Consider the following 144179-nt stretch of genomic DNA (forward strand, 5'->3'; position numbering starts at 1 on the left):
ATATATATTTCATCCAAAACTTTAACATCTTCTTTATATGTCTAAATGGTATTGTACACATTTCAACGTTTATATCCATTGTAAATTTAATACACGAAGCACGTTATTTTTTTGAAGATTTAGACAGATTTGTACGTTACCACAATTTGTTAATATGTTGTATAAAATGGTCATTAGTTCTGTTTATCAAGACTTGTCAGCAAATAGTGGAAATGACTATTGGATAATTATTCAATAAAGTTGTATGATAAAAAAGTTGCATTGTCTATTATATTCTTGATTTACACAAGTTATAGAATAAGTCACAGACTGTATTGAATCCTGTAGATGATTTGATTAACAATATTAATGGCATTGACAGTACATGTAATTCCATGTAAAGGGAAAAGATCGATCTATCATGTATTATTTTACATCCCTGACCTCGGTTCATATTTAACGTTAAAAACGAAAGTCATTTATGACGTCAGAGAACAAATTTATGATAACTCATCAGTTAAAAAAAAATCTGAAAAAAAAACACATAGTCCCGACATTTCTAAAAAGATACTTCTAGTAATTGTTTGAAGTAAACATTAATTGATTAATTGACTGGTCTTCAACGTCCCTGTCAACACTATTGTGCTATTTCGTGATGGTCAGTTTTTATTGTTTGAGAAATTCAGAGTCGTCAGAGAGAACCAACGACCTGCGATAGGAAAAACTTACAATTCTGGTCATTCAGTTGAGCGCAGTTGTGCTAAGTCGAGCGCACCTGTCACAAGTGAGATTCTAAATTACAATCTCAGTATTAACAGGCTAATGTTACAGTAGAAATTTTAACTTCTTCCATTCTACCACAGAAACAAAGATAAATATGACATTCATATGTATGATGATTATTGGCAGAAACACATTATTATATTGCAAGTCCTCTTTGGTGCCTCTTTATCAGATATATATAGCAAAGTTTTATTTTTTAATAAGTCCCTCAACCATAATTTCGGATACATGTACTTTTATCAGTCGGGTCTCGTTTAGAATTTTTTTCTGTACAGAAACTTGCAATGCCACCGGACGAAAAGCAGAGAAAAAAACACATAAGTTGCATTTCTCTTTACTTTAGATAAAAATTGAGTCATATACCGGGAAAATGTAGAATTTTAAACGTCAAAATTTAAAATCAAATATCTCTAAAAAAAATAATATTGCTGCAATGGTATACATATCTAAAGTAGTCGTAAAGTTTTTTAGAACAATAATTATTGGTAAATTATCAGAGAGGACCACCACTCGTTTTGATTACTTTATTAGATTAGTACGGGGTGCTTTGCTATAGGGACTAATTTTATCAACACGTTACTGCCAAGGAACAGTGATAAACACATGTAGTAGCATTCTTTCTTTATTTCTCTTGTAAATTCAAACACTATCTCGAGTTTCTGACTCTTTATTCAAACTTATTCATGTAAATAATACTATGTCCAACAGCCTCTTGTCGTCATCATGCCGGCATTAAAATGAAATCAACGGTCTCTTCGCTATTGTTGACACATGTTAATTATTCTCCGGAATAATTGGCAGCAGTACTAAAATAGTTAATTGATTTTATTCTAATTAGATACTTTATTCTATTCTATTTCATTTGAAATTAATAGTCAGTTTTCTTCTACATGGTTCCGACGGAAACAAGTATTTGTGTTTCTGCAACATACGTGTACATGCTGTCGTCAGAGTGTACTCATATTTCAGAAAAATATAAGGCAGCAACCATTTGATTTTCTGGGGGGGGCTATGGTTTTTTTTGGAAAAAAAAGTTTGTTTCCAGGTTTTGGTGAAAAAAATAATTTGTTTTGGCCCCTGAGTAAAAAAAATTGTTTGTTTCACCCTCAGCTGCCACTATATGTAATGCTAAAATTGAAAGAAAAAAATTGTCTTCGGTTTGTCGCTAAAAAAATAGATTGTTCTTCGCCGAAGGCGAAAAAAAAAGTTTGCACAGAAAAAAAAACCATAGCCCCCCCCCAGAAAATCAAATGGTTGCTGCCTAATATGTGTCTGAAAAAGTATAGTCACGTTACACAAACAAGATCTCAATTAAAATGTGTTTATGTATAATACCTTCATATATCCGACAAATGGGTATTCGCGCGTTATTCAACACATATCTGACAAAGTGTGTTCATGCTTTTTATCTTATTTGTGTCGTAAATACAATCCCATTCCTTTTTAACGAATTAGACTATTTACCGGGTTTGATATTTATAACACGAGCGACTCGACGATTGCCACATGCAGAGTAGGATCTGCGTACCCTTCCTGAGCACTTGAGATCACTCCTAGTTTATGGTAGGGTTCAAGTTGCTTGGTCATTAGTTTTCTATGTTGTGTCTTGTGTACTAATGTTTTTCTTTTTTTCTTTTTAAGCCATGGCGTTTTAAGGTTATTTTCGATATAGGAGTTTAAATGGCCCTCTAGAATATTTCGCCCTTATTTTATTCCAACACATATCCGACAAAATGTTTCCATTTGATACCAACACATATCCAACAAAGCCTGATCATCTCGTTTTGCCAACAAATATCCGACCAAGTGTGCATGATCACGTTATTAAAATTTCCAACACATATCCGACGAGGTGTGTTAAAATTATTCCAAAAATCATTCCAACACATTGCCAACACAAAATGTGTTCACGCTATTCTAAAACATATCAGATAAAATTTGTTTGACATAGGTTCACAAACCAAATGTTTAAACTGAGCATTTCAAGGGGCAACCATTTGATTGTCATGCGGGAGAGTGGGGATGCCTAGGATGAAATTATAAAACAAAAAGCAGGTTGAGCAACCTGGCAAAACGGCAGGACCAAATGGAGTGAAAAATAAAAAGGCAGGACTAAGATTTCAACTAAAAAACTAGCCCCCTCCCCCTCCAATACAATTCAAATGGTATCTCCCTTAATTGAATTAAATGAGTCAGCAGACTATGAGTAAATACCTTTTAACCTACATTGAAGTTTGTTCTTGATAATTGAGATTGACCAAACACGAATAAAGATATCAAGATGTTAATGTTATGTTTTATTATAAAACCTCGTCGGAAGTCTCGTAGTAGAGTACTCGCCTCAAACGGGAGATATGGTAGGCTCGGCTAATATATAATATAAATAGACTTGACTGTTCTCAAAGTAAGATTGAGTGACACATCTTCTTGTAAACAGCTACTTTGTAAACAAGCACTTTAAAATACGGTTCAATGTATCAATTAAGTGCAACAATGGTTCAATATGATATCAGTTAACATGTGATCTTTCTTGTTCTTATATGATGTAATATTCGCCACTGGACATGAAACACAAACCGATACATCGACCATAAGACAATTACTTGATTATGTGCAGTTTTACTGTATATATTACTTTATATTTGTGCCTCTGTATTTTTTTATGCTCACGTTTTTTTTTTTTTTATATATTTTTTTCACGGCCAGACGAGTTCAATCGATGGACATTTATATTTAAGAATTGAATGCTGCTTTTTGTAAATTTATTGGGGTGTAAAAGCGTTGACCGAAGTACATTTTGTATGAAGCGCGGAAGCATACTGAAAATGTGCGCACGGTCAACGCTTTTACAACCCTATAAAGTTACAAAAAGAAGCATTCAATACTTATAATTACATTTTTTAATTAGAATTATGAAAACACGATTTTTATCAAGTTTTCATTTAATTTACCTGACGTGTGTACTTTATTGTGGGACCTCGTGTCATCATGAATGATAAATGTTATTGTCTAATACAATTGTTTCAGGAATAGCACGAGATGTGCAGTTGGCCAATCAGAATAACGTATTATAATATTGAAACATACATCTAATGTAATTATATACATATATATGGGAATACATATATATATATTTATAAAGATGTAAACGATTTTAAGAGATTCTGATGTAGATAAAAAAAATATTTTTTTTTAGTATTAGATGATTAAATGCGGTGTGTCTGCATTTTCTTGCGTTTCAGCAATAAATGTTCACCGATTGAACTCGTCTGGCCGTGAAAAAAATATAAAAAACAAAAACGTGAGAACCAGAATAAATAAAGAGGCACAAATATAAAACAAGAAGAGAATGTCCTTTTGCGTTCTAATTTGTTTGCTTATCTAAAAGACTATGTACCATTAATTATTTCAACATCGTGATGCATTTAATAAAATAAAACACATTCTTAACCCCATCCGATAAGTTGTTTGTCATATTGGAGTCTTTATTAAGCAGTTTTTAGAACTGAGGGGGTCAGACCTATGTCAGAAAAGCTCATGATTGTGTTTTTTACACATATCTACATTTATAAATAAAATATGTTCTTGTATTACATTGTATTGAAATGTATGTTTGTATTGCTTGACCCTTATAGGTAATTTTTTGCAATAAAGATTATTAGAACACACCCGCGAAATTGCGGGCATAAACAGCTAGTGAACTGTTGTAGGATGAATTTTTTTGTAAAATATATTATGTATGGAGAATTTTCATAAAAGGTATCAAAAGCCCTCTCCCTTTTTCCAAAGTCTGATATTTGTTTCCTTTCTGTTAAATTTAATTGTTTTCGTGTTTCTGGCCTCAGACCACAATTATTTTTCTCCTTTGCTACACTGGTTCTTTTGGTTAAAGGCAAATCAAATTAAAAATTTGGACAGTTTCAAACATGAAATAAATGTAACTGCTTATATATAGACCATTATTAGTCTAATAAAATATGCTTCTAGGACAATCCATCAGCGCCTTTTCTTTTGAGAGCCTTATTAACATACCAATGGTAGGATATGAATAATGTATAAATGACTAAGACCAACTCAGGCTAATTTGAGGGGTGGTCGGAGGGGTCCTGATCCCGAAATCCTGGACTTAAAATCATGAAATCCCGAGATGCAGAATTTAAAGAAATTCTTATCCCGAAATCCCGAAATCGAAAAATGTATTCCCGGATTCCGTAAAGATCAGTCCCCAAATCCCGAGCTTAAAAACACCCGATCCCGACTCCCCGGAAAATGTCCTCCCTTCCTTTAATCTCTTTCTTACTTTCATTTTTGCCAAATCACTATTTTCCCTTTCAACCATAAATGTTTATGCCCCATTTATGGGCATTATGTTTTCTAGTATGTGCATCCGTGTGTTCGTTCGTTCGGTCGGTCGTCCTTCCGTCTGTCCGTCCGTCTGTCTCGCTTCAGGTTGAAGTTTTTCGTCGAGATAATTTTAGATGAAGTTGAGCGTGTTTTACTTATTAATGTATTATATGCAAGTGGTACATTGTTTGACCCCTTAAATAGTAAACATTTCAAAGAAAACAGTAGACAGAATCAGGGACTTTCTATACTAACATAGAAAGTTCCTGACAGAATACAGAGAGTCTCTATATATTAAAAGAGGGACGAAAGATACCAAAGGGACAGTCAAACTCATAAATCTAAAACAAACTGACAACGCCATGGCTAAAAATGAAAAAGACAAACAGAAAAACAATAGTACACATGACACAACATAGAAAACTAAAGAATAAACAACACGAACCCCACCAAAAACTAGGGGTGATCTCAGGTGCTCCGGAAGGGTAAGCAGATCCTGCTCCACATGCGGCACCCGTCGTGTTGCTTATGTGATTACAAATCCGGTAAATAGTCTAATTCGGTAGGTCAAATTCATGAAAGGGAAGGGGATTGTAGTTACGACGTGAGGAACATATCCGATATCATTTGTGAAATGGTTATTCCATAACGGTCAACCAACTCGTGATGGCGTCCGTAAAATTTACGAAGGGATGATTTCAACTTCACCATTTGGAACTCTTGATTTAATAGCTTCCTTGTGAGCAGTAACCCTCTATCAAGAAAATCATGATAGGAAATGCAAGCACGGGAATATCGTATCATTTGAGAGATATATACCCCGTATGCAGGTGCTGCTGGAATGTTGCTACTTAGAAATGGAAAGTTCACAATTGGAAAGCTGAAATCATCTCTTTTGTCGTAAAGTTTTGTCTTCAACCGACCCTCATTGTCAATTTCTAGATATTGCATTAAAGTAGTATAATCGTAGTTTACTTAAGGAATGACTGTAATATTTTTTTCTGTCTATGAAGAAATAACATAAAAAAATGTGGTGCACACTCAGTCTGAATAACGCGCGTAGCGGATTATTTAACAGTGTGCACCACATTTTTTATGTTATTTCGAATAGACAGAAAAAATATTACAGTCATTTCTTATAATTTAATTCTAAATTCCGTTTTAAACCGTGGAAAACCATGAATAAACGTTGATGACGTCACGGTCACATGGGCTCATATCAAAATAACGTCAGCCAATCAGAAGACGCGTTACATCCAAAATTAAATTATATGTAGATAAACGCCGAAAATAATTCTCCTCTCTAAGGAAGTATAATAGTTGTGATTCTTGCAATCTAAACACCATGATATGGAGAACGCTTTGAATGGCTTATTTATTTTTCATTTATGTTATCTATCATATGATTGGGTGTACTTGTGTCACATGTTTTACTTATTTTAATATATATATGCAAGGTATGACCCCTTAGATAGTAAACGTTAACATTTCAAAGAAACAGTAGACATAATACAGAGAGTCTCTATATATTGAAGTAGTATACTCGTAGTTTACATGTAGATAATCGCGAAAAATAATTGTCCTCTATAAGGAGGTATAATAGTTGTGGTTCTTGCGATCTAAACACCATGATATTGAGAACGCTCTGATTGGCTTATTTATTTTTCATTTTTGTTATCTATCATACGATTGGTTGTATTTGTGCATGTTTCAACCCGGAAGTCTTTTCTATGACTAAAATTGAGTCTGATGACGGAATCATATCCGGACATATATAGGTGTCAGACCATCAATTACTCCCTCCAATTTAGAACGTATGTAAAAGTAGTCCTACTTTGACACAAAATAGTGCTTTTGATGTCATTGTTTACTTAAACTAACCAACAAATTTGCAGAAATGAAACTTTTGGTGAAAGTGAAATATATTTAGACCATTTTGAGCCAAAATTCACTTGTCTATGAGTTTGCATTAAAAAATCAGGATTAATGCGCTACATAGTACACTAATTTAAGATTTCCAGAAAACCGGGAGTTATTTTGGTAGTACCTGTCTTTTCAAAATCAGAAATTTGTTACAAGACTTTAAACATTGGTTGAAAATTGGCATGTAGGAAGGTGATACATGTACAATTCAGGATATACCTGGTTTCCTTGAAGTTAAACTTAAGGTAAAATATTTAGAAAGCTGTGAAAATTGCAAAATTTGGTTGAACAGATAGGGATTTTTAATTGGTGGTCTGACACCTATAGCTATAGGACACAGAGGCATGATGATTGATTTATTGTGGAAGGAAGAGAAACGACACACAAAATGTGGTCTTATTGTTTAATAGTATAGATAATTAAACCAGTATATAAACTAGTTAACAATATAATATTCCTTATCTATGTAAATGACTTAATTAAGGATGTACATTGCACTTCGGTGAATAAGAGTCCAAAGTTCGGACTCCTTGGTGTTTTTCCATACGATTCCAGGTAAAATATTTTGCCCCATAACACCTATTTATTTTTTAACATAAGACTTAGTAGCTCATATAAGGTCATTTCACAAAATTTAGGCAGATTTTTTAATTTTTCTTTTGATTTAAGACCCAATTATTACCAATGCAAATATATTAAGGGAAACCTTTTCCCGCCATATTTTATAAATCAGATATCTCGAAAAGGACCTATCAATTTTTTTTAGCTTATTTTGATCCTTAACTACATGTAATACTTTGCCAGGTAAAATTCTTGATTTATCTAGTTTTACCTTCGGTCACCTATAAGTACATCCTTAATTGGAAGTTTGTCGATGACACATCCTTAATTGGAAGTTTGTCAATGACACATCCTTTTGTCTTTACAGTATTTATTATAATAGAAGATGTCTTCAACAGGGATTGTGAACAACATCTCACCATGGATCAAAATTTAATTCTAATGAGTCGAAGGCTGTGATATTGTCTTGTTATTCTTCCCCTGATGTTACTGAAATTTGAAATCATGCGGTAAAATTTGTCTCCTAGCTATCGTCAATAATTATAAGTTAGGGCTGATACTTGTATCAATCATGGTGAATAACAAAGTTAACATATATAAAAGATTTTGTATATAACACGTCTTTTAATTGCCTACAAGTTGTTTTTTATCTATGAGTTCATAAACATAATTTTGTAACCGTGCTGTCGTCAATCTTTTTTTCATGATTTACGCCTTGAAATTGGAATTTAGAATTAAATTATGAAGAATGACTGTAACTTGTTTCTCTTTGTTAAACTTGATTACCTTAAAAATGTGGTGCACACTTTCAAATAACCCACTTCTCATTTTATTCAGTGTGCACCACATTTTTTATGTTATTTCTTCAGCGTTAAATGATATTACAGTAATTTAAATGATATTCCTTAAAATACGTTCAAACTAAAGATGAAAACTAAATTAGAACAGCCACTCTCTTACTTTAGGTGTCGTGAAAGAATACTAAATATCATGCATTCACGTTTTAATAATATGTGCAGTTCTTTAAGAAAACAGATATATGTGCTGTGTTATGATGAAAGCTTATCCCGCATGTAGCTGTGGTCACCCTTTTGAGTGCCCTTTTCACCATGAAACAATAAACATTGTGTTCATATGTAGAAATATTAGCTTTATCACATACAAATTGAAAATGGAAATGGGGAATGTGTCGTCAGAGACAACAACCCTGCCAAAGTACAGTCAACAGAAGAAGGTCACCAATAGGTCTTCAATGCAGCGAGAAATTCTCGCACCCGGAAGAGTCCTTCAGCTGGCCCCTTAAATAAATATACTAGTTTAGTGTTAATGAACGCCATACTGACGCCAAATGACTGCATCACTGCATCACTGTCACAAGTGTGTTACTTTATTCAGTTCACCTCTCGAGACAGTTAAGTTTAAAATGTAAAGCGCGAGGCTTGGTGACATTTTTAATAATCAAGATTTTTAAAACTGTTGAGAGTTGAGACATATCGTAATGCATGTACACGATTCCGTGACTGAATTAAGTTATCTAAAGCTAGGTTCACACTCCCGATCAGATCAACTCGATCAAGCCCGATCAACACAAATTACGTGATCGGGAGACTGGTCTGACTCAATCGACAAGGATGTTCGGGATAGTCTACCTTACTCGTTATCGATCTGACTTTCTACCCGAGAGTTGTTGACGTCAAAAACAATCGAGTAAGGACCGTGAAGCAAGCAACTCGAGAAGAGATCGAGAATTCGTCGGTCGAATTGATCGGGAAAGGATCGTGTAGAGATCGAGTTTGGTCGGAATTCGAAACTTTTCCCGATCAGTACTCGATCATTTCGACCTTTGCTCGACTAACGTCCGATCATTTTCAGATTAACTCGACCAATTTCCGATCGCTTGCAGATCACTACGCCTTCTATATTTATCTTATCCCAGACTAACTCGACCAATACCCGATCCCTTCGTGACCACATTCGACCACTCTTCGATCTTTACTCGCCCATACACGAGAACACCCGACTGCTACACGATTCTCTAAAAGTGTGAGCAGATCTGATTAACTCTCATAACTCTGCCTCCGCAAAAATATATTGTCAACATTATTTTTAACTGTACAAAAACTCCTCTATGTACAGTACGTGTCTTGACTTTTGCAAGGAGAGGTAACATTTTAATAGAGAGGCAAAAGACCCCAAAGGAACAATCAAACTCAAAGGACGAAAACAAAGCGACACAACCATAGCAACAAAACAGCAGGCCACATAACATAGAAAACTAAAAACTTAGCAACACATAACCAAACACAAACCTAGGATGAACTCACCTTTTATAGCTGACTATGCGGTATGGACTTTGCTCATTGCTAAAGGCCGTACGGTGACCTATAGTTGTTAATGTCTGTGTCATTTTGATCTTTTGTGGATAGTTGTCTCATTGGCAATCATACCACATCTTCTTTTTTATATCATGTGTTCCGGAAGGGAAGAATATCTTGCAATTTTGGCATCGGAGGATTTTCCAAATATGAAAGTAATTGAGCAATAATAAATTATTCATTATTAGACTGCTGACGACTAAGTTATCTTTCGAAGTTGGTTTATACGAGCATCGATCAAGATTATATTTACCTGTTTTATGGGATATTTTTCTGTTTTGTTTGTCCGTATTTTTGGTTTGTCTAGAAATGTTTGTACAAGTACAAAAAAAGAAGATGTAGTACAATTGCCAACGAAACAGCTCTTCACAGAACACCAAATGACATAGAAATGATTAATCAGAACTATAGTTCACATAACTGTCATTTTTTTTTTTTTATTCGAACTTTTTTAACGTAATTTCACACAAAAAGGAGACGAAAGACAAATATTTTTTATTTGAAGCGAATTTCGTACTTACACTAGCGATACACAGTTCAGCGTGCACACGTTTTGGTCATTTGTTTCTGACATATTTTCGCAAAGTTTGCATAAACATATTTCCCCGCGTAATAAGTTCAAATAAAAACAAGCTGTGCATGCGTTTTGACAGTTTAAACAGGGTCAGCAAACTCAAATTAAACGATGCATTTGTTTCTACTAATGAAACGTTAAGGCGAAGTGTACGTAATTGCACGCCTCTAGCGGAATACGGGATTAAAAACGTTCGTCGTTAGTTACGCAAGTTATCTCCCTTACTCCAAGAAAGGACACACGAAAGAGAAACTACTTTCTGCGGTCTATAATGAATCCAACAAGCACGCCTGTGCTGTCTTAAACCTCATAGAAATTATCTAAATAACTCCAATTACAAATCACAGCATTCTGTACGTTGTTCTGTGTGCAGCCTGACTTAAAAACACTGTGTTTAGTTTTTGTTTTAGACGCGTAGAAGGCATTTCGTGTTTATGATATCAACAGAAAGAAAAAACAACTTACAACAAAAATATAAAAAATAAACAAATAAACATGTAACAATTTTTCTTCTATTGATATCAAATTAATTAAAATGAAACCTGAATTGACCCAACAATATCGTTTTAAAAAGCCGTAGTCTTGAACGAAAAACACAGTACTCAACGTAAAGTTTTATAATAGGTTACAAACAATGATCAATAATTTATGAAAGACGTGTGAATTTAATTGTTTAATTAAAAAGACGTTGAAATGTTCATATTTTGTGCAATTGAAAATTTAAGGACATGATTTATATTCATATAAGAAATCAGACGATACCAAGAGAATAATTTGCAAAACTTACCAGTCGGAAGAACAAAGACGGAAAACAAACAAAAACTAAACAAATTATGCCCCAAAAATTACTCAGTAACTTAAAAATTGACTCACTCTAACATTTATCTTAAAGTAAGTAAAAATTATGTCATTCAACTCCCAGTTTTCAACTTTTTCTACATCTGCAGAAAATAAACAGGTGTCTTCTATTCCGTCCGCAATTTATGGGAAAATTAAATCTAAATTTAGAACCATATTGAAATCGAAAGTACACATGTAAGATAAAATATAACATGTCATTTTTTCTTTCACAAATTCCAATTTCGAAGAGATATATAGCAATTCAAGATTATGAATGAATAGAATATAGAATTACGGGGGGAAGGGGGAGGGTTAGGACCTTTATCGAAACTCCGGGATCGGGTGTTTTTAAGCTTGGGATTTCGGTATTGACCCTTTCGGGATACGGGAATTCTATTTTCGAATTTCGGGTAGTCGGGATTTAATTTTTTTTAAATTCGGGACCTCAGGATTTCTTGTTTTTAAGCCCTGGATTTCGGGATCTGGATCCCTCCTTCCCTCCTCCCTCTATTATGGTTAAAGAAAAGAGGTCAGGGAAGTTTTGTGATACTTGTAACTGCAAATTAATATTTAGTGGAATGAGAGGTGAAATGTGCTCAGACTATTACATTTCAATTTTTTTTTTTAATTTAACCAAAGTTTACTGCAAGGGATGTTTAACGACCTCGATGATTATCCATGAGGATCTCGCACTCGGTCAGCTCCAGGTTTTCACCTAGTTCATGATCATACAAATATTGAGAAGCCTGTGGTTTACTAGTCTTATAATATGAGACTTTGGAGTTCATATAATTTACATTCAACGTTTTTTATCGAATATTTCAAGGCTTTTTGACTATCAATGTTGACCTCCCCCTTCCAATTGATTGGATAAAATGAATGGATTGCCGCCCCTATTTCAAACTGAAGTCCTATAAACATGACTGGTATTCGAATTTGTTAAAAGAAATAATTGGTATCTCTATTGATTCAATACCGTAATGCCGAAATACAATCATTTGTTTCCGCGAATTCTGAACAGCTAGAAATATATTCCTGAGTTTCAATTTGAGTAACTCAAATAATTCAAGCCCTTCCCATGTCCGATTTTCTCCCACAAGAGCAATGTAGCAGTCGTACATCAGCTGAATAATACGACTGAATTATTCGGGTTACAATTTGTGTAAATCCTGAATGCACATAAAAGTAAAGGTCCAGCCCGACTTTCGGAAAAGGACTGTTCCAGAAATAAAAATCATACAAAAATGTTTCACGCAAATATTCGTCTTCAGACGTGTAAAGTTATACAACGGTTACTAGCCGGTCTGGATTGTGATACAAAGAAGCGCATGCAATGCATAAAATATATAATGTCGTGGCTCAGGGATGTGTTGAATTATAGAGATGCTTATGCGGCACAAAGATAAGATTAATTTACCCAAATGTACTAAGAATTACCACACAACTTAAATTTACTTAAATATTGATTTGTTATCCTGTGCTAGACAGATGGCTGATATTCTGAGAAGAGACCTTGATGAAATGAAGTTTTATAGGAACAAAGATTTTGAAAACACGTCGCAGTGTTTAGATTTTAACAAAAAATAAGGCACCAAGGTCGAAAATAGTTCTAGTTCATAAAGAAGAAAATGTCAACCGTTTTCTAGTTGGCGATCTCCGCACGCACCCGAATATAATAGACAAATACAATACAATAGTACACAAAACGTAACATAAAGAACTAAAGACCGAGCAACAAGAGCTCCAACAAAACGGTATATATTTCATACAAGTATAGGACTATATGATGCGTCGTAACTGTTGCGGCGACGTCAATAACGTTGTCGTTGTTTTTTGTTTTTTTACACTCAAGATTCAACTTTAACAGGGTATAGCTTGAAAAGTAGCACGGTTGCTAAGGACTTTCTTTGCACCAATCGATTCCTCAGACATTTTAGAATCGTCTCATAAATTAAAAAAAAAATCGATTGTCTAATATAATAGAAAATCTTGGAAATGTAACAATTCCTGCCGAATTTCACGATTTTCCCTATATATCCTTTGTAATTTTGGTGTATGATGCTGTTAACTTCAACAGCTCGTATCTCAAAAACGAAAACGGTTACCCCCTTTTTTTATTTTATTTTCCGATTTATTTTTACAAGCAGAATCTACATGTAAAATTTTAAAAAAATCCATTGTGTAGTTTAATTACGTACACTTCGCCTTAAACAAAGTACTATAAGAAATGACACTCAACGTTTACTAAACTTTGGGTAGAAACAAATGCACTTTTGATCTCTTGATAGATATATGTAAAGTTGTTAACAGTTTCAAAAAAGGTATCACTCCAGGGGATTGAAATTCTACTTTGTGTCAAATTTTGGGGTTATATGTGACATCTTTGCCCTCTTTTTGCAATATGTTTAAGCAAATACATGCAGGTTGTTGCCGTACAGCAAAAAGAAGATAAGTTTATTTAACCATTCAACTACTGGATATCAAATCTATGAAAAATACTGATTACATACGTATGCACATATTACACAAACAGTATGCTTTGTTTGTAAGAAAGCAAGGAAAAGGAATGGTAAAGTTTATGTATATTGCTATCTAACATAAGTACTAATCCAGTGACAAATCTCATTTTGTGGTGTCATTTCCAAAAAAGAGCAATACAACTACCATTGCATATCAGTGTCCACTATGTGAAGTTTGTATAAGTAGTGTGTTCCTCTTTGTTAAGTTAGTAAAAGTCTCTCATACTACCCACATGTGGTCGGCGTGTCAGTCACTGCCTCAATGAGATTTCACGGCGCCCGTTGCTGTCTACACCTTCTTATTCGTCTTTTTTTTTTCACTCTCCAAGCTCCGTTACAGCTATTAATCTGTCTCTCTGAGCTCTAACCACCTTACCCACAAACCCAATTGCTTTATTTCTATGTAGATATTTTAAATGTATGACTTTACTCGGACCTGCTACTGAATTTAACCAAATATACGGAAAATGTGTCCATGGAACACTGATAATACCCCAGCTAGCATACATTGTATATAACATTATAAAGGGTAATTACTCAAAAACGGCCAACCAAATTCGCTTTTGAACTGAGTTTTATGGTAATAAGCATTGTGTATACGGCGTTTCATCAAATTTGGTTAAGGCAAACTAAAATTAGAAAACGGAAACTAATATTGTTGGGACGTACGCACATACGTACGGACGGACAAGGGTACACGTAATGCTCACTCCGAATTCGAAGCGGCGGGGAATACAATTAAGTTTCGGACATTTTTATACTAAAATTGTGCATACCCGACCAATTCCCAATTATCCCTACGACCCATATACGATCAGGTCGATATGGTCTGGTCGAGATCAGACTGAGATCGTGAAAAAATTGATTTGGTCTAGCTAGTCTAGTAAAGATCGTGAATTGATCGGAATTATCGAATAAGTATTCATTTTGTTGTCGGGATGGAGTCCTGATGGGGCTGTGAATTGTCGAGTTAAGGTCGTGTACAGTCTGATGGCGGTCGGCTAGAAGTCGTAAACAGGCCCGAACAAGAATTTGGTTGAGCTTGGTCGTGGAAATTTGAACAATCGGGTTCATCGAGTTGATCTGATCGGCAGTGTAAACCTAGCTTAAAGCCCCAGTCCTACTAGACCACGATCGCATCATGCTCACCACGATCTAAAATAAATTCAGATCGTGGTGAGGTCGCGGTTTGAGCGGAATGGAAATGTAAATTTTCGTTGTTTTCACGATGATACTACTTACTCATTACGCTTCTACAACGATCCCGCTACGATAATATCACGTTCTCACCACACTTTTTCTACGATTATCATGATCTTACTACGCCCATTACGTTCTCACTACGACTGTACCACGAGTAATCCGATTGCAACATGATCTTACCACGCTTCCACTGCGATTATAGCACGTTCTTACCACGATTATACTACGTTCATACCATGATCTATGTTCTCAGCAATAACGTCAACATCGTGTTCCATATCAATACTGTCCCATTCCTTCTATTTCTGATCAATACATAGACGTCTCGGAAACAGCACAGTCATGCCACCAAAATATACTAGTACACGTGGGCGTGGTGGTAAGGGTAGATGTAGAGGCAGATGGACCTCTGATAGTAATGAATCATGTTCCTGCAGAGATGTCGGACCGTCCAATCCAACCTAAATTACAACCTATTGCTGGTCCATTAAGTTCAAATGACGATATTTTAGTGAACGATAGCAGAGATGACACAGATGTGTAAAGCATGGTTGAGCCGTTGGAGAAATGGACAAGAAGTATAATTACAAACACACAAACAAAACCTGGAGAGATTTAATATATTTTTTGTGTAAATGACAATCAGAATGTTGGTCGTAGTATGAACGTAGTCAGATCGTAAGAAGAGCGTGATGAGGTTAGCATGAGCGTGCTAGAATCGTACTATGGTCTTGAACAGCGTTTTGTAAACGTGGTATAGCGTACATTTTTAGTTGGGTCGCGGTGAGAACGTGTTGGTCGTAGTGAGGTCGTAATAACGTCGCTGTGATCGAGATTGTAGCACCGTCTCTCCGAATAGAATCACACAATCGATACGCTCTCGCTACGATGGTACAACGACCTTTGCGATCTTACCACGACCTTCGTGTGCTCTCACTATGCTTCTAATACGACCTGATTTCGCCACGACCGCACCACGATTATTTTTAACATGATCAAAATTTACCACGCTCATCACGATCTTGAAGAGCTCACCACGACCGTGATACGACCTTACTGCGATCTACACGATCGCACTACAATGGTCAATATTTGCATTTTTTCTCAGATCCTAGTGCGATCGTGGCCTAGTGGGACTGCGGTATAATGTGTACGCCTTATTCTAGCCTTGATTTTTAGTATTGGTATATTGTCATCTGATAAAGTCATGCTGATTATAAGATGCACAGTTTTCTCTGCATTCAAAATATTTCTGTTTGAACCCGTCGACCTGTAACTTATCAATTATTGGTAATATCAATTGTTTGGAAAACAAAAGGGCCTTGAATGGAATATCAACAGCATTAAATAAAAGTTCAATTCTTTGATTAGCCGTTTTAAATTTTACGTCATGTCGACTGACAAATTTGAAACTGTACCTACGCCTTATTTCAAGTCTATATTTTTATTGTCATTTTGTAAAGTCATACTGATTTAAAAGTAGTGTCAACCCTGTGATTATGACCCGTGTATATAGCAAATCCAAAATACACCGTTTGTGACTTATATAATCAATAGTAACAAACAACTATATGAATGCACAAAGACTTTAATTATAAACGTCGATGGATATTCCACAATATGTTTGATAGCTTTCTGGTGTTTAACACCACTGTCAGTGCCATTAGCAATATCTGATGATTGCAATTTTTATTGGTGACGAAAACCTGCCTTTCGGAAGAAGAAAAAAAACGAACGACCTGCGCCGCTGTAGACATTTAACAATAAGGTTTTCACGGCCGACACTCGGCTAACCGAGAGATTGGTCGGTTAATCTATATTGAGTATGCGGCTATATGGGCGATTGGTCTGTTAATCGGGTTGGTTATGCGTCTGTTAAGAGTAAAACGCTTTATTTAATGTTAAACTCTATTAAATATACAGATTTTTGGCATGTTATAAGAACCAAATCAAAAAAAGAAAAGTGTCTGACAAAATGATATCTATCATAGAACATTTTGCACTTGTAAAAACATTTCTTAGTCTGCGCAGTTTTCAGTAAAACTAAAAGGCGGCGCAGGTATGTAGTATTTATGCTTATACGCAGAGCAATTTTTTTAATAAAAGGCGAAACAAACAAATTTAAATATCATTTAAAGGACAAAAAATAGTACTGTGGTTCTAAAAAATAAATTGACATTAGTAAATATTTCATTATTGTAAAATAACGTGAATAATACCACGTTTTAGTGAAAATTATGGGAATAATGTCTGTTAATGGGTTGGACAATTGAAATTGTGTCGGTTAAGAGTTATTTAGCCACCGCAATAATTTTGCTACCTTTATATTTTCCCCTTGAAAAATTTAACAATGAGATGTTCCTGAGTAAACAAAAATGACAATACGGTGCCAAAGTATCCTAGAAAGAGCATTTTTATTTTGACTTTCTTTGCATTTTATTGAAGGATGTGTCACTTCAATATAGCGTGATATGGATTGGCCTCTGGAATATGCATGAATTTTTTATTGACGTTTTCAATCAGCCTTAATTTTTGTGTCTGTTCGAAGTAGCACGTTCTCACTTCCGAAAGTGTCTTTCTAATACAACACAGGGTACATATAACGTGTTCTCGTTCACATATGAACATGATATTTGTCACTGGACGTTAAACCCTAATTCGTCATCATCATCCAATTGGTTCTTTTCTTCTATTACTTAATCATATGTTGTTTACAAATCACTCTGAAGAAGTAAACGAAAAGGAGCGAATGCAGCTACATTCAGTTATTTTAAGTTTTAATTAATTTTATTCCGTTTAGTTCCTTTCTACATAAGTGCAGAGGAGAACTACAGTTGTCTATGGTGGCCGGTGAAGTCCATTTCGCGATTTTGCCTTTCATATTCCATAGGGCGAAAACGCGAAATCGCGAAAAGGCGCAATCGCGACGTCAAAAACGCGAAAACACGAAGTCGAAAACGAGAAATCGGTTTCGCGTTTTCGCCCTATAGAATATGTAAGGCGAAAACGCTACAGCGCTAAAACGCTAAAGCGATATTTAAAACGCAAAATGGCATTAATCTGCCACCATAGTTGTCCGCATGTAAACTTCTAGAATTTGTCACCAATATAAGTACATCGCAATCCGTTACTGTTTCAACAGCCACCGGTGTTTCATGTGTGTATTCTTAAACAAGTATTTTTCTCTCTCGTTTTTAGCAATGTATCACTCTCTACTGTCCTTATATATTATTCTATATTCTGCATTTCCATCCAGATTCTCGTGTATACCATGAGGGTCCGGATTCGGGGTATTGTTTATTTCTGTATTCTTTAAATTGTTATGTCATTTTTTTCTACATTTTATTTATCTTACTCATCATTCTTTCTTTATTTTTCATATTTTGTCATCCCAATATATTTTACTTACTGATGTTTAGTTACATTATACGACGTTTATCTCTGATTTATATACTGGTTACCAATGTAGATGACAAATTTGTCATTCATGACAATTAAACAGAATCAACATGATATATGCGATCATTCTTGGATGAAATTAATATTACTTTAATATTACACTTTTTGAAACCATTTTTATCAATTTTCAATTTCATGTGTTGTTTCCGTATATATGTTATGTTTCATTGCTCATGTGTTGTTTTCATATATTTAAGCTGCTCGTCTTGAGCCTACTCATTTGATCCGATAACACCCCATACAGCAATAAAATTATACTTTTATTGCCATTCATAACTCTTAACAGACCATTTAACAGACCGGGTTTTATACATCCGACCCATTAACAGACCAGGTTTTAAATAAAGATTGATTTATGTCACCAAAATACAGATTTTCGTGTGGATTTTTCACACAATAATATCAATATGGTTAACAAACATGATGCCTTTCTTTTTTCGATGTTCAAAATATTGAATGCAAGTAAATTTAACAAATGTGTCATTTTGTGTACATTTTATGTGTGTAAAATGTGTATAAATTTATTGATGAGTAACCCGCCTTTTCATTTTATAGATCGTACATCGAAGCTAGAAAAATAATAACTACACCACTGAATTCAGTACATTGAATTGTTTTGTTAGACATGAATACTTTTTATGATGAAAATATATTTAAAAAGTTATACAATGAAAAATGCTGAACTTTCAATGATTTTCTCGATAACACCTGATTAACAGACTTTAGCCAACCCGATTAACAGACCAACCGCCGATATAGCCACATACTCAATATAGATTAACCGACCAATCTCTCGGTTAGCCGAGTGTCGGCCGTGGTTTTCAACAATCCGCGTTTGACTGTTAAGATAAATAGTAAGACTAATAATTCAAATTTATGAGTGCATCTATATATGCATGATTTATAAAAAAGAAGATATGGTATGGTTGCCAATGAGACAACTGTTCATAAAAGACAAAAATGACACAGACATTAACAACTATAGGTCACCGTACGGCCTTCAACAATGAGCAAAGCCCATACCGCATAGTCAGCTATAACACGGCCGACAATCGGCTAGCCGAGAGATTAGTCGGTTAATCTATATTGAGTATGTGGCTATATGGGCGGTTGGTCTGTTAATCGGGTTGGTTATACGTTTGTTAAGAGTAAAACGCACAATTTAATGTTAAACTCTGTTAAATATACAGATTTTTGGCATATTATAAGAACCAAATAAAAAAAAAAGAACATTTTCCACCTGTAGAAACATTTCATAGTCTGTGCAGTTTTCAGTAAAACTGAAAGGCGTCGCGCAAGTATGTAGTATTTATGCTTATACACATATCAATTTGTTTAATAAAAGGCGAAACAAACAATTTTATATATCGTTTAAAGGACACGAAATAGTACTTAGGTTTTAAAAGATAAATTGACATTAGTAAATATTTCATAATTGTAATTTAACGGGAATAATACCACGTTTTAGTGAAAATTATGGAAATAAAGTCTGTTAATGGGTTGGAACATTAAAATTGTGTCTGTTAAGAGTTATTTAGCCACGACAATAGTTTTCTACCTTTATATTTTCCCATTGAAAAAGTTAAAAATTAGATGTTCTTAAGTAAAAAAAAAATGAAAATACGGTGCAACAGTATCCTTCTAGTAAGAGCATTTTCATTTTGACTTTCTTTGTATTTTATTAAAGGGTGTGTCACTTCAATATAGTGTGATATGGATTGGCCGCTGGAATATGCATGAATATATTATTAACGTTTTCAATCAGCCTTTATTTATGTGTATGTTCAAAATAGCGCGTTCTAAAATCCGACTTAAAGTGTCTTTCTAATACAACACAGGGTACTTATAACGTCTTGTCGATCTCATATGCACATGATATTTGTCACTGGACGTTAAACCATAATTCGTCAGCATCATCCAATTGGTTCTTTTCGTCTATTACTTAATCGTATGTTGTTTACAAATCATTCAAAAGAAGTAAATGTAATAGAGCGAATGCAGCTACATTTGGTTATCTAAAGTTTTAATATATTTTATTCCGTTTGGTTCCTTTCAACATAAGTGCAGAGGAGAACTGCAGTTGTCCGCATGTAAACTTGTCACCAATTTGAGTACATCGCAATCAGTTACTGTTTCAACACCCAGGGGTGTTTCATGTCTATTTTTAAACAAGTATTATTTTTCTCTCTTTTTTTATCAATGAATCGCTCCCTACTGTCCTTATCTATTATTCTTTATTATGCGTCTCCATCCAGATTCTCGTGTATACCATGAGGGTGTAGATTAGGGGTGTTGTTTTTTTCGGTATACTTGAAATTGTTATATCACTTTTCTCTACATTTATTTATCTTACTCCTTATTCTTTCTCTATTCTTTTTATTTTAGCATCCCAATACATTTTACTTACTGATGTTTAGTTACATTACGACGTTTGTCTCTGATTTATATACTGGTTATTAATATAGATGACAAATTGGCGTCATTCATGACAATTAAACAGAATCCACATGATATATGCGACCATTCTTGGATGGTATTAATGTTACTTTAATATTACACTTTTTTAACCCATTTTTATCAATTTCAATTTCCATTGTCAAAATTGTTCATTGTTCGTGTGTTGTTTCCGTATATTTCATGTTTCATTGTTCATTTGTTGTTTCCGTATAGTTTAGCCGCTCGTCTTGAGCCTACCAATTTGATCGGATAACACCCCCGATAGCAATAAAATTATACTTGTATTGCCATTCATTACTCTTAACAGGCCAATTAACAGACTGGGTTTTATACATCCGACCCATTAACAGACCAGGTTTTAGATAACAATTGATTAATGTCACCAAAATACAAATTTTCGTGTAGATTTTTCACACAATGATATTATTATGGATAACAAACATAATGCCTGTCTTTTTTCGATGTTCAAAATATTGCATGCAATAAAATTCATCCAGCGTTTAATTTTGTGTACATTTTGTGTGTGTAAAATGTGTATAAATTCATTCATGAGTAACCCGCCTTTTCATTTTATAGATCGTTTATCGAAGCTAGAAAAAAAATAATTACACCACTGGATTCAGTGCATTGAATTGTTTTGTCAGGCATGAATAATTTTTATGATAAAAATATATTTAAAAAGTTATACAATGAAACATACTGGACTTGCAAGGATTTTCTCGATAACACCTGATTAACAGATTTTAGCCAACCCAACTAACAGACCAACCGCCGATATAGCCGCATACTCAACATAGATTAACCCACCAATCTCTCGGTTAGCCGAGTGTCGACCGTGTATAAAAGCCCCCGATAAGACAATGTAAAACAATTCAAACGAGCAAACTAACTGCCTTATTTATATATATAAAAAAAAAAAAAAAGGAACGAAAAACAAATATGTAACACATTATAAACAAACGACAACCATTGAACTACACGCTCCTGACTTGGGACAGGCACATACTTATATAATGTGGCGGGGTTAAACATGTTAGCGGGATCCCAACCCTCCCCTAACCTGGGACAGTGGTATAACAGTACAACATAAGAACGAACTATAAAAATCAGTTGAAAAAGGTTTAACTCATCAGATGGTCATTACTTAATATATATTTAAGATATAATTTATCTTGATAGTCTGGATTGGCGTCTATAGAATATAGAATAATGAGCGAAAAACACAAAGAACCAAAACAAATTGACTGAAAATGACAAAATATGGAATAATGGGTTGTTTAAGTTTAAAGTATAAGTACAATGTTATGATAGGGTGTTAAAATATAAAGAACGGGTAATAATCGACAAAACATAAATAAATTAAGGATCCACATCCATACTGTCATTAATGTTGTCATGAATTATATCACTATAAATTAAGGATCCCCATCCATACTGTCATTAATACTGTCATGAGTTATATCACTATAAATTAAGGATCCCCATCCATACTGTCATTAATATTGTCATGAATTATATCACTATAAATTAAGGATCCCCATCCATACTGTCAATCATACTGTCATGAATTATATCACTATAAATTAAGGATCCCCATCCATACTGTCATGAATTATATCACTTCTTCTATGACAACTGACTAGACTAAGTATGATTTTGTTCTATATTTCTTCGTCTAGTGGACTTATAACATTCTTTTAAAGAATCCAGTCCTAACCAAGGAAGAAGAAGAAGAACAGCTCTGACCCTAATATTTTATGTATATAGACTATTAGTTTGTTTTTAATTGCAAAATCAGTTATATCTGGAAGCTGGGAAGTAGAAACAATGCATTAATAATTCATATTTTAGATTAGATCATAGTAGCAAATGAAAAACTCTTGACAACTAATCGATTCGGATATAGTTTGATCTCTTATAATCGTTCATCGTTATATGCTTTTCTTGACAATAAAATAATAAATAATGTTTTTTTGCAGGTGGTAAACTACTAAAACATTGGCAGACAGAAGTTTGTATTTCCTGACGATGAATTTCACCACCAATGGCAACGATGGAAACAATAACATTAGTTTTCCAACCATCATCTTTTTACTAATATCAACCATCTCATTGGTCCTAAATCTCTTAGCAATTCGCGTTCTCGTTAAAAGCACAAAGTTACGTACACATAAGTTTACGTGTCTTTCACTGTATCTCAGCGTCAGTAATTTGACGACAAGTTTTATGTGCATAATTACAGGAGTTCATACTATGATTTTGACTTTACATAATATAGATATCCCGTATGTTTGTTTCGTTTCGACGTTAGTGATTTCAATATGTACGTCATGTTCTTTAGTTCAGGTGTTTTTCATATGCCTAGAACGATATCTGGCAATGCAGTCTGTCTCCAAACGTAAAAGAGGGACGCATAGTCTTACTTGTGTGTATGTAATCCCAATTATAGGTATCATTCTCTACAACAGCATCATTTTTACTTCGACTGGACGAACTAATTCTACTTCCTGTAACCTTGTAAAGATTTTTGCGGAAAATTTCTGGATTTATCAGCTGTCATCAATCTCCTGTCGACTTTCTACTTATTTGTTGATTGTTATTGTTTACGTGATTGTTCTGATACGACTCCGAAGAGGAATACATATGCTAAAACACGAAATAGGTATATCAGAACAACCAACAGTCAGTGCAAATAGTCTCTCTGTTAGAAACCATTGTCATTCATGTAAAAGGTATCACCAACCGGATGTAAAACGACAATTTTCAAGCGTTCGACTGAATCGCATTAAGCGATCAATGGTTACTCTCGGTCTTATTTTACTGGTAGAAACAGTAAGTGTGTTACCAACACTGATAACAAATATAGTGTTTGTTAGTACCATGGATATGAAGTTACTACGGGTAACAGAATATACCAACATTCTAGTATTGGTCAATGCCTTAGCAGATCCCATTATTTACACACTTTGCATAAAAGAGTACCGAACTGAACTGAAATGTTAAAAGTTATCGCTGTTGGAATTAACTCGAATAATTCAGGCCCGCCCCGTAATCGATCTCTCCTTCAAATGAAGTAATCGCAGATCCGCGGAATGTAACGACTGAATTATTCGGATTAGGTTGGAATAGAAAACAAGGAATACTCTCTGTAGCTGGTTTCCTGTAGTTATTCTGTTGACAAGAAGACTGGTTCGGATACCAGTGTGTTGCAAGTTAGAAAACCTGACCAATTAATCTTATGTCTTGTACACATAAATATAAAATATTAGCTCATCATGCTCAATCAGACATTGTATGGTCTCCGTTACATGTATCTGCATATTAAAATATTAAGCTCGGAGAAAAATTTAAAACGGAAAGTCCAAATTCAAATGGCAAAATCAAAAGCTCGAACACATCAAACGAATAGATAACAACTGTCATATTCCTGACTTGGTATAAGCAATTAATTATGTAGAAAATGGCAGATAAAACCGGATTACATAGCTAGCTAATTAAAACGTGTCACTTGTATGACAATTGCATAATATTCCATTATATTCCAAGATGTGTAAACAATACAAACACACATAATAGGTAAAAAGGTCAAACATAGGGGTACAGCAGTCAGTCCATATAATGATTTAATACCAAAATATCAAACGGGAATTATTTTGCATCAAAAACTACTTTTGTATTCTGTTCCATATTCAACACTCTCCCTAAGACTATACTACAATGTATGTCAGTCCCCCATCAGTCTTAAACTTTTTCATTTCGATTCATCAAGAAACTATTGGTCCAGCTCTAACTATTTAGATGTAGTTTAATTCATAAATTGTATTTTCATACAAGTAAGAGGTTAAATTAAGATGTAAAAGGTTTACTTGAAAACCAGGTAAATCCACCACTTTCTACATAAGGAAATTTCCGTGTATATCAGTAATATGACAGTTGTTTTCAGGTCGTTTATTGTGTTTGAGCTTTTGAATTTGCCATTTGTAAAGGTACATTCCGTTTTAGATTTTACTTGGAGTTCAGTATTTTTGTTGTTTTACCTTTTTTATTCAGATTAAGGCATCAATTTAGCCAAACGTATGATACTGATTTGGTAAAACTTTAATTCCATTCTTAAGGTGGTACCTAACACTTTCACTAAAATTAATTTGGCTCGTTTAATATTCTTAAAATTTGGACAAAGTGTTTAATTTGACCCTTTGACAAAAATATAAAAATTTCAAAAAATTTGAACGAACCGTTTTATCAGAAAAATTACACTGGTTATATAATGCAGTTTGACAAACACGAATTTTTATCATTGAGAAGCTTAATATTCTTTTTACAACACAACGTAATTAAAACGTTTAGCTGACTTTACAGAGTTATCTCCCTGTAGTGTTAGGTACCACCTTAAGTGTAATTACGGAGTTTTGGTATGAGTTCCTTTGTGACAACTAACATAAGGTTCAAAAAGCAATGATGTAAGCATGCATTTGTATTTCAGATCCTCGCACGGTCTTTAACTATGACATACACGTATGTATCTAACCTCCTATACATTTCTAGAAATATGATTGGTTAAAGGCGACCTTGTATATTCCATATTAAGTTAATAGGGAGGCGGGGCTTATTTCAAAACACGGTTTAAGGATGTACACCTATGAGGAGTCAAAAATTTCTAGAATTAAACTTGTTTTCTTAAACTGATTTTTCGGTTTATAAGACTGTAACAAAAATAATTGGTCAAGAAAAAATAATATGGTGGTGCACTTCTTTTTTTGCTACGGCCCTTTGAAAATGCCCAATTTTGATGATTTTCCCATTTTTCATTGATTTTTACCTTTTTTGGGCTGTTATCGTGAAAAAAATCACAGTTCCACAATTAAACTTTTTTTCATACTTTCTATAAAGATGAAGTGGACCAATCTGAATAAATAAAACTATAGATAGGTGTTAATATAAGAAAGTTTTATCATATTTTGACGCTTTTTTGTGTAAAATTTACCATGCTGTCAATTTTGTATTTTTGTGATTTTTCTCAGTTTTAAGAACAAAATGCATAATATTTCAACTTTTTTGTTATAAATGATTGAAAAAATACATATCTAAAAAATTTGAAAAGATCAAAGTGATATGGGATGTAAATGATTCTTGTAAAATCATTTTTTTTTTTTTGTATTCCTAACCCATTTTCTCAAAATTTTGGCTAAAATAACTGACTTGATTGATTTTAAAATTTGAAAACTGCATTACTAAAAAACATTCATTGTTAATTTCACAGAGTTATGTTTGATTATAATATTTTAAAAATTCATTGATATTTTCCACTTGTATCACATGTTTTAGAAACAATTCAAGAACGAGATTTCAACGAGACTGAACGAGACTGAAAAGTCAGAAGAATACATCCTTAATAGTAGTGGAGTTACGATTTTGGTGCCATTTGATTTTTTTGATGTATTGAAAGTTCTGTTTAATATTGTTATATCAAGGTTATTATTGTTGACATTATTTTTTTGTGCAGATCAATGGAAGTAGGTTTTTAAAATTGAACACTTTTAGGCCAACTAAAACTAATTAGTAGATTTTCATCCAAAGTTTTGAAAAAAATGGGGCGGGTGGGAGGATTTTATTTTTTAAATTTTATTCAATTTGAAACCTTCTTGTGGCGTGAACTTCATATATATGCAAGTGTTACAATTACAAAATTTAGCTTATACCATGTAAATGTTTAAACATGTATAAAGAATCGTACATAATTCTTGAATAAACATCTCTGATTTGCAACGCGGGCTGTTCTACATGCAATTGCTACTTTAGAAACATATTTTCAGCAAACAGTAAAACCATGGAGAAATTCTCTATTCATTTGACTATCAACTCAAAATTTATTTTGCTCTCTAAGCGATGGTTTATAGTCCCCATAAACTTATGCAAATGCAATGGTATGCAGCACAAGTATTATGAATGAAATGAACACTCAAACAAGTGTTGCCAGGAATAGTAAGGGAGCTACCATTTGATTTTTATGGGGGGGCTAGGATGAAAAATTTTGTCCTGCATTTTTTTTAGTTGCAATCTCTGTCCTGCCTTTTTATTTTTTCACTCTATTCGGTCCTGCCTTTTTTTTTTATTAGTTTATCCTGACTTTTTTTACCTAAATTGTCATCCTGCCTTTTTTTTTTTGCAAAGTGTCTCATCCTGCCTTTTTTTTTTACTCAAAACTCCTGTCCTGCCTATTTTTGTCAAATTTCATCCTAGCCATTTTATAAACAGGAAGTTCGAATGAAACGAAATTATTGACGGTTACCGGTAACGGAAATGAACAAAATCCGGAAATCGTAAATTTTGCAAAATAAAAAAAATCGGGGCGGGACGATTTCAGAGGGGCGGGCGGGGATGAAAATCTATCAATTAATTTTAATTGGCCTTATAAGAAAATAAGAAGTTGCGGTATGATTGCAGATAAGATAACTCTAGTCGTAATTCAACAAACAAAAGATAGTCGGTAAGATAAATTCGTTACATGGTGTACTAGTGGCATAATACGATATATACAGGATCAGTAAATTCCATATGGGGTGAGTGCGAAACGATATATATATATACGGGGTCAGTTAATTCCATATGGGATGAGAGTTCGATCTCACCCAATATGGAAGTTACTGACCTCGTATATATCGTATAGGGTCACTAACACACTATGTCACTAATAACATGCATGTATATTCACGTAATGAAATAAGGTATGACAACACTCGGAGCTAGTGATAAAATGTAAAACAATCTAAAAGCGAAAACATGCGGCCTCACGTATACTACGATGTTTGTTTCAGATGTATCTTAACTGATTTCAATCGCAAGCCATTTACAATATTTGCTCTATTTTCAAAAGTTACAACATTGATAACTGCGCGGTGTCGTGTTTTCAATGCCAACATCACAACAATGCATAGGAAAACAAACCAAAGACTTGATATAATTTTATGTTAAGGTGGAGTATTTACGAAAAAACAAGTCAAGAAACTATGAAATTTCAAAAACCGCATGGCAAGGGAAATTTAGTCGTAGCACGTGTTCCCCTAAATACGGCCCCTTCATAACACGATATATCTGTTTAATTACACCGAATGGATTTGAATTGAAACTCAAAGTACAGGTGAAGAGAAATCTTTTTTTATCTAATAAGCTGAAATCCATAAACATGTTAATGCATAATTTTGAGGAAGGTACCACGGGAATTATACATATTATACTTATATACCACCATGAGTCATTGTATTGAGGAAGACATGTATCACACGGTATCGACCGAGATTTAATGTGAGCATTTACCTTCCCAGTAGATATAGGAATTGAATGCTACTGGTATGCAAATTACATGGGTTGTAAAATCATTGATCGTGCCCTCACTTTAACTTTCAATAAAAAAAAAGTTTTCAAGAGATAATCATTTTTTATACTAGTTGTATAAAAAACGTTTATATTCATATTTGTTAGTGGTATGGATAATTTTTTTGTACATTATGGGATAATTACTCAAAGTGATACATAAATTTGTCTAACTTAAAAATTAAAAAAGAGCCCAAAATTTCAGGATTTTTCTTCATAAAATTAAACTGAACTAAATGAAAATGATAAAAGATAGGTAAAAGTAACGGATACACTTTTGTGGAAGATAAGTATAATTTAAAAAAAAAATCATATCGACCGTGTTTTACAAGTACATGTATTTAACGTCCTGAAATAAAGGAGGTTGGGTGTTTAATGTCAATGGTTGCAACAACAACACCAGACTGATGCTACTTGACTGTGTATGTATCTTTCTTCAATATGGTAAACAATTCTCACAGTCGACATACATTGTACAACTACATACAAATTAAAGGTGACGTTTGTCTCTAAAAACGAACTCAAATTAAACGAAACATACAAAAAACACAGATAAAACAATCTTTGAAAGAAAGCATTGGTAGTGGGAAAACATCTTATTTTGTTAATATTCGATACCGTCCTAAGACGTCAACAAGATCAGATATGTGTGAAAGCATGGTTGGACTACGTAATATAACCTGTGACATTAAAAACGTAAACTATATTTCTTTGGAAAACTTTGTAAAACGAAAAACTCTTTTCTTGCAAAACAAATCTTTCTACAAAGACTTTTTTCGTGCCTGTTAGATGGACGAAACCATATTGGATTTATTCCGGACATATTAAACATTCTATGTAAATACAATCTGTATGAATTGCTTATAATCTATATTAGTGATGGCAACTTTCCTGATAAGCTGCAATGGAAACGTATTGTTGTAAATGCAGTTGAATCAAAACATGATAATGACTGGCTGATTCGAATTAATTCGGACAATGACTTTAAGAGGTTCAAATATATTCATAAATTCGTATCTGCAGCTCATGTGTGGAAATTCCCCTCGAACAGCTCTGAAATTCGCACTGCATTGTTTATCGGAAAACTTATATCTACCGCGCCAAACCATGTTTTCAAATTTTGTGAAATTTGCGACCGTCCGTTCACTGACGTTTTCGTGCATGCATGCTTTGGCTGTACGTGTACATCAAATATGCACAGCACTTGGATGGACTTAATAGAAAACTTTTGTCTCGACCTCTATGTTGAACTAAGTGAGTGTGATGATGAATCTTTATTTACAATCTGTCTAGGAAAAAACCCTTCAACTATAGTCAGTGATTCCGACTTAGAGTCATTTAAGCGACTTTGCTACATCCATGTTACAAAATCTGCATCCGAATACAATCGTTACTTGAAAAATATAGTATAATGCTAGCACATGTAATATCGGCAGCACGCGATATAAACTCTTTTGCTCTTGAACTGATCATTTTCATTTATATGTAAATATTGCGTATTGCTCACAACTTTATCATTTATATGTTCTGTTATTAATGTTTTAATGTATTGTTCATGATTATATAATTCATGTAATCTCTGTAAAGAGGAAATAAAAATATGAATGAATGGTAGTGGGAAAACATCTTATTTTGTTAATATTCGATATCGTCCTAAGTTGATTTCTGCTCTTTTGTCGGATACGACCCACGTGATCCGGTCACATATTTAAGGATCGGCCCTTATAGAAAAAATAAAAAAAGGAAGATATGATAGTAATGCATAATTGTCTATTTGGCTATTTCCCGTTTCCATACTCAGTTCCATAATTACAGGCGGAAACACGCTTGAAACAGAACAAAAGAATCGAAGCTCTTTGTTAGAGAAGGCGACAAATGCTTACTGTAATGTTTACTATAGTTACAAAAAAAATAAAAGTTAATTGAAACAAATAAATGACAATTTTCTTCTCAATTACGAAGTGTTCTATTTTAAAAACACTATTTGCATAAGATTTCAATTTATCTATTTCATAGTTAAGCAGAACAATTAGATATCAAGTCAACGACATGGGTATCTATCAAGTTGGATGTAGAAAATGCATAACCTCCGATTTTTTTGAAAAAATTACCACGGACAGAGAACATATTAATCTATTAGTTCAGTCATTTTCGTGACTCAAGAAAAAAATCTAAAAAATGGGTAACAATTGTATCGAAAAGAGAAAATCGAGTGCATTTTTTTATGTTAGGGTGTGTTTGAGTTGAATATTTTGTTTTGAAAACGTACAAAGCAAGAATATTTGATACATCATCTCGCTTCAGATTATAATATTTCTATATATTAAAGCTACAGGTTGACTTTATATATTAAAAGATGAAATATATGTGTCAAGTGAAATACCTATCAAATGAATAAAAACAGAGTAGATGTGTTCAAATAGCTATTTTTTTTACTAAAAGTACTTGACGACAGTCTTTCAAGTTGGATGATGAAAATGCATATCTTCGAAAAAATCCATTTTTTTTGTGTGTGTGGTAACTAAGGTTTATAGTCTTCAACCACTAAAAAAATCTAGTCTGCCCTTCCACGAAACATTTAATGAGAATTTTTTTATATGTTTATGAATTTTTAAAAACTTCACCTGACAACCGATTAGACAATAGTTTTAAGTTGAATCAATGCAGACAAGATCAATAACTGGTGGTCATTAGTAAGTACATATATTTGTCTTTTATAATACAACTGACATATAAGGATCGTAATGGTGCTATGCGGATAAATTTATCGGTTTCCAAGAGCAAAATTGGCAGCGCGTCATCCCTACAATGGCTTCCATTTCTACGAATGTGAAAATTAACTGGCGTAATGGGGAGATAATTTTGACGAAGTAGATTCCTGACTGATAAATTGCTCACAAAGTAATATTTCTACACAACTGTAGAACACATACCAATTAGATCAAACTTTTAGAGAAAGAGAATAGTGCGTTATTTGATGCATATTAGTCACAGTGTAAGTGTAGTACACACATCATCAAAATGAGACTAAGTTAAAATTATGAAAATAATTCAATTAACAACATCAAAGTGATCGGCAAGTGTATAGCATTTAGTTCTCTTAAGTATTATTACTGTATGGTGCATTTTCTCCTCACAGCCTGTACTAAGTAGTTTCATGCATATCTCGTTAGCATGTCATCTCGTTTGAATTTTTATTTGATTGTTTCCTAGCAAGAAAATGGTTGTCTGTGTTACTTGTTATACAATCGTTTATTTCTCGACTTTTATCAATTTTGTCTTTTTTTTTAAAGCAACCTATCGAGACAAAACATTCCGTTTATCAAACATCTCGACGTAAGCGTGCAACTATAGATAGTTAAGAGACATGTTTCATTAGAATCCGTAGTTGTAATTGGCCGACTACAATTGTGAGGCACTCCAATGTTTATTTTATTTCCGTATAAAACAAAACAGACAGGACTGCGCGTGCTATCATGACAATGTTAACATAATGCAGTGAAAAACAAATGCAAAACTTGACATAAATCTTAATTTCAAAGTTGTAACATAAACAGGAATGTTTATATATAATTTTAAAGGGTTTTAAAAGCGTTGATCATGCAAACATATTTAATAAAGCGCTTCAAATAAAATGTTTTTGGGTCAACGCTTTTACACCCTCATGAAATTATTGAAAAATAGATTCAATCATTAGGTCAAACTCTGAATCGTGCCGAACCAAACAAATCAGATTTTTAATTGGTGGTCTGACACCTATATAACACTGAATCACAGGCTCCTGACTTGGGATAGGCACATACGTACAGGTACAACATGAGAACTAACTATTAAAATCAGTTAAAAAGGATTTTCTCATCAGATGGATAGGAATAGAAATACATCAAACAAAAACACGGAGTGGACGTGGCCTTGTACTTGTACATCATAAGAACAAAAAGACACTACGTACAGATCTGCGAGTACTTACAGTAAAAGACACTACGTACAGATCTGAGAGTACCTGCAGTAAAAGAAACTACGTACAGATCTAAGAGTACTTGCAGTAAAAGACACTACGTACATATCTGATAGTACTTGCAGTAAAAGATACTACGTACATATCCGCGAGTACTTGCAGTAAAAGACACTACGTACAGATCTGAGAGTACTTGCAGTAAAAGACACTACGTACATATCTGAGAGTACTTGCAGTAAAAGATACTACGTACATTTCTGAGAGTACTTGCAGTAAAAGACACTACGTACATATCTGAGAGTACTTGCAGTAAAAGACACTACGTACATATCTGAGAGTACTTGCAGTAAAAGATACTACGTACAGATCTGAGAGTACTTGCAGAAAAGACACTACGTACAGATCTGAGAGTACTTGCAGTAAAAGACACTACGTACAGATCTGAGAGTACCTGCAGTAAAAGACACTACGTACAGATCTGAGATTACTTGCAGGAAAAGACATTACGTACAGATCTGAGATTACTTTCAGCAAAAGACACATTGTACATATCTGAGAATACTTGCAGTAAAAGACAGTACGTACAGATCTGAGAGTACATATCTGAGAGTACTTGTAGTAAAAGACACTACGTACAGATCTGAGAGTACCTGCAGTAAAAGACACTACGTACATATCTGAGAGTACTTGCAGTAAAAGATACTACGTACATATCTGAGAGTACTTGCAGTAAAAGACACTACGTACATATCTGAGAGTACTTGCAGTAAAAGACACTACTTACATATCTGAGAGTACTTGCAGTAAAAGACACTACGTACATATCTGAGAGTACTTGCAGTAAAAGATACTATGTACATATCTGAGAATACTTGCAGTAAAAGACAGTACGTACAGATCTGAGAGTACTTGCAGTAAAAGATACTACGTACATATCTGAGAGTACTTGCAGTAAAAGACACTACGTACAGATCTGAGAGTACTTGCAGTAAAATACTATACGTACAGATCTGAGAGTACTTGCAGTTATTGACAGCTATTTAAAAACTAATATAATTCGACATGCGTCTAAGACTAAAGTCTTTTAAAAATTAAAAAAAACTTTAATACCGATTACATAGTGACATGCAACGCATTAATCTTTCGAATAGTAATGATTACTCATAATTGCTAATGTCCTTATCGTCTAGACTCTGGTGGATAGTTGTGTCGTTGACAATCCTACCACATCGCCTTATTCTTATAATTGTTATTTCCCAAGTAAGCCATAATTGTTCGTCCAGTATTTGCTTAGAAAGCTAATTATTTTTCAATTATAAACATATTCACAAAGAGAATAAAATTCATACATTTGTATATTTGTCATTTTCATAAATGATATTGTGCAGGAACAGATCCGTAGGGTAATATATGTATGTGCATATTGCAGACATTTCAGTTTGTTTGTAAACAAAATTACTGATATTATCAGTTTTATTCTGTTGATATCTCTCATCAGTAAAATCCTTTATAGTTTGTGAATGGCTCATTAATCTAATCAATTTTAACACAGACGGAGTATGTAAAAAAAAACCCTCAGTATATATTTTGCTGCAGATGCGGGAAACAAAACCGTTTGTAAATTACTAAGTAACTAAATGTTTTGCACCGAATAATGTAGCGAAGAGCATATAACATAACTGCATCTCTTATAAACCTAGTAAACATGGATACGGTTATTCTAAATGTTGGAGGAACATTTTTTGAGATTTCATGGAAGCTTTTGAAAAGACATCCAGGCACTAGGCTAGCAGAGCTTTCTGAAAAGTGTTCAGAATTTCGAAAAGAAAAAAATGAGTATTATTTTGATAGGAATCCAGAAATATTTAACGTGATTTTAGACTTTTATCGCTATGGTGAACTTCATTTTTCATCAAACCTCTGTACAAGACTGCTTCAAAAGGAATTACATTTCTGGAATATTGAGTGCAGTATGGAGTCATGCTGCATACATCCTTACTTAAAACTTGAAAACCAAGTTCAAATGTTGGATAAAATAAAGGAACCACGGAACACTTGCCACGAGTGTTTTGATACTCTCCCTCGTGGTGTGCGAATTCGGAGAAGGATATGGACTATAATGGAAGAACCATTGTCATCCAAAGCAGCGAAGGTAAATTTGTTTAAGAAAACTATACATATATCATAAAAATAAGAAGATTTAGTATGTTGTCAATGAAAATGACTTACAACGAAAGACTTGATGACGGCCAAATTAACAACTGTAAGTCACCGTTTGAACTTCGATAATGAGCAAATCCCATACCGTACTAAAAACTATAAAAGGTCCCGAAATGACAAAATGCAACACAATTCAAATGAGGAAAAATGGTCATATTATTGCTGTTATAAATAATCGTGCTTAGAAAATGAACACAAATAGTCATGAGTTACATTTTTTAGTTCTTTAGGATAACTATTATAAATATCTAAATTTTTCGAAGTAAGCACATTACATATGTTCATGTACAAATATCTTTATTATAAATACTTTTGAATGTGTTTTAGATTTGAAGTGTTTATGACTTAACTCTAATTTCTAAACTGAAACGATCTAACAGTTACTGTTACAGTAACTTTCTTAAACTTAACACATTTTCAACCTAAACATGTTTATGCTGAGGCATGTTAAGACTTAGTACTTAAAAATGTGTTAAAAAAGTGCACACAAGTCATTTCAATGTGCAATCTACCAAACATGACGGATAAACTTACGTTCTCCTTACAAATCAGGCCATTCCCACTGAATTCGCTTAGCAATTACAAACAGAGTCAGGTCTGTAGTTGCAATTGATACCAAAAGTAGCTGATCTGTAGTTACAATTGATACCAAAAGTAGCTGATGATACCAAAAGTAGCCCACATTTTTCGCCTTATCCATTGAATACCAGAGCATATCAACTGAATGGGCGTGTTTTCAAACACTGGCATCATAGAAGTTACACTTACTTGAACAGCTCTAGAAGAGTCTCGAGTAATTAGATGAATTACGAATTATACCAGTGTGCCATTTTGAAAAAAGGACGTGGCCATCTTGAACAAATGTTTTTTTTTTAATGGCCAGCCTTTTTTCTTTAAAAGTATATAATAATGATGCTTTGTGCAAATTTTCATGCTTGTATCATCATTTGAACTATTCCTTCAGTTTTGCTGGCTTTATATATAATATCTTCCACTAAAAATGTGTATGATCTGTAGATATAACTTTCATTTTGAATATGAAATCTAAAATATTGTTCCACTAACATTTAAGAAAATTGTATCCATGACGACAAGGTATCTATCTAGAGAGAAAGTCCATTAGATATACATTTGTACATTGCTAAATAATTCAGTGATAATTTGACAACTGTAACAGTTTAATTTCCCGAGTCTATAGCCAATCATATAAACATTCTGTGTCATAATTGATTAGATTAATATTTATATAGGTTTTTATTTGGTAGAAATGTCAGCATAATTAAAATGATAGGATCACTAATTGTGTGTACGAACAAACAGAGGTGACTGCAATATGCACATAATACCCTGTGGATCTGTTTTTGTTGTTTATTTTTTAACAGTTGTATTTGCTGCAAGTTACAAATAAAATCGGACAATTTTTATTATAGAATAATACAGTCATGTGTCTGATAAACGTTGGAAGAACTATAATAGATATTATAACTTGCTTGGGAAAATTAATCTCTTTCTCTCTAATCTCTCATCCAGTTGGACTTACAATTTATTAATATTAAAAAGATCCTATGATTGCCAATTCGATCCTAATAGGTCAACATATGGCTTTTAGCAACGATAATCAAAGTCAATACTGTATAACAATATATTAAAGTCCCCAAAAAGACAGGTTATATACATTTCAAACGAGAACACTATAACGACATACATGTACTTTTAATTCGACTTTAATGTAAAGCAATATATATCTGTTATTGTAGGTTATTTGCTAAGTAAGAACTGCCGTTTTTTTTTGTCATGTTACATGTTGACAAAAAAAAAATTGTATACATGTATATATATATATCAAGGCATGTGTTCATTTTCCTCGGAGCTTTTCTTGACTTTACGTATTACTTTTAGTTTACTAACTTAATGTTATGTTGATACAGTAAGTGAACATTGGTGTGCTATTCTATGGTGTTTTGTATAGCTTAATTCACTGTTTAACTTGTGAAATAAACTTTTCGGAACGTCTCTTGACTTTTTATACCAATTTTAAGTAACTGATGACAATGTGTACTTAATTTTCATTTTGAATTGTAGGTGTACATGGTGTTCTATTTCATGGTGATCCTGATATCTACGGTTGTAATTCTTCTTAGCACTCATGAAGATTTCCGAGAAGAGAGACGCGAATTTAACGGGAATTCAACAGAAATGAGAATCTATTTACAGGCCCATCATGTAAACAAAAAAGTAATCACCTTTGTTTTGAACCGACCTTTTCAGGTTCTGACTATATTGGAAAGAATGACCGATTTATTTTTCATCATTGAAATGACTGTTCGCTTTTCAGTCTGTCCCTGCAAGAAGAGATTTTTTAAAAGTTTCTTGAATGTACTTGATCTAATAATTAACATTGCAATTATTGCGAAATTTGTTCTAGAGAACTATTACATTGCCATCTACAAAAGTCAAATATTATACATTATGTTTGCAAGTTGTCATGCAGTTACAATATTCAGACTTACTCGTGTTTTCCGGTTTGCATTGCAATCTAGCGGAATTCGAATTTTATTTCTTGCATTGTGGGATAGCCTTAAGGATCTCTCTGTGTTACTACTTATGTGCCTAACATTGGCAGTACTCTTTGCGAACATGATATTCTATGCCGAATTTTCAAACTTCACGTTTTCAAATATGTTTCAAGGAATTTGGTTTGCTATTGTTACCATGACAACCGTCGGATATGGAGACATATATCCTGTCACAACAATCGGTTGTATTGTGGGTGCTTTATGTGCACTCTCTGGAATAATTATTTTAGCAGTGCCTATCGCTATTGTAGCCGGTAACTTCACAACGTATTACAAGAAATATACGGAGTTTCAGATGATAAAAGGAAAAGAAGATGATAGACCTTTAAATCGATCACAAATATCCATTTGAAAATATCGGAAAGGTTAAATTTAGCACAGCGTGACTCAAAGCTGAAAGTTAAAATTTAGCCGTCCGGGCTCGTTATATCGTTTTTAACAAACAAGCTTATATCAATTGTCTGTGTTATATATGAATAAGTAGTTCATGCACTAGACGAATCGAAACAATTGGTTTGGATCAATGGATACAGAAACCAATGTCTACATTAGATTACTGAATTCACATGTCATTGATTGTTAGATTTCTAAAATGAAAGATTCAAAATCATTATTAATCAGTCTAAATTTTTATATCATTATTACTACATGCAGTGAAAATCTAAAAAAAACTCCTGATTTTCACATGCTCTAGTTACAGATGATTGATGCAAGCCATACTTTATTGTAGTTTAAACATGGTTGGGCATTATAATCGTGTTTATTTTTGCCCGAGGGCTAGCGATAGGGAAGATAAATAACCACGAATATAATGCCTACCCATGTTACAGCTACAATAAATTATAGCTTGCATTTTACCATTTCGATTCTGATTAAGTAAATTATATGTCCGATGTGTATAAGTGTAGACCATTTGTGTAGGCTCTTTCATTAACCTCCATATTTTGGTTATTAAATGTAAACAATCAGACGTCTGGCTTTGTGTGTTTTTTTTTACAGAGGAAAGGGTTTTGAATAGCCTGCATGAACGTTGTCGTATCTCGGTGAAATATGTCAATTGCGAATTTTAACACATTGTAGTTTTGATGTATAACAACATGTGCATCATTTAATAGTTTGAAAGTGTTTTAAGTTGATTAGATATATAAAATGCATTAGTTATCTCGTTTGAATTGTTTTCATTGTCATTTCGGGGCCTTTTATAGCTGACTATGCGGTATTGGATTTCCTCATTGTTAAAGGCTGTACAGTTATAGTTGTTCATTTCTGTATCATTTTTGTCTCTTGTGGAGAGTTGTCTCATAGGCAAGTCGGCAACCATACCACATCTTCTTTTTATATGCCAATTTGATAAAATTCATTTTCCTGTACTAGTCAATATATGCATGTGCAAACATATTTTATAAGATTTCGAAAATGGGGTCATTTACAAGGCGAAAAAGCACATCATACTATAATTATTGGTAGTGTTGATTTCGGATAAATTTTACTAATAAATTAATTGATCTGGGACTATTATGTCCCAGATTTAACTGATTATCTATATATATTGGCATGACGATTGTATGTAGTATCTTGTATACCTAATTTTAGTGTAAATATGTGTATACATTTTAGAAAGTCTCTCTATTTGAATTTTTGTTATTATAGTGGCTCATGTATGTTTATGTTTTAAGATATTGTTTAATTAACTAATTGTACGTTTTATCAAATGAAGAGGTGACCCGTAAAATAAAATATTGTCAGTCTTGCGTAGTCATGTATTTTGTTCGAATGTTTATCATTATAACATATGTGTTATTTGGTTTACAATAATTTTGGCATTTTGCACACAGGTTCTTGAAAAGATATTCCTAATGTATATACCTTTATAATTTCTATAGGATTTGCATATTAGGGAAAACGTTGATATGATTGGTTGATAGAACTTCCGGTAGCTGATCTTGACGTTAGTTATTTTTCGATAGACGACGTTCCCGTACCGAACAACTTTTCGTAACAAATGAAAACAAGATGGCGGCGATAATAACAACGGCGTTCACAAGTATACTTTCACTGCAAGTTTAATTAATCCTTAAATATAATAAGACACAAAACATTTGTTTGAATGATAATAAGAGTGTTGGCAGTTTTCTTTTTATCAGATAGCAAATTGCATTGAGTACATATTTTTGCGCTAACCAGCAAATATATGCATGCGCCAGCTATATTCAATGACATAAATATACAATTTACGTGTAATATAGGTAACAAGTGTAAAAACAATATATTTCCTATCTCCAATTTGAAAGCATTATAAGAATTAAACGGCTTTTTAAAATGAAATTGCACTTCCCTTATGTATTCTTTTTAATAAATCGCTCTCTCAAAATATATTTCCAAAAGATTGGAAATTGGCATATGTTATTCCTTTATTTAAAAATGGATCAACAAGAATGAAGGATAGAAATTGATTGAAAACAAACATTGAAAAACGAGAACATTTGGGATAGGAACACAATAAGTGCCGGGCAAAGTGCCAACTATGGACCCTGCCCATGTTTTGTATAAATATGGCTACGGCCGTGTTTACTATTTGAAATCTAAAAATATATTGAAGTCAACATTCAAACTGTAGCATAATGCTTTTAGAAACTTAAGATTCATTGAATGTGTTCTTGAAATGCAATTAGTGGTTGACAGGGACGAGTGGTTTACAGGGACGAGTGGTTACAAGATACTTACAACCATTAAAAGATGTCAAAGTGTAAATGTTATTATTGGAATCCGTTACAATCGTTCTATATATATAAAAGGGAGTGTATAATAACGTATTATGAAGTACACCAGTGTCCACTAATGCATGGCCCCATTGGTTTCTATGTTAGATTTCTCCTTTTCATGCAGGCGCAGCGGCTTTTTTGTTTGAAGTTCAAATAAAGATTACTGCAACACTTTATGGTGTCAAGTACTGAAAAAAATCAACATACCTTAAATGGCATATAAGAAAGAACTGGTTACCGGAACTTCGGATATACCAAAAACAAGTACTTTAGATTTCAGAAACAGGCTAAATGTACCCTCTTTGTAAAATTTAGGGGATTTTTTAAATATTCAAAACAATAAATCAAACATAGTTCTACAATGATCACCAGTCATTCAGCTTTCGTTTGATACCAAAAATATCTAAATATTCTACATATTTTGAAAGTTACACTCATGCGTAGGAACAATTTTGTGTTTCATATGTACAGTTGGGTGCAGACCAAGCATTACATAAAGTAAACGCAAGTTAACGCCGCGTGCACATATTTCGTTAGTTAATTTCAAATCTCCCGTTTACTAGTAAACGCACGTTTACTATAATTACGTTAACGTGGCTGAAATGGAAATTTCTAATGTCTACCTTAGTAAACGGGCGTTTACTATGTGTCCGTTTAGTCAGTAGTAAACGGGCGTTTACTTCAGAATTCTTCAAATTTATTTTTACGTGCACTTAAAAGTAAACAGGCGTTTAGTACAGATTTTACAAGTGCACTTGAAAGTAAACGCACGTTTACTTTTCGCGTTAACTGATTGGGTAAATTTAGAAATAAACTTCAAGTTCATTTGCACATTTATTTTATAAAAACGACCTTTAGTCTTAATATTTTACGTATATGTGTTTCAAACCAGAACAATTCAAAAACTCTTTTAATTCGAAATATTAAATTACACAAAATCACTTTCATTAAGTCCATTAACTTTACTGATTGGCAGATTTTCTATATTTTTCTTCCAAAAGTTACATGTGCAAATATCGATACGAAAAGAAAGGTTATCCGAGACATCGGGAGAATATTTTAATATGATGGGATATAAACATCATGGTTTATATTGTTTCGTTCCCCATTCATAATTGTCTCTTCGAATTCCTACTTTAACTCGGGGTATTTAATACATGATTTTTAATCAAAATTCACCTTGTTTGCCTTGGATTTATATGATAAGATTCTGTTTTGACAAATGATAAAAAAAAGACGTAAATTGTACAGAGTATTGAAAGGGATATCGATAAAGGGTAATATAAGTATGTACATTTGTACCGGTCATCTCGTCAATTTAAATGTTAAAATATTGCTATCTTTACATGGATATAATAAACTAATTTACTATGCAGCTATATATAGTGCTAATATGGTCTGTTTTGGTTAAAATTCGAGTCAGTCTGAGGTTAGAAAACTACTGAAATTTGTTTCAATATTCAATATTTTGAATAAAAAAAGTACAAGCTGGCACTCTAAATTGATGCAAACAAAATTTTTAGTCATAATATTCAAATATTGTTACCTTTTTCATTATACAATCAATCCTTACATGAAAATATAACTCATGTACTATGCAGCTATATAGATCTACATAATAGAATGCTTATATGGTCAGTTTTGGTTGTTGCGAACAAATAATCTTATTATATGAGTCAGTCTGAGGTATGAAAACTACTGAATTTTTTTATGATTCAATATTTTGAATAAAAAAGTACATGCTGGCACTCTAAATTGATGCGAACAAAATTTTTTAGTCATAATATTCAAATATTGCTACCTATTTTCTTATACAATCAATCCTTACATAAACATATAACTCATTTACTATGCGGCTATATAGATTTACATAATTAAATGCTTATATGGTCAGTTTTTGTTGTTGCGGACAAATAATTTTATTATATGAGTCAGTCTGAGGTATGAAAACTACTGAATTTTGTTTATGATTCAATATTTTGAATAAAAAAAGGACATGCTGGCCCTCTAAATTGATGCGAACAAAATTTTTTAGTCATAATATTCAAATATTGCTACCTATTTTATTATACAATCAATCATTACATGAAAATATAACTCATTTACTATGAGGCTATATAGATTTACATAATTAAATGCTTATATGGTCAGTTTTTGTTGTTGCGGACAAATAATTTCATTATATGAGTCAGTCTGAGGTATGAAAGCTTCTGAATTTTGTTTATGATTCAATATTTTGAATAAAAAAAGGACATGCTGGCCCTCTAAATTGATGCGAACAAAATTTTGTATTCATAATATTCAAATATTGCTACCTATTTTATTATACAATCAATCCTTACATGAAAATATAACTCATTTACTATGAGGCTATATAGATTTACATAATAAAATGCTTATATGGTCAGTTTTGGTTGTTGCAGACAAATAATTTTATTATATGAGTCAGTCTGAGGTATGAAAACTACTGAATTTGGTTTACGATTCAATATTTTGAATAAAAAAGGGACATGCTGGCAACCTAAATTGATGCGAACAAAATTTTTTAGTCATAATATTCAAATATTGCTACCTATTTTATTATACAATCAATCCATACATGAAAATATAACTCATTTACTATGCGGCTATATAGATTTAAATACTAGAATGCTTATATGGTCAGTTTTGGTTGTTGCGGACAAATAATTTTATTATAGTAAGTAAGTAAGTAAGTAAGTAAATGTTTATTATAGTGACATGTGTAATCACATTTCAATAAAGTACAAAAATATTACATACACAATAAAATACACCCGACCCATTGGGTCTATAAGTCACTTTCAAATAATAAAACATAATTCTTTTATCACGGATTTCAAACAAATTAATGAAAAGTAAGATTAAGCTAAATTTCAAAATGATTAATTAATAATGAAAAATTCAAACTTATATAAAAAAAAAAAATAATAATTAAAAATGAAGTTATTAGAAGATCGGTTTAATAAATGTCAAGTTGAATGCATAATTAATTAATAATGAAAAATTCAAACTTATATAAAAAATGAAGTTATTAGAAAATCGATTTAGTAAATGTCAAGTTGAATGCATAATAAATTAATATTTATAATAAAGACAACTGGAAATCTTTAGATTGACCATGAAGTAACCTTTTTACATTTTCATATTACAGTCAAATACAATCAATACTGTCAACTGGAATTGCAATATACTGTTTATCAAACTGTTCATGTATTATATAACACTTCACGTCTATGCCGGAACGCTTTCACTGTATACTTAGCCAGCTTTCTAGGATAGTTTGTCATCAAAAAGATAATTTTTTCATCGTTTGTCATATCTATTAGTTCATTGCCAGAAAATATATCATTAAAAGTAGATTCTCTCAAGTCATTATATAAGGAGCAGTGGAGAATAAAGTGACACTCGTCCTCCATGGAATTGCTGTTACAAAACTTACATAAGCGTTCATTTGGTTGCTCGCCGCTATATCTACCCGTCTCTAGTCTCAAAGGAAGAATTCCACATCTCAGCTGTGTTAGGAAAGATCGTTCAGTTTTGTTCAAATTTAATTTAACATAAGTTTCTATTCCAAAATTAGTCTTTAGTTTCACATAAGTTCTCAACTTTGGAGTTTTCACAATGTCATTTTTCCATAAACAGTTATAGTGTTCCTTCAAGATGGATTCGAACAAAGTCATACTTATAACGTCCTTGCGCTCAAAGTAGTCCACAATACCAAGTTTTATTATACAATCAATCATAACATGAAAATATAACTCATTTACTATGCGGCTATATAGATTTAAATACTAGAATGCTTATATGGTCAGTTTTGGTTGTTGCGGACAAATAATTTTATTATATGAGTCAGTCTGAGGTATGAAAACTACTGAATTTTGTTTACGATTCAATATTTTGAATAAAAAAGTACATGCTGGCACTCTAAATTGATGCGAACAAAATTTTTTAGTCATAATATTCAAATATTGCTACCTATTTTCTTATACAATCAATCCTTACATGAAAATATAACTCATTTACCATGCAGCTATATAGATTTACATAATAGAATGCTTATATATATGGTCAGTTTGGTTGTTGCGGACAAATAATTTTATTATATGAGTCAGTCTGAGGTATGAAAACTACTGAAGTTTGTTTATGATTCAATATTTTGAATAAAAAAAGGACATGCTGGCCCTTTAAATTGATGCGAACAAATTTTTTTTATCGCCCTTTAAATTGATGCGAACAAATTTTTTTTATTCATAATATTCAAATATTGCTACCTATTTTATTATACAATCAATCATTACATGAAAATATAACTCATTTACTATGCGGCTATATAGATTTACATAATTAAATGCTTATATAGTCAGTTTTGGTTGTTGCGGACAAATAATTCTATTATATGAGTCAGTCTGAGGTATGAAAACTACTGAATTTTGTTTACGATTCAATATTTTGAATAAAAAAAAGACATGCTGGCCCTCTAAATTGATGCGAACAAAATTTTGTATTCATAATATTCAAATATTGCTACCTATTTTATTATACAATCAATCATAACATGAAAATATAACTCATTTACTATGCAGCTATATAGATTTAAATACTAGAATGCTTATATGGTCAGTTTTGGTTGTTGCAGACAAATAATTTTACTATATGAGTCAGTCTGAGGTATGAAAACTACTGAATTTAGTTTACGATTCAATATTTTGAATAAAAAAGGGACATGCTGGCAACCTAAATTGATGCGACAAAATTTTTTAGTCATAATATTCAAATATTGCTACCTATTCTCTTATACAATCAATCCGTACATGAAAATATAACTCATTTACTATGAGGCTATATAGATTTACATAATAAAATGCTTATATGGTCAGTTTTGGTTGTTGCAGACAAATAACTTTATTGTATGAGTCAGTCTGAGATATGAAAACTACTGAAATTTGTTTACGATTCAATATTTTGAATAAAAAAAGGACATGCTGGCACTCTAAATTGATGCAAACAAAATCTTTTAGTCATAATATTCAAATATTGCTACCTTTTTCATTATACAATTAATCCTTACATGAAAATATAACTCATTTACTGTATGCAGATATATAGATTTACATAATAAAATGCTTATATGGTCAGTTTTGGTTGTTGCGGACACATAATTTTTATTATCATGATTATATGAGTCAGTCTGAGGTATGCAAACTACTAAATTTTGTTTACGATTCAATATTTTGAATAAAAAAGGGACATGCTGGCACCCTAAATTGATGCGAACACAATTTTTTAGTCATAATATTCAAATATTGCTACCTATTTTATTATACAATCAATCTGTACATGAAAATATAACTCATTTACTATGAGGCTATATAGATTTACATAATAAAATGCTTATATGGTCAGTTTTGGTTGTTGCGAACAAATAATTTTATTTTATGAGTCAGTCTGAGGTATGAAAACTACTGAATTTTGTTGATGATTCAATATTTTGAATAAAAAAGTACATGCTGGCACTCTAAATTGATGCAAACAAAATTTTTTAGTCATAATATTCAAATATTGCTACCTATTTTCTTATACAATCAATCCTTACATGAAAATATAACTCATTTACTATACGGATATATAGATTTACATAATTAAATGCTTATATAGTCAGTTTTGGTTGTTGCGGACAAATAATTTTATTATATGAGTCAGTCTGAGGTATGAAAACTACTGAATTTTGTTTACGATTCAATATTTTGAATAAAAAAAGGACATGCTGGCCCTCTTAATTTATGCGAACAAAATTTTTTATTCATAATATTCAAATATTGCTACCTATTTTATTATACAATCAATCATTACATGAAAATATAACTCATTTACTATGCGGCTATATAGATTTAAATACTAGAATGCTTATATGGTCAGTTTTGGTTGTTGCAGACAATTAATTTTATTATATGAGTCAGTCTGAGGTATGAAAACTACTGAATTTGGTTTACGATTCAATATTTTGAATAAAAAAGGGACATGCTGGCAACCTAAATTGATGCAAACAAAATTTTTTAGTCATAATATTCAAATATTGCTACCTATTTTATTATACAATCAATCCGTACATGAAAATATAACTCATTTACTATGAGGCTATATAGATTTACATAATAATATGCTTATATGGTCAGTTTTGGTTGTTGCAGACAAATAATTTTATTGTATGAGTCAGTCTGAGATATGAAAACTACTGAAATTTGTTTACGATTCAATATATTGAATAAAAAAAAAAGACATGCTAACACTCTAAATGGATGCGAGTAAAATTTTGTAGTCATAATACTCAAATACTGCTATCTCTTTCATTATACAATCAATTCTTACATGAAAATATAACTCATTTACTATGCGGCTATATAGATTTAAATACTAGAATGCTTATATGGTCAGATTTGGTTGTTGCGGACAAATAATTTTATTATATGAGTCAGTCTGAGGTATGAAAACTACTGAATTTTGTTTACGATTCAATATTTTGAATAAAAAAGTACATGCTGGCACTCTAATTGATGCGAACAAAATTTTTTAGTCATAATATTCAAATATTGCTACCTATTTTCACAACAATCAATTCTTACAAGAAAATATATCTCATTTACTGTGCGGCTATATAGATTTACATAATGAAATGCTTATATGGTCAGTTTTGAGTGTTACGGACAAATAATTTTATTATACGAGTCAGTCTAAGGTAAGAAAACTATTGAATTTTGTTTGCGATTCAATATTTTGAATGAAAAAGGACATGCTGTCACTCTAAATTGATGCAAAAATTTTTTTTATGTCATAATATTTAAATATTGCTTCCTTTTTTATTATACAATCAATCTTTATACCAAAATATAACTCATTTACTATGCCGGCTATATAGATTTACATAATAAATTGCTGATATGGTCAGTTTTGGTGTTGCAAACAAATAATTATATATTACGAGTTAGTCTGATGTATGAAAACTACTGAATTTTGTTTACTATTCAATATTTTAAATAAAAAGAGGTCATGTCCGTCAGGCTGGTACAAAAATTGCTGTCAATTGTTACGTATTATATGGTCAATTATGGCATGAAAATATAACTGAATTACTTCTATATAGAATAAGATAACTTGTTAAGAGGTAAATATTGTCAGTTTTGGTTAATGATATCAAATAATTTTGTTTTACGAGTCAGTCTGTCTAAGATGAGAAAACTATTATTTGCGAAGAACAAGAAATTTACTATAATTATTGTTCAATTAAATACAAATGTGTGACATTTTTAAATAACTTTAATCGTCAATATGTCAAGCAGAAATGACCGGTTGGTCAATTAATTTTGATGTTCCTTATCATTTCATATTTTATGTCAGTGTATCCAGGTTACGATGACAATCTGCGTTAACGGCCGTTTACTACAAACAGTAAACGCGCGTTTACTTATTAGGAAAATAGAAGACGCGCATTTTTCCACGTTAACGCGGAGGTAAACGGGAAAGTAAACGCCCGTTTACTCTTTACAAAATTAGAAGACGCACCGTTTTTGCGTTAACGCGGAGGTAAACGCGAAAGTAAACGCCCGTTTACTTTTAATGTCTACTGCAATTTCGGAGTTAACGCACAGTTAACGCGGCGTTTACATGAAGTGCACGCGAGTAAACGCCGCGTTAACTTTTTCGGCCCGTCTACATGTAATGCTTGGTCTGCACCCAACTGTACTACTTTCTGGTATGTCCTTTCTAGCCGGATCGGAAATAGTGGTGTTACACCATAAAGTTGTACAATATCATTGTTGGAAAGATGCGTTAAAGATAGAAAATCGGATGGACGTTTCGTTTGACGTCTGACCTGTATAGAGTGTGTTATATATCATTAGTTTATATTTGCTTTTGATCTGATTAATATCGATTTTTTTTCAACGAAGGCCTTTTTCGAATTCACTTTATCGGAATCTAAAGTACATTTAATCTCATTGTTCGTACACTAAAATTAAAACAACCGTTACGTCATTGGATGGATTTCCATTGTTTAGAACATTTTAAATCAATCACAACGTTTTGGTGTACGCTTTTGAAACTATTACTATTATTCTGAAACAGCGAATTATAGGATGTGATATCACCATTCCTCTTTAATTCAAGTCATTTTGCTATTCAGATCTCTTAAGATCTGTACCACAATTTTCGTCTCATCCATATATCATAGTCCTAAGAATGATTCAAAAGTGTAAAAATATCTAGATTCCAGATATAATCTTGTTATGGATGTATTTACATCACACGATACTAGTTAAATGAATTGGTAATCTGATCATGGGATTAAAAAATCAATTAAACGATACATTTTCTTTTTGGATGACTTGTATTTATTAATGTTTAATCTGCAGTCACAAAAAACATTTACTATGAAGACAAGAATATATTTGTACAATATATCAATATATGATATGAATAAGTTACAACCATTGATGGTCTGTATGCAGCAATCATTTGATTTTTGCGGGGGGAGGGGGAGGGGGAGGGGGAGGATTGTTGTGGATTAATTTGAAGAAAAAAAGAATATTTCCAGTTTTTGGAGAAAAAATAATTTGTAATTGACCCTGAGAAAAAAATGTTTGTTTCACCCTCAACTAGAAGACCTTAATATACATTTATAAACCTGTCTCCCTGAGTTATGTCCACCTTATCTAAGTACCTAACATTCCTCTGTATTAACAATCCAACCTTATATCTATTTGTATTATTTTGGGGTTTACACCATTTACTGATGAAGGGGTTCCCCAAAACAAAAATATCACTAACGTTGCACATACGAATGAATATAGCTTTAAAGTCAGAGCTATTTATAATAAACGACAATGTTATGTTTTTAAAAATAGATTAATTCAGTGTATGTTAACAAGCGCATATATTTGTTCCACATCCTTTCTTATAATATCATACATGTATAACCTCATGATGAACTTTACTGATCTTTACTAATCAAAATAATTTCATTATACAATTTGACCTGAAGCTATTGAAACACACTTAGATTTATTGACAATATACATGTATTTTTACAGTACAGGGACATTTAAATTTAAAAATAATTATTGTATAAGTAAAACGTGGTCAGGTCACGTTTTAGGAACAGCAAATAAAATACTGTTCCAAAATGAAGATGTGGAGATTTGTGCTTGTATATTTAATGGCAAATATACAAAACGGTAAGTTTAATTTTTAATATTTTTATGCATGCCGATTATAATCCCGTATATGATTATGCTCGTAAAACAAAGGCATAAATCAGAAGACTGTCAAAGAATATTTGTCACAGGTAAAAAATATTAACGAAATTGTGTCAAAGTAATCCTGAGTGTATCGATTAAAGGTAACAAATTGAAGAAGTACAAATAGTTGCGTGTCCAAGGGAAGGGGGGCTTTGTTGACCGATGGCTATTTATTCACATATAATACATGTTACGAATATCGTAGCGGTATGTTTAGGTTAAACACTGTTTTGGTGGGCTTCCAATTTTACATCGTCCTGAACATGCATGAAATATTGGCCACTGGACGTTAAGCAACCAACAATCATTTTTTATATTGCTTGTCTTTTTTTGCCTGAGAAGCTTGCCATTAATAAATTAGTTGTCACCTGAAATAAGAATTTAGAAATCAGATTAAAGTGTGATTCTAAAAACATCAATAGGTTATTTCTGCAAGAGTTTGAATAAATCAAGAAATATAACAATACGACGAGAACATATGGAGAAGGTACATGCACATAAAATTATACATGTATGAGACAGTTACATGTAAAAAAGCCTTCTGTAGCAGGAGCAATACTGCTGGAGATTCGGGGATGCGAACCACAGCTTGTTCTGGTTTGTGAACTGATTTAACGGAAACGACTGATGCCAAATGTGATGCGCTATAATATATCTAAGTAAATGAAAACCAAACACTGAAAACAATATATAATTTAATCATCAGAGTACAACTTGTATTCTGATATGTCAAAGGTGAATAGAAATGGAACATTCAATGTCTTCAAATTACCCGTACTATGAAGGCATGTACTAAAATGTAGCAAATGTACTAACCTAAACGATGGTTGGAAATTTTGGCTTTTCTTGGTTGGACTAAAAGTCTGTCCTCAGGAAATTCAATAATTATCTCAAACCAGTTATGTAAAATATATAAGTTTCTCACAGAAGGTAACCAAAGATTTTGCGACGATCCAAATATTAAACTTTTCAATATAAATAAATATATTTAACCAATGAAATCAAATAGCAAAAGCTATGTAATGTAACAAATATATATTGAATAAACTTCGTCTAAATCATCAAATAAAGAAATATGAAATTTATAGTTTTAAACAAGGGAAATAATTATGACATAATAATCCTTAATGCCACACTTCAATCAGGAGACGCCACTGGACATTCAGCAAACAACAGTCAATCAATGAACTATATGCATACAAAAGATAAGCCAGATAACAGGGCTGAGATAACATACACAATCGTAGTATACATATGAAAAAGATGTAGTGCGAAGGCAAATGAGAAAACTCTGTACAAGAGACCAAATGACACAGATCTTAAAACAACTATATATTAGGTAAATAAATAGCAAAGCACATACCGCATAGACAACTATAATAATTATAGTTTATCGTAGGACATACAGAAAATTCGTCCGTTCGGAACGGATCTCAACTTAAAGATGTACTTAGGTGAATTTAAAAAAATTAAGAAATTTAAAATTGATCCTAAAAGTCGGAATACCATTTGTTTAGGAACAAAGTAAGCACAAAATATTGATCTACTATGGAGCTCCTTTTCGAGATATTTGATTTTTTTATATGGCGGGAAAAGGCTGACTCGGACGTTTACCTATACATTTATTTGCATTTGCAATAATTTGCTCTCAAATCGAAAGAAAAGAAATCTTAAACTGCTGAAATTTTGTTAAATTACATGTACCTTTAATGAGCTGTTGAAGTAATATATGAAAAGAAAAAATTGGTGTTATGGGGCAAAATATTTTACCCTGAATACAAAGTGGAGTGAAAAAAACAAGGAGTCCGAACATCTGACAAAAATCCTTAAACCTCACCAAAGTACATCCTGAAGTAGCTTTATGTATACGGGCCCAGGTCATTGTATACAGTAAAAGTACAAAGTCTTAAAATTCAAGCGAAAACCCAGTTAAAATAGAACAAAAGAATTCAAGCTCTTTGTAAGAGAAGGCGATAAATGCCTCCTGTGATGTTTACTATAGTAACAAAAATTAACCAGTTAATAGAAACAAATAAAACGACAATTTTCTTCTCAATTATGAAGCGTTTAATTTTAAAAACACCATTTGCATAAGTTCCCATTATATCACATACAATTTTAATGCAATTTCTTATATTAAATAGTGTTACTATAAAACGTAAATTATATACTAAATTAAATCGTAAAGGATAGATATCCTTTAGTAACAATAATTTGCAAGAGTGAAATAATTAAACGAAGGCTCAATAAGAATTTGATAAGTAGATTTTCAATATAAATCAGTGTTTTCCAAAATGTATATTACATAATTATCTATGAAGCATAAAAAAATCACTCTGCTACATTAATATAATTCGAAACAGGAACGAAAACACGACAGCCGCTAATGAATTAGCACACATTAACCGACCGTGCGAGGAATGAACACATTAACCTATAAATACATGTAGTATACTTACATCCAGTAGTCTTCGGAAGATTAACATACGGTCACCATTCCCTAAATATAAAAGGCATTCACATATGAAGATAGTCATAAGATTCGTGAATGTGGACTGGGAGATTGGAATACGTAAAATGGTTCAACTTTTTGTGTTGGTGCACACTCACTCTCCCTTTTTATGTATACATAAAGCAATAGCACGACATGAGTCTTTTAACAATACACAACATACGTACACAGTTGTGTAAAACGTTTATCTATCACATTGCATTATTATTGCTTGCATCTCTAATTTATATAGTGCACTTTTCTAATGTTTTTTTCAGCATTATCAGATGACTGCTCCCCTGCTAATGTACAGGATAATCTCCAATCGTGTTTGAATGGTATATGGAACAAGGCTAACGACAAGAGTGCATTCTGGTACGGAAGTAATTGGGCGAGTATTTGTGGATATAACCCATTCGCCGCCCCTTACTGTACCGTCATACAACAGCCGTATACACCACATAGTCTACTGAACAGGGTATATGGATTGAACTGGAATTTGACCGTGAATCCACTGAAACAGTACTTAGATGTTACGTATCAAACACCCACAGGTATAGATAGTTAATTTTCATTTTACTGACCACTTTGACTTTATATTATTGATATAATAACGGCGCGGATCCAGCCAATTAAAAAAGGGGGGAGGGGTTACGACCCCCGAAACATCATGAAACCTTTATATAATTTAAAAAAAGTAATGGATAAATTGAAAAAAGGGTACCACTAAATGTTCAAATGAAAAATAAACCCACAAAAATAACAAAAAGAGTGGACGAAGCCCCGGAGCTCCCTCCCTCCCGTCGGATCCGCTAATGCATAATGTCACATATCACATATTTGTATTGAAAGGAGATTGTAACATTCATTTAACGGAAGTTAGAAAGTGTTGAAAGCTGTACTGGTCAGTGGCAGATCCAAAACAGGAGGGGGGGTCCGGAAGTTTGAACCCCCTTTTTGTAAAAGATCAATGAATTTGAATGGGGACATATGGTTAAACTCCCCCATTTTTTTCTTTCCGTTGAGAACCTCCCCCCTTTTTTTTAATTTGCTGGATCCCCCCTTTTACTCAAACAATCGACAATTTAATCCTTCATATATAAAAATTGATAGCAAGATGGGCGCACTTGTCAAATATTTACATGTAGTCATGATTCTATTCAAATAAACATAGGACGTCAGGGAAATTGATCATGCAGTTTGATCATACTTATAAATTAAAACTACTTGTCTGTTGGGATCATTAAAGTTTAATGAATATCATTTATTACATATTTATAACAAAAAAGCAATGTTTCAGGAACTTACCCTAGCTGTGGAAATACATACACGGTGACTGAATCAAAGACATTTGAACTACAACCTTTACTGTCCAAAAACATACACCCATGGGAAGCACGGAATATTCCAACAGTAACTTGGACGGCTTTACCGAATAAATTGTATACATTGTACATTTTTGACACTGGCTCCTCCATAGCACATGGACTTTATATCAATATAAATCAGAATGATATACAGAATGCAGAGGTAATTATTTATTAGTTTTACATAAATATTGCATTTTCTTACTTTTGAAACTGCCTTTAGACCACACTTACCAATATTTTGCTTTGCCCAATCGCTACCATCACCCGCTGCACTGAAGCCTCTTATCAAACTTTTCACTGCAGGAGGAATATTTCATAACTATATCAAAGTGACATTGTTTTTTGTTGATCGTGCTGCTATACGATTGTCAATATGTCCATACTGATATCTCAGTGACTTCTCATACCCCATTTATGGACATATTGTTTTCTGGTCTGTGCGTCCGTTCGCCCGTTCGTCCCGCTTCAGGTCGAGGTAGTTTTTGATGAAGTTGAAGTCCAATCAACTTGAAACTTAGTAAACATATTCCCTATGATATGATCTTTCCAATTTTTTGGCCAAATTAGAGATTTTACCCCATTTTCACGGTCCACTGTATATAGAAAATAATAGTGTGGATGGGGCATCCGTTTACTTGGGACACATTCATGTTTTTAAATATATTGGTGGGACAATTCAACAAAGTGTAGATTTAAAGAATATCCTGCTGACATTAAGGCAAAACTCCAAAAGGCGAATAGCTGTGATAGAGGAATTACATCAACCCTGTGAAAGTAATACTGGCTTTTGTAATGTCAACTTTTTCCGAAAGTGACAGGTAATAGTAAAAAATAAATTAGCTAATTATGACATGGGTGGATCGGGTGGGGGATGGAGTGTTCTAAGCAACATAAAAAGGAAGATCCATCAATATGTCCCTAATCAAAAGCTTTACTCGACAAAAAAAGATGATTCTGAACACATGGTCACCTTCTGGCTAAGCAAGAGGCATTTAAGAGTAGGATGAAAGACAGATTGACTCGTAGTCAGAATAATGTGTCAGGTTAGTAGGGTGACCTGTCCTTCTGGAATGTTACATTGTGTATCGTGACCCAGCATACTACACATTCTGATCAGCGTTTTGGTCTAGTACAGAACAGAGTTTATATTCATATCATTTAATCATACTCCTATCCTGAATATACCGTTTAATTTGCCACTGGACGTTAAACAATTATTTGTCAATCTTTGAGGCAAAAACAAATTATACTTTTTTCCTTTTTTAATAAAACTTGTTTTTTTTTAATTTTTAGGCTATCGTACATTACCATGGACCTAAAAATCCAACTGTAAGAGAAAATGTCTACGTGTTCATGGTATTCGAGCAGAACAATAGAATTGTTTTAACCAACAAATGGAATCAAAAACTGAAGCAGACTATGGTATCAACGGCCTATAACACTACAGACGCATTTGAGGAGCTTGATCTAACAGGTATATATACGCATTTATTTTACCGACTATCTTTAAGTGTGAAATTTAGACTTGTGACCTATTAAAATGAACAAGTCCTCAATACTGTTAGCATTAAGAAACTACTTCAATTGATCCTACAAAAACAGATGCCAACAATAACAACTTGTTGGGTTGTAATGTGCTTTATGAATTTATTTCAATCTTCGTCATCAATTTCTTCGTCTGTTGAAACCTTTAAGTTTTTTTTCTTAGTACCGTTTTGTTTTTAAAAAGAGATGTTACACCACTACTAACCGTGTATGAAATACGTCCATCCTCCATTTTAACCGGTTCCATTTTAACCTAAATTATGGAATTAAAAGGAACGTTATACCACAGTGACTACTAACCGTGAATGAAATAAGCCTCTTCTAACCTAATTTGAAATATATACGGTCACTACGCGGTCGCTTTTAACTAATCCTATTCCTAGAAATGTATAGGAGGAAAGATAATATCATATATATGAAAAAAATGTAGCCGTAAGAACAGATGTACAGACCTTTTAACATTCAAGCTGACCACACGCACGATAAGCGCAAAGACGATACACGCACGGTGAATGCTCTAAGTAATGTAAATTTCTCATGTCAACGCAATAGGGACTTGTACGTAACTTATTGAAATTTTAATGTCTAAGACTATTTTGTTGTGTATCTGTTTTTTCCATATTGAATAGAGGTATTAGGGGGCGGGGGTTGATAACTTACAAAACATATTTAACCCCGCAATATTATGTTTTGCGCCTATCTGAACTTCGGAGCCTCTGACCTTTCTTAGTCTTGTATGAATTTTAATTTTAGTTCATTTATGTATTATTGACTTTGGTATGATCTCCATTTTTTAATGAACTAGTACATATATTTGTTTAGGGACCAACTGAAGCCCTCCTCCGGTGCGTGATTTTCTGTCTTTGGTGGCTTTCGGCTGTTTTTGCTCTTTGTTCGGGTTGTCGTTTCTTAAGTATGAAATTTTGACAGAATATTCACTTTCACCGTTTTACTAAAATATAAAAAAAAAGAAAAAAGAAACAACACACTTTATCGTACAAGTGTCATTGGATTTATAGCAATTTGATTATTGGAAAACATGACATTTCCTTAACAATATAATGCTGATTTTTTACGGAGTTATCTTCTTGTAGTGTTATCTACCACCTTAATTGTAGTCGTGAGGTTTTTTTTTCTGAAAGGATGCCCAGGCTCGATCATTGGTCAAATATTAATTAGTTTTTACTGTTTCACACTTCATACAATATTATATATCTATTGCTACAGGACCGATAGCGATGAATTGGCTAACAGCTGTTAAAGATCCATATTCTGTCCAGTATTTTGTCAACAACGGTCTCATTAACAACTGTCCAAACATGGTAACTGAATGTAAGTGCATATATATATATTATGTATAAACAAGTTGCTTTCTTTAAAAAAAAAAGAGCAATACGTGGACTTAAGACCGCTGACTGCCGCATCACCAAAAGGTTGTTGATAAATGTTTGTTTGCTTTTGAAATGAAACATTTTACTGTGTATAGAAGAAGATAACGATGATGTTAACGGCACTTAATATTTATAGTTTAATCATACGATTTCAAGTTCCAGATATTTTATTGTATATTGAGTGATTGAAACATGGTAAAAATATAAGTAAATAAAAAATGTATTTTTCCGACCTACACAGAAAGGATGCTCAGGAAAAAAAAAGTGACTCCGTGTTTTTCTACATTTTCTATATCTCTGGATTATTTAATGTATTCCAATATCTAGAAAAAAATATCACAGTAATTCACTATAATTTAGTTCTAAATTTAATTTTTGAAGAGTAAATCAAGAAAAAATGTTGATGACGTCACTATCACATTTCAAAAATATGTCTGTAATTTAAAAAAAAAAACAACTTTCAGCCAATCAGAAGACGTGTTCCACCGAAAATAAAATTATTCTATAATGTTTCAGCTTTGAGAAAGAAGAAAGTAAGTTTTATACCTGACGATGTTGATTTGTCCATGTCATTAGACATCAGTCTTCACACAACAGCTTTAAATTTTGATTCATGTTGCACAAGTTATAGATATCAGTAAGTATATTTATCAAGGGCCAATCAGGGAATATGTGTTTCCATTAAATAACGCTATGGTCAAATAAATCACCATCACCTTCTGTCACATTTAAAAGATAAACCATGTACAATTAGCTTTTCGTCTGAAACAAGGAATGACTTCGATGACTGTCAACATTTTTCGATATGATTTTGTTTATTTCCAAATTGGTGTCATAAAAGTGACGGTTTGAAAATGTTCAAATACAACGGATGTTAAATGCTGTGTTTTTGTTTATGAAATCCTCGTGATTTTATTCTAAATGTAACAAATTTATGAAAATGAATTTATTGGTCACAACGTTTTGGAACTTTTGGTCCTCAGTGCTTTTCAACTTTGTACTTGTTTTGGTTTTCGAAATGTTTTCATCTGCGCGTTACTGGTTAGTCTTGTGTGGACGAAGAGCACGTCTGGCGTTTTAATTTTTGAATTTGGTACCTTTTGTTAGCTATAATATTCGTGTGTTTCTCTGTTTTATATGTTCTCCCATTCATTTGTATTGTAGTCCTGTCATGTAATGTTCTCAATTTAATGTTATATGTAACATTGCCATAAAAGCGGGAGGTTTGGCATGGCACAAAACCTGGTTCAACTCTCCATTTTTTTCTTCTTAAAATGCTCTGTACCAAGACAGGAATATGGCCATCATTATATTATAGTTCGTTGTTTGTGTGTGCTATATTTTAATGATGTGTTTCTGTTGTAGTAGTTATCCACCTATATTGGATGCGTTTTTCTCAAATTTAGTTTTGTCTGGCAATTTTTTAAGTTATGCATGTAAAATTTCATCTATATTATTAAACCATTTGTTTATTATTGTCAATCTATTGTGAAAATATAATTTAGAGAACATACAGCCAAACTGAATCCAATTGGAAATGGCTATATCAGTCCAGCTCACGCCAGAAGTGAGGCAACATTAACTATGACTCTTCTGAGAGAGGGTTTACTTTTCATGCCTTCAGGAAACACAGGTACTATTGTAATGGTTTCATTATTTCAAAGGGATTCGTTCTTCTAACTACATTGTTTTTCTAGCCTAATAAGAACACTGTGAACCAACTTATTTTTCGCGGATACTTTATTTTAGGGTTCAGTCCTTTCTAGTCCATTTCGAAGCGATTTCATTTTGCGGTGTGCAAATTTACTAGATGTACATTGTAGGTAATTAAAAAAGATCTAAGTTCTACGTGTTTGCGACGATTTAAAGTGGCGAATATAAATCGCTCTCGAAAACTAGTTGGTTTATCTAACACCGGTACAACAAAACGTTTGTGTACAACCTAGCAAAAAGTAAAATCCCAAAAACACCGAACTCCAAGGAAAATTCAACACAGAAAGTCCCTAATCATATGGCAAAATCAAACGCTAAAACACATCAAACGAATGGATACCAACAGTCATATTCCTGACTTGGTACAGACATTTTCTTATGTAGAAAATAGTGGACATAACCTGATTTTATAGCTAGCTAATCCGCTCACTCATATGACAGTCGCACCAAATTCAAGCAAGTATATTACAACCTTTTTCCCGATTTTGGTGGTCGATAATCATATAGCGCAACCTTTTATTTGTAATTATTTACAAGATCACCATAGTGCGAATGTACTACACGCCTTTTGTTTCGCAACTTTTAATAACCTCGTTGTCAATATAACGTGACTAGTAAATATTTGATAATGTACCTAATGTTAAGTTAAATCAACAGTTTCCATTGGAATAGTACTAATGCATAAGATTTAACACAACTGGGTAAATCGGAAAGTCTCTTAACTTTTAAAGTAAAATTATAACGAATTATAGGGTCATTTTAAAGGGACATCATGAATCAAGAGCAAACACTTGTAAAAGTAAACATTGAAACAGTAAACATTGAAACAACCCAATCTTAAATTTCAATACCATTTATTAATTTTTTAAACTGATATATGTACATATCAAAAGAACAGGAAGATTTCTAACAACGACCTTGACCATAAAACAACGAGGAGATGGGTTGTATATCAATAAGATAGCAAATAAATTACAAACAAAAGGTCGGATGACATCTTAATGGTAGCGCAAGTTTTCCAAAACAGTCAGATATGCACACTTATAATACACGTATACAATGAATCGTTACTGTGTTCACTGTCAGTGTGTTGGCATATGTGCAAATATTTTCGAAAAAGACCATAAAAACAATTAGAGGGAAACGGTACCAAGGGTGAAATATAAAACCATAATCAAACACAAAATAATGACATCAGGGTTATAAAGAAAAACGACAAACAGAAGAAAAACAATACACATAGTATTTCGAATACTACATTGATCTACTTTATATTTAGCAACTTACAGTGGCTTAGATAACATGGATGATTTCAAGCGGAAAACAACTAAATAATAATAAATATGTTTCAGATGTACGTTACACGTTACTATGTGTCGACATATCTGTTCCATACCCAGCAGCCGGAACTCCTGATTTACCTCTTATGCACATGCTCGTTACTAATATCAACGGAAGTGATATTGCATCTGGAGACATGATCCGATCGTATCTAGGTCCAGCACCACCTGATTATGTTAACCACACCTACATCTTTTTGTTGTATACACAGACTTCAATGCTGAACAAAGTTGACACTCAATCCTATCTAACACAAGGGTGTTCTGCTGGAATAGATGGTCGGTAAGAATTAGTTTTTCTAAATATGAAATTACAGTACATGCATCTTAATGAGCCGTAAATATTATGTATGGGTTCACTAGCAACGTCACAGTAGACGTTTATAGAGGAAAAATAAAGGGAAAAAAACCTTCTTGCTGTTCAATAATCACACATGATGAAATATAAACATTAATTGTAAAGCAAACACAGTTTTTAGAAGCCACAATTTGATTCTATTCATACATTAACGTTGTTTTTCGGCGGCGTCGTTATATGTTAATATATACATTTGTGTTTAGATAAGTGTATGGGGAGCCACTAGGTGATAGGTCAATTGCATTTGAAATTTAGTTGTATTTATATTTGAACATCTCATTTAAATAGGAATTACTTTGCCTGCCTTTTATTCATGTTTTTTTTTATATATAATTGCTGCGTGTACCTGGCGAGGGGAACGATAATTTTATTGACATTCAGGACTCTAGCACTAGCATATCTCATTTTCCATCGATATTAGTAAGAATGTATCCTTTAGTTATTGCTCATTGACGTTTTTTTATCTCTTTATGTTAATTTTAAGTATCATGATCATTTTAGTTGAACCACTTATGATAGGTAAAAAGTTAATGGTTTGCTTTGCAGTTGTATAAGCTTTGACATGCACATATCTTATTACGACGGAGAGTATTTGGCTCTGTACCATCAGTCATGGTTCATTGACTCTGAATAAGATGTATAGGATACGTGATCAAAGAATGAAAACAACACATTAAATTAATTTATGCTTTCGAAGCGCTTTCCTGCATTGTCCTTCATCCGGAACGCTCAAAGCCGAATGTTTTAAAGCAGAGGATATATAAGTTCCGAAACAGTCGAAGAGCTGTTTGACAAAAATACTATAAACAAAGTATAGCCAAATCCATCTAATGCCAACTTTGCCTAAGGGAGAAGAAACCATAGTTTCTTTATAATACAATAACTTATAAATGAACAATTTTAGAAAGCTTTGTTATAAGTCATGTCGGTACAAAGGTAAATGAACCATGACTGATTGATTGGCCAATCAAACTAAATGGACATATATAATTGACCTACCACAAGTGGACCCAATAAACTGACCTAATTACAAACTTATATATTGTAAAGGGAGCCACCGAAAAAGCTAACGTTAATGTATGTTTAGGATCCAGTTGTGCATCGCTGTATAATTGGTTTCTACTCAATATATGTTCACCTTTACTGAGCTGATGATACTTAAGTGTTGTCATGTCTGTAGCAACATTTGTATTTTACGAACAACACTAGCTACAGGAAAGATATATCTCTGTGTCAACAATTTTAATCAATAACGTTTTATTAATTCACCTTACAGATTAAAACGGTTATGTTTTTTGTTTTGTTAATTAATTGCTCTCTTGTACATAACGGGCGTAAGAGAATGTATTAATCTACATTTTCAATTGGACATATGAAACATATTTATCTTCCTTGAAATTAAATAGTATTTGCAAGCTGAAATGGATTAATTAAGTAACCTTCTTAAAATCGATACAATGGCCGACCGAATTTTTCTGACTTCTGTGCCCATATTTTACCCGTCCCATTTTTCATTTTCCTCATTTCCACTGTTTTATCTTTTTTGTTTAACACGGAGTGGTTTTAAAAGATAAAATAAAATGATACAAGGGAAACATGAAATGAACAAAAAAACAAAACCACCAAGAGACAGATTATTCAGTCTAGATGCAATGGGTGGTAGAATATACGTATTACTGACTTGTTGCACGTGATTTATAACTGCTGCATTTATTAAGATATTAGTGATAAAAACAATCATACGTTCAATGTTGACCCGCATTCACTTTCCAGATGTTTATTCAACGTAACACGCTTTGTTGATGGTTCCAATCTGAAGCTTGTTGGTTCCACGTGGTTTCAAGCAACAACTGATGAATACATCCGGTATGCGTATGTTAACAGAGGAGACGATCCGGACAGTGTATGCAACAATATAAATGGTTACGCTAATCCATGTCCAGTTACAGGTATTGTAATGTGTAGTGTGTTTTAAATTCTTTAACACAGGCGGAATTTTATTGAAAAAACCAAAAACAACATATCATAACAAATTTAATAATCATTTGTACTTGATTTAGCAAGGATTCTTTTTTTTTAACGGTTAAATACACTTAACGGCACTTTTTTTTTATAGTTGAATCTTTAAATTTCAAGTATGAAATGTTGTTTATTAAAAGAGGGACGAAAGATACCAAAGGGACAGTCAAACTCATAAATCTAAAACAAACTGACAACGCCATGGATAAAAATGAAAAAGACAAACAGAAAAACAATAGTACACATGACACAACATAGAAAACTAAAGAATAAACAACACGAACCCCACCAAAAACTAGGGGTGATCTCAGGTGCTCCGGAAGGGTAAGCACATCCTGCTCCACATGTGGCACCCGTCGTGTTGCTTATGTCATTACAAATCCGGTAAATAGTCTAATTCGGTAGGTCACATTCATGAAAGGGAAGGGGATTGTAGTTACGACGTAAGGAACATATCCGATATCATTTGTGAAACGGTTATTCCATAACGGTCAACCAACTCGTGATGGCGTCCGTAAAATTTACGGAGGGATGATTTCAACTTCACCATTTGGAACTCTTGGTTTAATAGCTTTCTTGTGAGCAGTAACCCTCTATCAAGAAAATCATGATAGGAAATGCAAGCACGGGAATATCGTATCAATTGGGAGATATATACCCCGTATGCAGGTGCTGCTGTAATGTTGCTACTTAGAAATGGAAAGTTCACAATTGGAAAGCTGAAATCATCTCTTTTGTCGTAACGTTTTGTTTTCAACCGACCCTCATTGTCAATTTCTAGATGTAAGTCAAGATATGAAGCCGACTTAACTGTATCTGTAGTATCCTTTATCTCCAATTCGATGGGATAGATGCGTTCCACATAGTCACCAAATTTTGAATTGTTTAGTGAAAGAACGTCATCTATATAGCGGAAAGTAGAGTTAAAGGATATTGCTGACTTCTAATCTTTCTTCCTAAGAAGTTCCTGCATGAAGTCAACCTCATAATAATAAAGAAACAAGTCGGCAAGTAGAGGGGCACAGTTTGTTCCCATTGGGATGCCGACAGTCTGTTGAAAAACACGTCCTCCGAACGTTACAAATATGTTGTCAATCAAGAAATCAAGCATCTTGATAATATCGGTTGCAGAGAATTTTTAGTTTGAATCAGAGTGATTCTTTACAAAGTATGATTTATCCCTCCCTAAGACAAGATACTTGTATCTACGTTGGCCATTCTTTTTTCTGAAGCAAAGTAATACCAACTCTTTCAATTTGTCTTTTAGTTTGGAATGTGGAATACTTGTGTAAAGAGTAGAAAAGTCTTGGTCAATTATTAATCAAGAAAAAAGTATCTTAAAAAGTTTGCAACATCAATAGAAAGGATGCTCAGAAAGAGACACATTATACGGTCAAAAGGAAACATGCCAAAAGAAGACAAATTATGTTTTCCGACACAAAGCAGATGCTTATTTACACTTTCTTAAACACAAAAATGAATCACAACCGTGACGCTGTTGAATATATATGATGTTAATATTTAAATAAAAACAACATTACAGTTGAAGGAAATTCATAACATAATAGGTAAAATCTTGAACAAATGTGACAAAAATCTATGTTCGTATAGGAATTGACACTGATTTTTATGTCACACCTACGATAGTAAAGGTGCAATATGTGTTCTGGTCTGTGCGTCCATCCGTCTGTCCGTCTGTTCGTTCGTCCCGCTTCAGGTTAAAGTTTTTGGTCGAGGTCGTTTTTGATGAAGTTGATGTCCAATCAACCTGAAACTTAGTACACATGTTCCCTATGATATGATCTTTCTAATTTTAATGCCAAATAAGATTTTCTTATCCCAATATCACGGTCTATTGAACATAGAAAATGATAGCGCTAGTGGGGCACCGATGTACTGGGGACACATTCTAAGTTTTATACGTGTAATGGTACTGGTTAGTATGTTTAACAAAATATTCCTTGGACTCCTAACTCTAGTTTTTCAATAATTGTGCACACAATTTCTTCATTATAACGGCATCTGTACACAAATATTACTATAGTTTGCTAAATATTTTCTTTTATGCTATTTACAGCATCAAATGACTGCTCCCCTGCTAACATAAAGAACGCTCTTCGGTATTGTTTGGATGGTATATGGCACAAGGCTAACGACAAGAGTGCATTCTGGTTTGGAAGTAATTGGGCGAGTATTTGTGGACCCAATCCATTTGACGCACCTTACTGCACAGTCATACAACAGCCTTACACACCACACAGTCTACTTAACACAATGTATGGATTGAACTGGAATTTGACCGTGAATCCACTGAAACAATACCTACATATAACGTATCAATCACCAACAGGTAGATAGTAAATTTAAATTTTACTGAACAGTTAACTTTTTTGGAATAAGAAGAGGCACATAATCAGCCTTTTTCAAAAAGTGGGTGTTCCAGTTCCCAAAACATCATGAAATATTAGCAAAGTTGATAACAACAAACAAACAAAAAACACAAATAACAAAAATGGTTCTATAGTTCACATAATCTAAAATAAATCGAAAAGGAGGGTTACAAATATTTTTACATGTTGTAAGAGAGATTGATACATTTTCACAGGAAGCTTCATTGTATACTTCTCAAACGAATGACAATTAAAATTCATAAAAAAATGATTGCAAGACGAGGCATACATTTGCACTAAATCATGATATTTATTTAATAAGGAAAAAACATCTATGAAATTCAGTATATACTTTGATATTCATTAAGTTAAAAACTATTTCTATTAGATCTCTAAGGTTTTAATAAATCTATTTACATGTTTAGTAAAACAATTTATAACATTTCAGGGTCATACCAAAGCTGTGGAAATACATACTCGGTGACTGAATCAAAGACGTTTAAACTTGAGCCTTTACTGTCGGAAAACACTCGCCCATGGGATGTACAGAACTTTCCAACAATAACATGGACGGCTTTACCAAATAAATTGTATACATTGTTCATTTTTGACGCTGGCGCCTACATAAATCATGGTGTTTTTATCAATATAAAGCAAAACGATATACAGAATTCGGAGGTATATTTGAATAATTTTTTTATTATATATGTATGTGTTTTTTTTTCATTTACATTATCAATTATAATTGTGAAAAAAAAGAAAATGTCAACAGTAACATGAATACAAATATACGCAATACATACTTTCAATAATAGTTTTTTAAATACAAAAAATGTACATGTTTTAACATTTAAAGATATCATAATTAGCTTCAATAACGACCAACTTGATCAAGCATATTTTAGCATGCCCCATCTGGAAGTAAATTTATGAGACTATATTACACGACAATATAACACTAGGCTAACACAGAAAAACAACTGCTATCACACATATTTCAAGAAAAAACAATTGTTTGAGTTTCCTGAAAAAAAATCTAGTTTTTTGACTCAGTAAACTCTTTTCATCAAAGAAAACAATTGGTCTTTTATCAACAATCTTCAATTTTATTCTACAAAGAGACTTACAACACGTAGAATACTCAGTTTACACATTAACTATGTTAATTAATTCAGTTCACACATATGAGTTGAAACTGAGAAAAAATAGTTATCGATGATACAGTACATTAAGATTTGACAAACACAGTTATACCTCTAAAAGTAATGCAAGCAAAAGTAATATGCATGTCAACACAGAAGTGCTGATTACTGGGCTAGTATCACCCTCGGAGATGAAACGTCCACCAGCAGTGGCATCGACCCAGTGGTGTTAATTTGATACATGTTCACAGCATACAATATACCTGAGAAAATCATTCTAGAAACCCTTGTTGTAGGCACAGAAATCAAAAGATTTTTGTATCAATATATAAGAGGCAAAAAAAAAAATACAGATACTGAAGGTTGTGGACTCGTGTTCCTGTTGCATCAAAACAATTGTTTTATTAATTTTTGTTTGCTTTTCCGATGAGCATGCTCCTACTAAAACTACATTTAATTTGCAACTGGACACTAAACAGCTTCCATCTATCTTGAGATAAAACAAAATCTCAGTAACCTTTTTCTTTACAACTTGTATTTTTTTAGATTATGAAACCTTACAGCAACCCTAAAAATCCATCAATAAGAGAGCAACCCTACGTGTTCTTGTTATTCGAACAAACAGATAGAATTGATTTAACCGACGAATGGCATCAAAAACTGAACCAGACAATGGTTCAAGAGGCCTTCAATTATACAGAAGTATTTCAGGATCTTAATCTGACAGGTATGCATAAAATTGTTTGTGAAAATAGTAGTATCACAACTATTCCGGGACTATAATAGATTATCATGCATGAACACATCAGTATACTCATGAATTAATGTTTTTTTTTCAAACGTAGGCCATATACTCATAGTCAAATAATGTATATGTTTTGTTCTTACTTTACAATGGTATATTTATTGGTACAGGACCCATAGCGATGAATTGGCTGACAGCTGTTAAAGATCCCTATGTTGTACAGTACTGGGTAAATGTTAATTTAATTAACAACTGTCCAAATATGGTGACTGAAGGTAAGTATATATTTATAGGTGTAGAGGGAGGATTGAGATCTCCAAAATATGTTTAACCCCGTCACATGTTTGCCCCAGCCCAAAGTTTGGAGGGTCAGACCTTTGTTAGTCTTGTATGACTTTTAATTTTGTTCAATTATATGTTTTGGAGTTTAGTATGACGTCCATTTTCATTGAACCAGTACACATGCTTAAGGCGCCTGCTGAAGCCCGCCTCTAGGTATATGTACGGGATTTTTTGTTGAAGACCCATTGGTGGTCTTCGGCTACTTTCTGCTTCTAAGTGGGGTAATTGTCTCTGTCACAAAACATTTGTTTTGCCCGCTTTACCTCCATCAGGAACTTGAAAAGTTCGAGTTTATTTGATCACAATTATGTTAAAGGCCGTATGGTGACCTGTAGTTTTTAACCGCTATGTAAGTTGGTCTCTGATAGATATATATCTCATTGAACACCATACACAATCTCTTATTTTGATAATTAATTATCTACATGTTGATAAACATGGCATGTTCCCTAGGATAGCAGATTGAACAATATGATACAATTAGCCATTGTCACTAGCCAATGGTTGCTATCTAGGTCTCATATAAACAACGTTGAACAATCAACTAAATATATATAGACTGAAGGTTCATTCCAATCAACAATAAAATATTTACTTCGCTACGTCCGCTGATCATACGTTTATGAAATATGGCTGTTTGGACTCGCCATCATATTTTTTTTTCACATACTGTTTTCAGTGTATTATATTGCATTTCCTCTCTAAGAAATTTACCATTCTATATGTTTCAGCTTTAAAAAAGAAGAATATAAGTTTTATACCAGATGATGTTGATTTGTCCATGTCATTATACATCAATCTTCACACGACAGCCTTGAATTTTGAATCATGTTGCACAAGTTATAGATATCAGTAAGTACACAAAGACACAGTAATATACCGCTGTTCGAAACTCATCAATCGATTAAGAAAAAAAATAAAACCGGGTCCAAACTAAAACTGAGGGAAACACATCAAATATAAGAGCATAACTACGACACAACAGAAACAAAACATTAAAATGTAACACAAAGAAACGAAATATAATATGACAATGGCCATTTTCCTGACATGGTACAGGACATTTTAATAAAAGAATGGTGGGTTGAACTTGGTTCAGTGTGTCTTGACATGATATATCAAAGGTGTAATTGGACCACCTTTTTCCAATATGTACAACGTTACAATCATAAGATACATCACCATTCATTGTTACCAGTAATGTTTTGGAGATGAATTTTATATCATGTTCAAATATTTACACTTTTTAAATAGGCAAAAACTACACTACAGAAGTAAAAAAAACAACACTTAAGTTGTCATTGGAGAGGTTTTCATCTTTGAGCTAATAACTTTCTGAAACGATTCTGTGTTTATATTTATTGTCAAGTGTTAAGATATTCTGTAATACTTACACAAAGAAATAAATCGTGTGTCCTTTTTTTATATCTTTTGATCCTCAGTAACGGATATGGGTATAATGATAATAAAAATAAGAAAGATATTACAAAACTAGTGTGAAAACAACCTCATAAAAACTGATTAACGCATAATGATATGTCCTATTTGGTATTAGTGGGGTTTTTGTTTACGTAATTGACACGGTAATCAAAGCAGGTTAAATGTTGTGTTAATGACGAAATCCTCATTATCATTTATTCTGGATATAATAACTTAGCTTTATTACTGTTGTTTTGTTGTAGTCGCATAGGCATTTACTTTATAGTTTTTTGTTTACTCAGCACGACGATTAAAGCATATCAGCATTTTCATAACTAACTTAAATGATGAATCTGAACACGATTTCTTATAAGCAAATTGTAACGAAATATACAAGTGAACATAACACAAATGAAACACCACCTTCCTCCAAATTGAAATTATTGAAATATTTGGAATTGTCTGACATTTTATAATTTTAGGGAGCATACAGCAAAACTAAATCCCATTGGAGATGGCTATATTAGTCCAGCTCAAGCGAGAAGTGAAGCAACTTTGACTATGAGACTTCAGAGAGAGGGCATACTATACATACCATCATTTAAAACGGGTACAATTTGAATTGGTGAAATTATTTTAAAAGAATTTGAATTGTAACATGTCTTACAGCAAAGTGAAATATTCATCAATATATTAATTTACAATAGTGTCGCTGTTCTGCTAATTGAACTAATTTTCAATACTTAGTTCATGATTACTTTTTAATCTGACAACTTTAAAATAAATCGTTTGTTTTGCAAGTTGAGTGTAATTTAACCTGTCTTTGACTGTTATCTTCGATTTCGTCTAGAAATTATGCATGCCAAATCTGTTAAGGATCACAATCATACAAGTATAGTGAATGCCTCTATATGCACTCAGATAGATAACCTTGTCAATGCTGTCATCAATACAACTTTACTAGTAGCATGTAGCCATTTTCTGATCCTATTTATTTTGTCATGTGTATCACAAACCATTTCGGGATCATAATATATTTAGCAACACGGACAAAGCAATAAAGAGTTAGTGTTTCCTTTTAAGATCTATTCAAGCAGAAAACAAAAACAAAAAAACTGTAATTTCTATATTTCAGATATACATACTTTACTATGTGTCGACATATCTGTTCCATTCCCAGCAGCCGGAACGCCTGATTTACCTCTTCTGCACATGCTCGTTACTAATATCAACGGAAATGACGTTTCATCTGGAGACATAATCCGATCGTACCGAGGACCAGAACCTCCTGATTATGTAAATCACACCTACATCTTTTTGTTATATACACAGAGCTCAATGCTGGAAGAAAATGAAACTACATCCTTTTTAACACAAGGGTGTTCGTCTGGTATAGATGGTCGGTAAGAATATTCTTTTTTTGAACTAAACAGCATATGATGATATAAAGTGATATAATACATACACCATAGCAACCTTTAAATAATGAATTTGGGTTTACATGCAACGTCACAGTATATAAAGGAAACCTGTCGCGGGAAAACCCGAATTGTTGTTTCGTTAGGAAACAAGCTTATAACAAGGAAGCATTTAATTTTAGTTTCTTGTGTATAATTCGGAGTTTAGTAAGACGTCCATTATCACTGTACTAGTATACATATTTTTTAGGGGCCAGCTGAATGACATGTGCGGGAATTCTCGCTACATTGAAGACCCATTGGTGGCCTTGGCTGTTGTCTGCTCTATGGCCGGATTGTTGTCGCTTTGACACATTCCTAATTTCCTTTCTCAATTTTTTTTTTAATTGATTCTCTTCTTACATTAACGTCATATTTTTGGAAGAGTGACGTCGACAATGTACAAATTTGTTATTAGGTGGGTTGATAGGGTACAAATAGTGGTATGTGTATAAGAACATCTCATTTCCTTACAGATTATTTGTCCCGTCACCAGTCATTTTTTCCTTCATTTTTCCTACAATCGATATAATAAAGCTCTGATCCTTTAGTTATGGTTGATTGGCTACGTTAAATTAAGTGTAGCATAGTCATTTTATGAAATGTCAAAACTATTTAGTATTTTGCATTTGTATGCGCATTGCCTTGCATCTTATATTTCGTATTACAACACAGACTATTTTACCTTTCACCTTCAGTCATGGTTCCCTGAGTGTGAATATGATTTAGAGAATAAACCATTTTTATTTCAAAACTTAAACTTCACTAAAGTAAAACTAACAACTGGAGAAATATGTGTCTTCGTCGACCATTTTATAAATTACGTTTAATTAATCCACCTTACACATTATAAAAGTTATGTTTACAATGTTTTATTTGTTATTATTATCATTGATATCTTGTGTAAATTCACAAATTCATTAAAAATATTAAAAAAAAAACATTTGTACAAAAATTGTATCTTCTCAGGCTGACAGGGTAAATTAAGTGACAATTTTAAAAACGATGCAATTGGTGAAACTGCTATTTATAACTGAGTAGGTGCACATGATTAACAAATTCAACATGTATTGCCTGTTAATTGTTCTGTTTATTCCACCTTTCACAGATGATCCACTTCAATTAGTGTATTAACATGAAAAAGAAATTGCTGATATTATTCTCATACGGTCAATGTTTACCCGTATTATATTTTGTAGGTGTTTATTCAACGTGACACGCTTTGTTGAGGGTTCCAATCTGAAGCTTGTTGGTTCCACGTGGTTTCAAGCAACAAATGATGAATATATCCGGTATACGTATGCAAACAGGGGAGATAACCCGGACAGTGTATGCAACAATATAAAAGGTTACGGTAACCCATGTCCCGTCGGATCAACAGTTATTGTCAACTCTAGTATGTTTTCCGTTCTTTTATTGTGCATACTGACTTACTTTTCATTCACTAAATGAATTTAGCAATACAATCCACCAACCGATATAATCCAGAAATATAAGAAAAACGTATCAGAAATATTTGGTTATATTATGTAAATTTAAACATTTCTCTAGTGCACAAGTTCTGTCAATAATGAGATGATATTGAATTGAAACTCACTATACACTACTTACCATTTTATGATATTTCTTTACAAGCAATGTGACCAACTGTGCTTTGTTCAATTATTTATACGTTCGTTGTAATTGATATTGAATTGAAACTCACTATACACTACTATGATATTTTTTTACAAGCAAGCAATGTGACCAACTTATTTATACCTTCGTTGTACGATTCGAATCTATCATCAAAACAAGTGACAACAAATCCATTTAAGTATCATCAATTGTGTATTACTATGTAAAAGTGCTCGTAGAAATACTTTGTAAACTGCCACTTATACAGAATATAAATGTAGATGTATGATATTTTTGATAATTAAATTCCCTCGTTTACTTAGCAATTAACAACACAGGCATGAACCTTATCGTTATTGTTGTAGCGCAATTGGACATTGTTCACAACTAGTAGAGCAATAAAATATTTGAAGTTGGTTTAAAAAACACAATATGATCTGGAAATAGAATGATGATAACCACTTATTTTTCATATAAAGTGTATCTCTTGCAAGGAAACAATTTATCTACGCCTTATTATATAATTTCTGAGACATCTTGAACATGTTGAACACTATTGTCTTTATGTGTGCTATGAGTTGACGTTCTTATTATATGTACGATTTAAATGTTTGATTTGTTATTCATCAGTTCATTATTTCATAATTTCATTTATTCTAATTCATCATATGACGTTCGACTGATACTGATAAACGCTTAAATGCACGTCACTGCACAATTGCAGATTCACACCACTACACACATATATGCTTCAGCTAAAATTTTACACGCGTTTAGTGTATATATATGGTTTTAATATTTCATTGACTGCTTATTTGCGTTTCTTAGTGGGCGCTAAAACACTGACAAAATAATTACAGGTATGTATTTACTGTTAATCAAATCTAATATACAGTTCCAGAATAGAATTTCATTTTGTAAAAATTATGTCAAAATATATGATTGTTTCATTTTCAAATTCATTTACAAGATTCGATAGGGCTTTTGCGTTCTTTTTATATGGTTTTCAAATGCAAAATAACTGAACTGCACCTATAAATTGCTTCATTTGCATAATGTATTTACGGCGTTATTTTGTAGTGCTTTGACGAAATTATCTATAGATCTATCAGTTCTTGGTCTTTATTTAGCTTGAGTCGTTATAATTAGATTATGAAATAATGTATTTGTTTTCAAAATTTGTTGGAAGATTTTTATAATGTTGAAATAAAAATGTATTTTAAAATAGTTAAATAACAGTGGCACTAATTCTCTGTTTGAGACATAGCTGAGATGGTTATACAGCAGATTGAAACCCCTACAATGTGTTGTTTGGTATATTATTCTGCGTTTTCTTTTTAATTTCAAATTCAGTGTAATAAACTATAATGTTTAAAACATAATATCATTCGGATTTTATTTACAAAACATACTATATATTTCATGTTTTTATAATGTTGATGTATTTATTACTTACAGACTGTCAATGACACGAGTTAACTCAATAAAGAGTTTTAAATAGTGCTTTGGTTGTTATCATGTTTATATTACACACTTTATAATATAAAATAAGTTTAGCATAGACGGTATGTTTATTTCGACAGTTTCTGGTCAAACAACTGAAAAATTGAATAATTTTAGTAGCATATATTATAAGATTAAAACACAAAAAAAAACCAAAAACGGAATCCGCAGCAAACAATGAATATATATTATAAGAAGATATGGTCTGATCGCCTATGAGATCACTCTTTCATGTAGCAATGTATCAAAAGTTAACAATTATAATTTGAACTTCATTACGGAGCCTTGGCTTATATCAAACAATAATACATGCAGGGCTACACAAATGACTATTGTAAAACTACTTAAACATGAAAACAAACGGTCTTACCTATATAAAACAAGTACAAAACATAAAGCAATAATGATTCACACCAGTAAAACACAACCTATAAAATAACAGGATCCTGACTAAGGGCAGGTTCATAACAATGCTGCGGGTTAAAACCAGTTAGATGGCGCTTACCCTGCCACAAACTTGGGACAGTGTTGCAATAGCACAATAAAGTACCAACTACACAATTTAAACAATAAACGAAAAACAAATAGAGCAAAAGCAACAAACAACAACCACTCAATAACAGACTTGGGACAGATACTATTAAATGTGGTGTTGTTTACGCTTTGACATGCACCAACTTTCTGGTCTTTTAACATTTTTTATTCGAGCGTCACTGATGAGTTTTTTGTAGACGAAACGCGCGTCTGGCGTAAATATAAAATTTCAATCCTGATATCTATGACGAGTTTACTTTATCTGGCACATAAAACGACACACAGGAAACTATCAATTATCATAGCTAAATTCGATCAAATAGACAAGTTAATAATATAACTTAAAAAAACTTAATAACTGACCATAGAAATGCAATATTAAAAGGTGCTAAATTAAATCTAAAAATTGAGTGATGTGACATAAGATATATAATGAAATTCTTATGACACCAGTAGCATTACGACAGTGTCGAGACTAATAAGAGAACGCAAAAGACAAGTGGATTAAATGATAACTAAAGAGACTATCAGAGTTTTAGGTTTTTTGCAACAACACAATTGGCTGAACTACAAAAAGGTAAAAAGTAAAATCATAAAAATACTGAACTCAGGTGAAAATCAATTCGGAAAGTCCATACCCACATGGCAAAATCAAATAACAAAATGCATCTAAAACGAATGGACAAGAACTGTCATATTCCTGACTTGGTACAGGCATTTTCAAATGTAGAAAATGGTGGATTGAACCTGGTTTTATAGCTAGCTAAACCTCTCACTTGTATGACAGTCGCATCAAATTCCATTATATTGTCACCGATACGTGAACAAAACAGACACAATAGGTAAAAATGTCAAAAATAGGGGTACAGCAGTCAACATTGTGTTATCATCTTAATCACTATAAAAACAACAGATGTAACGAAGAAGCACAAAAAGGCATACATCAAATTAACATCCTCATTTTGATTATATTATACGATTTTATTTGTCTATGTAAAATGCATCCACCAAGGAAGGAGGGTTTTGAGTACTGGTGTAAAATTGCGCGTTTGAAATTCGCACAGGTAGACATAAAATAATTTTGTCGTTCAAAGTATGACGGGATGCATAAATACAGTCACGCAAAATAGATATAACAAAAACTGACTTAACAGTTAAAGTAATAATAATAAATAAAATAATAATGTGGTTCAAAGTATGAACAATAAATATAACAATCCGCCTCTGCAAAGTTATCAAGCAAAACAAGTAGAATTGCATAATGAATAAAGACGTCTAGTAATACAAATGTTGAAAGAACAAAAGCACAAAGTGAAATATACGACTGTTATATGCCCAACACAGATGCTTATATGTTTTGATAGTGATATGCCTTGAAAACCTTTCATCGTAGAATGTTTTATTGGAGTTCGTATAAAGTAAGTTTGTTTCACTTGATAGGATTTCTTTGTTAGAGTTTACAGTGGAGCTGTTATTCTTAACAAACGTTCATGATGACATGATGACATGATGACACCTGGTATGATTCAATGGGCTTTAAGATAAAGAGGAAAAAACTATTGTCTACTGTGACTTGTGACTTTATTTCATAATTTCATGAAAATGTTTTAAGACATCTTGTTGCATATTAAATTTGTTATGAGTCTATGAATTTCGGTATTGATAAACGTTTTAACACATAAAACGAATGCCTTAGTAATGATTTAATGCAATTCCTACCAAGTATGAATACCCTCGATACATGTCGTATGTTCATGTTCAATGAGAATCCTGATACATAATGCAGTACTCTGGATTGGCGACAGTATTCATGCTTAACCGTAAAATTGAATACCACATTAGTTAACCCATGATCTGGCATATCAATTAAGGAAAGAAAAATGTGGGATCGGTTGACCCTTCTGAAGAACATGAGATCACAACCATTTTGTTTTTGGAGGGAGGTTGTTTTAGTCAGTATTTCGCTTCCTGTGTATACTGTGTATACCTGTTTGCCTTTTGTATGTCGTTCGCTTTTAGAAATGACTTTGTCGTTTTATTTAGACTCAATAATTCCAATGAACCCTTTGTACATTTCGCCTAATTTTGGCTACCAAGATTATAATTAAGTACGCCAGACGCTTGTTTCGTCTACATAAGACTCATGAGTGATGCTCAGATTAAAATAGTTATAAAGCCAAATAAGTACAAAGTATGTGAGTTAAATAGGTCTAATACTTAATTTTAGTAACATAATATGCAAATGAAAATAACCATTTAAAAATTTGGTAAGCCGGATTATCATATATATATGTCACTTTCGTTGTTATAGTTTATATACATGGCATTTTCTCAAATCTCTTGGTTCTCCATTTATTTCATTGTGTTTAGTGTTGTAGTGTTTGCGTATTTATGTCTATTGTACATGTATGATGTGTCAAAAAAATGATTGAAACTGTCATTTTCTTTGAATCTAATGTCAATAAAATATTTCAACCACTCGACAAAATAGGGTTGATTCTGTCCGTGGAATTGATGACTTGTATTAATTTCGAACAACTTTCTAATTTTCAATGCTACCCATCACTAAATGCAAATCTGGTTTGATCGAGCATACTGTAAACCATCTTATTTTCGCGAATACTTTATTCGCGTTTTATCCTTTTTAGTACATTTCGCGGTTATTTAATTTCGCGATTTATTTAATTTATATGATGTAGTTTAAACGATGATGACTGCTGTACCTATATTTTGACTATTTTATTTAGTATGCCTGTTTAGTTCACGCATCATTGTAAATATAACGGAATTTGATGAGACAGTCATCAAAGTGAGAGGTTTATCGCTTTAAAACCATTTTCTACATTTTAAAATGCCTGTACCTAGTCAGGAATATGACAATTCTTGTCCATTGGTATTTGATGTGTTTTGTCATTTGATTTTGCCATGTGATAATGGACTATCCGATTAGATTTTCCTACGAGTTTAGTGATGTGATTTTTCTTTTTAATAAGGAAAGTTATTCATTTTCGGGACAATATATACTAGGGTTATTTTTTCTACTCGCGAACATCGCAAATGAATCGCTCGCGAAAATAAGTTGGTTTACAGTAGGAGGTTAATCTAATGTGATGTCTGGCTTGTAAAATTTTTAGGCTTGTACACAATATAAAATGAATAATATAGATATATATCTACCAGATAATACTCATAGACCACTGTACAGACTTCTAATTTAAGCAAATCCACCGGTTTTTTGTCGAGCCTGCAACTTTTGTTGCAGAAAGCTCGACATAGGGATAGTGATCCGGCGGCGGCGGCGGCGGCGGCGGCGGCGGCGGTGTTAGCTAACTTCTTAAAAGCTTTATATTTTAGAAGGTGGAAGACCTGGATGCTTCATACTTTGTATATAGATGCCTCATGTTACGAAGTTTCCGTCAGTCACATGTCCAATGTCCTTGACCTCATTTTCATGGTTCAGTGACCACTTGAAAAAAAAGTTCAAATTTTTTGTAATGTTGAATTCTCTCTTATTATAAGTAATAGGATAACTATATTTCATATGTGCGTACCTTGCAAGGTCCTCATGTCTGTCAGACAGTTTTCACTTGACCTCGACCTCATTTCATGGATCAGTGAACAAGGTTAAGTTTTGGTGGTCAAGTCCATATCTCAGATACTATAAGCAATAGGGCTAGTATATTCGGTGTATGGAAGGACTGTAAGGTGTACATGTCCAACTGGCAGGTGTCATCTGACCTTGACCTCATTTTCATGGTTCAGTGGTTATAGTTAAATTTTTGTGTTTTGGTCTGTTTTTCTCATACTATATGCAATAGGTCTACTATATTTGTTGTATGGAATGATTGTAAGGTGTACATGTCTAGCGGGCAGATGTCATGTGACCTTGACCTCATTTTCATGGTTCAGTGGTCAATGTTAAGTTTTTGAGTTTTGGTCTTTTTATCTAATACTCTATGCTATAGGTCAACTATATTTGGTGTATGGAAATATTTTATGATCTTTATGTCAGTCGCGCAGGTTTTATTTGACCATGACCTCATTTTCACGGTTCATTGCACAATGTTAAGTTTTTGTGTTTTGGTCTATTTTTCTTAAACTATTAGAAATAGGTCAACTATATATGTTGTATAGAAGCATTGTTAGCTGTACATGTCTGCCTGGCATGGTTCATCTGACCTTGACCTCATTTTCAAGGTTCATTGGTCTTTGTTTAGTTATCTTGGTTAATGTTAAGTTTATGTGACAGTTGTTATAATGCTTAACTTTATACTTAGGACTATCAACATAATATCAATGATGAGTATAGAAGGCGAGACATTTCAGCGTGTGCACTCTTGTTTAAGAAATGAGGATGTATACCTTAATTATAGTTGTGAATCCATTTCTAAAAAGCTCAAAATAATGCACAATTCAATTTGGAAACGTATTGTTTTTTTCATGTTTTGTACATTCGCTAAGTTTATGTAAGAGCAAGTTCACCTGATAGAGATTGACCCTTATGTATTGACCGCTTAATTTCTGTACTTGTCATCGGAAATATTAAAACACGTGTTGATCAATTTAGGAGATTTGGATATTGGTAAACTACTGTCGCCGTAATATGTCACTTCAGTACATGATCACTGACACACATGTTATTAAATCAAACTTTTCTATCCCTCCTTAAATGGAATAATATGTTTTGTCAATAACAAAAAATTAGATACACCAGGTCATTTATTGGTAAAAAGATAAGTTCCATTGTTTTTTTCTTTTCCATTGATTGTTTTCTTTGTTTCAAACCCTTCAATTGAATAGATGTCATCGAAAATATATAAAATGTACAAATGTATAATTAATTGCCCTTCATTGTTTTACAGGTAAAGGTGGTAAGGTTTACCTGTGTTGCAATGGTATAACCTAGTGCAATCTTGTAATATGTAACAAAAACTACTCCATGAGACATAATAAACAATTTTTAAACAAGAAACAACAAATGACATCACACTTATTTGATTTATTTTGTATGGTCAAACATTTCTACGTTTAGTAATTATAAATTGATGTTAATGTCATAAGGATGATTTTACATGTCAAATTAGTTGAACTGAGGACAAATCGATAACGACAAATTTATATAATAAGGGACAAAAAAGAGGTGCTGATCATTGTTAATACTATTAATTCATCCTTAAATAGAATAAAGATGATATCTGTACATTGTATCAAAACATATTTAACTATTGCAAACAATGTTTGCATTTTCGCGTATTTATTTTAATACAGAATATTCAATTATCCTTTTGGGACCTTTTCATTTAACTGACCGACTAGGTAGTACGATAAATCACAAAAAATCCCCTGAATTTACGGTGACAAGTTAAACCCTTCGACAATGGTATAAATACACCTGACAATGACCCTGCAATTCATTCTCAAAGGGAAAAAACAGAAGTAAGTAAAATATTAATATTTTAATTGACACTGCTGCTATAAACATAAAATTCATTAAATTTCTAAGCAATAAATGTTTTTGCAAGTAAGTGCATGTTTTATTTGCGTAATACTAATGATAATGCTGCCATTTTTGATATATAGATTCATAATTTCATCGTTTAGTTTAGGTGAAATATGTTTGCCCAAATTTGTTTATAGAAAAAAACATACTTTAATTAGGGACCATCCCCTTCTAGCATTTAAAGTTCCAAATGACAATACAAGATATACATTCGTTTGATATGTTTTATTATTTGGTTTTGCCATTTGATTAGGAACTTCCCTTCCATTTTGGATACTCCTTGGAGTGAAGTACTTATTTTTTATTTTTATTTTTTTGAAAACTAATGATCTAGACCAAAATTTCAGAATTAAAAAAATCAAAAAAAAATCAACTCCTTATGTACGTTGGAGTGCTCATCAAAGCCTAAATATAGTCATATCCAGACGAAGAATTTCAAAGTCGGTGTCTGTTTATTTCACAATGATATACGCACATGCATCATGTTTATTAACATTTTGGACTTTTCAATCCTCAATGCTCTTGGCGTACTAAATTATAATCTTGGTACCTTTGATAATTTTTTTCTTTAGACATGCATCAAAAAGCAATACTGACCTATACCAAACATCAAATTTTGTATGATTAATATTTACTTTGAAAATGGAGTAGTAGCTATAATGTTTCCTTGTTGAACACACACAATTGTTTTGAAAAAACCAGGTTCAACCCACCATTTTTTCCTTTAAAAATGCCCTGTACCAAGTCAGGAATATGGTCATTGTTATATTACAGTTCTTTTCTGTGTGTATTACATTATTACGTTGTGTCGTTTGTTTTCTCTTATTTTTGAGTGTAGGTTCACATTGCGATAAGACGTGTCACGGTGCTTGTCTATCCCAAATTCATGTATTTGGTTTTGATGTTATATATATATGTTATATTTGTTATTCTCGTGGGATTTTGTCTATATGTGTTACATTTTAGTGTTATGTCGTTGTTCTCCTCTTATATTTAATGCGTTTCCCTCGGTTTTAGTTTGTTATCCCGATTTTGTTTTTTGTCCATGGATTTATGAGTTTTGAACAGCGGTATACTACTGTTGCCTTTATTTGACAGTTTATATAGTTGCTTCAGCGACGATTCTTCCGTTATTCATGCAATTGCATATGATCATACAGTGTTGCTTGTCATCACAAAAGATTATACGGATAAAATATCGTACTTAAAGCCATTTGTAGAATTTACTTCCTGGATAAACTAAATATGTTTAGTTGAACAGCACATAAAACATAACAAAATTTAAGGATTTAGCAATAAATCCTAATATAATAGAAGATCAAAAGTGAAATCGATGTCCACAGAGACGGTTACTGTAATATTCATATTGAGTAAGATATATTGTATTAGAAAAGAAAACACATATTCGAGATAATTTTCTTTCGTTTTGAATCATATAAGAATGATAAAACCATACTAAACTTTAAATGAATACTTTGTAAAGGCATCGTATTGCCAAATATCATTAATAACGATATGTAAATTTTATTGTCCAACAATATTAACACTTTTGTTCATGTATGTATAAATGATCAATTTCAGACCGAGATGAAGTTTTTCTTCTGTTTGTTTGCTGTCATGTTCATCATTGGTGCCTGTATGCAGGGTTTGTATTAGATAGATAGATAGAAAGATAGATAGTTACTTTATTCTCTAAAAACTAAATACAAGTTTACAGAGAAACATATAATATAAATAGATACAATAGTTGAGGTATACAAATAAAGTAAAATTATTTGAGGTATACAAATAAAGTAAAATTAGTTGAGGTATACAAATAAAGAAAAATTATTTGAGGTATACAAATAAAGTAAAATTATAAGAAGTGCAAAAGTATGAAGGCACACATGTTTAGCAACATGTATAGTTAAAGGTTAAAGGAACAAAAATAAGTAAGATGATTATGCAATTACATTTACACGGAGGGATAAACTTGATAAATAGACAAATACAAGATTTTTTTTCATTCTAAATAGTGAGCAAAATGACATTATATTTGGACTATTTGAAAAACTAGTATGTAGAAACATGACAAATTTGGGGTAGAATAATTTGAAATAGTAAACAGGATTCCTCTATGTAGTCAAAATATTTACGACGTCGTAGAAAGGCGTCCTGGACGATGTGAGTGATGGAAAGAGTTGTTATTTTTAATTTTTTAATTTGTTATTCATTTGTTTACATTTCATAATAAGCAATGTTTAATATGCCTGCCTCGTTTTCATATATTATTTATCTTAGCACCCTTTTTTTCGTTTTTATGACATTTTGTTCTCTATTCTTTTTTTTTCACATTTCCTGTTATTTTGGTCCATAAAATGAGGGGGAGGACAGGGGGTACCCTTCTCCCTTCTCCCACCCCTCTTCTCCTTTCTCCTACACCCATTCTCCTTTCTCCTATTAAAATAAAACATCTCCTTTTGAGATATTTTTTCTTGAAATATTAAAAAAAAATTTAAAAGGAGAGATATTTTATTTTTTCTCCTTTCTCCAACTTTTTCTCCTTTCTCCCAGCCTTCCTCTCCTTTCTCCTACCCCCTTTCTCCTTTCTCCCACCCCCTTTCTCCTTTCTCCTACCCCCTTTCTCCCTGTCTCCCTTACCCCTGTCCTCCCCCTCATAAAATCTATTCTGTGAATAACAAATCAGACCCTATGTTTCGTATTTCTTATTAACAAGAATAAGTAAAGCAAACTGTTTGTTAATGTTGAACAAATGACTTGCCATCGATGGAATTGAAGGAAACAATTAATACATGTTCGTTATAATTTAATGTTTTTCTAGAAATCAATAGTTTACATGTAACAGACACTTCATGAAGTGCATAGTAAAAAAAATCAAACGCTAGTTAAAATATTTTGCGTTTAAAAAGAAATTCAAAGCAACAATTCAAAACATTAGAATTGTGATGAGTTGTAAACTATATATTGGTCGTTTACCATCGAAAAAGTGAGAAAATACATTATTACAAGATATTTTTCTACGATTTGTAAATTATATGAAAAAAGATGGATTAGGATTATTTCAATTAGCCACAAACATATCCACTGAAGACCAATGGAAAACAATATGGACAGCCTATACTGGATGCGTCTGAAGTAATACAAGGAATCTAATGAGTCAATAGAATGACGTAGCTATTACATTAATCATTAAAATGCGCGTAGATTGTTACAATTTAACGGATCTGAACGAAACTGTTTCGAAAAAAAGAAAATTAGTACATCAAATCACCTTTATCAAATGTTAAATACTTGTAATATGATAGTGATGTGGCATTAACTTTGTCTATTGTTTTTACCTTATATAGCTGCCTCTGCTCGTTATTGGAATAACAATCCTTGCTGGGTAAGTTAACTTAAATTTTAAATAGAAATGGATATAAGATTATATATAGGATTTAGGCGAGTTGGCGTTTGTTTTTCATGTTTTTGTTCATTGTTTTTATTATTGCGTTATACATCTTTTATAATTGATATGTTTCATTCTTGTTGGGTTTATTTTGTGACATAGTTTTTTTTCGCTAAATCGATCCAATACTTTTGATAAGCGGTATACTAATGAAGCCTTTATTTATGAGGCTTTCCAACGAATAAACTTTGGCTTACTTATGAGAAATTGTCATCGAAAACTTGTTGAATGCACTCAAATTGGTCTTTAACATTTCATTTCAGTCAAATGCCATATATCAATGTGATGCAATATAGATGTGTTATTGATATAAAGCAATAGTAAATTCAATTAAATAAACGATTGGAACAGACATGTATTGATTTTATACACATTTTGTAAAACTACACTCTATGGTTGTATTATAATAGAAAGTAAAAATAGATCTCCTTTTATATTAGAAAAATTCTGTTATGTGTGACTCGTACTTCTAGATCTGTTTGAAATATCAATTGAAATCATATTAAAAAAAAAAAAACGAAATGCTATTCATATGCTTCATTCTCGTTTATAAAGATATATATGTATAACAGTGCATTTTTTATCCATTAATGTGGTAATACACATATCTTGTTCACTGTCTATTTGCCAATTGTAGCCAAACCCATGTCCATATTGGAAAACATGTATCCCAAACAACTGGGGATGGAGACGATACAGATGCGTTAGCTATGGACCGTACTGTAAGTATTTTTGCAATACAAAATAACATAATATGGAAACCGATAAGAATGTGCTAGGCAATGTCCTCTACGTAAAGAAATGCATATACTAAGGATAATGAAAGTTGTTATCCATTCGTATAAAGTCGTTTAAGCTTTTGATTTTACCAATGGCATTCGGTTATTGACTTTTCGTTTTGGATGTTACTCGGTATTTTTTTTACTTTTACTTTTTGTTTCTTAGAGCTGTTTTTAATGAAACACCGTACTTTTCTGCCTCCTTTTAAATCCAATATAAGCAAACTTTGACAACTGAATTCATATTATCCCTTCTAGACACAACATCACATTCGTTGCTTGTGGGAAAATATGTTAGCTGTTGATTATTATAAATATTGTTCTCTTAATTTCAAGGATGAATTCAATTGGAAACGTTTGACATTGTTCACAAGACAAAGCTTTTTATTCGTTCCTAAGTGAATAAGTTCAGTTTACACATAGGAAAAGGTTGAATGATATACCCTTTAATAAATTTTTCTTGTTTTTTTGTTTGATTTATCTTTATTATATTTTTCTTACAGACTGATAACGGTGACTAGCTAGCAGGGATGTCAACATATCAATGTATTCATTAATAAATAAAATATAAACCTTTGAAGCAATTTGTAATCAATTACATTATCTATCAAATAAATTCGGGAATTACCTGTTTCGCACATTTTTTTTGAATTTTTGGTCCTCAATGCATTTCAACTTTGTACTTGTTTGGCTTTATAAATATTTTGATATGAGCGTCACTTATTAGTCTTATGTAGACGAAACGCGTGTCTGATAACTGTTTACATCACTGGGTCGATGCCACTGCTGGTGGACGTTTCGTCCCCGAGGGTATCACCAGCTTAGTAGTCAACATTTCGGTGTTGACATGAATATCAATAATGTGGTCATTTTTATACATTTCCTGTTTACAAATAAAGGCAACAGTAGTATACTGCTGTTCAAAACTCATCAATCTATGGACAAAAAACAAAATCGGTGTAACAAACTAAAATTGAGGGAAACGCATTAAATATTAGAGGAGAACAACGACACAACATTAAAATGTAACACACACACAGCAACGGACTAAGCATTAGACAACATCCGATGAGAATAACCAATATAACATCAAAACCAAATACATGAATTTGGGATAGAAAAGTACCGTGACACGTCTTATAGTAATGTGAATTCACACTCAAAAATAAGAGAAAACAAACGACACAACGGAAACACAACGTAAAAATGTTACACACACAGAAACGAACTATGATATAACAATGACCATTTTCCTGACTTGGTACAGGACATTTTTAAAGAAACAAATGGTGGGTTGAACCTGGTTTTGTGGCATGCCAAACCTCGCACTTTGATGGCATTGTTAAATATAACATTAAAATGAAACTTTGAATTTTTCGAAAAACTAAGGTTTTTCTTATCCCAGGCGTAGATTACCTTAGCCGTATTTGGCACAACTTTTTGGAATTTTGGATCCTTAATGCTTTCAACTTTGTACTTGTTTGGCTTTATAAATAACTTGATATGAGCGTCATTGATGAGTTTTATGCAGACGAAACGCGCATCTGGCGTACTAAATTATAAACCTGGTACCTTTGATTACTATAGAATGGTATGTTTCTACGTATGTTGAAGTTTGTCAATGTTGCAGTCCAGTGTTTCTACTACTAGTATTTCGTTTTTTTTCCCTCTTATCGTTTAGAATGTAACCCGGAATTTTGGTTTTAAAATGTTATAACTTTGTTGCAAATCTAGGCTATGGCTTGATGTTGTGGACAGTTTTGTTGTTTATGAATTAATGGCTACCCTATGTCGCTTTTGGGGAAAATATAATGAAGGAAGAGACAACTCTGTGAGTTAAATTTGAATAAAACAACATGTAAAATTGCCATTCAGAATGTGAAATGTTGCTTTGAAAGGTACATGTTCATGTGAATATCTGAATATATAACAAAAAACAGTATTTATGTTTATATACAAATATTTTTTTTTTGGATATTTCGTGGCAATCTTACGAAATACAACGGTGTAGAAAAGGGAGTAATAAAATCAGAGAAAATAGTTGTGAAACGCCCTTTCAAACCAAACAATGTAAATTAGATCCCGCATTAACCATTTGGAAAATACTAAATCGCAAAAAAGCTGGGAGAGATCAAGTGATCCATGTGATCTATCAAATCAAAAATATTAAGATATATTATATATTGAAATTCCTTTATATACTTCACAATAATCACCTACACTATGATTAAGTATCATTATAGAAAATTGAAAAAAAAAATAAATCAAAATATGTCAAAGTCGATTGTTTAATGGATGCACACACGATTCTGTCGTGATAATGGCAAACCACTGTTGTCCTTCGAAATATTGGAGTTGACAATTTCTCTCCATAAATTTATTACTACTTTCAAATATCCAGAGATATAACAACAACGCCATACATTCCATGAAATTATCAAACTTTATAAAATTTGTAATTTGAAACCATTCTCTTTACTTAGTTTATTTGTAAGGTGTTGTTTTTTATATGTCATATCACAAAAATCAAAATTGTTAATGAAGGAGAAATGAATATGAAAATGAATTTGAGGTCCACCACATTTATCGAGACTAAAACATCTTCAGAGGTCGTTTGTGTTTCTATAGTCCTTCCCTTCGCCCATACAACACTGATCATTTGCTTCGTTATTTTCGTCTCACGTTTTTGACATGGTATTAAAATTATCAGTAACGACATGCTAGTTGTGGAGAAGTTATCAGCGATGCAGCAATGTGTGAGGAGACATTTTAAAGGTTTTGTCCGTCATGAATAATTTTTATCGAGGGCGGAGAAAAACGAAGAACAATGCGATACTACAAAAGGATATAACACCACTACTAACCTTTTTTAGAATAAAAGGGGCACGAAAGATACAAGAGGGACATCAGCGATGCAGTAATGTGTGAGGAGACATTTTAAAGGTTTTGTCCGTCATAAATAATTTTTATCGAGGGCGGAGAAAAACGAAGAACAATGCGATACTACAAAAGGATATCACACCACTACTAACCTTTTTTTAGAATAAAAGGGGCACGAAAGATACAAGAGGGACAGTCAAACTCATAAATCGAAAATAAACTGACGACGCCTGTTTAGAAATGAAAGAAGACAACCAGACAAACAATAGAGCCCACGACACAACATAGAAAACTAAAGAATAAGCAACACGAACCCCACCAAAAATTAGGGGTAATATCAGGTGCTCCGGAAAGGTAAGCAGATCCTGCTCCTGATGTGTCACCTGTCGAGTTGCTTATGTTATAACAAAACCGGTAAAAAGTCTTATTCGGTAGGTCACATTCATTAAAGGGATGGGAATTGTAGTTATGACGTAAGGAACATATCCGATATCATTGGTGAAACGGTTATCCATAACAGTCAACCAACTTGTGATGGCGTCCGTAAAATTAACGAAGGGATGATTTCAACTTTACCATTTGAAACTCCTGGTTTAATAGCTTCCTTGTGAACAGTAATCCTCTATTAAGAAAATCATGATAGGAAATTAAATCACGGGAATATCGTATCAATTGGGTAATAGCAATGTCTTTCAGTCAAAATCAGGGCGAGAAATATCTTCCTTATAAACTCACAGCCCCCTCCAAAATCAAACGGACTCTATCTGCCTAATACATATGCTGTTTCAGAATGAAAACAATAGGATAACTATGCAACTTCAATGTGAAAATATGAATCCGACAAAGGGAGACAACTACAATTTATAGTATGCCTTGTAAGGCCGTATAATTGTAAGCCTAAGTTACCTGCGAGACTTCCCATTGCAGACAATTGTGTGTAAAGATAAAACAAAGGACGTTTTAAAACCACAAAGAAATGTACGGAAAAAGTTTTTACATTAAGTAAAAGTTTTGGTAATGCATATGTTTAACAATCTTCAAATTACCCTTTTGTACGTATACTTGCCTAATCAACACGACGAGTGCCATTTGTGGAAAAAGATCGGCTTACAGTTTTGAGCCCATTATATTACTCTCGCAATTTCTAGGGATTTGTGTTTTTTAGTCGTTTCCTTTTCTATGTTATAGTATTTATACTGTTGTATGTTTTTGTTGTTTGATTTTGTCATAAAGTTGTCAGGTGGTCATCAACTTATAAGTCTGAATATCCCATTGGTAGTCGTTTAGTTGTGTTCATTCTTGAACTCATTTCTGATAAGTTATAAAGTGGTGTGACGAAATGTTTGAAATCTCAATCTATATACAAAAAGAAGATGTGGAATGATTGCCAATGAGACAACTCTCCACAAGAGACCAGAATGACACAGAATTGAACATGTTTATGTCACCGTACGACTTTCAACAATGAACAAAGCCCATACCGCGTAGTCAGCTACAAAGGGCCGAAATAAAAATATAAAGCAATTCGGATGAGAAAACTAGTCCCTATTAAGGAAGATACATGTCGTATTTGTAGACAAGATGATTAAAGAAGCAAATCTTCATTCTTCATAATTAGTTTCGGTTTAAAAAGGAAGTCTTTTCTCCAGGGACATGATTTCTTCCTTTGTGGCATCGACTTTTCGGTTGTTGTCATTGGCTTTTCGGTTGTTGTAATTGGCGTTATTTATATGAGCTTTGGATTTCAAATATTTTGGCCACGAACATCACTGAAGAGACATGTATTGTCGACATGCGCATCTGGTGCAGGGAAATTGGTACCGTTAATTTTATTATGGTGGTTATTAATGACTCTTCACATTTATATTTTTCTTCTGTACCAGACGTGCAAAAGTAAGGAACATCTACAAGGGGTACAATCAAAATCACGTGATGGATATACACACACCGGAAGTTACAGTCGAGCAGACCGCTTGAAAGGTAAGTAGTCGTATTTACTTGTTTATATCAATAAAATTTAATAAATAAGATAGTGCACCGAATGTCGGATACTATCTAGTTTTGAAATATACAATTATCCTTGCTGGAAAGCGTGCAGTTAATGATAACACTTCGACACAGTTCCAAAATTTCACCAGATAACTGTGTCGAAGTGTTTGCAATAACTGTACGCTTTCTAGCAAAAACAATTGTGTATTTTAAAACTACACACTATCCGACATTCGGTGTGCCAACTTATTAATAAAAATTTAATTGATATAAACAAGAAAATGCAATTACTAACCTTTCAAGCGGCGAGTTCGACTGTAACTTCCGGTGTGTGTATATCCATCACGTGATATTGATTGTACCCCTTGATCTAGTTCAATCGGTACTATTTCTGTAAGTTGTGGAATTGAAAACAAATTTAAAATTTCTTATTAACATTTGTACGTGTTATTTTATTTAAAAAAGTATCTGATATTTTCAAAATTAATAACAAACTATAAAGTTGTAGGTCGTACAAAATCATGATTTGGAGCACAATGTCCACAACAAACAACTAATATAATAGTCTGACTATACAATACATCAACCAAAATGTTGCATTTCAAACACTTTAACCAATGGAATCATAATTCCTTTTTAGCATTTTTTTATTTAAATTAACCAATTTTTGGTTCTATAATAGAACTATACACAGCTGTCATACGAATACATATGTGAATCAAGGGTTTGGAACAGGTAGCTAGCAATAATACTAAGTTTAACTGAAAACTGTCTTCGACAATTTCTTGTATCAAGTCAGGGATATGGCAATTGTTTTTCACTTGTTCTGTTGAATTGATTTTTTATGGACTTTCCCCTTTTTGAATTTACATTGGAGTTTTGTTTTTGTTATACTTTTTTATAGCAATTGTATATGCATATACATGAAAAGGCGTATAAACTCAAACAGAATATGTATTGGTTAAATATGTTTTGTACACGAATCACAATAAACATAATGGGTCAAAATTTACGCTGTTCTCAAATATATATACAAGATTGTTCACTTAAATAATGCCTTTAAATTCATTTAAATCAAGATTAAAGATTAAAACAGATGACAACACCTACATTGTAATGAAAAAAGACTTTGTATGGAGATCAACAAAAATATCAGGAAATCTAAGTCGTCAGTACAACTGATACTACACAAGAATTACAGGTTTTTTTCACATTATTAGTTAATCTATAGAGGTGTAATCTGTCTGGCATTAGATTACTTAGATGTAGAACAAAATCAAAAAGGAAAAGTTGCGCTATACGCACAAGTTGCACTTTTTTTTAAAAGAGTTTAATAAAGCTCGATGTCTACAAATCAAATTGAAAACATACTGCTTTAATGCAATTGTGACCAGTCTGCAACTCTCAATAAAAAGAATGAAGTATAACTATTCACATGTTTATGTATGGATTGATTAACAATGTGTAACGTCAACAATTTGTAATGACGTAGGCAGCTATGTTTTAAACAGGCTGTCTAGAATTAATGTATACATTTTACCACGCATATTTTAATGAGAAGGATTTGTTATTCATATTCTAGAAAAGTACATTTCATAATTCGTCAATAGATGATGATCAATAACTACTAGTATCTAACATCCAGAAACAAACTAATGCTAATTGCATATTCAGCACGAGCACATACTGATGTAGCAATAATGATAAAACTGATATTTTAAAGCGCTCTCTATAAATTATAAAAACTACACTTAGCCGCTGTACATAAAGCAGAGTGTTTTAAACAAATCAAAGACAAAAACTTAAATTGTGCACTGTGTTTGAAAACTTGTGAAAATAGAACAAAAAATCCCTACTTTAAAAAGCTTAATAGATAAATACATATAAATACAAAAAAAGTATAGAAAAATACGATTTGGTGTGAAACCATGAAAAACAAGCAGATACTCTAAAACAATATTACTTCAAGGATGTACTTATGACAGGTTTTGAATTAAGTTTTAAATATTCGGACTCCTTGGTGTTTTCCCATACAATACAAGATAAAATATGTTTTGCCCCATAACACCTATTTGAAAAAAATGAATCTTTTAACATAAGACTTAACAGCTCATAAAAGGTCAATTGACAAAATTTAAACAGATTCTTAATTTTCTTTCTTTTGATTTGAGACCTAAATAATACCAATGTAAATATCAGGTAAAAGTCCGAGTCAGCCGTCTCCCGCCATAGTTTATAAAACAAATATCACGAAACGGAATTCCATGACATATTAATATTGTTGTTTTTTCATCCTTAACTAATACTCTTCCAGCTTTAAGTATCAATTTGGAATCTTGATTCATTTAATTTTACCTTAGGTCACCTAAGTACATCCAGGCACTGGAATACATCTGCCTAAAAAGCAATGTATTACAACATTTACTTTAAGCTGAGATTGATGTATATCACTCTACGTACTTGCATAGTAACAAACTTTTCAGGAGATTGTTCCAACGAAAAGATGCAGCTAAGTCAAATTTTCTTTCGCTATAGGTATTTGTTTTCACTTTTGGAACAGAAAGTATTTATGTATAGCTATAACGGAGATATTGATGTGGCACGTGTAAATTGACATGTTCTCGAATGTCAGCAGGACCAAGGCCATTCAAAGCACAGTACATATAACTAAGTTGTTGGTATGGTGGTCTGTATGGGACGGATACCCAATATGAATCATCAAGTGTCGGCGTAATATGTTTTTGTTGTATTGTCCTATTTAAATAAAACAAGCTGCTGTATTTGACTATTATAACGGAAACTTACCGTTAAACTTACCAAAAATAATATATATTTTATATGGAGAAAGTAGGCATTATTTCATTTTAATACACGGTAGGTAGTGATGTTTCGTCCGGACAACAGTTGTAGAAATTGAACGATTGAAATAAATGCAGAAAACAAATAAAAAGCTGACAAATTGTTATTGTTAGCACCTGTTTGTATAGACTAATATAAATAGGTTATTTAAATTGAATACTAGTACTTGGTAACTTTGTTATGCCACTAGTGCAATTTGCCACATGTCAATATAGTCCGTAAGATAATTTCGTTGCCATTGTTGACCAAATACAATAAATATTATTGCATTTTACAAATTTCCTATTAACTATTTACACCACTGGGTCGATTTCACTGCTATTGGACGTTTCGTCCCCGAGATTATCACCAGCCCAGTAGTCAGTATTCGGTTGTGACATGAATATCAATTATGTGGTCATTTTATAAATTTCCTGTTTATAAAACTTTGCATTTTTCGTAAAACTAAGGATTTTCTTATCCCAGGAATAGATTACCTTAGCTGTATTTGGCACAACTTTTTGGAATTTTGGAACCTCAATGCTCTTCAACTTTGTACTTGATGAACTTCAAAAAATTGTATTGTTTGTCTGTTTGTTCTTTTCATTTTTAGCCATCGCGTTGACAATTTATTTTCGATTTATGAGTTTGACTGTCCCTCTTGTATCTTTCGTCCCTCTTGCATGTACCATTTAAATAAGGTTTTTAAACAGTGAACATTTGAAATCAAATGTCAGTTCTATGCAAAAGGGAAACAATTGACAAATGCAAAAACACAACTTTATTGCAAAAAGCTTAAATTTCGCTACTAGTAATTAGATATACGATAAATGTCCACAAGACACCAGTCAACCAACTACTAGAGGATCGTGAACATCAATGGCATTACCTTGTTTTAAAAAGTAAGAATGTGCGGTGTATTCAAAGAAAAAAGGTAGTTTAGCACAATCATTCTGTTTAGGAGTGTTTATTTTTCTTCTGGCGAACATATTATATTATAACATGGGACATTGGTATTACAGTACAGCGTAAGAACGAACTTTAAAAATCAGTTGAAAAAGGCTTAACTCATCAGACGTTCTTGTATGAAATGTCGTTTACAAGAACTGTTGAATGCTGGTTGGTGTTTCTATTGATCGGTCCTGATAACAAATATCCTATCTTTGACTGCACAGCTTTAGGTCCTCTTCCTCTTATGATTTGATCCTCGATAATTTCTCAGTAGTAGTCGGCGCCTATGAGTAAATTAATTTCAAGAGCGTTCTGTACTTTTAAGTGTAAGTCCTCTCAAATGTTGCAAGTTCCTTGTGGTCTTTCAAATCTTGTTCCCAATCGGGACGTCAAGCTCTGGAACCAAGAGTGTGTCGATATGGTCTTTTTCTCTTGTGTTTGTATATAACTGTATGGTTGCAGTCTCTAAGTTGCGAACCTTTTGAGATAAATCTCCGAACGCATCTGCTTTTGTAATGACTGTTATTTATTGATAGTATATAAAACATGTAAAAACGGAACTAAAAAAGCAGAGATGAAAATTAAAGGTCATTAACTAAGCTTGTCGGGTATAATCAATTGAACATTTGGCGTACAATTATTTTTTCTAGATCTTTCATACAATTAACATTGACACCTTTTTCTTTCAAAAAATTACAAGGATTTGATAAGATTTTGAAAAGAAAAGAAGTGGTTAGTGAGGAACTTCTGTATTGGTACTATATACATTTATATATAAAACTAGAGGATTCCGCTCTGAAAAAAAATCAAAACTAAGACTAAGACACTCTAGTATAATATATGTTAATGATCATCGATAATCTGGTCATATATAACGCAAACACTGTCGACAGATCACTTTTTATAGTCATTGACGAGCGATGGACCAACACATTAATGATACATTTCACATTACCACTACAATATCACCATATGATTTTAAAAATACTCGATTAGCAGTTGGTATACCAATTATTGTTATAACATTTTGCCGCGTTGTTTCCTCAATTGTCTTAATCTACCTCATCAGGTCAAAAACGGAAAAATTCTTTCTTCAAATGGAAAGTCATCGGAAGATTCAGTCTATATACAGTAGTATGTGATCATCTATTTTAAAACAGCGTTTGAAATATATCAAGGAATTGCTAAATATGTCAGAATTACCAATTTGGCATGCTCAATTTACGGAGTATTAGTACTGGAGTTTGCATTTTCACAAATATTTCTAAGCACCGTGATAGTCATTTATTCTTTAAACCTTGTGATAAGAAGTCGGCATTTGACGTTAGGCAAGTGAGATGTTTTTTTTTTTTTACTTTGTCTACAATTGAAATTCCCTTGGTTGAACTGACAACAGCAGCTTTATTTGACAAGTTTTCACCGAACCCAGTATAGTAAGTAGTAATTGTACTAAAAGCAAACATTTTCTGACATCAGACACGCGAATCAATGACTGTGTTTGTAGAGAGAGGTATTTGTGTTCTGTTAAATTGTTCCTTTTAAAATTGTTACACGATGATTACTGCAGTACCCATATTTTGACTATTTTATCTATTATGTCTGTTAAGTTCACACATCATTGTAAATATAACGGAATTTGATGAGATTGTCATTAAAGCGAGAAGTTTAGCGCTTTAAAACGAGGTTTAATCCACCGTTTTCTACATTTGAAAATGCCTGTACCAAGTCAGGAATATGACAGTTCTTTTCCATTGGCTTTTGATGTGTTTTGTCATTTGATTTTGCCATGTGATTATGGACTTTTCGATTAGATTTTTTATAAGCTTTATAAGCAATAAAACACTACACTACAAGTAGACATATTAAACTTAGTTTTTGTCATAAAAAAAATAGGTGGTATGAAATAAAGCATGCATTATTAATGGACATAAAATATTGAGAATTTGGTTACTCGCAACATTTGTATAACATGTTAAATGTTCGCAGGTCCATGGGTGCTCCGGTTTTTATCAAAAAAGATAAAAACGCTTCGTTTTATACTTATGTACATTGTTTATACATGTTGCAGAGATGATTCAGCTTTTCATATCTTGCAACTAAATGTCAGATTGTCCCGATACATGCTTTTCAAAACAAAGTTCCAAGATTATCAGTTTTGAATAGAATAAAAGAAATCGGATTCATCATGTTTTTGTACAATCGTTATTGATATAAATTAATTTTATATTGATGATATGCCAATATAGTAGCCTTTGTACTTATTCTATAATACAGGGGCAGCTATAAGATATCAAAAAAAAACATGGGACACATGATTTGTGTGAATACCTTTTTGATAGTTTGTCTCGTATAAAAGTATTATACAATCATGTTTTAAATAATAAAGGATTTGAAAACAACGAGTAGCAAGACATCGGTGATTTATAAATCTGACTTTTCTAGGAAATTCTTTTACTAAGCGATAAAAAATATCCCTAAAAATTGATCCTTTATTAAGAAAACTACTTTTGCAATGCACAAAAAAAACAAAAGTATAGACAAATAATAAAAAGAAGGTTATGTTCATTGCTCCACGCTCGGAATACACGAATTTCAGTAGATATTAGATTTTCAATTTCATTTGCTCCATTATATGTCTTAGAAAACAAACATAAAGATAGGATATAATTATAATTTCATTAATGTTATGCTTTCCACTTTTCGTCAATGATTTAAACGATTTTTTTTCGTAAAATTTTCGTAAAATTGCTATCTCCTTGATTGTGTAATACATATTATATGTGCAGGAAATCATATGCAAATATCATGATGATTATCTGAACAAAAAATTAAACCTAATACCCAGAAGAAAAAAACTAACACATGCAAAATACAAACAAAATCGAAGTTATATAACAGATTTGTTTATTTGATGATATTTTTTTACTGATCTTTCTTTATCTATATTTTGTAATTGCCACCTCAAGTGTTCTATTTCTAATTATTCAGTTTATTTTTTCAGAAGTTTTATAGAAGAAGATCGTGAGTTCGACACTTCTCATTTCCTTGTCTATTGTTATTCTTGTCATTTGCCATCATAATAGCCTTGTACTTGATCATGTGGTGTTATATCAAAAGACAGACAATAGTTATGTATGCATTTTTTGGTAACCAATCATCAATCATCAATCAACTCAGGACTTCTTGCATTTACACTTTCACTGCTTGTGTCAATCTCCGGCGCAGATCTCACATCCGTTCCGTACTTATGTCGTATCACTACAACTAATATGCGTGGTATTGTAGTGTACTAAGTATACAGAAAGGAAACGATCAGTGTACGGAGATTGTGTTTGTGTTAGTTCATGTAATACAGTTTGGTGGAAATGCAATCAAAGGTCTATGGATTGTTTTTGATGAACCACCAATGTGTCTTCGCTATGCATGTCGTAGCTTTGAATTGCAATGTTGTGTGTATAAATGTTGTACTTAAAGATGGTATATGTTGGTGTACATTAATATGACTGTTCAACTTCATGGATTGAAACCGACTAAACTAGCAAAAAGAATATGAACATTATCCGAACAACAGATGTTTCTTGACTATTTACACCTATGAAACGGCCATTGCAATTACATGTATTTAGACATTTGGAAGAACAAAGACATGAAAACAATTAAAATAAATTAAAAACATAACTAAAAACAGAACATATTTATCCCGATTGACTTTTTAAAAACACTTTTAGCACTGAATCCAAACACCTATAGTTTTAAAACATTACACTTACAATCATGTATATATTGAGATTGCATTAATTTATTTCACGTAAATGATACGTACAACATCACAGCGTAGCAATGTATTTTCAATACTAATTTCTAAAATATTTGTTACCATCAAAACGTTTAATCCCGCCGCAATTGTTTGCACCTGTCCTGAGTCAAGAATCTCATGTTCAGTAGTTGTTGTGTGTTGATTTGGTGCATAAGATGTTCACGTTTCTCGTTTTGTAAATATGTTAAATGTATTAGGCTGTTGGTTTTCCCCTGGAATGGTTTAACACTAGTATTTATTTAGGCCCCTAATAGCTAGATTTTCGGTGTGATCCAAGACTCCGTGTTGAAGACCGTACTTTGACCTATAATGGTTTGAATTTATAAAAGAGGGACGAAAGATACCAAAGGGACAGTCAAACTCATAAATCGAAAATAAACTACAACGCCATGGCTAAAAATGAAAAAAATAAACAAACAACAGCACACAAGACACAACATAGAAAACTAAAGAATAAACAACACGAACCCCACCAAAAAACTAGGGGATGATCTCAGGTGCTACGGAAGAGTAAGCAGATCTTGCTCCACATGTGGCACCCGTCGTGTTGCTTATGTGATAACAAATCCGGTAAATAGTCTAAATTGGTAGGTCAAATTAAATATAAATTGTGACTTGGATGAAGAGTTGTCTCATTGGCACTCATACCAATTGTTTCTATTTCTATGCCCTGTAGATGTACAGACTCGGGATTTCTAATCATAAATAATAAGACAACCACAGTAGATTAACGAGCTTTGATGTCTAGAGACAAAGGAGTTATTGTCCTTATTATCCCTAGTTTTGGACAATTATTTATATAAGAACAATGTGTGATGATATTTTGTTGTTATTCATTTATTTCTTTATCATGTTTATTCACATAACACTTACTTCTGTCAAGAGAACAAAATGACACAGACATTAACTACTATAGGTCACCGTACGGCTTTCAACAATGAGCAAAACCCATACCACATAGTCAGCTATAAAAGGCCCCGATATTACAATGTAACAAAATTTAAACGAGAAAACTAACGGCCTATTTCTGACCTCAAAATTTCTAATTGTCTCTTCATTTGTCTTCTCCTGTTGTGTATTATATATTTCTAAATATTTTGTCGGTTCGGAGTAATCCCTCCGAAACCCAAAAACCTTGTTACCGTTCCAACACCGTAACAGTAATAGGTAGAAAAAAAAAGGGTGAAATTTGTTCAGGACCAGACCCCGGTTCTTCGTCACATTTGGATCGAAAGGATTCAACGACTCATTGGTAGGGTTATGCCCCAATTAAAATTAACCGGTGTCGGTTGGTCACCAAAACTCAGAAACCGTAAGTCGTAGACCCCTAGGATCTTCACCATTCATCATCAATTCATGTGACTTTGAAAAATACCTCAAGGTCAAATGTGTATGTTGACCTTGACCTTTGACCTTACACCTTGCTATGGGATAATCTCAGAAACCATTATACTTACAGAAGTTTTGAATAGTAGAAAAAATTTGGGTCATTAAGGCGCAACTTTGTTACATTTGACCGAAGAGATTTGACCTTTCTGTAAGGGGCATAACCCCTGATTTAGGTTTCTGAAAAGACAAAATCATCTTTTACTATATAACCAAAGGTCCTAGACCCGTGGGGTCTTCAGCAATGACATTGGGGACTAATGACCTTGACAAAGGTCACAAGGTCAAAGGTCAAGGTCATGTCCCATATAGCGAATTATGTGTTTTTGACCTTATTTTAAGGATTTTTAGTGTGTTTTAAATGTTTTTAAGGTTGACCTTGACCTTTGACCTTTTAACTTTTTAGTCGATATCTCAAAAACAGTTAATCTTACAGAAAAAGTAAACAGTGAAAAATGTTTAGGTGACTGAGGCACAACTTTTTTACATTTTGACCGAAAGGATTTGACATATTCTTAAGGGGCATAACCCCCGTTAACGGTTTTTGAAAAGGTAAAATTAGCTTTAACTCTTGAACGAAAATCCTAGACCCATGGGGTCTTTTACAATGACCTTCACAAAGGTTACAAGGTCAAAATTTAAGGTCATGTCCAAATTATCGAATTTGTTGTTTTTGTCATTTTTTAACGGTTTTGTGTGTGTTTGAGAGCTTTTCAATGCATTCTACACCTATTGGAACATGTACTTTACATTTCGAACAGGAAAGACCTCTCAATTGTTCAAGAACAATTGACATTTTAATTAAGGTCTTTCCTTTTACTAAAGGGAAAGACCTTACTGTATTTCTTCTGATTATTATTATTCTTCTTGTTCCGCCAAACTTTGACAAAATTTCCCTCCGTAACCGTAAACCATGTCGCTTTCATGTTCACACTTTGTATTGGTGTCATGAATACCTATCCGGAACTCACCCTGTGAGTCGAAATATTTTGTCGGTTCGGAGTAATCCCTCCGAAACCCAAAAACCTTGTTATCGTTTCAACACCGTAACCGTAATAGGTAGAAAAAAAATGAAGGGTGAAATTTGTTCAGGACCAGACCCCGGTTCTTCGTTACATTTGGATCGAAAAGATTCAACGACTCATTGGTAGGGTTATGCCCCTATGAAAATTAACCGGTGTCGGTTGGCCACCAAAACTCAGAAACCGTAAGTCGTAGACACATAGGATCTTCACCAATCATCATCATTTCATGTATCTTTAAAAAATATCTCAAGGTCAAATTTGTATGTTGACCTTGACCTCTGACCTAACAGCTTGTTATGGGATAATCTCAGAAACCATTATACTTACAGAAGTTTTAAATGGTGGAAAATGTTTGGGTCATTATGGCGCAACTTTGTTACATTTTGATCAAAGAGATTTGACCTTTCTATAAGGGGCATAACCCCTGTTTTAGGTTTTTGAAAAGACAAAATCAGCTTTTACTATATAACCAAAGGTCCTAGACCCTTGGGGTCTTCAGTAATGGCATTGGGGACCAATGACCTTGACAAAGGTCAAAAGGTCAAAGGTCAAGGTCATGTCCCAGATAGCGAATTTAGTGTTTTTAACCTTATTTAAAGGATTTTTAGTGTGTTTTCGAGCTTTTTAAGGTTGACCTTGACCTTTTCAATACATTCTACGTCTGTTGGAACATGTATTTTACATTGAAAAAGGAAAGACCTCTCAATTGTTCAAGAACAATTGACAGTTTAATTATTATTATTATTCTTCCGCCAAACTTTGACGAAGTTAGCAGCCTTAACCGTAAGACGTGTTGCTTTCATGTTCACACTTTGTATCGGTGTCATGAATACCTATCTGGAACTCACCCTAAGAGTCTAAATATTTTGTCGGTTCGGAGTAATCCCTCCGAAACCCAAAAACCTTGTTACCGTTCCAACACCGTAACCGTAATAGGTAGAAAAAAAACAACGGGTGAAATTTGTTCAGGACCAGACCCCGGTTCTTCGTCAAATTTGGATCGAAAGGATTCAACGACTCATTGGTAGGGTTATGCCCCTATGAAAATTAATCAGTGTCGGTTGGTCACCAAAACTCAGAAACCGTAAGTCGTAGACACCTAGGATCTTCACCATTCATCATCAATTCATGTGACTTTGAAAAATACCTCAAGGTCAAATGTGTAAGTTGACCTTGATCTTTGACCTAACACCTTGTTACCGGATAATCTCAGAAAGCATTATACTTACAGAAGTTTTGAATAGTGGGAAATGTTTGGGTCATTAAGGCGCAACTTTGTTACAGTTGACCGAAGAGATTTGATCTTTCTGTAAGGGGCATAACCCCTGATTTAGGTTTCTGAAAAGACAAAATCAGCTTTTACTATATAACCAAAGGTCCTAGACCCATGGGGTCTTCAGCAATGACATTGGGGACTAATGACCTTGACAAAGGTCAAAAGGTCAAAGGTCAAGGTCATGTCCCATATAGCGAATTATGTGTTTTTGACCTTATTTAAAGGATTTTCAGTGTGTTTTAAATGTGTTCAAGAACAATTGACATTTTAATTCTTATCCTTATTCTTATTTAATCAACGTTTGATCTCAGTTTTCATTTGTCAGTTTTTAATAATGACAGCAAATGTTCATTAAAAAAATAATTCCTTTCTTAAAAAATGACGTGTCGTATCATTATCGACAACTAAAGATCTAAACACGAACGTTTTCGTATGTTAGAAGAAACAAATAGGAAATGTATGGTTTCAAGTGAGACAAGTATAAATAAAGGATTGATTTATTTGAAGTAGATTCAATGGAAACAGGAGATGGTTAAATGTAAATGAAGATGACAAATGTGAATTATAACTGTGACTGAATTAATTTTATTTAAGATATGTTTTAAAACAACAACAACCCCGTTATGTCAGCTTAAGACAGATAGATTAGTTGATATTGATTTTTTACTGTGGACTTTTATTTAAGATGCTTGTATTGACTTTGTAAATTACAACTACTAGTCCTTTGTGGCATTGTGTTACAAACACCAGCTTAAAAGCATATCATTAGAATGTTTTTTCTTACTTTTAATGTACACTTCCCCGTAAATGAACAAATCTGAAATTGTTCTTAGAACACTTTTTCGTTACTGAACGTTTTTTTTCGCAAAACAGATTGAATTAATTCATTTGAAATTAAAACAAAAGAAATATAACATGTATAACTATTGTTATGTCGGAAAAATGAACATATTTCAAGAGATATATTGACTGTGCCTCATCAGATGAGTGCTTTACTTTTTTTGTATGTTTTATTTCTAATTTATCAGCTAATTTCCGAATTATAAAAGAGAGCTGGGCTACCTCTTCAAATAAGATGTTACATTCTACTTTACTTCTTCATCGTTATATATAACTGGTACAGTTGCTGTTTTAAGAAAAATGTTATGACTTTAGTGTGAAGAATACATTATACTAGTCTAGTCTGTTGTTTCAATTACTCTATAGCTGACTGTTGTGATGTAGGATCCATCGTCGTACCTGGAACAACCTCTTTTCCTTTACATATGCTTGTATGATGCTTTCCGTCACACCTTTTGTTATCGTTTTGTAGACTTACATGCGGTCACTCGATAAACGCCAACACACATAAAAACGAACCATTCTTAATTGTATTACTTCTTCATGGAGGTAAAACACAGCTTCAATGTTTACAAAAGATCAAATTCAACAAGGAAGTCATTTATATTTAGACTCAAAAAACCTATATTGCCCTTTTTTAATTTTAATCTGTCGTACAAAAATGGCAACTGAAGGGGTCATGAACCTTAAGCGATCAACTGTAATTAACAGTAGATGTCTTAAATTTTCAGTTCATATAGTTTGGCTACTTTATCACAAGATGAAATAGTGGTAATTTGATCCAAATGTGAGAATTGTCTTCTGCTTTGTCAAAAGAAACCATTTGTGTGTGAATAATAAAATCATTGTTCTTATTCCTATTTATACTTGTAGTAAGTGTATGTTTAACAATTGTGAGAACTTATAAAAAGAATGTCAATAAGAAGGTGAGGAACGATATTTTTTCGAACAATTTACTCTTTAAAGTTTCAATTATTATCTTTTGAACTTCTACAGTAAGCCATTACTCATACCATAAAGTCACAAAGCCCATATATAAGAATGCATAAAAGTGTTTATCTTTGGCATAAATCAACACACACTCAAAGTAAAAATTAATACCTGTACTACAATCAGTGTGCTTGCTATTTCCTAGAATTAACAGTCGTTCTATCGGATATGATTTTTATTTGCAAACCTGGTGATTATATTGTGTATCCCTAGAGCCAGTCTTTCATTATCACTGAACGGGTATATGTATTTGTTTGGGGGCCAGCGGAAGGACGCCTCCGGGTGCAGGAATTTCTCGTTTCATTGAACACCTGTGTTTAACCTTCTGTTGTTGTCTGTTATATGGTCCGGTTGTTGTCTCTTTGACACATTCCCCATGTCCATTCTCATTTTTATTGTTTGTATTCTAGAAATGTATGATGTATGATACTCCGTTCACCTACACAACTACTAAAACAGCTGACACATATAGCTATTCCTATTGTTTAGCTGCCAGTTAATTTTTGACCATGAGTTTGAATGTTCTATTCGTATCTCTCGCCTTTGTTTTTTATACCAAATTTATACTTTTTTTGGCGACAAACATAGATATAGGAAGATGTGGTATGAGTTCTTATTTAAACATGCACACCATGTATTGAAGTTTCACGTTTAGCAGTGAACAAATAGACAAATCAACATGTAAAAGTTGTCTGTCCTTACACTCTATGAAATCAGATTTTGGTTAGGAACGGACAATTCTGAAGGAATTGATTGTTGCCTTCACGAATTAAACACAAAACACTTGATAAACTATTTAAAAGACATAAATCTATATGCAATAAATGATATTATCTACATTTATACATAAAACATGAAAATGTGCGATTTACAAGTACATAAGATAGTTTATTTCAACAGATATGACGTAGGATGAGTTGTATGATTGTCAATTCAATATCTCCCAATTGATACGATATTCCCGTGCTTGCATTTCCTATCATGACTTTCTTGATAGAGGGTTGCTGCCCACAAGGAAGCTATTAAACCAAGAATTCCAAATGGTGAAGTTGAAATCATCTCTTCGTAAATTTTACGGACGCCATCACGAGTTGGTTAACCGTTATGGAATAACCGTTTCACAAATGATATCGGATATGTTCCTTACGTCGTAACTACAATAATCCCCTTCCCTTTCATGAATGTGACCTACCGAATTAGACTACGGATTTGTTATCACATAAGCAACACGACGGGTGCCACATGTGGACCAGGATCTGATTACCCTTCCGGAGCACCTGAGATCACCCCTAGTTTTTTTTTTTTTTTTTTTTTTTTTTTGGGGGGGGGGGGTTCGTGTTGTTTATTCTTTAGTTTTCTATGTTGTGTCATGTGTGCTGTTTTTTTGTTTGTCTTTTTCATCTTTAGCCATGGCGTTGTCAGTTTGTTTTAGATTTATGAGTTTGACTGTCCCTTTGGTATCGTCCGTCCCTCTTTTAGACGACTCCACACTTGCAGAAAAGTAAAATAATAAAAATTCCGAAATTCAAAGGAAAATTCTAATCGGAAAGTCCTTTATTATGATTAAAGGGTATTTAATTTTAGCAGTTTTAACATTAGTATATTTACATTTTAAGGGATGCATACACCTATTGTGTATATCATATACATCCTATCATAACTATTCTATAACGGCTAATCCTCTTGTCAAATATAATAAGGTATACACCAATGAGCTGATGTGTCTGACTTAAAGTAGAAATAATAATGTAAGCATTGATATCGAGCGCTGTAACAGAGCAGCAGATGATTTGCAATTCATTTTACATAAATTATAGGGACCGTCCATCAAAATGAAAAAAAGGTTCCCAGCGAGTTTAGCAAGGACATACACAACTGATTATTTCAATACTTTTAAAGTCAGAGGAAAGTCATTCTCGGCACTTCCATTCGATTATAGGTCAATGTTTGGTCTTCAACACGGAGCTCTGGCTCACACCAAAAACAAGCAATAAAGAGCATGACACAAAAAGACTAGTGTACAAATCTATTCAAACGGGAAAACCAATGGTTTGAATTATAAACCTTAATGGGATGAAATCTTTCCTGTTCCAAATTATTAGATATTATAATTCGAACGCGTTTGCTTTTTAGGGACAATTGGTATTGGTATCTTTTCTGACTAATGCAACCACAACTTGTATTGGTTTTGGTTTTGGTTTTGTTATTAATGGGGTGACCATTTCCACTTAAGGAAAATCCGACAATGCATCAATTACTGATTGATCACTTCAGGGTTTGTAATCCGTTTTTATCTGTTAAATTAGTAATTTGTTTGTTTACTGCTGACATGCTGATGTGTTTTTGTTCATTACATGATTTAAAATAATAGCGATAATGATCATTTTACCACACAATTTGATTTTTAATGTTTGTTTAGATGCCCTTTAAATGTCAACATGACAAAAAAGTGCATAGCATATGAGATTGAAAACATTGCTGCAACACATTTTTTTTACATCTTTTAGCACTATAAATACAAGTCCAAAATTGTATTAAGTACATTTCCTCACCAAGACTCTTCAAAAGGTAAGCAAGAATTTTTTGAAATTATATGGAAGTCAATAATCACGTGTTATATTTTGTCTAAAGCAAATTTATTAACTTTTAAGTATGATCATTGGATAATGAATAAAAAAGTTTATCTTTTAAGTATAAGTAAATGCGTTGAATGCTTTTTGTTTTATTATGGAAAAATTTAAACTTAAAATCATTTTCTGCGATGTTTTGTATTGTTGAAAAAATACGATGAAGTAGGTTTTGAAAAGTTTTCTACTAAATAAACTCATCATAAATACTAGGACTAAATTTTGTTTATACGCCAGACGCGCGTTTCATCTACAAAACGTTCGAATCCAAGAAAGTTAAAAAGGCCAAATAAACTACGAAGTTGAAGACCATTGAGGACCAAAATTCCTAAAAGTTTTGCCAAATCCAGTTAAGGTAAAACCTATTATACGGTTGAAACCAGAACTTGTAGTACAACACTATTATTCAACACGTCATTATATGTAAATCACCTTCAACTCTACATGCTCTATATCATCTATATTCATTAATATTCATTACTATGACAATTAAACGGTAAATTGTGAGTAGAAGAATCTCAACAATTTCTTTATATAGTATAACGGAACACCAACCTTTCAGCCACTAATGCAACGTCCATATTCAACCAATATATCCAAATTCAAAATACCGATAACCAGTTTTACAACTTCTCTAACAAGTTTGAATGTATGTAGCTATGTTCAACGCAGGAAAATCCATATAAACCAACGAACATAATTGCATGACCATTCATACATAACATATTCAACATTGATCTAGCTGAAAAGAGAACATATAAAAAGACTGAACTTTTTTGTAGTAGTCAATTGTTTCATAAATCAGGCTTTGTATATATAAGGACATAACCTTTAATCTATTTTGAAAAACATCACTGGTAGTATCATTCATGACATGCATTATACTGTCGTTTCTACCCAAACATTTATCTGTTTCTGACTTGAACGGGCAACTTCAGTAAAGATAATACAGTACATTACAATAGTTATCAAAAGTACCAGGATTATAATTTATACGCCAGACGCGCGTTTCGTCTACATAAGACTCATCAGTGACGCTCAGATCAAAATAGTTAAAAAGCCAAATCAATACAAAGTTGAAGAGCATTGAGGATCCAAAATTCCAAAAAGTTGTGCCATATACGGCTAAGGTAATCTACTCCTGGGGTAAGAAAATCCTTAGTTTTTCAAAAATTCAAGGTTTTGTAAACAGAAAATTTATAAAAATGACCATATAATTGATATTCATGTCAACACCGAAGTGCTGACTACTGGGCTGGTGATACCCTCGGGGACAATGTATAAGTCCAACTAATTCCAAATCATTTTTTTATCAGAAACACTCAATTAAAGTAGTATACTAATGGATAATGAGTTCATTGTGAAGTCACATTTTGGTTAACAAAATATGAATTACACCATAAGAAAATGATTTTCTGTTAACATTGCAAAACCCGTTGTTCATATGACCAGGATTATTGTGATAAAATACTCTTGACTGAAATGCGATAGAGAAAACATTGAAGTCCATCAAAAAGCATTTCTGCTTGTCATTGATATCACACAAGTCAAAGTTTTCTATTTTAATTTTATAATGATAATATTATATGTATGTTCCATTTATCCGTTATTTTGATTGGCTAACAGCAATCTCGCGTCATATTTCATTTCAAAATGAATTGCATCAATAGAAATATATATAGTGACACACGTATCCACAATGAAGTGCACAAGTAAACAATTTAAAAAAAAAACTTGATGGTTATCGTGCTTTCATGATCAGAGCGAAAAAGTGTGATTAAAAGCATTGAATGCTTCTTCAAGTTAATCCATAGGGTTGTTTAAGCGTTGACTATGTGAACATGTTTGAAATGAATCGTGGACTTTGGTCAACACTTTTACACCCCAATGAATTTGCAAACGAAGCATTCAATTCTTGAAAACACCAAAAATGCAAACATAATACACTTAAAATACACAAAAAACCATACACTTAAACCTCGAAAAAAGAAAACTGCTGTTCAAAAACATAGGCGTGGAATTTGAATTTAATCATTATTGATTTTATCTATTTACTGAATCCATATCATTGATCTTGATATAAATGTCCTTCTGTTTCAGATAACCATGCAGCCTATGACTTGTCTTTTCTTCGCCATTTTCTTGTTTGGAATAGCAATACAAGGTATGATTTTAGTCAGATATATACACTCTTAGAGGACTTAGAGTTTTATTTGATCATTACGGTCTTGAGTATTTGATTTTTGTTATGGTCAACATATATTCCAGAGTCCGGTAGCAATAGTCTGCCTATAGTGTTTATGGGACGTTGCAATTTTAATTCGTCTCGAAAAAAATTAACTAATGGCTTTACATTTTGTATTGTATATCTCCGTTTTTCAACAGTAGTCTCACATTTAAGCTACTATAACCATGATTTTTTGATACACTTTAGACTATGTAAATTTCTTTAATGTGAGAAAGAGCCGAGATGATTTTGATAGTAAATATCTATATCTCGTCGAAATGCAGAACTCAACGCAGTAGCCCTTTTCATTTGCGTTGCTTTTTATTTCTCATGTGTATGAGTTATATATTCCATGAATCAATGTAGTATCTTCATTTTAAAGACAAATGTCTTCATTTTGAATCCTGCTTTTGAGATATCGGAGATTATTACGCAACGCCTTAAAATCAATATCTGCAGACTAACACATTTAGCAGATGTCGAATATCAGTGTGGTGAATTTCAAGTGAAATTATAATTTACAAAGTATAAGTATTATTTAACGTCACTAGAAGTTGGTGTTAAGATAGACAAAATCTATAGTCGACCGGAGTGATAAAAGTTTGACTCACTGCATGAATAATTGTATAATATGGAAGATATTAGGGACTGCATATGCATATTGGTGTCTTTAGTCGTTCAAACATCGTTTAATCATCATATTTTATTGATACAAAAAAATAAAAGATGAACTGAGTATACAATGAATTGTTTTTCATTAGTAAACAATATTTTTGCTGCTTATGTAGTTATCATTTTATTACTTATTCATATTTTAGGAACAACTGCTAGATGCCATTCATGGGTAAGGTATACTATATACTGTACATATTCAACTGTCTCTATTAATGATTCATTTTGCCCCAAATGATGTATTTGAATACTGAAAGGATTTTGTCTTCATATTTTCATCTTTTATAGATTTTCAAAATATGAAAAGAACTTTCAGTATTAGAGAGTAAACATTATAAATGATCTAATACTTATTTAGATATATCAAGATATAATAGCAATCGGACCGAAGTCGAACAAAAAGCATGGCAAACGACAAGGACTTCCTGTTCGATAGATGCCACATGTTGACCCTCTTTATGTCTTATGTGATCGAAACTCTAATATAAACATATGGGAGATGAATCGCACGACTGCCAATGACAAAACTGTGTAGCAAAACTACAAACTAGAATTGGAACTACGTTCGGTTTTCAACAATAAGCAAAACCCATTCCGTATAATTAGCTAAAATATGTTATATTAAAGTTAACAAAGTGTATTAAAAAACATCAATTAAGAGTAAACATTATAAATGATACAATAATTATTTAGATATATCAAGATATAATAGCATTCGGACCGAAGTCGAACAAAAAACATGGCAAACGACAAGGACTTCCTGTTCAATAGATGCCACATGTTGACCCTCTTTATGTCTTATGTGATCGAAAACTCTAATACAAACATATGGGAGATGAATCGCATGATTGCCAATGAAAAAACTGTATAGCTAAACTACAAACTGGGATGGGAACTACGTTCGGTATTCAACAATGAGCAAAATCCATTCCGTATAATTAGCTAAAATATATCATATTAATGTTAACAAAATGTGAAATGATTTAACATATAATATATCAAAAGCCTTACTTATATAAAAAAAAAAAGACAATATTAAAAACATTTTTGGCAGATAGCAAACAACGGCAAGTGTTGAATTGCATATTCAAGATTTTGCGAGGTAAAACAATTATAGTGTTAGCGTTCAACACTTCCTCCTATTAACTGGGACACTTATGTATCAGAACTACATTGCTAGGAACAGAGTGTAATAATTTTTGGAAGGTATTCGAATTATTCGATAAGCACTTAACACAAATAAAAATTATTAAAGTAATGAAAAGTCAATAGAGACAGCATATCGTTCAAAGACTACACCTGTACATCCTATTCATGCACGCTTATCAATGCCAATATTATATGTTATCATCGATGCATTTAAAGTCTTTCAATCAAAATATTTTTCAGCCCAGAGTATGTTCCCCGAAGTATCGATGTATATCATATCCATGGTACCCATATTATAGATGTGTTCCAAGATGGAGCTTTGGTAACATAGGTCCTTATAGAATGGGTAACTATGGTAGTTGGAGTAATTACGGAGGGGGTTATGGAGGCAGCGGTATGAGTGGATATGGAAGCAGTGGTATGGGTGGATATGGAGGCTATGGTATGGATGGATATGGAAGCAGTGGTATAGGTGGATTTGGAGGCAGCAGTATGGGCGGTTATGGTGGAAGCGGTATGGGCGGTTATGGTTATGGGTCTGGTGGTTTTGGTGGTTATGGTGATGATGGGTATAGCTCTGATGGTTCTGGTTACGGAGGTATCGGTGGTTATGGTAGTAGTGGTGGTATTGGCGGTTTCGGCGGTAGTGGAGGAATGGGCGGATTTGGCGGTAGTGGAGGTATGGGCGGTTTTGGCGGTAGTGGAGGTATGGGCGGTTTTGGTGGTAGTGGAGGTATGGGTGGTTTTGGCGGAAGTGGAGGAATAGGCGGTTTTGGCGGTTATGGCGGTATTAGTGGTTATGGAAGATATGGCAAACATGGAGGTCATGGAAGAAAGAAAAGCACTTGTAAGTATGATAAACTCACTGACATTTTGAATACTTAAAAAAGAGGGACGAAAGATACCAAAGGGACAGTCAAACTCATAAATCTAAATTAAACTGACAACGCCATGGCTAAAAATGAAAACAAGACAAACAAACAACAGCACACACGACACAACATAGAAAACTAAAGAATAAACAACACGAACCCCACCAAAAACTATGGGTGATCTTAGGTGCTAATTTATAATTGGTTATATAATAAATAATTTTGAAGCGTGATAAATATTTCAAAGAAAAACATACGTTCGTTTTGTATCTTTTTAAATATCATTGTACCAACAAATCGGCAAATTGGCCGTTTCTTACGTTCAATTTTTTTTATTACTGTATAATGGATATTGTACTGATGAGAGAATAACTCTAATCTTTCATATACTATGGTTTTTGATAGTTGAATGATTTTTCGGATATTAAGGACAAATGCAATGACGCATACATTTCGAAAATGAACAGACATGTGTTATGTATGAAACAAAAAGTGAATGCTTAGAAACATATTTGGCTTAATTTGAACAAAATCACATCAAAAAAAGTTACTATGTCTAGTTAATAGCAGTATCTGATTAACACCAAATGTTTTGTCTTTTACAGATTAAAGAACGCACACGACAACAATGACATTATAATTGGAACATTTTTTTTAAATATATTTCTATTTAGCATTAATATGGTTTTGTTATTCGTTTATTCATAGTTGTTTTGCACCTGATTTTTCTGCCGTCCAATATACAAAAATAATGAGATATGGTTTGGTTGTAAATAAGAAGTTACCCACCAAAGTTTAAATAAATTAGACGTAGGCAATTATAGGCACTCGTACAGACTTCCACGATGAGAAAAATCCTTACCACATAGTCATCTAGAAATGACCTAGACATATCTATGGGCGCTCAACCCTCCCCATAACCTGGGACAATAGTTTTACATTACAATACAATAGACAAAAACAAAAATCAGTTGAAGAAGGCTCTCTGTCTGTTTATGGCATCTTTACACTTAATCCATTGAATGCTAGTTGTGTACTGAGTAATAATTTAGTCTTAGATGCATGAATGTTTTTATTAGTTGTTAGTAGCTGTCAGTTAATGCGAGTACTCTCAGATATGTTTTTTTGTTGTTTTTGGGATATAAAAATACCCGGCCACGTCAAATATGTGTAGTGTTTCTATTTGTATCAATCTGACGAGTTAAACCTTTTTAAATCGATTTGCAAAGTTCGTTCTTATATTGTACTGTTGCTCTAGGTTAGGGGGATATTTTGGATCCCGCTAACATATTTTACCCCGCCACATTTTGTATGTATGTGGCTGTTCCAAGTCAAAAGCCTGTGATTCAGTGGTTGTCGTTTGTTAATGTGTTACATATTTGTTTTTATGTACATTAATTAAGCCGTTATTTTTTTGTCATCTCGGGGACTTTTATGGCTGACTATGCAGTGTGGTCTTTGCTCATTGTTGAAGGCCATACGGTGACCTATAGTTGTTAATTTTTGTGTCATTTTGGTTTTTTGTGGAGAGTTGTCTCATTGACAATCATACCACGTCTCCTTTTTGATACAGATATTGAAGGTAATTTGGACATCTCTAACAACGAAAAAGAAATAAAATACAGATTTGAGAATACTTGCAGCTACTGACAGCAAGTTGAGGGCAAATACAAATTAAACTAATACAAAAATCACATAAAGTATCAATCTGTAAAAATCTAATGGATGTAGTGGAGAGACACCATTAACAGTCAGAGAAAAGCATGACCTTGTTCAATGACAACATATATAGAACTGTAAAAATATATGCGTACATATCAATAATGTTCAGTATGGTTTCTAATTAAATGATATAACAGCCTTACAAGCAAACCAAATATGTGTATTTATGGAAGATATTAGTAAAGGTTTCAGTAATTCATGCTTACGAATCCCTGTCTTCTTAATTTACCATTAATGAATTGAATACGTTCCTTGATATCCAGACCATGACTTCAGCTACTAGTTGGGTTACTTAAACATCGTGCGACGGTTCAACGGAACATCCTGCTTTAAAAAATGAAAATAAGCAATGTGAATTGAAAAATCGTCCCATTTCTCGTAAATGTGTGTGTAGATTTTGTAGTGTAAAACTGAAGTATCCAATCTAAGAAACGACGGTTATTGCCGGTAATATTTGTTTAATTTAATGAAAGGTCCTTTGAATTAATTTAGATAAATCGTGATTATTTAACAACAAAAGAATAAGATAAAGAAAATGATGAGCGTTGTTAACTATATCAATAAAATATATTTAGACGAGTTGGCCACAAACAGTAAACAGCTCAAATCTGTTTAACAGTTTATTTCTGAACTGTACAAACATGTCTTCATAGCCTATATCTTGACATACAGAATGTATTATATCTTTCTCGGTACAGAAAACAAATATCATATGGGTACCAATAAAAACAATCAATCAAATTTACCAAACAATCATTTATTTGAATTTGAAACAATGTGCTTGAAAATGTTGTGTGACAGTGTGGTATAAAGAGTGGGAAACTCAAAACTGTTACATAAGCAAAAGATTAATTAAAAACACATAATTTATCTTCAACATCTAACATGTCAAAAAATGGTTTACCCTCCACTATTATGTTTTATTTAAGTTATTGATAATCTTAAGTGATGGTTAAGGAACTCGATAAATCAGTATAACATTACATAAATAGCTAGATGCTGCTATGAACATGATGAACAATAAAATACTTTTTTGTAGTTTATGTAACCATAATGTAGCAAACACAATCAAATGTTTACTGGAGGTTTACTGTAAGCTTAGTAACTACTTCGTTTTTTTTTTCTAAACATTTTCGCAAAAGTAAATACCAAAAGTTTTAATATGAACTTAACTGACGCAGTATAATGATAACAAGCAATTTGGTCTTTTTCTTTGTTAGCCTTGGTGTTGTCAGTTTATTTTTCTGGTATCTTTCGCCTCTCTTTTGGTAATGATATAACGCTATCAGAAGTAAAATTTATGGCAAGTTTTGAAAGATCGATATTGAATTGCAATATGTAAATGTTAAACTATCATGTTAAATTGACGTAATCATATTGGTATTGTTGACAATATAAAAAAGAAGATGTGGTATGATTGCCAATGAGACAACTAACCATAAAAGACCAAAATGACACAGACATTAACAACTATAGGTCACCGTACGGCCTTCAACAATGAGCAAAACCCCCGATAAGATAATTTAAAACAATTCAAACGAGAAAACTAACGGCCTTATTTATGTAAAAAAAATGAACGAAAAACAAATATGTAACACATAAACAAGCAACAACCACTGAATTACAGGCTCCTGACTTGGGACAGGCACATACATAAATAATGGGCGGGGTTAGATATGTTTGCGGGATCCCATCCCTCAACAGTGCTATAACAGTACAGCATAAGAACGAACTATAAAAATCAGTTGAAAAAGGCTTAACTCATCAGATGGACAAAAATACAAGTGGACGTGGCCCGGTACTTATACATCCCGACACAAAAAGACACCTGGAACAGATCTGAGAGTACACGCAGTTATCTGACAGCTAATTCAAAGCCGATAACAACTAATAAAAAAAATCATGCAACTAAGACTAAACTATCAATCCGTACACATCCAACATCAAATGGATTTAGTGTAAAGACGTCATAAACAGTCAGAGAAAAACATGACCTTGTGCAATGCCAAGTTACAGGTATCGACAGATTGTAGATCCATGAATATGTATATACATATAACATACTAGTAATATTTAGTTAGCTTTTAATTTACTGATAACAAAATCAATATTTATAACAATAAAAACAATATTCAATGATCTTGTTACAGTGTTGAATAGGTAACATTTTAGAATAAGTTTGTTTTAAGGAGCGACAAGTTAACATGGATCATTTCTAAATTTTCGGGCACGGTTAACAACATTTTAGTAAAAATGAGGATGTGCTATCCCGTTTGAAGTAAGTTTTCTACAGGTACAACCAAACTTCAAAACCAAATCTTTATATCTATGGAAAAACTTAGTAAAGGTTTTAAGTAATTTATGGTAACGATATCCCTGGTTTAATAATTTACCAGTAACACATAGGTTGCGTTCGTTAAAATCGAAAACGTCACAACAGACACGGGCATAGCGAACAAGTTGTGAAATATAAACATCGTAAGATGGTGCCAAAGGAACATCACCATCTAAAAATGGAAAGTTAACAATAGAGAACGGAAAATCGTCTCTTTTATCGTAAATTTTAGTGTAGAGTTTACCGTTTAAAACCGAAATATCTAAATCCAAGAAAGGACAGTTATTACCGAATAAATTTGATGTTGCCAGGAAACTACACGGCGAAAAGATAATACTCCATGGTGTTCACTTCTGACTGCAAAACGATTTGGTATTACAACAAAAAGATAAAATCACAAAAAATACTGAGCTCTAAGGAAAATTAAAAACGGAAAGTTCATAAACCAATTGCAAAATCAAAAGCTTAAACACATCAGACGAATAGATAGCATATTGAACATGGTTGTATGTCTAGCAAAACCTCTGACTTGTACATGTACAACATAGAGTGATTCTTTTGTTAATTCGATTATAGATATGATATCATGTTTCTAACTGGTGTAATACAAGAGCAAATTGATTGATGTGATCACGGTATTGTAATTATTGGACCTATGGAAAATTCAAACCCATTTAAACATTGATAAGGAGCCGAACATCTAGTTTCGTAATAATACTGAATGTCAAGTTCACTAGTATTTATGACGCGAAAACTATCAATGCAATGTATGTTGCCGGTAATTTTGCATTTGTCCTGGATCCTGTATTGTATACAAAAAAATTATGAATCAAAAACCAAATTAACCAATAGAGATGCAAAGTTAGTGAGTAATGACATACTGACTGTCATACAAGTGAGAGGTTTTTCTAGCTATAAAACCAAGTTTAGAAAATGCCTGTACCAAGTCTGGAATATGACAGTTGTTATCAATTCGTTTGCTGTGTTTGAGCTTTTAAATTTGACATTTTATTACGGTCTTCAGTTTTTTAACTTTCCATGAAGTTCGGTAATATTGTTATGTGTTACCTTCCGTTTTAAATTTTCCTTAGATTTCAGTGATTTTACCTTTTTGATGTAATACCAACTGGTTTTGTACTGTGCGGAAGAACCATATTCGGCCTTGATCTGCTTGAATTTTCTATTCTGTTGTCGTGTTCTATGTCATATTCTCCTTATTTATTTCAAATATATACTACATAGTATTTATGTGTTCCAGATATAACACTATGAACAACTTTTATGTGATATTATAACCTACTAACAGATGAAATGACGGCCATGCAGTTTACTAAATATGTAGTTTAATTTCGCACGTATTTTTAATGTAAATTTTACTGGATCAGATCATGCTAGTTCAAACACAGTCGGCAATCCGCTGGTGACTTCGCTTCTCTCTATCTATCCGTTAGATGGAGATACGGAATTGGCCGAGTTGATACTAATGAGAACTGATACATTCGGCAATTCTCTGGTTAATCCTCTTGTCTCCATCTATCCGTTAGATGGAGACACGGAATCGGCCGATTTGTGACGATTGAGTCTAAACGCTAACTGGAGAAAACATAAAAGCTTCTAAAGATAAGTTACTGTTCGTTTATTTCTTATGCTGTTTTACGTTAAGTTACTTTTAGCTGGCCAGGAGAACAATTCACAGCATTAAAACTCGCTCGTGCAAAATTAAACGCTGTGGTCTAAAAACAAATATATTTACTAATCAATACAAATTTATTTCGTAAGATCTTTGAATTATCAGGTCGTCGCTGTAAATATATCTTTTGTGAATAATCTGCAAAAAAATAATAGAAATATAAAGTAAAAATCAAATCTATAGTTTCCGTAAGTTTTCAATTGTTTTATCTCACAAAGTTGTTATTGACTGTTATAATGAGACTTTGTCATGTTTTTGTGAAAATGTTAATTAAAAGAAATAAAAAAAAAAGAATTACCCCTGACGACTACTAGAAACATAAAAGATATACTTAAAATGAAGGTAAAATGATGAAAAAAAATTATAGTAAGCGTAACAAATATTCGCTCGAATAGATACCAAAAAAATGGCGATAAGTCTAATTTCGATGTCACTAATAATCTAGCCATTTCATACTTACAACCTGCCTTCCTTCCAAATCCTCTATCACAAATTACACTTCGGTTACCCTATTTATCGATTCCTAAGGCTTGACCCATTTCTTCACGGGGACCTTTTTCTCAACGGGGACTCATTTCTACACGAGGTGCCATTTCTCCACGGTGTTTCCAACCCCTGATTCCACCTTTCCAATTACCTCCCCAACTTTGAGCACAGTAGTAATATGGGTACCATTGAGTTTGAATACATCGCTTCCATGGTGCACATGGGCTATGCTACACAAAGACATAAAACAGATCTGATGAGTGATATAGTACTGATATTCGAAACAATGTGTATAATGTGCTAATCCTACAATTCCATTTTAACTGTCTTCGCTATGATTTTCTGATGTAGAATGATAAATATCAATACAACAAATTATTTTTTTTTAATAAAATAAGAAATAAAGCATATTGTACTGTTTTTATAAATGTATGATATAGGCATGAGAGGCGGACGGGTTTTCACTGAGAAAGCAATACATAAAAATGAAAATAATTTTTAAATTGTTCTAATGTTTTCCTATAAAGTTTTTAAGGGCTACTACTTTTTTGTATTTTGAAAAGGCTCTCAGACAACAGATTTGGTAAACAAGGATAACTTGTTGTATGATATGACAAAAAAATTTGTAATGAAAAGTTTCGATTATGACAAATATGTTTTCTTAACATAATGACATCCAAAACATACCAAAAATATATTATGAAAGTGATCAGCGAATTTTTAAAAATGTATCAATAAAGAATAGCAAAGTTTTTTTTTTTCCTAAAACAATTAAATAAACAATGGTAAAAATGAAAGTAAAATTCGAACTAAGAGAGAGTACTTATTTTACAGATTTAGATTTTTTAACTTCTATCTTACCCATGAATTGCATCTAGCAGTTGTTCCTAAAATAATCAGAAATAACCTTAAAAGCAGTAGTGTCACATATAAGACAATCAGAATCAAATAAAAAGTTTAAGGCTAAGACTTGTGTCTAACCCATTTTTTTTTGACAATAAAATATGTTTAAACTACTACTTTTTGTCATATTGGTCCTCATCAGTATATATTTAAATGCTTTTATGTTTGAACTATTTACGGGGACCAAACTCTTGAATGACTGGGTCGATGACACTGCTGGTGGAGATTTATTTCCCCGAGGGTATCACAAGCCCAGTAGTCTGCACTGTGCTGACATGAATTATCATTGATATAGTTATATTTATAAATTAACTGTTTACAAAATTTTGAATTTTATGAAATACTAAGGCTTTTCTACTTCCGGCATAGATTACCTTAGCTGTATTTGGCAAATTTTTTTAGGAATTTTGGTCCTCAATGCTCTTCAACTGCGTACTTTATTTGGCCTTTTTTTAACTTTTTTGGATTCGAGCGTCACTGGTGAGTCTTTTGTAGACGAAACGCGCGTCTGGCGTATATATACAATTTAGTCCTGGTATCTATGATGAGTTTATATTCCCTTCAATTGGGACTGTGGTGTAACAGCACATTATATGATATAAATATAAAAATATATTGGAAAGGACCTAGCTTATCATATCATTACAAATCAGAAAAAACAAGTAACAAATAAAATAAACTGGACGTACCAGGGTATTTATACATACCAACATTACTTCGACTAAGAATAATTCAGTTCACATCCAAACATCGTAAAGTTTTACAGTTAAGATGTCATCTCATTCCCAGTCATAGAAAAACATGACGGTGTGCAATGTCAGAATACAGGTGTCGACAACATGCAGAATCGTGAATGCGCAATTGTATATCATTTGATCCAAATTATATTTTAAATGACAGTTTAATATGCTGAATGGCATTTAAACGAATGAATCATGCTTTTCAAAACGTGGATGTGCCTCTAAAGTAAGGTAGCATTATAACAGACAGCTGATGTGCAAAAGTTTAAAAATGGACATGCATAACAAATTGCAATGTGTTACATGTATTGGAGTGCTAATATGGGGAACAGCAGCAATTACAATGTGTTTAAAGTCAATGTTCCCATTCAACTTATCTTTGTCATATTTTATATAATTTGTTGAATATACAAATTAAGTCGTAATGCACACTTTCTAGGAGTATCCGTTTAGATCGCACAATCAATAGAAACAAACAATATCAATTTAAAGCTTTTGTTTCGACTTTTCACAATTTCAAAAAGATGATATTGAATTAATTTGGGTGGTAAGCCTTTCCCCTTAAGAATGAATTACAATATTAACATTTAATTTTTTTTCAATAAATCAAACGTTTATACAAAAAAGTTTTAGTATATATTATGGAACGCCACAGCTGTCTTATGTGGAACTCTTGTATTACTTTATGTTGTTTTATTATTACTTAATGATACTGTGTCTTTACTTAATATGGTTTTGACATTACGTAATGATGTTTTAATATAACTCAATATGGAATAGTATGATATTTCGATATTACACGATATGGTTTCGTATTGACTTGATACAGTTTTGTCATTACTCAATATGGTTTTGTCATTACTCGATGTGGTTTCACCATTGTTTAATATGGTTGTGTCATTTATAAATTAGTAAATTTGGTTGAAACATTACTTGATGTGTATATGACTTAACGTAATATAGTTGTTTCATTACCTAATGTGGTTTTGTTATTTCGTAATGATGATTTATCCATTCTTTATATGGTGTTAACATTACGTAATGATGTTTCAAAATTTGACGATTTTACACTACTTGATTAGCCTGTTTCATTATTTGATGTGGTCTTGTCATTCTTTGATGTGGTCCTGTCATTCTTTGATGTGGTTATCCCATTACTTGACGAGATAAAACCACGTGACCAATTCGGAAAAACCTGTTCTATTTTTAGATATATTTCCATGTTGTATGTGCCTGGAATGCGTGTGGCCATCCATCTAATTCGTGTTCAATAGAATTAAAGTTCGGGTTACTGTTTGAGTTAAACTTTGAGTTAGTTTTCGAATTCAAGTCATGCTTAGAATTAAAGTTCTAGTTAGCATTGAGTTTCGAGTTGGACTTCGAGTTTGAGTCACATTTAAAGGCAGAGTTCTATTTACAACTTTGAATTTAATTAAATGTTCTATCGCGGAATAAGGGCTTTTGCTCGGGCTTCCGAAAAGAGGGTTCCGGGATATGCGTTCTAAATAAACATTGTTGCAGTATACAAAACGCAACATAGGAGTTGAAATAAAGTTAGATGTGGTGTGATTGCCAATGAGACAACTATCCACCAGAGTTTAAATGCAGTGGATGTAAGAAATCATATATAGGCAACCGTACAGCCTTCAACACTCCGTATAACTATTTACAAAAGGCCACCATGCACTATGTGAAAAAAATCAAACGAAAAAAATTACGGTCTATTTTACAAAAAAAACAAATATGACACACATGTATTCAACGACAACAATTGAACTGCATGCTCCTGACTTGGGGCAGGTACATAAAGAAAGTGCACGTAGCGGAGTTTAACATGTATGTGAGCGAACATCAGACTGTAACAGTAGTGTAACAGCACATCACGAGAAAACAAATGTAAACTAGACAAAGTGATGCCCCCGCACTCCACTCATTTAACCGCCTATACCCCAAAAAGGACAAAGTTCAATTTTTCTCCCAAAAGAGAAAAAATAATAAAAAGAAAAAACCCTTACCACATGCACACCTTCAATACATGTACAAATAACACGCTGAGTGATACATTCCTAGCAATCAAACTGTAGGAGAAGTTATCTGGAAACGCCCTACTTATGCAAGTAAATTACCCAAAAATGACAAAGTTCAATTTCTCCCAAAAGAGCACATATTAATAAAGAATTAAACCCTGACCACATGCAGCACAACTTCAATATATGTACAAACAGACAGTAAAGAGAAAATTTACTAGGATTCAAATTTTTGAGGAGTTTTGCGGAATAACTATATACCCATAATGGGATTGAAAGACGGACGGACGGACAGAGGTTAAACACTATGCCCCCAATTGTCAGTTGCGGTAAAGTTGCGGTGGCTTAAAAAACAGTTTCAATTGACTGACTCAATAGATCGGTATGCCTGGGTAATTTAAAACCATTGGGGTGATCTCAGGTTTCGCATGGAAAGTAAGGAGATTTTGCTCAACGTGTGGCACCCATCGTGTTATTCGCGAAATTTCAAAACCGGTGATTTGGTTTTATTTTGAAGATCACATTCGAGTAAAAGATGAAGGTATTATGGTTACGACAACTGGAACATGTTGTCGTCACATGTGAAACAGATATTCCAAAAAGTTTATTTTTCAATTAGTGCGAGGTAGATTAGAGAATACAATTATTGATTAAAAGTAAAAGATTGATATTCGTATATATGTTCAAATGATCATTAACGCTAAAATAAAAATTGGAGAATTCTTATTTTATAGTATTGATGCTTTGTCGCTTAGTCCGATCCCCCTCCCCCGATTTTCCTGTGACTTAAGTGTGAGTTGATTTGAAATGTCTCATTTGTTGAGAAAAAAAGTATTAGACTCGAGCCTGCGACATCAATGTAGCGGGGTGTTGCTAAACGGCGGAAACGGAAAACGGAACGGAAATGGAAAACGGAACCAGAAAGAATTATTATCTTTTCTTTTTGATTATTTTATCTACATAGGTATGTTTTATATAGTATCACACATGTTCACAGGAAAAAAAAACAAATGAATGAATTTAAAATAAAAGATTTAAAGCAGAAAGTATTGAAATAATTACCAGAATATAATGAGACTATGTTTTTGAAATAGTTGATAAGGTCATGTGTACTTCGTTCATGCGATTCAGGTTAGTCTGCTCGACTTTTTGTTTTTAAGTTTGATCAATGTTAATAAGAAAGCAACCCTAAAACACAAAACAATCTCTATAGGCCTAACAAAAATATTGACATCGGCCTCCATTCTATAAATAGGTTATGAAGTAATAAACTTTTGGGAAAATCCGTTGCATCATTTTTTTTCTTTGTTTCTTTTTTGATTGCCTTGAATCAAGATTAGTGATGTGGTGTATCTTAATGCGTTGTTCTGCATTGGTGATTTTCGTTGCATCTTTTCTGGTATAATGGAAGGAAAACGTAAAGGAAACATAATAGGACAATGGTGTACGGACAAAATCCGATATGGAAACCAGGGAACTTCAATAGAAATTTGTATATACTTTATTTTTATGAAAAAAAGGACAAAATCTCTCACTATACAAACTTTTTCTCACCCTTTTACAATAATCTAGGATTTGTATAGTAAAACCTTGCAATACTGAAGTATGCTGTTTGGTATTTACATAGGAAAATAATTATATCTCCTAGAATTTAAATCAATAAATTCGAATTGATGTGCAAAAAGTGGCAAACAATTAGTAGCCTACATGGAGGATATATACGATTTGCACAGTGCCCTCATCAAGTTAGTCGAAGTCATGTCCTTAGGTTTTCAAAATCAAATTGTCCAAGCTGCTTTAAATATCATGTCGCTTAATTCTTCTCTGAAAATTCAATTCCTCTCAAGCAGTCGTGAATTTTGTTACATATTATTACAATTGAAAATAGTGTCACTCATTCAGTATGCTGTTTTACTACAGTAGAAAACATAAAAAGATAGGCGAAACATGCCAAAGGATTATTCAAACTCAGGAGTCGAAAACAAACCGTCAACGCTATGACTAAAAAAGACAAAAAAGGCCAAAAAGACCAAAAGACAAGCAAACAAAACATTGTACACAAAACACAACATATCGAAACTAAAAACTGAGCAACACGAACCCCACCAACAACTTGGGGTAATCTCAGCTGATCCAGAAGGATAAATAGATCCAGCTTCACATGTGACACCCGTATTTATATTCATTCAGACAAAAGGAATATTGAAAAAGTGAAAGTTACTTTTATTTATATTGGTAGTCTTTAATGATTTTGGTGGTATGTCAAGACAACTGAAAACTCATTCTGCTCTGTTCTTTTTTATGACGGAAATGATACTTTATTTCACACTACGCATCTGATCGTTTGAATGTTTCTACTGGCCATACATCCGATTATCCAAGATATCACTGATATCATTTACTAAATAACACCTGACCCAGAACAGTTCCTTGAGATACCCAAGAATCAACGGCCTATTGGACCTGTTTGATTTGTTCAATTTTAATTTTACCACGACTCTTTGCTTGCGGAAGCATAAGAATGAGTAATCCAACATTGTGTTTTACCTGGTTTTCTGTATAAATATAACTGTTTGATTTTGATTTAATCCTTTATATGGGGCTTTTTCAAAATATGAAATAAACATATCTGTAAGGTGTCCTTATAGTCCAGCGGATATCAGAATAATTGATCACTTTATGGTAAAAGCATGAAACTTGGCATAGTGAAAGATTTAGGGGTAAAGACAAAATTCAGATATGGAGTCTTCCAATTTTAATGAGTTCAGAAGATGTCACAAACTTAAGGAAATACAATTAAGATATGTCAATTATTATTTCTTTTAAACCATATATTACAGAAATAATCAAATTGGCGTCCAAATTCAAAATGGCGCGTCAAAATGTCTGAGTTTAACAGTATTTGTATGTATACACAATCATTGTGCAATAGAAAGTTACCTAGTACATGACACTGATCATTTAATATCAACAAAGACCTACAATGTATCATTAATACCTGGGTGCATAGATTATATTTTTAAAATGGCGGCAATATTCAAAATGGCGCCGTATAACATTTCCAAATTAGAGTTAGTTTTTAAATATGGTATAAAAATGGTTAAAAAAAATGGATCTTTTATTTCAACTAGAACACACCCGTAATATCGCGGGTCCGTGACTGATATATAACTATGCGTATGCCTTATTTTAGTATTGGTATTGTCATCTGATAAAGTCATACCGATTAAAACATGTATAAGGTGCACAGTTTTCTCTGCTTTCAAAATCTTTCTGTTTGAACCCGTCGACCTGGAACCTATCAATCATTGGTAATATTAATAATTTGGAAAACAAAAGGGCCTGGAATGGAATATTTTTTACTCAACAGTATACAGCAAAATTCTAAATACACTGTTTGGTGGTGCGCCTGTCAGATGCGGAACGTACAGATAAGGTAATAGGTAACAGGTGAATATACTATTGGTATCGGTGTCGGACTCGATCCGGAACTTCTTAATTATTGGCAATATTATAGTAATTACGTGGAAAACAAACGGGCCTAGAGTGGTGTATTTTTAATCAACACCATTGTACTATATTAGTTATATATGAAGTTGAATTCTTTGATTCATCCTTTTTACGTGATGACGGCTGACAAATTGGACCTCGTAATTTTAGTATTATAGATACAAGCACGTATATACAAACATGTTATTATCTAATGTAACAGGTGATTTTAACTATGAAATAAAAATGGCCGATATACCTCAAATGGTGTCTTTGATGAGTTCTTATTTTTCACAATTACAGGTAATGATGACCTCTGAAACGAAAAAAAAACTTAACATATGCAGTATTTAATCCTACAAAAAGTATTTCTTTTTTTAGAAATGAGGTCTAAGAAAATAAATAGAAAACTACACCAAAGTAACTATATAACATAACAACAGATTAAAATTATAATTCAAATATGATCCAAATGCAAGAAAAGCAAAATTAAGCACAGTCTCAATAAGTTTCTCTTTCACAATCCGGTGAGCAGTTGCATAATAATGTGCATTTTAATGCTGCTTTCAATAAAATTGAGAATGGAAATGGGGAATGTGCCAAAGAGACAACAACCCGACCATAGAAAAAGACAACAGCAGAAGGTCACCAACAGGTCTTCAATGTAGCGAGGAATTCCCGCACCCGGGGGCGTCCTTCAGCTGGCCCCTAAACAAATATATACTAGTTCAGTGATAATGAACGCCAAACTAATTTCTAAATTGTACACAAGAAACTAAAATTTAAATAATACAAGACTAACAAAGGCCAGAGGCTCCTGACTTGGGACAGGCGCAAAAATGCGGCGGGGTCAAACATATTTGTGAGATCTCAACCCTCCCCCTTTACCTCTAGCCAATGTAGAAAAGTAAACGCATAACAATACGCACATTAAAATTCAGCAAGAGAAGTCCGAGTCTGATGTCAGAAGATGTAACCAAAGAAAATAAACAAAATGACAATAATACATAAAATAACAACAGACTACTAGCAGTTAACTGACATGCCAGCTCCAGACTTCAATTAAACTGACTGAAAGATTATGATTTCATCATATGAACATCAGGCAGAATCCTTCCCGTTAGGGGTTTAGTATCATACCATCATAACATATATGAGAAGAACATAACCCGTGTCATGCCAACAACTGGTTTTTGAATAAATGTGTTTAGTTTCGATGCAAAGACCCTATAAGTGAATCAATATTAACGCCAAAATATGCAATCTTTAATGACCTGACAACAGTATCGTACCTATATCCCTTCTTAATAAGTCTATTCAAAGGTTTTGTTAGTTTTTGAGGTGAATACTGACACCTTTGTGCTTTATAAAGAATATTTCCATAAAAAATTGGATGTGAAATACCTGAACGTATAAGAAATCTGCATGTTGAGCTGTATTTACGAATGATGTCCTTATACCGATGATAAAATTTAGTAAATGTTTTGACCAGTTTGTGATATCGAAAACCCTGGTGTAATAATTTTTCAGTAATACATAAATTTCTCTCGTTAAAATCTAAAACATTGTTACATACACGAGCGAATCGTACAAGTTGAGATATATAAACACCGTAAGATGGTGACAAGGGAACGTCACCATCTAAAAATGGATAATTAACGATAGGACATGAAAAATCATCTCTTTTATCATAATTTTTAGTATTCAGCTTTCCGTTAGTGATATAGATATCAAGCATTAACATGCTCCTCGGCATCCTTTCTTACAGCCACAGTGGATGAGCTCTTGGCATGACATTGAAGCTTCTGCAAGCACAGACCAGAATGGTACCCAAGTTCCATCAATTTTTTGCCAACCAAATAAATCTGGTGATGGCATAAATGGATTTGCAACTAAACAATTGCCCCCAAATAACACTACCTTGGTCAGCTGCACGTTTCGTATGTTGAAGAAGTGCATCTTGTGTTGTAGGAATATTTTCAATTGTTCTTGTCTTCTGTGTGAATAACTGTTTTCCTAACTCATTCATCCTATTAGCTGTATTAGACCAATCATACAAAAGCAAAACATACAGTTTTATATTACTTTTAACACTTTAAATATTTCCACTTCATTTGGATTCTAAATAACCTGCAGTAATGCTTTTGACAACTTGTCATATATGGACCATGTGTCCCAAGCTGATGTCTTACCTTTCCCAGAAAAAGTTGAGACTGTGTCACAACCGGTAAAAGCATAGAACAGTGGGAAGTCTTTCGATTTCAATGGTCCAACGGCAAGGCACAATCTATGAACTGAAATATATCGGAAGTTCTTTCCAGTGCCAAAAACTATTCACAGTTGTTTAATTTGAAGTCTATTGAAACATTAAGAGACAGACAAGACAACAACATCTGTGTCAGCTGTTCTGATCAGTATTCTGATGTAGCCTTTCTGGGAAGCATCTAATACAGAAACAACATTCTAGTATCAGCTTCCTCATGTGAACATGGGCTCAACAGTTCATAGCAGCACGGTAAGCGGACCATGACATATTTGTACCCACTTTAGCCTTAACACTTGAATTTTCAGCAACATGTTTCAGCCACTTGAATTCCGCAATTAATGCAGCTGGTAAGGAGGACGTATCTTTTGACAATATACTGCTTGGATTGTGATCAATGTTGTCTACAACATCTGAAGTAAATACTTTTTGTAGTAGATTGGTAGGTACTTTCTTTGACATTACGACGACAAGCATCATTGGCCATTGAAGTAGAAATTTCTAACACTCGGTCGTAGGAGACATATAGTCCAAGTTTGTGAAAAGTATCTACTAGTTCATGTTTTCTTGTCTTGTTTTCACGGCCTTGTTTGTAGGCATCTAAGTCAGGAAAATTAGATACAATTCTGTCCTTTAGTCGAGAATTATTAACTAAAGATGAAATATCTGCAACTAGACATGTTATTCTTACCGTAATGAAGTTTACATAGATCTGACAACTTGTAAACACTTATGGTCTCATCGCAAGACCTTGTTTCATTTATATAATAGACTAGTTCTGAAAATGCAGTATCATGAATTTGCCTTTCCTTCTTAGATTCGACATTACCAGTTTTCATTTCAACTCGAGATGCACGATTATATAAGGAAACTAAACATTAAGAGTGGTACTTTGCTTCCTATGCAATTATATCACCAGTGTTAACTTTGCAAGTAACAACGTGTCATTTAATTTTATTGCACATTCTCTCACACGTGTACCTTGTCCAAACGTTGAGGACTCGCGAAGGGCTTCTTGGCAATTTTCGTTACAGAAAAAGCACACAGACGGGTTACCGGTGGACTGAACGGAAAAGCTATGTCTAGTTTTGTTTTTAGATGTGGTTGCTTTCTCATCTATTATCTCATGTGAGGTTCGTTTTTCAGCTCTATTCAACTTTGTCTTGTTCAGTTTTAAGTTGCAAGATTTGTGTCAACATGCATTGTGGTCAATGGAAGACAGTTCTTTTCCAGATCCCTCATCTAAGTTTTCAATGCACACATTAATGCCTTCATGCATAAATCTTAATTCATGAAACTGACTATTGTCAGCTAAAGATTGATAACCAGCCCCAACATTGAGACGTTTAGAATCAAAAGGACATATTAGTTTTTCGTCTGTAGTTTCTTGGCATAGGATGCTATTTGCCCAATCAATATTATTTGAATTAGTCGGGTTGTCATATTCTACACTTGATACCCTGAACGTAATTTCAATAGCCATGTTGTAAGAACTATAATCGTAAATTGGTTTATATATTACTTGTACATAAATTATGTATGCCAGACGCGTATTTCGTCTACAAATGAAATTTCAGTGACGCTTGAATATAAAAAAGTTAAAAAGACAAACAAACAGTTTGTTACTGCGGCTTTTATGACCTGAAATCCTGAAAGTTTTGCAAAGCACAAATATTTGTTGATTGTTAATAGCTTTCTGGACATACACGAAACAGTTTTTGATAATAAGACTTTTGGGGGCCATTTTGAATTTTTCTGCCATTATGGAATTTGTTTTTATTGTTCCATATTCAGAAAAGATTAATTAGCATCATAACTAGCAATATGCAAAGTTTTGTGTTTTTATTTTTAAATAATAAATTATACCATATTTTTGGACCCTGCCTCAGGACTGTTGGCGGCCATTTTGAAATTGGCGGCCATTCTGGAATTATTTTAGATTGTTCCATATTCAGAAAAGATTAATTAGCATCATAACTAGCAATATGCAAAGTTTTGTGCTTTTATTTTCAAATAATAAAGTATACCATATTTTTGAACTCTGCCTCAGGACTGTTGGCGGCAATTTTGAAATTGGCGGCCATTGTGGATTTTTTTTGATAGCTCCATATCCAAAAATTTTCATAAGCATCATAACTAACACTGTGCAAAGTTTCATGTTTTTACCATAAAGTGATCAATTGTCCCAAAATATTGGACTTAGCTGCTGGACTATTAATGATTTTTGGCGCAATCCTTGATAACAGCACATAGTTGCAACTGCGACATTAATGTAAATATATAAAAAGAGGATGTGGTATGATTGCCAATGAGACAACTCTACACAGAAATTAACAACTATAGGTTACCGTACGGCCTTCAACAATGAGCAAAACCCATACTGCTCAGTCAGCTATGAATGGCCCTGAAATGAGAATGTATTCAACATTTTAAACGAAAAAACTAATGGCCTAATTTATGTACAAAAGAAATGAAAGAAAGACAAACATGTAACACATACATGTAAACAAACGACAACCACTGATCAACAGGCTCCTGATTGGGATAGGCACATACATACAGAATGTGACGGGATTAAACATGTTAACAGGATCCTAACCCTTATCTAACCTGGGACAGTGGTATAACATTTCAACATAAGAACGAACTATAAAAATCTGTTGAAAACTTAACTCGTCAGATGGAAACAAATACAAGTGGACATCCCAATAACAAAAAGACACTAGGTACAGATCTGAGAGTACTCGCAGATAACTGACAGCTAGTTCAAAGCCAATAAAAACAAATAAAAAACCATGCATCTAAGACGTGAAGCATTGATGATATTATTATAACCTAGACAGTAACGCATTATGTTGGACTATACTATATGTTGCAATAAATAAATTTGGTGTTTTTTCTGTCTTCTGATTGGTTTAAATTATTAGTTTAATTTTCAATGTTGTCAATTTTGATTACGACACGCCCACTCTGACGTTGTGTATTCATACGCCAACATGTGTGTACGTTGTTATTGTTATTATACATAATATAAAAAGTTCTTTGAGCGTTATTTTTGATAGAAATTTATTTATAATGAATAGCAATAATTTGTTTTGATTTTATTGAACCATAAAACTAATTTTTGACTCTTCACATTTTACATAATCCGCTTCGCGGATTATTCAATGTGAAGAGTCAAAAATTAGTTTTATGGTTCAATAAATTCAAAATAGATAATAGCCATTCATTAAGTATCTTGCAGAGAATGCATATTTGATATACTTAGTTAACGGGAATGCACAAATGTCTCCTGTTGTCAATTCACCAGGTATCAAGCTGGTTGATGATTGTTGAAAAATTGGTGAATAATAATATGATAGCTGCTAATTTATGTTATATTTTAAAGTCTATTTTTTTACATTCTATGGCCTATTTCTTCTGGCCCTTATACTTTTTTATGTATTGAATCCATATTCTAATTTTGTTCTCGCCCATACTTAAGTTATTATGTCTTTTCATTTTGGATGTAACGGTTTATTTTAGTGGTACATATTTAGTTGATGTCTTCTTATTTGATACAATTACAGTGAAATGTTCATTCAATGTTTTTGCTCTGTCATGGTCGTTTTCTGCTGGTACTAAGACCTGCTTTAGACTTTAGTGGTATACTTTGAGTGGTAAATCCCGCCGCATTTTTGCGCCTGTCCCAAATCTGGAACCTCTGGCCTTTGTTAGTCTTGTATATATTTTTAAATCTAATCTCATTTATATGTTTTGGAGTTTAGTGTGACGCCCATTTTCACTGAACTAGTACACAATTTTATTTAGGGGCCAGATGATTATCATACCACCTCTGGTGCGTGATTTTCTCGCTGCGTTGAAGACCCAATGGTGGCCTTCGGGTGTTGTCTGCTCGTTGGTCGGGTTGTTGCCTTTTTGATATGCTTCCCGTTTTCATTCTCAATTTCATTAGAATGTTGAGCTCTACCTAATGTCCATTCACGTCAAAACGGCCAAATGACTTCTTATAGGAGTTATCGACCTTGTATGACGAATTTTCTCACTTGCATGCTCGCCTGTTATATTGAAATATATGATAAATAGATAGACACTTTTAATAGCAAAAATTACCAGCAAGCCAAATTTATCGATTTTCATAGTTCTTTAATTCACCCCCCCCCCCCCTTTATATAAAAGTTTTTTTCCGTTTCCGTTCCGTTTTCCGTTTCCGCCGTTTAGCAACACCCCAATGTAGCGTCAGTAAAGCCTCGGTCACACCTTACCGGATATCACGAACGGACGCCTAACGAATGAAAATAAAAGTTGTCCGTTGACAAAATTGTTATCCGTTGAGGGTCCGTTGATGTACTGACCGATTAAACGGACGTGTAACGGATGCATAACGGACACACATCGAATATGCAACGTACGAGAAACGGACACGTACCGGACAGAACGGATGTCGAACGTACATTCAACGGACGAGCACCGCATGAAACGGACACCTAACGGAAGCGTACCGGATAAAACGGATGAACAAGATATACGGAAAAGTCAAAGGCGACAATAATAATACATGTAAATCGCATGAATATTCAAAATGTTTCTGTGTAACTGGTTTTGGTTTGTTCTTCAAAATTCCGCCAAAGGGCAGTGTCTGGCCTGAATAAGAACTGATTGTGAAAACGTGCCTATACTCTAAGATCGATTATGAATAATAAGAATTCATGAACCTTAAGAAATCTCACATACCAATAATTGGCATTTCTGACGCGAAATTTTCAATCGGCATTTATCCGTTTCTCATCCGTTCAACATCCGTTTTATCCGTTAAACATCCGGTAGAAGTCCGTTGGTGAATTTATCCTCCAACGGATGTATAACGGGTACGTAACGGATACAAAACGGAAACGAAACGGACGAGTACCGTCCAAAACGGACGCCTAACGGACGTTCAACGGACACTTTATCCGTTGGATGTCCGTTCAAAGTTGTTAACATGCTCAAAATTTTCCACCGGACAGAACGGACGTCAACGGATAAAACGTACGCTTAACGGACATGCAACGGATATGGACGGACGTCTAACGGATAAGAACGGACATGAACGGATTGAAAAAAAAGTTATCCGTTAGGTGTCCGTTCGAGCTATCCGTTAAGGTGTGACCGAGGCTTAAGACACAACAACGTCGTCGAAAGTGACGTCATTTCGGGACCTTTTATAGCTTACTATTGGGTATGGGTTTTGCTCATTGTTGAAAACCATACAGTTTTGTTTTAGTTAAATAAAACCGAATTAAACTGTTTTGACATGATAATTTTATTACCTCCATGAAGCGTTTTAAAACTTGTATAGGAGTTTTTCCTCAATATCAAGAAAAAGCATCTACAGAAAAACATATTTTATTTTTTTTTACCGATGAATGTACAGCTGATCAAAATTACGCTTTCACACTGAAAGCAGCAATATCAGGCGAAACACAGCGTTCCGTAGACTATTTTACAAATTTATTATAATACTGCTTCTATTTGAGAACTTCGAATCAAATAACAGGACCAAGTGGTTTTGGGTTATCCCAATTATGTCCGAAATACTGTAATTCTTTTAGGATTTCATTTTTTATTATTATTTGCCATTCCCCTTTTTCATACCAAATAACTCTGAACAACCAGTTGAACTTTAATTCGAACATTAACTTTGACGATACCCATCTAAAGCACACTACACAAACGACATAGTGAAATCTGTTAAAAAATAGATTTTTTTTCACATAGTGCATAGTGGCCTTTTGTAGCTGACTATACGGAGTGTTGAAGGCTGTACGGTTGCCTAGATATGATTTCTTACATCCATTGCATATAAACTCTGGTGGATAGTTGTCTCATTGGCAATCACACCACATCTAACTTTATTTCAACTCCTATGTTGCGTTTTGTATACTGCAACAGTGTTTATTTAGTACGCATATCCCGGAGCCCTCTTTTCGGAAGCCCGAGCAAAAGCCTTTCTTCCGCGATAGAAAATTTAATTACGAACTCAAAAAGACATATAAAATAGCTCGAATTTCAACTCGAAATCTTAATGAGACTTAAATTCGAATCTTACTCAAACTCTACCTCAAGAAGTGACTCAAATTCAAAGTTGTTACTACAACTCTGCCTTTAAATATGACTCAAACTCGAAGTCCAACTCGAAACTCAATGCTAACTATAGAACTTTAATCTAAGCATGACTTGAATTCGAAAACTAACTCAAAAGTTTAACTCAAACAGTAACCCGAATTTTAATTTGAACACTAATTAGATCATTCAAGGCACATACAACATGAAAATCTATCTAAAAATAGAACAGGTTTTTTTCGAATTGTTCACGTGGTTTTACCTTATCAAGTACTGGGATAACCACATCAAAGAATGACAGGACCACATCAAAGAATGACAAGACCACATCAAATAATGAAACAAACACATCCAGTAGTGTAAAATCGTCAAATTTTAAAACATCATTACGTAATGTTAAAACCATATAAAGAATAGACAAATCATCATTACGAAATAACAAAACCACATCATGTAATGAAACAACTACATTACGTTACGTCACATACACATCAAATAATGTTAAAACCACATCGACTAATGACACAACCATATTAAATAATGGTGAAACTACATCGAGTAATGACAGAACCATATTGAGTAATGACAATACTATATCAAGTAAAAACGAAACCATATCGTGTAATATCGAAATATCATTAAGTAATGACTATTCCATATTGAGTTATATTAAAACATCATTACGTAATGTTAAAACCATATTAAGTAAAGACGAAACAACATCAAGTAATATCAGAGTTCCACATAAGACAGCTGTGGCGTTCCATAACATCTTAGTATTTTCTTAGACATAGTTGTAAGCATACCTTGTACTGCTATTCCAAACAGGAGAATGGCGACGAGGAGACAACTGATGGGTTTCATCGTTAGCTAAAACGAAAGAGGCAATGTCTTTAATGCATGAACTAATCAGTTATATGGATGGTTTTAAAAAAATGAAAATAATTTGACCAATATGATTTTGAAACTATTTCCCATAATTTTATTCAACAAAAGTCAATCGAATAGAAATTTGATACATGGTCATCTGATACACCAAACCAATTGAAATAAATTTTAGACAATCACGAAGATCTGAATGTGATTACTAATAGCAATCAGTTGTATATCAATGAAATCATATTAATCTCAATCAGCGTTATACTATGCTGTGCTAGTTCCATGGGTTTATCTAATAACTGTGTTTCATGATCACATATGTAATGAGTTGTCCAATGAATGTCAATGACAATATCCAGAAAGGCGCTTCGTGCGAATAAAATTTAAAACTTGTTTTTTTCTTTTTTTCTTAACTACTGTTGTCTTAGTTTATCTAAGTATTAAATCGAGCTTTAGATATATGATTACCGAGAAACATGCTTTTATTTTAAGTCTTCACGCTGAAAGGGACTGCTTCTCTTTGTTGACACTCTTATAAAAGCTATTGCTGCAATAGTAAGCTAACACAAAATAAGTTTATATATTTCTAAACATGAAATATCTTACCTACTCGAGAACCTTGCAAGTGACCTGAAATAATGAATATTCCACTCGTATTTATAGTAACATGAGTAATGTAGTAATTTTTAAAATCTCGCTGACCAATATAACCACAAATTGCGAATGTGGTTGTGTTAAGAAATTGATGAGCATTTTGACTTGCAGATAAATATGGTTTTTGTTTATTGATAGATCATTTTATGGTTTATAAGTTTATTTTTGTTTATTACATTTGTAATTTTTGTTATTTATTACAGACATGATGCAGATTTTTTGTACTTTACATGCATTTAAAATAATAGTAAAAATTAGTTAACCACAGATTATTTTCATTTTTCACTACTTTTTAGCATTAAAATTTTAATGTATTTTGGTTGTTAAACAAGACGTTAACAAAACAATATGCAAAAAGTATGAACGTAAAAATAATACCGATTCACGTTTCAATACCTACTGCCGTACTATAAATAGGAGAGCAAGATTTGATTACTACATTCCCTTAACAAAGCTCCGGATAAAAGGTAAGAAAATATAGTATTAAGGAAGTTAGCTACTCAGTTTCAAAATAACAAGCTTTTCATAACACTAGAATATATTGATAGGGGATTACTAAAGGAACCAAAAGAGCAAACATAAAATATAGGTCATAGTGCTTGTTTTTGAGATATAAGGCATTAACAATTTGGCTGATATAATTTTCTCTTGATTTTTCATATAGTTAACATTGTTACCTTTTGGCTTAAAAATGATGAAACAAAAACAAGAATTTTATAAGATTTTCAAAGATAATATTTTAAACTATACATGCTATATGTAAATAAATTTTGGAAATAAAGTAGGGGTTATTGGACAAATATTTTTAAAGGCACTACATGGATAAAACCAGAGGCTTCTGATTATCTGGCAAAAAATCTAAAATAACAGCAGCGAAATCCTTTTAAATATATATAATAATAATCATTAGAAATATAGTTTAAACGAGTCAACACACATTGGGTTTGATATAAGCTTCGATTTTGCCAATTGATTAGCGAGTTTCCGTCTGAGGTGTCTTCGGAGTGTGGTATTTTTGTTATTCAACTTTTCACAATGAACAAGACATTTAAGCTCTATCTTCATGATTTTATAATGTCCTTACAACTATTGAATATGTTTTATCTTTCCTTGGAATTAATAATAAAACAGTTTGTATGTGATTGGTTTTTAAATTAGTTCAATCTACAAAACTAAACAAGATTTCAAGATTTCAAGATTTTATTGTAAAGCAACGCTCAGACACATAAATGTGTAAAATGAGGTACATATATACAATGGTAAACATGATTTATAATACAAAGGTAACATTAAAAAAAAAAAAAAATAAAAAACAATATAATTTAAAAAAAAAAACAACAATAAAAAAAAAAAAAAAAAAAATAAGACAAATTAATATACATATCACAATAGGTTATTCAGCTTTTTGATAAAAGATGCCAACTGTCTATATAAATTGACATTACAGTAAGATAACATTACAGATAATTTCTGTTTACTTGGATGCTTCGTATAATAACATAAAGCACTGAGAGGCTACCTAAATAATTTTGGCTTCACTTATATCTAAAGTACTCTCAGACTGGTACAACCCGATTTAATTCGATAGTATTTAATGACTAAAGTGGTTGAAAATTTATGATATAAATGCACTGTTAATAAATTTTGAAATTAAGAAACAAAGACTACAACTCCATCATGCAAATAAGACTTCAGACGGCTATTTATCTATGTGGTATCATACCATATATAGACTTTTGAATGTTTGTGATTATTTTTGATGAAATTTAATCTTTCTCAAAAATGATTTTGCAAGTAAAACAAAGAGGATAACGAAAAGAAAATAAAAAAATATAAAATGAAAGAAGACGAAACGATGAACAAAAGTCTACAAAACACAGAACACAACCAGCTGAGAAAGACACATACTAAAATATTAATTGTGATATTAGATGATTTGTAAGAATATGACGATTTTTATTTAAATGACTTTCAAGTCAAATAATAGTGTTTTTTTTATAAAAACAAAAAACGTACAGAAATATTTGCATATGCATAGAAGTAATTATTTTATATACCGAGCTAATTTTATAACTAAGCTAAATTATGAATAATTTGAATTTTCGTTTTAGACAACCATGCAGCCTATGACTTGTCTCTTCATCTGTATTTTCCTAATTGGAATAGCAATACAAGGTAAGATTTTATTAGTGTCTAAGCAGGGATTTGTGTACTAAAAAGGATTTATCGTTTTCTTTTACGCGGCGAGAATTCGCGCTACTCGCCATTAGCTGGTTACAAATACTTGCCACTTACGATATCGAAACAAGTATTTGGTGATTGTTTGTACACATCAGATATCGAGTTATTTCATTTGTCTTACAATACAAATCCTTGGTCAAAGCAAATTTTAAGACGTTTGTACCATTGTGGATGGAAGAAAGTTAATAGAGTTCTTTATTTATTTTCGAGAGGAGAGGTTAAGTATCGGAATAATGTCTACATCTTCCTTGCATTTTTTGCTTAGACTCAATGGGTTAGGTCTTCGACAAAACAGAACCTCAGCTTACTACACTTGTTATTGGATAGTTTTCCTGTTTACTTGGAATTTTTAGATTAATTTAATATTGGTCCATTCAACAAATTACATAGAAATACATAAATGTGATTTAAAAAAAAAAGACGTTTCGTATAAGAGAAGTGATATTACTTGTGTGATTTATTGTGACTTGCGATGCATACCGTTTCTAAGATTTTCACAGTTTTATTTATCTTCATTTGTCAGGTTCCAGTTATTCATGATCCACTTTTTCACTTTGAATAGACAATAAAGAATTACTAAGTAGCACAAATAAATTTACAAAATTTCACGGTTTTTATAGAGGATGTTGTTTCGTTGTCGGTAAAACTTGAATTGTTGATACTACATTGTACATCAACAGTCAGTGAAACATACGGTCATTGACCGTAAACAATGGCGGGTCAAAGGTGGATGACGATCTATGCGTTTAAATAGGAACATACATGTATAGTTGGAAACCCCCTTGTTATCCTCGATTGGGACCCCCTTTTAAAATGGCTCTCGATTATTGTATTGACGATGTAACCTATGCATTTATTAATTACAGCGTATACGCATTGTCAGAAACTTGATTCAGAATACTTGTTATTCATTGTCTTATATATGTGATTTAAACATATTTTTTTTCTATTATTTCAGAAACCAGTGCTACTAGATGTTATTCTTGGGTAAGACAGATCTTATATCTATTTGTCAAAGTCTTATTATTTGAATCATTTATCTTTTTATTGTAGTTTTTTAAAGTATATTAGAGGTGTTAATTAATGATTAGATTTTAATTGGTTTATTTTATAATGGGACGACACAACAATAAAGGTTTCTTCTTCGGCTGTTGTTTACTCTTTGGTCAGGTTGTTGTCTCTTTGACATGATTTTTCTTCCTCATTTCCATTCTCAATTTTATTGGACACAAGTTATAACATCTCTCTATGTAATATTAACACAAAGTACATCAGATAATAACGAAAACACATAGTAGGAATGCAATAAAAACAAGAACAAAACAAAAACAATACAATTTAGAGTAAAACATAAAACTATATAAAACTGGACTGGAGTGAAGAGTTGGAAAGTAGAGTTCAGAATTCCAGTTGATAATTGTTTGTATTGCAATGAATAATCCTTTAGATATTAATGGTAATATAATTACAAAGTATTTGATAAAGTACGCTCTGTCTTATTTATGTAAGACTATGTTCATTAAATGTGTTTTGTTGTTACAGCCTAGGGCATGTCCACCTTGGAAGAGATGCATACAATTACCATGGTACCCATATTACAGATGTGTTCAAAGATGGGGATGGGGAAATTCAGGAAGTCCATGGAGAATGGGAATCTATGGTAGTTGGAGTGGCTATGGTAGTGGCGGAGGGGGTATGGGTGGTTATGGAAGTGGTGATATGGGTGGATATGGAGGTTATGGCAGCGGTATAGGTGGTTACGGAGGCGGCAGTATGGGTGGTTACGGAAGTGGAGGAATGGGTAGTTACGGAGGTTACGGAGGTTACGGAGGTGACATGGGTGGTTATGGAGGCGGCATAGGTGGTATTGGAGGTGGTGGTATGGGTGGTTACGGAGATGGCGGCTATGGGTCTGGCGGTTATGGATCTGGTGGTTATGGCGGTGGTGGTGGCGGTTATGGATCTGGCCGCTATAGCAGAAAGAAAAGTGTTTGTAAGTATGAAATACGCCTCGAGTATGTATATCTTTTTCAATTAGTCAATATATGTATATGTAGTATTTACACAATTAGTATGAATTAGAAAAATGTAAATCGAATAACTCTGAATTATTCCAAGCAGTTTAAACTAATACATGCTGATGATTCTATTCTACATCAGATTAGAGACAGAAGGATGGTATTTTCAATTATTTTCACATTTTCTGTATCATTTAATATGTCAGTGGCCACTGTGTATCAGCTTTATAGCAACTTTTAATTATTTGTAAATAAAAAAATGCAAGTTGTTTTAGTATATTTATGTGTATACAACACAGAAAAGCGCGAAAATAATTGAAATTGATAGAAAACAAAAATAAACCATGGGTTTTGGAAAAAGGGTAAATGACTAAAAGAACAATTGTCCTGTCCCCTAGTACTTAAATTATGCTATTGCACTTATTTAAGAACTTTTGAAACTATTTTCTTATCACATTATTCATTAGGTATAATATATATATCTATTTTTCAAACAAATATTTCGCAATAATTTTATAGATACATACTTAATCTAAGGTTAACATTTGTCCTTTCTGAGTTTAATATTTAATGAAATATTGGCAAAATTATTCACGAATGTTCAAGGACTAAAAAGAAAACATGAGTTCAAAGACTTAACAGGGAATACCCAATTCATCTTATGTTTCCTCTTATTTAAACAAACGAACAGTTCTATCAAGTAAAATCTTATTCAAAATAATATTTAAAAAAAATATCTTTGAAATGTAAAATAATGATTTAATCAACCTGTGTTTATTTCTTGCAGATTAAAGACAAAAGGATTGAAATCACGACGACTGACCAATTTTTAAATATTTTATTGAATAAATTTGTATATTGAGCAGTACATGTCTCTTCTGACTTAAGCCAACGTTTTTCCCACAGTATTTGTTTTTAAAATTTGGGAAGAAAAGAGGGGTATGTGATTAGAGGGGTATGAATCAAATTAAAGATATCGGATGTAATAAGGGGAAGGTCTGAATAAAACTAAAAATATCTGATGTGACAAGTAATATGACAACTATCCACCTGACACCAACGTGACACGTGTTCTATTGTTTATAGATATAGGAAGATGTGGTGTGAGTGCCAATGAGACAACTCTCCATCCAAATAAAAATTTAAAAAAAGTAAACCTTTATAGGTCAATGTACGGCCTTCAACACGGGGCCTTGGCTCTCACCGAACAACAAGCTATAATTTGTCTGTTTGTCTTTTGTTCATTTTTAGCCAGGCGTTGTCAGTTTATTTTCGATTCATGAGTTTAACTGTCCCTCTGGTATCTTTCGCCCCTCTTTTACTTTACTAGAGACCAAATGACAAAGGAATTAACAACTATAAGTTACCGTACAATGCATAAAGCATGAACGATATTCAAATGTGAAATCAATAATAAACGACAAATACTGAATTACTTTAGACAGGCACAACCAGAATGTGACGGGGTTGAACTAGTTAGTTATGACGCTGCATTAGTTCCTATAGAATGCAACGTCATAAAATCAAATGATTTTATCAGTACTCAAAACACAACACAGAAAACCAAAGACTAAGACAATAACAATCAAAACCAAGAAGTAAACAAACACTCACAAAACCAAAGGACATTTACATCAACAGTTATAAATAGTTAGAAACAACACAAACTCCATTAAAAACCGGGAGTGAAATCAGATGCTCCGAAAGGGTAAGGATTTCCTGCACCGTATACAGCATCCGTCGTGTTATTTCTTTGTTCAGTCCGGTAATGATGGAAGGTTATTATGACTGAGGAATTGTTTTACATTGTCTTCTCTGGGCCTTTTATAGCAGACTATGCGGTATGGGCTTTGCTCATTGTTGAAGGCCGTACGGTGACCTATAGTTGTTAATGTCATGTGTCTTTTTGGTCTTTTATGGATAGTTGTCTCATTGGCAATCATACCACATCTTCTTTTTTATATTTTTAACTGTGATTTTCAACAATTAAGTCCATAGCCCTTAATTTCGGCAAAAATTAGTTAAGCGGAACAAAACTTTAAAAACTTGATCTGTAACTCATCACGGTTAACTCACATACCAAAAATCAGTCCAATGTCTGAAGGCGTTTAGAAAAAATTCCGTATAACTGTGTTTTTCAACAGTTTATCAAAGTTCAAAGCCCGTAATTTCCGCAAAAATTAGCGCAGCGCAACGAAACTTAAACTTGACCTGTAACTTATCATGGTTAACTAACATACCAAATATCAGCCCAATGTCTGAAAGCGTTTAGAAAAAACTCCGTATAATGGTTTGTTGCGGAATGACGGAATTACGGAATCACAGAATTACGGAATTTCGGAATTACGGAATGTCAGACAAGGGTAAAACTATATGGCACCAACAACTTTGTTGTGGGGCCATAATTAAAAGACTGTACTAATTTCTTTTCTCCTTTCTGTACAAGCCCTTGGATAAATCATGCTTCATAGGAATATAACAACAAATCTGCAAGTAGAGGAGTGAAATTTGTACCCATTGGGATTCCAATCTATTGGAAGACCAAACCTCCAAATTCAACAAATATGTTGTCAATCAAAAAGTCCAGCATGTCAGTGATATCCTCGTCGATATATTTTCTCTTTGACTCTGTAGGATTTTTCACAAAGTAAGCTGAATTCCAGCCCAAAACTAGATATTTAAAACGTCTAGTGCCCTTTTTGTTAAAGAAACTAAGTAACATGAACCCTAACAAAAATTGGGTGATCCATGGTGCAGCGATTCGGGTTAACATATTTGGTTCCATTAGGGCATTCTTCGTGTCGCTCATGTTAGTATAAACCCGGTCTTATTCAGTTTATAGCATTCACAGGGAAAAGGGGCACGAGATTGAAGATGCAACTGGAACATATCCGTTGTCGTCTGTGAAACCAATATCCCTTAAGGTAAACAAACTCGTAATGGCATCCTAAAACTCACTTTTTAGGCTTCGTTATGAGAAAAAAGTTTAAAATATATCAAGACAGTCATCTATCTATATATTTTATTAATAGAAACCTTCCATTTTGGGTCTTTGTCGCCCGTATGAACCCTTCAGTCCCAAACCAAAAAACAACCCTGTTGGACCCTTCACATCCCTAGAACATGAGTGTTCATCTCTATTACTAGACTTTTAAATAATACAACATCAAATGCTGGACTTTACATTTACACTTGGGATTTTCTCATTCTAGAAAAAAAACCTTGTTTTTAGAAAAAAAAACTACGCACAAAATAAAACTAATAAAAAAGTTCGTGGTGTGTTGATAACCATGAAGCTCACTTGTCATTTCATGCAGTTATTAGGAAGTAGGTGGGTGACAGATCAGAAAAGTTCAAGGAACACCATTCGACATATACGTCTTGAGCTACTGCCAAATATGCCGAAAGTCATCAAATCCAGTATGTGTTATGTCCAGCATATTATGTGAAATGCGTGAATTTGTTATAATAGATTTACGAACAAATAGATTGAATGACAAAACCACACTCCAAAACCATTGCAATTAATTATAAAGACAATCATTGACCATGGACAGAGTCCATAAACTAATGGCAGTTTTAGATAATTGATTTCTTATTTTTACGAAAATATAAAGAGAGACATGTAATACAAATCTTTTGGAAATTTGTTATTTTGGTCTGTCTTTTCCTAATTTCACTTGTTTCTTGGTTTCTACATTCGTAAATGCTTAAGTGAAAATGGCCATAATAGATATAGGAAGATGTGGTATGAGTGCCAATGAGACAACTCTCCATCCAAATAACAATTTAAAAAAGTAATCCATTATAGGTCAATGTACGGCCTTCAACACGGAGCCTTGGCTCACACCGAACAATAAGCTATAAAGGGCCCCAAAATTACTAGTGTAAAACCATTCAAACGGGAAAACCAACGGTCTAATCTATATAAAATAAAAAAACGAGAAACGAGAAACACGTATAAATTTCATAAACAAACGACTACTGTACATCAGATTCCTAACTTAGGACAGGTGCAAATATTTGCAGCTGGATTCAACGTTTTAATGGAAAATTCACAACATAGAAAAACACACATTCAAATATCAATTGGCAGGCTTAACTCAATCAAAAAACAAACATTAATACACTATAAACGAATAAATTCGATCTGCGATATCTGACAGTTAATAAAATATTAGGGACAAACATTCAAGGCCAAAAAGCAAACAAACAAGTCCAAACAAAGCCATGGCAAGTTACCACTGCGAAATATTTAACCCTTCGAAAATATTCACTTTAGAAAAAAAAAAAACGGTTTTAAAAAAATACAGGTAAATCTTGAAGTTTATACAAATGTAGTAAGAAGAAGTGAAACTTAAAATATATTTCAAATAATCAAAGCTGGTATATAGACAAGATCCATATAGCTCATTAAGATAGCATTGCTGAGGTTATCGAAAAACAGACTTCTATCATTTCTATACTCTTAAGTAGTGAGTTCGAAGCCTGCACGTGACAGGCACATTCGCCTTCATTTTAATTGACTAGTATGTATGCCACAAGTCAAAATCATCCCTTCGGACGTCATCATCAGTTGGCTGACCGTTATGGAATAACCGTTTCACAGATGATATCAGATATGTTCATAATGTCGGAACTACAATTCACTTCCCTTTCCACCACGAATGTGACCTACCGAATTGGACTATTTACCGGGTAATAAAATGAACAACACGACGGGTGCCAAATGTGGTGCAGGATCTGCTTACCTTTCCGGAGCAACTGAGATCACCCCCCAGTGTTTGGTAGGTACATATGTTTGGTTATTTAGGTTTTACATTACCTGCAGAACAAATTTCGAATGGTATAGCAAATTCTATACCAACATGACCAAGTCAGGAATATGACAGTTGTTATCTCTTCATTTGATGTGTTTGGGCTTTTGTTTTGTCATTTGATTAGAGCCTTTCTTTTTTTTCTATATTCATTGAGATGGTGTTTACCGAATCTGGACATTTTGTTACGATCCAAGTCAACTTAAGCAACACCTGTACAATATGTCATTGCATACGTTCATGCTTTTCTCTCTGACTATTAATGACGTCATTTTACTCAATCAATTAGTTTCTGGATGAGTACTGTTAATTGAATGACAGGGTCTCATCAACTAATAATAGTCAGTGTAGAATTTATCGCATAATGTCAATTTTAGTATAATTGTACCTGCAACTTGTACTTATTGTATCTTCTCACAACAGTAGACAACAAAGTCATGGCGTTTCCATATATCACAGTTGACTGATGTATGATTTAAGATAAATTACTAGTTTAGTATTCTAATATATTCAACTCCCTTTTCTATGTTTTTTAATAGCAATAGGAAGCATTTAAAATCTTAAGTGAGGTTTTTATCTCATAGCAGTAAGATTTCAAAATCAGAGGCTGCTTTGTTAGATTAAATTGTTGTGTTAATTGACTATGAACTGCATGTTTATGACTATTCTTATCATAATACAGAAAAAAAAAGAACAATCACAAAAATATTGAACTCCGAGGAAAATTCAAATCGGAAAGTCCCTAATCAGATAGCAAAATCAAAAACTCAAACATTTCAAATGAACGGATAACAACTAACATATTCCTGACTTGGTACAGGCATTTTCGTGTGTAGAAAACGGAGGATTGAACCTGGTTTCATGGCTAGCTAAACCTCTCAATGGTATATACCAAATTGACATCAATTCTTAAAAGGTCTAACTCTTGATTATGCTGGATTTCCTTTCCATATTTGTTATTAATGAGAGTTTCCAACAACAGGCATTTTCTTATGTAGAAAATGGTGGATTTAACAGCTAGACTTTATGTAAGGTTTTTTTTCTCATAGCAGTGACGTTACTTATCTCTGCTAATATTTTGCATTTTGATTGAACAAATATTGTAATCATATTTCTATTTTACCAGTGCAATTTTTAAAGTTAGTTTTGAGTCAAGTTATATCTAACCCAGCTGAGGAAGAAGGAACAATAAACACAAAATAAAAACACGCTCGTAGTATTTTAACCACATGTACAGGTTGACACCATATTTGAACACTACAATAGCTCTAGTTCAAAGCTTCCATCTAGCATATTGGTATGGAATGTTTTTATCGTGAACCAAATTCACGAAAAACAAGTTTCTTAGTTATAGGTAAAATATTGCCTTATGTAAAACAAAAACAAAAATATTGGCCTGAATTACAAAATAAATTTACTGATTCAATCAAATTTTATTTCATATTATATTCTAATTATCAGGTCAGTCGTTGCAACTTTCATCTTTTGTGATTAATCTGCAAAAAATCACATCATGTAAAAATCAAAAACCATACATTACATGAGTTTTTATGTGTTCTTTACCCAAAATACTATTTGAACATATTTTATTTTAACTTGACGTGATTCCGTTTGCGCAATTTCATAATCAGCAGAAAGCTGTTTTTAAAACGTATGATATGCTCTTAGTACTATATTTGTTTATTCTGACAACGAAGTCAAAGGACATCAAAAACTACTTGAAATATACAACTTACACTTCAAATATAGTTATAATGATAGAAACATTTCTGATTATCATTTATTAAATTATAAAATTAGAATTCATAAAAAAGGCGTATTCAAACTCATAAGACGAAATAGATTAGCAAGGCCATGACAGATAAAAAAGACCAAAACACAATAAATAGTACTCAAGATACAGAACACTGAGCAACACGAACCCGCCAAAACCTGGGGTTGATATTAGGTCTTCAAAACGGTAGGCATATTCTGCTCAACATGCGACCGCCGTTATGTCGCTCATATGAATACAAACAAACCAAGCGTTATTTCTAATTTCGAGGTCAAATTGTTTCTAACCATATTTCATACTTACAACCTCCCTTCTTTCCATAATTACCACCTTGATTACCCCATACTCCACCGGTTTGCCTTCCCCAGATTCCACCTCTCCAAGGACCACCCCACCTTTGAGCACAGTAGTAATATGGGTACCATTGAGTTGGAATACATCGCTTCCATGGTGCACATACCCTAGGCTAAATAAAGAAATAAGACAGATCTGATTAGTGATAGTCTTGATATTCAAAAGCAATATAGATATTGTTTATATCTAAAACATGTAAAACAATTCTAATGTATTCCTATAATTAAAGATTTTTTAGCGATTAGTATACCAGTGTGGTACTTCGGAAGGGTTAAGTGACACCATATTTTCAAAGCAAGGATTACTGGTATGAGATGAAATAAAAATGTGTTATGAAAAGTTTAGAATATAATAAGCGTGTTTTATATCACAATGACAGTCAATAATTGGTTTTATCATTTCATGTATTAAAAAAGTTCAATTAATTAAAAATAGCAAAGAAAGAATAACACTAAAAAATACATTACAAAATGGAAAAAAAACATTTACGTAAAATTCAAACACAAAAAAGGTATATATTTACAAATTTGAATTTTTTAAAGTTTGATCTTACCCATGAATTGCATCTTGCAGTTGTTCCTAAAATATAAGTAATTAAATGCATAGATAGCACTAATTTTTCATATAAGACAATCGGGAACAAATAACATGTGTGAGGCAATTGCGATGTAAACATTACAATTAGAAAAATGTGGTACACGTCAGTGATACAGAAACAAAGCTTCCCACATATAAACAAAACTAAATGACATGTTCACCCTTTTGGTCGTATAGCGCTTTAACCATGAAGGTATATTGTTTCATTGGCATTCAAATATCTGTTTTGCCATTCCTGGGTAAGGGGAATCAAGAAAAAGATCTTCTAACGCACTGAATATCAGTTTGTTTCTCCTTCAATTTCTAGCATATGGTCAATACTGAATCCAGTGAAGTCCTTTTTCGCGGTGGTGTCTTGTCATGGCTTTATTTGAACTTGTTTGTTTGCTTTTGGCCTTGAATAATTGTGCCTTATAATTTTATTAACTATGTATTTGCATTCATTTATCGCAGATCAAATTTATTCGTTCATAGTGTGTTAATTTACGTTTTTTGAAGAGTTGATTAAGCCTTCCAATTGGTATTTTATAGTGTGTTTTTCTATGTTGTGATGTTATATTATTGTTTCAGAAAATGGAAGAAAGTTTTGTACCATTAAAACGTTTAATCCCGCTGCAAAAGTTTGCACCTGTCCTAAGTCAGGAATCTGATGTACAGTATTTTGAATGGTTTTTCAATAGTAATTTTTGGGCCCTTTATAGCTTGTTGTTCGGTCTGGGCCAATGCTCCGTGTTAAAGGCCATACATTGACCTGTAATGGTTTACTTTTATGAATTGTTATTTGGATGGAAAGTTGTCTCATTGGCACTCATACCACATCTTCCTATATCTATTTGATTGTAAATGAGAAAAATCTCCACCAGAGACCAAAGGGACATAACATGTTTACACTACAGAGCAACGTAAGTAACAGAATTACTGTCAATGTTCCCTGTAAAGCTATCCTTATTATCTATTCATGTAACCAATGGAACATACCAACAATATCGCATTGTATCTTTACTCTGAGTATGCATTAAAGACAATCAATCAAGAGTAACAAACAGTATCATTTTTATACAAAAGTCTACTTGAAACAGAAGAGTGACGAGGAATAAATTTGGATGGTAAGCATCTCCCGTCAGGGATATCTTATAATTAGATGCGATCATTTTCATTTTCATTGAGTCTGACTTTTAAGATCAAGTTTATTTGAACATCTTCACATTTTCTTAGACATGCTTGTAATCAT

At 32.8% G+C, this 144179-nt stretch overlaps 4 protein-coding genes across 4 annotated transcripts; all 4 read left to right on the top strand.

Annotated features, from left to right (window-relative positions):
• The first annotated feature begins 34051 nt into the window (after positions 1-34051).
• LOC143074234 (potassium voltage-gated channel protein egl-36-like) lies at positions 34052-38884 on the top strand. Its single transcript, XM_076249782.1, has 2 exons — positions 34052-34498; positions 36649-38884. The coding sequence occupies exons 1-2, from the start codon at positions 34052-34054 to the stop codon at positions 37492-37494; spliced, it is 1293 nt and encodes a 430-aa protein (XP_076105897.1). The 3' UTR covers positions 37495-38884.
• A 10116-nt stretch (positions 38885-49000) lies between these two features.
• Positions 49001-72057, top strand: LOC143076890 (uncharacterized). Its single transcript, XM_076252776.1, has 17 exons — positions 49001-49152; positions 51985-52260; positions 53007-53236; positions 54370-54550; positions 55849-55953; positions 56529-56649; positions 57518-57645; positions 59078-59348; positions 61197-61372; positions 63520-63792; positions 64281-64510; positions 65521-65701; positions 65890-65994; positions 66793-66913; positions 67963-68090; positions 68616-68883; positions 70137-72057. Exons 1-17 carry the CDS (start codon positions 49101-49103, stop codon positions 70387-70389), a joined length of 3099 nt encoding a protein of 1032 aa, XP_076108891.1. The 5' UTR covers positions 49001-49100; the 3' UTR covers positions 70390-72057.
• Positions 72058-102868: 30811 nt separating this feature from the next.
• Positions 102869-108509, top strand: LOC143074901 (uncharacterized). Its single transcript, XM_076250114.1, has 5 exons — positions 102869-102878; positions 105038-105101; positions 105983-106008; positions 107226-107832; positions 108463-108509. Exons 2-5 carry the CDS (start codon positions 105044-105046, stop codon positions 108465-108467), a joined length of 696 nt encoding a protein of 231 aa, XP_076106229.1. The 5' UTR covers positions 102869-102878; positions 105038-105043; the 3' UTR covers positions 108468-108509.
• Positions 108510-131534: 23025 nt separating this feature from the next.
• LOC143074902 (uncharacterized) lies at positions 131535-136274 on the top strand. Its single transcript, XM_076250115.1, has 5 exons — positions 131535-131614; positions 133259-133322; positions 134347-134375; positions 134931-135381; positions 136194-136274. Exons 2-5 carry the CDS (start codon positions 133265-133267, stop codon positions 136196-136198), a joined length of 543 nt encoding a protein of 180 aa, XP_076106230.1. The 5' UTR covers positions 131535-131614; positions 133259-133264; the 3' UTR covers positions 136199-136274.
• Positions 136275-144179: the final 7905 nt, after the last annotated feature.

This window comes from Mytilus galloprovincialis, chromosome 5, assembly GCF_965363235.1.
Source record: "Mytilus galloprovincialis chromosome 5, xbMytGall1.hap1.1, whole genome shotgun sequence".
In the NCBI taxonomy this organism is placed as follows: domain Eukaryota; kingdom Metazoa; phylum Mollusca; class Bivalvia; order Mytilida; family Mytilidae; genus Mytilus; species Mytilus galloprovincialis.

Excerpts from the sequence above, each read along its gene's own strand:
- LOC143074234 (XM_076249782.1), top strand. The coding sequence starts at position 34,052 with ATGGATACGGTTATTCTAAATGTTGGAGGAACATTTTTTGAGATTTCA. Across the intron at positions 34,499-36,648 it reads TGTCATCCAAAGCAGCGAAG|GTGTACATGGTGTTCTATTT; the intron begins GTAAATTTGTTT and ends TTTGAATTGTAG.
- LOC143076890 (XM_076252776.1), top strand. The coding sequence starts at position 49,101 with ATGAAGATGTGGAGATTTGTGCTTGTATATTTAATGGCAAATATACAA. Across the intron at positions 52,261-53,006 it reads TACGTATCAAACACCCACAG|GAACTTACCCTAGCTGTGGA; the intron begins GTATAGATAGTT and ends GCAATGTTTCAG. Across the intron at positions 59,349-61,196 it reads TCTGCTGGAATAGATGGTCG|ATGTTTATTCAACGTAACAC; the intron begins GTAAGAATTAGT and ends TTCACTTTCCAG.
- LOC143074901 (XM_076250114.1), top strand. The coding sequence starts at position 105,044 with ATGCAGCCTATGACTTGTCTTTTCTTCGCCATTTTCTTGTTTGGAATA. Across the intron at positions 105,102-105,982 it reads GTTTGGAATAGCAATACAAG|GAACAACTGCTAGATGCCAT; the intron begins GTATGATTTTAG and ends TTCATATTTTAG. Across the intron at positions 106,009-107,225 it reads CTGCTAGATGCCATTCATGG|CCCAGAGTATGTTCCCCGAA; the intron begins GTAAGGTATACT and ends AATATTTTTCAG.
- LOC143074902 (XM_076250115.1), top strand. The coding sequence starts at position 133,265 with ATGCAGCCTATGACTTGTCTCTTCATCTGTATTTTCCTAATTGGAATA. Across the intron at positions 133,323-134,346 it reads AATTGGAATAGCAATACAAG|AAACCAGTGCTACTAGATGT; the intron begins GTAAGATTTTAT and ends CTATTATTTCAG. Across the intron at positions 134,376-134,930 it reads CTACTAGATGTTATTCTTGG|CCTAGGGCATGTCCACCTTG; the intron begins GTAAGACAGATC and ends TTGTTGTTACAG.